This window comes from Micromys minutus (assembly GCF_963924665.1).
Source record: "Micromys minutus genome assembly, chromosome: 27".
NCBI lineage: Eukaryota > Metazoa > Chordata > Mammalia > Rodentia > Muridae > Micromys > Micromys minutus.
Window position 1 is genome coordinate 34,036,986 of NC_137962.1, and position 144,179 is coordinate 34,181,164.

Consider the following 144,179-nt stretch of genomic DNA (forward strand, 5'->3'; position numbering starts at 1 on the left):
TCTCTAGACTGCATGTCATTTCTTACCTGCTCCCCAGTTAGGTTTTGAGGTAATGAGCTAAGTAAGAGCTCTCCCACGGTGATGGTTTGAATGAGAATGTCTCCCATAGGCTCAGATGCTTGAACACTTTGTCCCCAGTTGGTGGTGCCATTTGGGTAGGTTTTGGAGGTGTGGCCTTGCTGGAAGAAGTATGTCATGGGGGGGGGGGGGACGGGGGGTGGTGGAATTTGAAGTTTCAAAAGCTATACACTGTTTAAATTTTGTTGGGTTTGCTTCCTGCTTATGATTCAAGATGTGAGCCCTCACATCCTGTTAAAGCCTGTTGCTTTCTGTCATAATGCGCTTTCACCCCTCTGGAACCATAAGCCCAAATAAACCGTCCCTTCTGTAAGTTGCCTTGGTAATGGTGTTTTATCACAGCAACAGAAAAGTGACTAAGATGGCCGCTGAGCTTCACTCCAGCCTCTCAGTTGCTACAGCCAGGCCCATAGTATGAGCTCTGTGATGGTTTGAATAGGTATGACCTCCATAGACTTGTGTGTGAATGTTTGGCCCACAGGCAGTGGCATTATCAGGAAGTGTGTCACTTTGGAGACAAGCTTTTTTCATATATGTTCAAGTAACGCCCAGTGTGGGACACAGTCCCCTTCTGCTGCCTTCAGATCAAGGCGAAGAACTCCCAGGACCTCCAGCACCGTGTCTGCATGCACGCCGCCATGCTTCCTGCCATCACGATAATGGACTGAACCTCTGAAACTGTAAGCCAGCCCCGATTAAAGGTTTCCTTTATAAGAATTGCCTTGGTCATAGTGTCTGTTCACAGCAATATAACCCTAACTAAGATGAGCTCTCTATGGGCACATGTTAGATAAATGAAAAACAGCCCTTCCAGAATGTGAGCTCTCTGGGGCAGCAGCCCTATCCAGCAAGTTTGAGTCTACAGAGAAGAGCTGCACAGCATTAGTATATGACTTACAGCCAAGCTCAGGTTGAACATGATTCAAGCTGAGTGCTGCCAATCTCTACCTGTGGCCTTTTCCAACCTAGGAAGCGGTTGTCACATTCACTGACACTGTTGATGCGTTTCTCTACCGAGAGAAACCAAAGACCTAGGCACAATCCAAATTTAGATTAAATGAACTTATTCATACTGCTAGTTGGATGGCAGCCTTAGAAACTATGCAGCCAGCCTGCAGTGCAGAAGTGGGGTTCAGGTAGGGTTTTAAGGGAGCCATCAGAAAGGTATCTATGGAATCCACCAACAGCCGGGCAGGCAAACGGTCTTTCTTCCCTGGGTTGTCTCCCTTCCCATTATGGAGTCATAAAGCGACCATTTCATCCCATATCGATAAGCAGGCTCTCCAGAAGCACAGGCAGCTGTTAACGCTCACAGCCCATTATCCTAGTCTCATCTCACCTGCAGGCCACTATGATCTCACAGGCATTCCAGAGCAAAAAGTCAACGGCCCTTACCGGATGCCTGGCTCCACATAGCTAAGTCTCTCTGCTCATCACAGAGGACCTCTGTAAATGATCACTCAGGGCTGAGCACTCTACTGGGACAGGGCAGTTCATATTCTGGACAGGCAAAATGCACAGTGTCATCAGGTCAGAGCTGGCTGTCGTGTCCCCACAACACCAGGGTTGGCTGAACATGTTCTCTGATAACCTCAAGCATCTGTCTCTCAGGTGCCACATCACGATTTATCTTGCCTGGTTGTCCCTCATGTCCGGGTCCCCCACTCCACTCCCTCCTCCACAACACACAACAGAGCATTATCCATTATCAACTAACAGGGTCCAGACAACTAGACCACAGTGAGCCTGGCCTTGTCTACCCCCCCCAACCCCCCACCCTTCCAAATTGCGTGTCTGATTGTGCATGTTTGCACATGCACTTAGAGGCTGGAGGCCTTCCTCGATAGCTCTCCACCTTGTGTTTTAATTAATTAATTAATTAATTAATTAATGCAGAGTTTCACTGTGTAGTCCTGGCTGGCCTGGAGCTTGCTCTGTAGAACAGGCTGGCTTTGAACTCACAGAGCTCTGTCTGCCTCATCAGTGCTGGGATTAAAACCATGTACCACCACAGTGGGTTCTACCTTTTTTTTTTTTTTTTTTTTTTTTTTTTTTGAGACAGGGTCTCTCACTGGCCTGGAGCTTGTCTAGAAGGATAGGCTGGCTGGCCAGCTGAGCCCAGGGAACCTCCTGTCTACATTTCCCCAGTACTGGGTTTACAGGTATACGGGGCCATTTTTATGTGGGTCTGGGACTGAACTCAACTTAGGTTTTCATGTTTATGCAAGCACGTTACTGAGCCATCTTATGTCAGATTTTCAGAAATATTCAATGTTTCAAGAGCGTGGTGGGGTGTGTGTGTGTGTGTGGGTGGGTGTGTGTATTGGTGTGTGTTTGTAGTATGTGTGTTGTGTGATATATGTGAATAGTGGTCTGTTTGTGTGTAATGTGTGTGTGGTGTGGTATGTGTGTGATTTGAGTATGTAGTATGTGTGTAGTGTGATATGTGCATAGTGTGGTGTGTTTGTAGTGGTGTATATGTAGTATGGTGTGTATGTGTAATGTGATGTGTGTGTGTGCAGTGTGGTGTGTATATGTGAGGTGTGTATGTGTGGTGTATTTGTAGTGTGTGTATATGTATGTGGTGTGTGTGTGTGTGTGTGTGTGTGTGTGTGTGTATAGGTCAGAAGACAACATCTGAGAGTTGGTTCTCATCTCCTCTGTGAGTTCCAGGGACCACACTTGGGTTTTAGGTGTGAACAGAGGCACTTTAACCCCCTGCACCAGCCCCTCAGCTCTTCTGACAGTTTTTGTTGAGCACCTCTCTACAGGGACTCTGCTGATGCTTACTTGTGGGCCTTCTATTCTGTGGAGGTGGCTTTGAATCAGAATTGGATTCAACACCTGACTTCACAGTCACCTGCCCAGAGGACTTGGGAAGGCTAGCTCAACTTTCTAAGGCTCCGATCTTCCTCCGGGATGATGAATGTGTGATAGAGGGCGGTGAACGTTTTAATAAGGTGATAGTACTGGACCATCACGTGCCAGGCTCCATACCTGCAAGCCCACTGCTCCTTCCCCATGGGATTAGACTCTGACCCACACAACCCTCCCCTGGAGAGGATGAGTCTTGAGATGGGGCCTATGGACTGCCGGTCTAAATAAATGACTCTGGCTACTAAGACTTGCTGGTCGTGAACTTGAGTTGAGAATGAATGCTGGACCAATTAGTGGACCACTGTGGACCTTGTACCAGAGAAGCAGGCCAAGGACACTGAGTGTTCTTAAATAGGAGATTTAGTGGTGACTGCCTGGCTTCTCTTCTTGTTCCCAGCAGATCCAGATGCTGTGAATCCTGCCCTCAGTTCTGCCTGGACATCTTGTCAACAAAGCTACACTGTGGACCTAAGTCCTAGATGGGAACCTCTGGGGTGACTAGTCTGGTGTGGAGGAGATGACCCTGGCATTTTTTTTTCCTTTAATAATCTCTGGAGTGTTCTGATCCCCAAATTGTGCTGAGAAGAGTTGGGGTTTCTGTGACACCATTGAAAAAGGGGGGTTTGGGGCATTTTCTAGAATGACTGTCCCATTTCAGGGCCATGCTAAGATGCTGACCTCCTTCATGTTAAGTTTCAAACCCAGAACAAACAGCTAAGGTGCCTATTTAACATATCAAATCAGATCTGGCCTCCAGGTTCTCCCAGTGTCCCTCAGTCCCGGTCTGTTACAGACTATAGCTGGTCTAACCTGTCCTCTACCCTGAATGCTCCAGCCCAGGGTCTGGGCTGCCCTTCCCCCAGAGGCTCTTCCCTATATAATCCAGACATTTTGATTACCTGCCCTCTTTGTACCTCCAGGCTGCTGTATCTAGTTCCCCTTTCTACCCTCCCCCCCTTCTTCATGTGGCTCAAGGTCATAACCACTCTAGATTCTCGAAGACATGTCTGCCTCTGACTATGCTTTCCCTTTTTACCTACAATAAACTTTCTCCTCCACCATACCTAGAAACTGTCATGTCCTTTCCTTTCCTTTTTTCTCCTTCACCTCATTCATAGAAGAAAGCAAAGATGGCAACTCTACAGACATGCACTTGGGAAGACTGACCTTGCTGGCTCTGGCAGAGGTCATGGGCTCCATGGCAGGCAGCATGTTCCTGAAGGTAAAGATTAGGGAAGAGCCCCGGACATCTGGGGTGTGGGGAGCAATCAGAGATGAAGCCCCACTCTGTAAATGAGTGCTCCACTCAGCTCCCTGCCTGGCTCCCGTCTCTTACAACCTTTTAACATCGTCTCCAACAGTCCCTAGCCCCTCCCCATGGTCTGCCTGGAGCCAGGTTTATGACTGATGCTCATAGACGTCTCTATTGTCTCGTCACAGTGGCTTCTGCTCAAGTTGTCAAAATGACCTTCCCTCTCAGTCTCCCTTATCTGCAGAGAGACTCCCGGAGCTTGTGGAAACAAGATGGCCAGGAATGAGTGGAGTTTTGAGAGACAAGCCAGGATCGCCACCTGCTGGTGGATGGGGCAATGGCCGACAGCAACAGAGTTCACTGCACACAGATGGAAGGGTTTGTTAGGGGTCCTCCTGGTAGCGGTGGAGGCAGGAGGGGGGTAAATTTTTCTTTATCTGTACATTTTCTCCACTCCTAGCAAGTAGCCTCGTGTTTCTCTGCAGGCGTCCCTCTGCCTCCCCGAGGGAAAGAATCGTTTTGCTGGTTCTGGGAACTTTGAACATGTAGAATCTTGCGTTGCAGGTCTGTCATATCCAGCATGGTGCTTCTGCTCTTGGTTTCTGTCTCTACCTTTTGGTGGAGTTTATCAACACCTTTCTTGTGGTATTAGGAATACAACACAGATGCACACTTGGTTACCTCTTGGTAGACACTGGCCAATTGAATGTGGGGATTTAACAAAGAGAGACATAGTGGCCATTTCTCTGTCATTTTTTAAATTTATTTACTTTACATCTCAACATCAGCCTCTCTCTCCTCCCACCATCCCTCATGGGGATCCTCTCCCACTGCTCTCTCCCCTTTCCTTTGAGAAGGGGGATCCCCCCATGTATCACCTCCTTACTACCCTCCTGTAACAGTCACTTTCTTCATAGACATACATTTTCATTTCTTTTTCTGGCCCCCAAGGTAAGCACAGAGGCTTCTGCCCTTGGCATCTTTCCAAGGTCATGCATGCTGTGTGTTCTGTTGGCATCTCATTTCTTTCTAGGGCTGAATGATCACCATATAGAGACATCACACTTGTTGATCCATTGGAAGGATAGACATGTAGTGTTTCTGTGGACATTCAAGTTCTCTGGAGTACTACTGAGGGGTAAGATTGCTGGGGCATGTGGTGCCTCTGCCCCAGCCACTTTCTAAGTTCAGGGAAGCCAGTGTCTTCTACCTAGGGCTCCACCCACAGGCAGTGTGCAGCCTCTCCTGCTACCAGGGTGAGTGCCTGCAGGGAAGGATCCCAGGACTTTAGGCAGCTCACCTTGCTTCTCTCACAGGGGTTGTAGCTGTTGCCACGTTGGAAATAGTTTAAATTATCTGGTTATTTTCTGTTGCTTATAGAAAACAACGTAGTCTAGTATAGTCACCCATTGAAGCTAGGAGCCTAAGAAACTTGCGCTTTCAAAACCGTGGTATCTGAAAACTACATCACCTAAAGTTCCTGGAGCAGGTGCAGATGGTCACTTCCACTAGCAGTTACCCACAGGGGCCAGGTTTCTTGTGTGTAATGCCCTCACATGAGCCTTCTTTGGGGGTTAATGTGGAGAATTTAACATTAGGAATACTGTGGGTACAGAGCAGTGCCTGCCTTATTCCAGGGCTAATTTCTCTTACTGTCTAATTGTTGCTGCCAGTTTTTTTCCAGTCAGTCCCTCACCCTGGCAAAACCAACTTGACACTATTGAATTAGGTTTTCTGCTGGGGATTTCTCTTCTATGAATAAATTGGTGTTCTGGGACCACAGAGAAGTGTGCTTGTGGGGCATGAATTCTCAAGGACCACAAGGCAGTGCAGAGACACATGGGAAACTACAGGGGTGTGAGAAGGGAACAAAGTCCCTCATCCAGGACCTAGTTTCCTGCTGAGTGTAAACACAACTGAGAATATTGCATACAGAGACATTGTTCTTTTCCAAGAGATGTCTATCTCCAGCAGGATGCAAAAAAGCAGTAGTAGGTTGGGCTTGCTCAGAGCCAGAATGTTTAAGATCTTTGAATTGGGTCCCTTCAAACCTCCTCTCTCTTGCTTATACCCCAACAATGTACCCCACAAAGCCTCCTTACAATTTTATTTGCAGAAGGAACCTAAGAAAAATAAGTAAGTGGGTTCATATGCTTTTTCACTTTGAACCCAGTTATTACATCCTTTCAACTTTAAAGGCCACAAAATCTCATGTGCAGCTATTATTCCTCCCCCCAAAACAATATTTGGGAATTTCATACAATGTACCCTGATTATACTGGCTTCCCATTCATCCCATATCCACCTGCCTACCCTTGTGTCCCCCTCAAATAAACGAGAAATAGAAAAATAAGAAAGAATATAATTATAAACAAACACCCCCCCAAGCCAAATTTATGTTTTCCATATACTCTTCAGGGCCTGGTCAACCTCCCAGGGGCCAGCTCCTGAAAGAAAACTGAATACACCCTCTCCTCCCCTCCCCCCTCCCCCACTATAATCTTATCAATTGCCAAGATCTACATTTCAGCATCTTTATCACAATTTTTAAGGACTCTTTAGCTTCACGGCTGGAGAGTTTTATTGGGGTAGGAGGTGGTGCCCAGAAGCCTTCAATGTCTCTCAGAGTCTGCAGCCATCAACACCACTGCAAAAGATGCCTCCCTGACCACAGCAGCCAGCGGCAGCACAGATCACAAACAGCAACATGGTTTCTAGTGGCAGCTCCCATCACAGACATCAACCTGGTTTTGGGCAGCAGTACATCACAGACATCAACATGGCCCTTGGCATGTATAGCTAGCTGTTAGTAAGACAGCTATACATGTGGGTGAGTCTCGAGGTTTGAGTCTCTGTATAGCTTGACTATGTAGTGCCCTATTCCTTAATTCTCTCTCAATGTCTGGGCATTCTCTCAACCTCACAATAGCTCATTAATGTTCCTTTGATTCACTCTAACTCACACTACAGTCCTTTTCAGTAATGAATTCAAGGACCCTGCTTGACCTGAGTGGAGGCCTTTAAGGTGGAGAGCTCCTAAGATTACTGGAAACAAGGTTGGGTTGCCAAGGATACCTTTGCTATCCTCATCACCCTCTCCTTACTACCTCAGAATCATAGAGAAGACTCATGGGTTTCTGGCAGTCTTCTTATATATGGGTGTCACACATGTTACAATTAATGGCCCTACTAATGTCATTGTAGCCAGGGCTATTAGTGACCTTAGATGTCATTTTGGAAAGTTAGATAGCCTTTGGGCTTGAAGAAATGCCTAACACAGGCTCCATGTTAGAGCATCATACAGACTGATCATGGCCCTCGGATCTTTTGTCTCTTTGCCTCTTCCTCTCTTCCCCACTGCAACCTCACAACCACTTATATCTTTCCACGTTCATGGGGCCTCACTGGAGGCCACACAACATGGAGCCTTTTGTATTTGGCTTCTTTCCCTTAGTGATGTGCATGGGTTTTCCTCGGGTCCTTACTCTTAAGTGCTGGGGAGTCATCACTGCTTGGTGTCTGTGGTTTCCCATCTGTTTACACTGAACTAGTCACTTTCAGGTTCTGGCATCATCAACGAAAGTACCGCAGGCTTTTCCCGAGCAGGCTTCTGAGAGCTCGTGGGTCACTCACATGAGTTAAGATGACTTCCGGGTACTGTTACTTTACCTTTCTGAGCTCCTATTTTTTCTTAAGGTTTATTTATGTATTATATATGAGTACACTGGAGCTGTCCTCAAGCACACCAGAAGAGGGCATCAGATCCCATTACAGACGGCTGTGAGTCACCATGTGGTTTCTGGGACCTGAACCCAGGACCTCTGAAAGAGCAGTTAGCACTCCCAACCTCTGAGCCATCTCTCCAGCCCTCTGAGCTCCTATTTTAAAGGGGTGTTTTGTTTTTTGAGAGAGGGTCTCACTGTGTGGTGTTGGGATCAATGGGTACATGCCATCACATAGAATTTAGATCTGCCTTTTCCTGGCAGCATAAAGCACATTTGAAACGTCTGCATTTCAAGAAGTAGATGAAGCAAAGAAAGCAAAACATTAACTGTAGATGTAGGCTTTGGGTGTGTGCATACTGTACATTTTTAAAAGCTTTTCTGTGTTTGAAGCTTTTCATAATAGAATATTAATGATAAAATTAAAAAACAAACGCTAAAAGGCTACTTGGAAATATAGTAGAGGGCTCCTACTCTGGGCCCTGGGTCTAGTTTCCAGCTGTGGGAAATCACTTAGTGCAAAATGCTGCTGGACTAAAGTAGTATCCCAAGCCCTGAGGTTAGCAAACTCCCCTTCTTTTCCTGCCCTGGACCACAGGAACTGTGCTGGTGGCCACCAGCAGAGGGTTCCTGTAATGGTACTAAAGGGGGATTTCAAACGAGGCTCACCTTTTGGGGGCATACAGACATAATTAGTTACGTAACGGCGATCTATGGGAAATCGGTAGCAAACGACATCTCTGCACCCTGAGTCCTTGCGTGCAGACATTAGGACTGCTGATGACTGCAGTCTTCTGTGCTCACGAGTGACTCGACCTTGCACTCCTCTGCAGGAATGAACATCTACTCTCAAATCTTCCACTGGGTCATAGGGCATTTCCTTCTTAGGGATTGTCATGAGATCTTAGACTTGAAGAGGCCTTGGTGCTTATGGAATAAAGAGACATAGCCTCCCCCCAACCCCAGTTCTCACTGTAACCCCCCCTCCCAATCTTAGTTACATCGTCTCTTGCTGTGAAGAGACACCAGTGACTTTGGCAACTCTTATAAAGAAAAATTTTTAGTTGGGGCTGGCTTACAGGTTCGGAGGTTTAGTCCATTATCATAGTGGGACGCATATAAGCGTACAGACAGACATGATGCTGGAGAAGAAGCCAAGAGGTCTGTATCTGGATTAACAGGCAACAGGAAGAGAGTAAGTCACTAGGCCCGGCTTGACCTTCTGAAAAGTCAAGCCCAACCCCCAGTGACACACTTCTTCCAACAAGTACACACCTACTCCATCCAACAAGGCCACACCTATGGGCCTGTGGGTCCAATCTCATTCAAACCACCATACCCTCAAAACTGGGAGGACCCACCACCTCAGTTGGCTGCCTATTGTCTGTCAACAGAATGCTGTCCCAGGCAGACTTCTTTAGCCTGCGCACCAACATTTCCCAATGAATCACTGACAGACCCATGTGCCCCTGAGGCATTTTATTCTGTGACGTGATGTATTTGTTTTTCTACCTTCCAAAAGCTCAGACTGTAACTTTACTTGGTGTGGTGGTTAGAATGTTTGACCCTCATAGAGTCCCATGTTTGAATGCTTAGCATTATTAGAAGGTGTGGCCTTATTTGGAGCAGGTGTGGCCTTGTTGGAGGGAGTGTGTCACTGTGTGTGTGTGGGGGGGTAGGTTCTGAAGTCTTATAAGCTCAAGCTCTGCCCAGTGTGATCCAGACCCTCCTTCTAGCTGCCTGTGAAAGACCAGTCTCTCCTGACTGCCTTTGGATTAAGATGTAGAACTCATGGGTCTTGCAGTATTGTCTGCCTGGACACTGTCATGCTTCCCACCATGATGATATTGGACTTCTGAAACTTTAAGCTGGCCCTAACTAAATGTTTTTTTTTTATAAGTGTTGCCTTAGTCATGGTGTCTCTTCACAACAATAAAAACCCTTACAAAGATACTTGGAAATAGGATTAATTGTAAATGAATTGTTAACATGAAGTCATTACATCATATTGAAACATCACTGGTGTCCTTATCTTCCTGGCACCTCCATCACAAACTTCTAACCCTCGAACTGTAAGGAACTAGAGAGGTCTACTCTTTGGTCTGCTGGATCGCTTTCAAGGCTCCCTCTCCAAAACACCCACACCCACTCGTTCTTCCTGGCCTTTTTTTTTTTTTTTTTTTTTTTTTTTAAAGATTTATTTATTCATTATATGTTAAGTACACCATAGCTGTCTTCAGGCACACCAGCAGAGAATATCAGACCTCCTAACAGATGGTTGTGAGCCACCATGTGGTTGCTGGACTTTGAACTCAGGACTTCTAGAGAGTAGTCAGAGCTCTTAGCCACTGAGCCATCTCTCCAGCTCCTGGCCTATATTCTTGTCTTACAATGCACTCTTAGGATCAGAAGCTCTTGCTCTAGAAATGATGGGTAGATCCTAGAGGTGGGTACCCTGGGTTTAGCAGTGGGGCCACCCAAGTATATAGACGGTACTGTGTAGCCCACATGTTCCTCTGAAGGGTTTGGGCCCTGGTCTCTTCTCAGACAGAGTCTTTGGTTTCCATGGGTGTCTGACAACATTTTAGTCAGTATCACAGGATTGCACATTGCTCTAAAGAAGAGCAGTTTAGTTTCCTTGTGGCTGGAGCCATTCACAGGATATAGGGGTGGTCCCTGAGGAAAACACAAGGCTGTGTGGAACAACCCAAAGTGAAACCTGTAGAAAAGTGTGGGTGGGTCCTGCAGTTGACCAAACACTGTGAGCCACTTTGTCACTACCACTGAACTTGTTGGTTCGGGTGGGAGTTTTTAAAGGACAGGCCTTCTAGGAAACCTGTTCATAACTGTGGGCAAAGTAGCCTTGAGTGTGCATTGCTCTACTGCTCTGGTGACCTCAGTTCAAGCAGTTTAACCTTTCTAAAAGCCCAGCAGTGGTGGGAGTGTCAGTGGGAGCCTATTTCCCAGAGAATGCCTCTGTGATGAGCAAACGTGTAGGTCTCCTTGGTTTGAATGTCCCAGTCTGGGGATATCTGGACCAAGAAGAAGCACTCTTGCTGGTGGGAGTTCCAGACAGTGGAGATGTGAGCAGAGGCGAAATGAGCACCTCTGGACTGCATCCCTGAAGGGAGGTAATGCTTTCTGCCCAGGATCTGGTGACAGGATGTGGTTCAAGGCTGCAAGCTGGAGCAGAGGCCTAGACCCTAGGATGGGAGCTGCGTAGTGGCACCAGAGGCAGAATAAGTAGTAGAGGGCACTGGGTCCTCCCCCAACCAGCAGAAATAAAAACGGATGCTTTATAGAAGACACTGTTGCCTGGGGCCTTTGTTACAGGGGCAGGGAGATGAAAAGGCTAACAGCCAGACTTGGTGGATTCAATCCTGAGTGCTGACATATTCTGGGTGGAGTGGGGGGGGGGAGAACCACCATAAGCCAGATGTGTTCCTTTCAATCGGATTCTCCCACCAGACAAGGAGAGTGGTTAGGGGATTGGTTCCTGTTGTGAGAATCCAAGGAAGGAGTGCTTCATGGAGCATAGGGAACAACGCCTATGATGTTCAGAGTTAGGGAATGAGAGCAGCACACAGGCCCTCAGTGTAGCCTCTGTAGAAGGGTTCACATGCCCTATGTCCTCAGCACCCAAAGCTGCTAGAGACTTTCACAGAGCAGAGCCTGGCCTAGTGTACACAGGCCCATGAGGGGATGTTCAGACCAAGGAGCAGATTCACTTTGAAATGAGTGTGACTTCCAGGGACCACACTACTATAAACAAGGAAAGAGGAGCCTTTTCCATTAGCGGCTTCTTGTATTAAACTGTGAGAAATAGTCTTCTGTGGGCTGACTTGAGGAGGCGGCATCCATTATTTTTTTCCTAGTGACAAAAGAAAAAAAGATGAGCACGCATGTAGGGTAAAGCTCATGAACATTTTATCCAAATGCTACAGAAGCTGTTCCAACACTAACGACAAGCTCAAAACAAAAGCTTCCTGGGCCTAGAGAGAGAGAGAGCTCAGTGGCTAAGAGCACCTGTGCTTGCAGAGAACTCAGGTTCAGTTCCCAGCACTCACATGGTGTGTGTGTGTGTGTGTGTGTGTGTAACTCATGGTATCAGTGACATCCCACATGAATATGACTGTTTCTTGTCAGGTCACGTCTGAGTGCTCCTTTTAAGCCCCAGTATAAGCCATGACAACTGTCAGACCCAGTGGTAACGGAGTTCCAACTGGAGCAGCCCCGTGGGTCCCCTTCAGGACTCAAGAATAGAACAGCTGAGTGGCGAATGCCTATGTGGTGCTCACTTGCTACTTCATCTGGCATGGACCCGCCCCAGAGAATCCTCTTGGGATTCTGTCTGTATCTAGTTGACTGACATGATGTGAAATAGCCCGGGAATCCTCTTTCTCTCTGCCTGGAGATGCCAAACAATGACTTACTAATGAACCCCAAGGCTCATCCTTGAAGCCTCCTTCAGGAAGCCTTCCTGATTTCCCATGACATGTGACATAAGGTGCACCTACTCTCCACTTGGGGTCCCTGGCACTCACTGTAAATGCTGCTCCCTTGCGAGGCTGAGGTTGCTGCAGTCCAGGGCCCTGCGCTGTTCCCGCAACAAGCGCTGCTGCTGCCGCTCATGCAGCAGGCTGGCATGAGCCTTCTGGATCCTGCGCAGGTCCCAGTCCATGGTGTGCTGGCGCTCTTCCTCCTGAAGCCTCTGAGGGCAGGAAGAGGGGTTGACTACATTCTCTTCAGCCCAGGAGCCTTGGAGGTTCATCTGGGAAGCCTGGCATCTTTTTATGGATGGGGACACTGAAGCTTGGAGAAGGGGAAAGGAGGTGACCACCCTGCCTTTGTCCTATGTGGTCTGGCTGCTTTCTGCCCTCTAATGGCATTGGTACCCTCTTATTCCTAAAGGAGCAGTGGGACCTGCCTTCCATAGTGTTCCCAGCCAGGCTGATTCCTGGCAGGTTCTAAGGAGGGTTCCCAGCTGGCTTTGCAAAACCAGATACTGTCCCAGCAAGCTGTCCAACATGGGGATCGCTTGTAGAATCCCTGAACACACATACACAAGCTTCACTCAGGGCCAAAAGTGTCACCGTGGGGGGTGTCAGGGATAGCCTAGTTCTAAATAACCTGTCTTTCAGCCCTGGACATGCACTCAGAATCCTTCTTTGCCAAGCATGGAGCCCTCCAGAGGACAGTAAGGAGAAGTGGCTCCCAAGAGGGCTCAGCTAGCAAACTTCCTACAATAATCTAGAAGAAGCAGCAGGGTGGGTCAGGCTGAAGGAAAGATGTGCATCCACACCAGAGGGGCAGGGGTATCCAGCATGGCTTCCTGTCAGGACCCAAAGTCAGCCTACACCGGTTTAGCTACCTGCCACCTGAGAGGCGTGGCCTTACTTTTGGGAATCCAGGATTGCTGCCTTGCTGCTCTTTGTAACAACTCCCACATTAAGGCTTTAGCCTAGACCTTGTTCTGAGACCCGATCACACACCTGCTCCCTCTCAGCTCCCCTCCCTCCCCCTGCCCCCTACCCTTTACCTGGAAATTGTAGACAGAAAATGATACCAAGCCCTCAGTAGCCATTATTCCCTCGTCCTTGACAGAAAAGGGCTAGTGACACATTTCCCATTGTCCTTTATAATCAGATTAACTTTCTAAATGTTATCCAATAAAACATGACTAGAAATATCTTGTGAAATTCCTTTAAATTGTCATCCTCCCTTCTCTACAGTTTGCTCATGGATGCGATGTCTGGCATTTAAACAGCTATTATACACGAGGACAGGACCAGAAAATCAAAGATGACAGAACACAGTGGCCACAGAGTTATTCAAGCCTGAGACACAGACAGATTCTACCTTGCTTAAAATGTTAAGAGTTGGTACTTTTTTGGGTTTCTTTGGCCACATCAGGCAAACCTAACCCCACAGATGCCTAATGAACATTATGCAGTTAACATATCCAAAGCTGTACTTGTAGGCTCCCTGATCCTCCCAGCCTGCCCCTTGTCCCAGCTTCCTGTCTCTGTAGATCGTTCCATCCTCCAAAAAGCCTGCAGTCACCCTCCACTCCTCTCTCACATTTGCTAGACACTCCATATGTAGCCAGATTTTCTGGCTGTTCTCCCTCACCACAGTGAAGACTGCAGCAGAGGCATCTCTCAGAGGGAGTACTGACACAGGAGCTGGATGTGTGGGCAGCTCGGGGGCGCAGAGGTGGCTCTGTGGCCCGGGAGAGACTCACCAGTTTCTCCTGGATTTGCTGCTTCTGTGTGAACCAGATCTCCTCCAGCTGCTCCCGGTTCATGCCCTTCCAGCGGTCAGGGACCACACGGTGAGGCCCAAAGGAGCTGGCCGCCTGCTGAGGGTTCTCAGAGAGCAGGTCCCCATGCAGCAGGTTGGTGATCTCAGTCATGTTGTCCTCTTGTTCTTGTTGCTTCTCTTGCCTCTTTCTTTCTGCCAACTCCACAACCTGTGCAGAGAAGGTCCTCAGAATATGCTAGAGTGACTGCAAGGTCAAGAGCTCCCATCTGGGCCCTGGTTGCAGGCTGGGGACCCTAGTTATCAGAGCACTGTTGGGCAGTGGCTGGGCTTTGGGTCATTCCCCCACAGCAGTGTGTACAACTGTGGATTTCTATCCCAACTTGTTAAAGCAGGGCACTGCCTCACTGGCTTATCTCTAAGCAGTGCATCTCATGGTCCCTAAAACCTTTAGACACCTGTACACAACAAGCCAACACAGTGTGGCTTCTAAGGGTGGAAGCACACTGCTGCCCCAGCAGTCCTGACAGTTTCAGCATGGTCCCCATTTCAAATGGAGTTCCTGTCCATTCAAAGCCTGGAGGTGAGGGTCTGTGTGATTTGTAAAGTAAGTCAACAACAACAACAACAAAACAAGAGTAAATGTGAAGTAAAGTCAGCTGGGTCTAGAGACAGGGTAAATCACCAGGAATGGTACCACATGTGCAAACAAACAAACCACAGAGAAGGAAGCCGTTTCCAAAGGAATAAGAAGCTTGGAGCCACTTCAGGAGGGGCTGGAGGACAGGAAGTGTGTGGAGAAGCTGATGGTTGGGAAGAGGAGGTTTTAGGGACCATGAGATGCACTGCTTAGGACAAGGACACTGACTGCCTGACTACTGAGCACATGACCCTGTAAGGCTGAGACAAGACCAGACCGAGGGGTTCATCTGGGCAGATGGTCTCATCCTCATTCAGAAGATTTTAATAAGTGACCCCTCCCCAGGCCCTACAGCTTCATGCATGGAGAACTTCATAGGTTTCGCTCTTAGTTGAGAGACAGACCAAATCAGATTTCATCAACCTATCACGGGGTGAGTCCTGACACAGCTAGTGTGTGAGCGGTCTGGTTTTGGAACCCCTCAAAATTCCAGAGCCCCCCAGGAAGCTGCTGTGTGCATGTCCTTCCCTTCAGACTGAGTTCAGGGTGTGCATACCTGGTTCTTGTTGAACGCTTTCACGGCTGCACAGACTTCCTTCCTGGTGGAGACTTCTAGCTTCTGCAAGTTTCTGGCTGCTTCATTGAACTTTAGTCTCGTTTGAGTGTGGAGGTGTTCTGCCAAGAGACAAGACACCATCAGCCCGAGCATGCCGACTAGAAGCACCCCCAATGGTGTGGTGATTCACACTGATTCCTTACCATGGGAGATAATGGGGACTGAGTGGAGGGACAGACTCTATGCCTCACAGGTTCTAGGAGATTTTAGGGTAGCTCCTACACCTTTGTGAACAGGGGTACTAGCAATCCCCATGGATTGATGATATTTGGTGTGAACTGGTGATGTCTGCAGCAGTCCTGAGGTAGATTAGTTAGGCCTTGTTAATTCTGGTCTATCAGGAGATAGTTGTAGCCTGACAAAGGCAAGAAGTGGTAAGAACCCAGAAAAAAGGCTGCAGAAACCAATCAAGACCCAGAGCAGAGTGCCAGTTCACAGATACTTGTGGAGTAGCAGCAGAACTTTGCTAGGCCAGTGAAGGGGTCAAGGAAGGATGAAGATCAAGGGAGTGATGTATAAAGGCCTGTGGCCAGAACAGGCTTCCATACATGGCCCAGCACTGTTAGAAGCAGCTGTCGCTTAACCTCTGTGCCCCGCCCTCACCTGTGAGGCACAGTGCTCATGTGCAATGGACGGATGAAAGTCACTGGCCAGCAGCCTCTGCTTTCTGTGCTTGTGCTTTGAGGGGCTCCCCCATAACTCCAAAATGGAAGAACATGGACTCTTCATTGTGCTGGGGGTGCAGGCCCTCACACATGCTAGGCTAGTTGCTCCAACACAGTCCTACATACACCCCAGTCCCAAAGGACCAGTCAATCTTTTTAGCCTTGACTTTCCGGCCTCTGCATAACTACATCCTCAGCTCATTCTTCATTTGTTAATCTGGCATGTACCAGAGGGTGATGAAGATCCCAGATTGGGTCCCATATTGCTCAGGACGCACACATGGAACGTGAAAGTATACAACCCTCCCCCAAACAGATACACAGAGGGTGATAGTCTATAGAGGGAAGGGAGTGGGGAGAGAAAGATATAGGCAATGCCTGGCTTGGGAGGTTGGACCAAGAACCAGCTTCTCTAGGATAATTTGTTTATTTAGATCTGAAGGTTTAAATGGTCAGGGCAGGTGCAATGGTCCTGAGGTGGGAGAGACACAATAGAATCTAAAAGTAAAAGAGCCAAAACATTTGAAATGCCATGAATAAGCTGATGTTGTCCAGGTGGGCCAAAGCCCAGCACGGAGAGCCTGTGCGATGATTTTAATCTTATCTACATCCTGTGAAGACATTAGATAGATTGGGCTGGGAGGAGAGCATGGGCATGGTGAGGCTCGACTTGACAATACACGAGAAGCCTCATTCTGCCTGTATGGTTAAGAGTGAACTAGAAAGGAGAGTAAACAGTTACAAAGCCGTTAGCAGAGGCATGTCCAGGTGAGACAATGCCATGGCTTGTCTCACGGTAGCAGCAGATGGATGGCAGGTAACGGGTAGCAGTTCAAAGTGTATGCAGGAGGTAGAAGGGGCACAGTTGAGGATGGCTGAAGGTGAGGTCAGGATTGCCTCCCAGGTTTCTGGTTTGGCAGGCAAGGAGGGAGCTGAAGGAGGAGCAGGTCTAAATGAGCAGCCCAGGGAGGGAACTGGCCTGGGAGCCAAATAAATGTGTGTATCAAAGAGGCTGAGAACAGACTTCAGATAGGAGAGCGTGACAGCCCTGGGCCAGGCTGGCCACAGCAACTCTAGGACATGTGGACAGAGGAGTCTGGGAGGGAGGGAAGACCACCAGGGAGAAAGGAGGCTTGGAGGAGCCCGAGCTGAGCAAAGGAACTGAATTATTACAGAGACTGGAGCAGCTGAGAAGGGGAAGTCAGTGGCTCCCACTTAGTTCAGATTTGCTCTTCCCTATTCAGTCACTAGAAATGTACCCAGAGGACCAGATACTGCTGTGACTGCCTGCCTAGGAGGGGCTGAGCACCCCCATGGAGGCAGAATGTGCTGCTTTTATTTTTTTTTCATTTCTCCTGGAGAGGCTCTTTCATGTCTGAATCCAGAGGTTCTGTGGGTCCAGAGAGTTGTGGTGGACCTGCTAGCATGGGGCCTACGACTTGGCTCCCAAAGTACTCAATGGAGCCTCCATTTCCACACCTAGAAGACTTACAAGATTCTCTACACTTTTATCCATCTTCCAAGCAGGCCGTGCCTCAGTGCCTGCCCTACTTAGTTCTGTCCTGGTTTCCCTCAGTGATGGAGTGTGTCCTGTGTAAGTTGGTTGGACTGTATTTTATCACAGCAATAAAAAGCAAATGAGGATAACGAGCAAGCTCAGAACACGTCCCCTGTACCGTGGAGGCACACTTGGGGATGCTGACGCCTAGGGCTGAGGTTTTGACCTTTATAATGTTAGTAGGGCTTTGAAAAGTGTTCACTGAAACTGAGCTAGAGGGTGACTTGCTGGAAAGACTATCACGCTTCCCGCACTTTCATTACCTGCCAGTTTGTGGTCCGCCTGGGCTTTCTCCCATTCCTCATGCTGCTGCAGAGACCATTCTCTGTTCTGTTCCATCTGGAACCTCTTCCTCTCTTGGAAGTTCAAATCCTCTCCCATGAACTTCTGCATTCCTGATATGGTGTTCCGAATGTCGTTGTCTGAAACCCGGGCTGGAAGCTCTTTCTTAAGGGCCAGGGGGTCAGAGAGATCAAATTCACGGCGAGTTTCTGGCTTCTGAAAGCTCTGCTGGAAGTCATTGATAGCTCTACACAGCTGCTTCCTGTGCCTCTGTTCCCGGTCATGCATTATGCACATGGCTTTGTCATTGTGCCTCATTTCAGCAGCTAGGAAAGACACAGCATTCAGAAATGCCACAATGGGTAAAAATGAATCTACTTTAGAATAATTTTCATGCCTTAAAGACAAGGTTCCAAAACTGTAACCGTTAAAGGAGCAGTATTCATATATAAAAACTGATTGTAAATACACAGGAAAACCAACTGAAAAATGAGCATAGGCCGGGACAGGCACATCACTGTGAAGAAACCCAAGTGGGAAACACACTTAGAAAGTAATATTAGCCTTTCAAGGGATACATTTAATGAACTTCAGGAAAAAAGTTTAAAAGGTTGCCAATGGCTGCATTAATAATGATGTGAGGGGTGAGGCTGAGATTTGAAGCATAATGTTATACACTGCTAATAAAGCATCTGACCCAGATCCCAGTGTCTCTCATGTGTGCACAAAGGACATAACACGTGGACGCTGCAGCAGTATTTGCCAAAAAAAAAAAAAAAAAAAAAACAACAACAAAAAAAAAAACCTTTAAAAATCTGGGTGTGGTAGTGTACACCTTCAGTCCTAGAATGTGGAAGACAGGGGCCAGCCTGGTCTACCTGGCTTCTGTGCGACCTGCATACACAATGTGCATACCACACACACACACAAAACATATAGACACAAAGACACACAAAAGCAAGTTCCTATCATTGTGGTTATATAGACAGGACAAGCATAAACACATTGGAAATCACATTGGAAATGCACACTTCTGTAGAAGGAAAAAGGGGGAAACTGTAATGGGGGGGCACTTGTGCTATACACAACACAGTTCTCAGGACCTTAAAGGAAAATACCAGAGGCCAACATGGCAAAATATTGACCTTGGACCTGGTGGCGGCTGCATGTCTCTGTTACATTGGTGTTCTAAGTTTGAGTTCCTTTATAAATAAAAATAAACAGGACTGAAAAGGTTGGAAAATGTAAAATGATATAAAAAAGGCAATTTCCCTCATAATCCAACTACTTCAACATTATTCACCAACAACAGATTTTGCCTTTTTCTGATCATGTTTAAAGACTTAAGCTGGTAGCCCATTTATCTCTAAAATGTCCTATGTCTAGCTTTTTGGACTTCTAAAAAGCACACATTCAACAGTTGGTGAAATTGCTAGCCAAGAAAGGAAGACTGGATTCTGTTTGAAATTTTGATCTAGGACCTAGAACATGACGAAAGCCATGTAAATCACCCAGATGATTCAGAACTTAAAACCCACAACTGCCTTTTCTTGACAGGAAGAACAGGCTCATTTAGTTAACTGAGCAGGAGAAAGTGTGGCATTTTAAAATGATAACCGCATGTGTGTGTGCATGTGTGTGTGTGTGCACTAATTCATGCTTCAGCATACACGTGTCACTTGATATCAACAACTGTCCTCTGTAGGTCAGCATTGACTTTTGAAGCAGAGAATGTATACATATGTATTTAAAGCTTTTCCTTTTTAGAGAAAAAAAATTTAAAGAAAACACAAAACGGTGCTAATTTTATTTAAAATGTATCTCCTAAGATGTACATTAAGATTCAATGACTTCTTTTTCTTGAGAGGAAGAATATGCTGATTAAGTTAACTGAGCACAAGAAATTGCAAAATTTTAAAAGGAGAAAGACCATAAAAATGATAACTCTGTGTATGTGCTCACATCTATGTGTGTGTGTGTGTGTGTGTGTGTGTGTGTGTGCACGCGCGCGAACACTCACTCATAAACATGCAGGGCACTGAGTCCAGGGCCCTGGAGACACAAAGCAAATGTTCTGGTTTCCTCAGTTGTGCAAAAAGGAAGACACAAGGCCCCAAGAGATAGATGGACGTTTTAGAAAAATGCTCACCAAAGGTTTCATGCCTAACTTTTTCAGTTGCTTCTTTAATCATCTGGTCACGAACTTGAACATCCCAGGCTTGTGTGTCTCCCTAGGAATGGACAAGAGAAGAGAGGTTAGAGCCAGTTATCAGTATTTAAGTAGGCCACTAACCCCCCTCATCTGGCCACAACATCAACAGGTTACACTCTCTCTCCCTCCTTCCTTCCCTTCCTCCCTCCTTCCCTGCCCCCTCCAACATTATTTAAGTATCACTCCTCTGTGAAGCCCTCTCTGATTTCCCCTCCAGGCTGGTGTGGATCCCACTGCATTTTCTGTGTTTTCCAGTCTGCCTCATTCACTACTGCAAGGTCTCTCACCTCCTGGACCCTATTCAGGCTAGCCAGGGCATTTGTCACCCGGAAGAGAGCAAATGTCTCTCTTCCCGAACTGGATCCTGCTGGGACACTCCTGGACAGGTAAGGATTTCCAAGTCCACCCAGCCAAACTTGATGCTTCCATATAAAGGCTCCACGAGAGCCTTGGCTCCTCTCTGTCCGGTCCCCAGCGCCTCACCCCAATGATCCTGTTCCTGGCATCGAAGATCCTTCCCTGCCTGCACAGGTCCGCGTACCACCTCTTGGCTAGGCTGGCCTCCTGTTGTAGGTCTTTAGGCATCGCTACCTCCATGGTGCTGGGATTCCGCGGGGCTTCAGGGGCTTCCCGAACAAACACGGTAAGAAAAGCTCACAGAAACAAGCAAGCTACAGCGCCGAGAAGCAGCGCCCACAAAAGTTTGAGATTAAGTCTGTCCCTGCGGCCAAAACGCCAAAACGCAGCCCGCTTTCCGAGCTATGGCACAGGGGTTGGATTCTCCGAGGAAACGCCAACCTCCGTTGCTAAGCAACGGCGCCTCGCTCCTCGCTCAGGTCAGTCTCGCGAGACTTCCGGGGGGAAAATTCTTCCCGCGCTTTTCTCACGGGCGCACGAGGAAGCGGCTGAGGCGCGGAGCGCAGCCATGGGGCGCCTTGAGCTGCTGCTCGTGGAGAATTTCAAGTCGTGGCGAGGCCGCCAGGTCATCGGCCCTTTCAAGAGGTTCACCTGTATCATCGGCCCCAACGGCTCCGGTAACCAGCGCCCCAGAAATCCATGGCCTCGGGAGATCCACGGGCCACGGTTGCCCGCTGTAGACCTGAAGGGACCCCGGGACCTACTCTCGCCTGTTGTTGGCCTGAGGGTCCGAGCCGCCCCTAGTGCCCGTTGTCACCTCCTGTGGGTCTGACGGGACCGGGACCACATACCCCAATTCCGTTGTTACTGTTGGAGTCCCGAGGGTCCCAGGGCCCTCTGTAGGCCTTAGGAGACCCAGGGTCCCATGTTAGACCGAGGGAGCTCACTGACGGCCTAAGGAAACCCAGGGGCCTGCCCTCGCCCATTGCTGGCCTGAGGGGCACCCCCAGCATCCCGGCTGTTGCCTGCCCTTCCTTCCCCGACTCCACTGTTGACTGTTGTAAGCCCAAGGGAACCCAAGAACCGGCTGTCGGCTTGAGTTCCCCCATCCGAGTTGGCCTGAGGGGACGGAGCTACTACCCCAGTCTCTGCTGTTGACTTCTGTAGGCCTAAGGAAACCAAGCCCCTTCCCCAGGCCAGTCAGTTCCTCTGTAACCCTCCCCCACCTCTCCACACTCCCCATCTATCTGAGGGGATCCAGAGTGTTAAGAAAAAGATGAAGAGAGTGGTGGTGGAGGGTATGCTCCACAGAGGTGCGCAGGAGTGGGAGTGGGGAGGCAGGGGAGACGTCTCTGGGGATCCATGTTGGGAATTCCTTCCCCCTGAGGAACCAGCCACATGATGGTATAGTACAGAATACAGTTTATTCAGGGCATGGTGAGGGGAGTTAAGAGGGTAGTAGGGGCAGAGATGGGGGGAGAGAAGGAGTAGTAGAGAAATAGAGGCTGACCATGAGTACGTGGGGGTGGGGGGAATGAGGAGAGGAGGAACAAGGGGGGAAGAGTAAGGGAACAAGAGAACAAGAATGAGAGAGAGGAGAGGGCAAGCAGCCCCTTTTATAGTGTCAGGTAACTGGGGTGGGAACATACCTGGCTATTGCCAGGTAATTGTGGGGTGGGGTTTACAGACTCCCAACACAGGGGCCTCTGTAACCCTGTTGGCCTGAGGGGATTGAGCATCCCTCCCCACCACCAAACCCACCCACCCCCTCTCCTTTACCCACTGTTCACCTGAATGGGACCCAGGGTTCTGGGGGTCCAACTGGCCTGAGGATTCAGTGTTTCCTACTGGACTAGGCCCAAGAGCCCAGAATCCTGGGCCACCAACCCTTGCTGGCTGTCCTTATTCCTGCCCAGCCCTCCTTCCCTGTAGTCCCATGTTTCATACCTCCACCCCACCCCACCCCCACCCCATCTCAGCCCAACAGCAGCAAGTACTAAAAATGAAATGGCCTTGGCCTTTGTTGGGAAAACAAAACAAAACACTTGTAACCCAAACATAGTTAATACAAAGAAAGGAAATTTTAGAGTCTAAATGATAATTTCTAGAATAGTTTGTGTTGTATTTAAACCATTCACTGCAGATGTCTCTAGTCAGAGCACTTAAAGTTTTATAGTTTTGATAGAACAGACTCATCTTTAATATTCCTTATATAGCAAATCTACCATTGGGTGAAGATCTCCATGAATAAATACCCTGTGGTTTAATGATTTGCTAGATCCTTCAGTGTTTGACTTACTGTTTACGCAGGGTTAATATGCATTACAGTTGAGAGGTATACAGCAAACTCAGCAGTGGAAAAATATAAACTTCTTCAGCAGTAAGTTCTAATGTTGAAATGTCACCTGAAATGTCATTGACTCAGTGCACAGGGAGATGGCTATGCCCTTTACCTAGCACATAACCAAAATTCCAGACTCCTAGAAAGAAGCACACATTTAACCCTAGTCATACCTCACCAAGTTTGGGCACCATGAGCCATTATTACCAAGAAATTGTAGAAACCCTGCTCAGATCCAAGTGTAAAAATCATGAAGATTCTAGCAGTCTTATTCTATACCTTTAGATGATCGTAAATTCAGTTAGCATTTACCAGTTTTCAATTGTTTAAGTATAGAGGTGATCATTTCTCTATAAAATGGGAGTTATGAAAGTGATTTGCTCTAATGTGATATCCAGTAATGGGAGAATGCTGAGAACCATGTTTTGTTTAATTTTATTTAGTTAATTCATTTTTGATGTATGTATTTTTATCCTTACATCCACACTTTCTGCCACAGCTACATGAAATAAAGAGTCCACCTACCTGGAGTTTTTTAGTCACATGGATTTTGAACATTGACTAGACAAGACTTACATATTGGTTATATTTCAGTTCTATTGGTAGTTTGATTTTTTTGGCTCTGAGAAGGTTTTCAGCCTTTAAGAATGAATCTTTAACTCTTTTCTTCTCCAGGAAAATCTAATGTAATGGATGCACTTAGTTTTGTAATGGGAGAAAAAACAACTAATTTAAGAGTAAAAAACATTCAAGAACTTATTCATGGAGCACATATTGGAAAACCTGTTTCTTCTTCTGCAAGTGTGACAATTATATACATAGAGGACAGTGGAGAAGAGAAAACATTCACAAGGATTATCCGAGGTAGAGAGGGGGGGGGAGGAGGGAGGGAGGGAATTTTAGTTCAGGGTCTGATTGCCTGGTCTGTCTTTGAAGTCTGGGACTTACTAATCACTGGTAGAGTGAGTATAAAATTTCTTTTTCTTAAAAGCATATAACAGAACCTGTTTTATTTCCTATTAAGACTCTTGCTTAAGCTGACTCACTTGTTCTATACTCTTACTGTCAAGTAGCATTTTTATACTTGGATATTTGCTTAAGATGAAGGAGGGAGCCTACCTCTAACATGGAAGCATCATACAACTTCTTCCTCAGCTTCTCTTTGCTTGTTTTCTTAGTAAATTATCACATGTATATTTTTGGCTTATATACACCTAAAAGCAACTTGAACAAAATGTTTTAATTATTCATGAATTCCCTGAATTACTCTAACAAACTATTATATCTCATCTGTAATAAATATATCATGCTTGAACTGTATAAAGTTATAAAAAGTAGGTATATATTTTATTGTTTTTTCTTGTTGCTGTTTCTATTTCACTGAAATACATATTACTACCTTCCTTTCCTCCCTCATTCCCTTTCTTGACAGGGCCTTGTAATCCAGGCAGACCTTTAGCTTACAGTCCTACTCAGGCTCTAACGTACAGTCATTGCGTACATGCAATATCTTGTCTGGCTTTACTACATTTCTAAAAATGAAAACTATTACTAACTTAAATTATATACATAAACATAATTTAAGTGTTTTGCATTTTTATTATTTGTATTAGTCACTGGACAGTTTTCTCACTTCCTTTGGGCATTAGTTGCGATGGGCTCTCTGTGTTTTAACACAAGTTCAAATGATCCTCCTAATGGAGCTAGAACTGTAGGCCATGTCACTATATGTAGCCTTTGACTTTTTAAGTGAGAATTCTTCATTTTAACAAAAATTCTTTTGTTCACTATATAAAAAGTGTAATACCAGCTGGGCATGGTGATATATCACTCAGGAGGCAGTGGCAAGCAGATTTCTGATTTCAAGGCCAGCTTGAGCTACAAATCAAGTTCCAGGAGAGCCAGAGCTGCTATACAGAGAAACCCTGTCTTGAACAACCAAGAAAAAAAAAGCAATACCTTTCCCCACACACAGAAACATCCCAACCATCTTTCTTTTCCATCTTCACTCCTTTCTGATACCACTTTCTCACATGCTATTTTATTTGAATATTTTGTTTATATCTTTGGCTAAGATATAAACTCTTTAAAGATCAAACACTCTTATGTTACTACTGTGAAATATTAAGTATATAGTATTTGTTGAGTAATTAAATGAGCTTATTTATAGATATATTAGTTATATTAATGTAAAACCAGTCATTTCAATAAGAAAAATATTTTGTAACAGCTTACTTTCTTTACTTCAGGGGGTTGCTCAGAATTTCATTTTGGAGATAAACCTGTGAGTCGTTCTGTGTATGTAGCCCAGTTGGAAAACATAGGCATAATAGTCAAAGCACAGAACTGTCTAGTTTTTCAGGTAAGTAGTTGTACTCATTTTATTTGATTCATTTTAAAACATGTTACCATATTTTACATGCTGTTGTGCTTTACGTTACTAATAGGGAACTGTAGAGTCTATATCCATGAAAAAACCCAAAGAGAGAACCCAATTTTTTGAAGAAATCAGTACTTCAGGAGAATTTATAGGAGAATATGAGGCAAAGAAAAAGAAGTTACAAAAAGCTGAAGAAGACGCACAATTTCATTTTAACAGGAAAAAAAATGTAGCTGCAGAACGGAAGCATGCAAAAATAGAGAAAGAAGAGGTAAGGTGTCTGAAGATGTTACCAGTTAGTAAATACATATTAATAGAAAAAATGTTAAAATTTTGTTATTATCCAGACGTGGTGGTGCACACCTTTAATTCTAGCACTCAAAAAACAGAAGCAGGAAGACCTCATAGTTTGAGGCTTGTCTGGTCTACAAAGTTAGTTCCAAGACAGCCAGGACTATACATAGAAAGTCTGTCTCAAAAAAATTAAACAAAAAGCCCACTTTATTAGCTGTGGGCTACTAAAAGATTCCATCAATAATATGAAACAAAGTCTGGATGGAATTCAGTAGAAAAAATTTTTAAAGTTAAATAGTTTTAAACCTTTAGTGAGTGTTCAGGTTCATGTGTGGTAGCTAAAGGATACCTTGCAGGATTCAGGTATCATTTCATCTCATGATTCCTGGAGACTGAATGTCTGGCTTGGCATCAAACACACATCTGCCTATAAGAGTACAGCAAAGGTACTCAACACTTTTGGGTCTTTAACTCTTGTACACTTGTAAAAGCAATTGCAGATCACTGAGAGTTTTTCATAACAAATTGCATTACCAATATTTATTATATTTTATTTATGTTTGTCAAGGACCAGCCTGAGCTACATCTAAGTTCTTGAGAGAGGGCTGTTTGAGAGCAGTGAAAAGAAACAACCATGGGTCCAAACTGGTGGCCTAGGTTCTGAGATAGCTTTCCAAATTGTTTGCTCTCTGTGATGTGCTCTGTTCTAGACAGCTTTTTCTTGCTATTCTAAAAACTCTCTGGTTGAGACATCTCCTTCTGCTAGTGAAAATTGTAAAAGCTATCTGGATAAGCTCATAGGTTTTCTGTCCAGAATCCAAAAGCCAGAAAAAAATTTAAAAGAGCTGTGTTCACTCTTGAGACAGCCTTATCTGGATAGCTGTTAGAAAACATTCTAAAAGAGCTGTGTCAGCTCTCTAAGTAATTCTTGTTAGAATTCCTAGAAAAAAAATTCTTTAAAGGCTATGAAAAACTCTTAAGAGAACTATGGTTTCTCTCCATAGGTTTTCAGACTAAAATCAGAAATCCTGTTAGAAAAAAATTCTTGAAGAACTGTTTTTGATCTCCAGAGATCTCCAAATAGCTCAGCTCTCTCTAGAAAATATTCTAAAAAAGAACTGCTATGCCTTTCTGTTAGCTCATCTCATGCAGACCAAAATTCCAGTTTTTTATTGACATATCAATTCAGCTATTTATTTCAGGTTCTCTTTTGAGTATCTTATGACTCAGCATCCCTAGCCCCTTAGTTCTTAGAAGACAGCAAGCACACATTTTCTTTTAACATTGTAAAATAATTCAGAAATCTGCCTGCCTCTGTTAAGCATAGAGGATAAACTAGCTGGGTGGGACCCCTTTCTGAAATTACCATTTTGACCACGCTTGGGCCTGGACTCGATGCGTCCCAAGCTGACCTTGAACTCAGGAATCTGCCTGGATTTGTATCTTTCTGACAAGCTGGCTCGGTGTGGCTGCCTCTATTCCTTTAGATCTGTGAAGCTCCTTACACAATTCATACTGCATTCTTATATTTTTGCATAGTTGCAATAAGATATTTATTTTATGTTTATGAAGACACTGTAGCTGTTTTCAGACACACCAGAGGGCAATTACAGATGGTTGTGAACCACGATGTGGTTGCTGGGAATTGAACTCAGTACCTCTGGAAGAGCAATCAGTGCTCTGATTAACTGAGCCATCTCTCCAGCCCTGAAATGATATATTTTCAAACTCATGTTTTTAGAGTTATTTTCTATAGTCTTAAGTGCTGTCCTTAAGATTCTACTGTTTACCATTTTGCTGAGACATTAGCCATACTTCCTGGGCTCATGCTATCTCAGGTTATCATGGAGTCACTGATGTTAACAGAAAGGGCATTCCTCGAAGGAATGTGAAAATATGTATATTATTATACAAACAAGTCTTATGCCCATGGCAGCCATTGAGGCCCATGTCCACTGACTGGCCCTGTCCCAGGGGCAGAAACCATGTCACTTTGTCCCCACAAAGGCTATGCTAGACCCAGCAATGTTTTAATTTTACTACTTTTTACGTGCATTGGTGTTTTGTATAAATGTGTGTATATATGCCATGTGCATGTAGGAGCCAGAAGAGGGCAAATGGATCCTCTGTAACTTGAATTGCAAACTGTTGTTAGCCATCATGTGGGAGCTGGGAATTGAACCCCAGTCCACTGCAAGAGCAGCCAATGTTCTTAACTGCTGAGATACCACTTCAGGCCTGTTTTTGTAAAACTAAAATTCATACATTTTAATTGGTTAAGCTTATTTCATGTTTATATAGCTAATATTTTAATACATTTAACAAATTGATTATATTATTTATCATATAATTATATTAATCAGTATTCTCTCACTAAATGTACTTAATGAAAAATAACTACATTTTTCCAAAAAAATTAAAAGGACAACACTGTATGTTTTGATTATCTTTAATGTCCAGCTTAATAGAAAATAGTTGGATTCTCACAAAGATTTCTTAGGTTTTTTTACATGGGTGATACATTGCAACTCAAGCTTTCCCCAAACTATTTCCTAAGTACTTGTTTTCAGAGCACCATTTAAATTAGTATCTTTTTAAAATAATTACTAACTTTATTTTGTAACATACACTTCTGTATAAAACTTCCTTGTTTATTTTTGTTTGCTTTTTTGGTAGTCTCTGCCCTCTATTAGAAAAACTAGAACATAAGCTTTATAAGAATAGGGATGGTTTATCTCATTTTATTCTCTATCATATTCCAAACACACAGAGCAGAATCTGACATGTAGTACTCAGTAAATCTTTGAGAAAATAAATGAAAGGTGGATGTATTCTTCTTTAGTAATATTGTTCAGTTTCTTTATATTATGAATGTATTATATATGTTTTATATCTGTAGAAGGTGAGCAGTAAGACAGAACATAGCATTCACAGCATACTGAAATAGCTTATAGAACAGCAGAACTTAAAACGTTTTTATAAAGACAATTAGAGTAATCCAGCTTCCTGATTTTTTTTACAACATTCTTAATGGTCTGACTTCTGTTTATAAGTTACTTATGAAACTTTGTTGACTAGGACCTCACATTATGAGGTGGTGACTTACTCCCCCCCTTTTTTTATTGATAGCACAAATGTTAAGAAAATTCTCTCTTTTTGTGTGTAATTTAAAATTCTAATAGCCCTATTAGTTTTATCTGTGTAAAAATTATTTTTAGAGAACAAATTCTACTTGGAATAATTTGCTATAAAGTGTCTATGGACTTACTTATTTAACCTCTTTCAGTTATGGTAAAGAAGCAGATTCCAGCAATGTTAAGGAACTTGTCAGACTTTCTGAGGACCCATGCTGGCAGGTGCCACTTCACTGTCACAGCCTGGTCTCTAAATGCATGAATGCAAACTTATCTTTTTGGTTGCTGTTCTGTTTTGGAAATATAACCAGAAACCTCCAAATAGTTTTACTTTTGTTCAGGAATACTGTCTTTTGGCTGGATGTGGTGGTACATACCTATAATTCTAGCACTTGGTAGATAGACAGGAAAACCAGGAATTCAAGGTCATTTTTAGTCTGAGACTAGCTGTGCCACATGAGACCATGTTCCTTTCTCAAATAATGAGAATGAGAAAGCAGGGATGAGATTATCTTTCTATGACATTTAATTAGAGATAGTGTACTAATGCAGTAGTTGCATTCATGAACAGAAGCTTAAACGGGTGCTCTTTGCCTTCCCTGTCCATGTATAGGCAGAACGTTACCAAGGTCTCCTTGAAGAATTGAAAATAAGCAAGATACAACTGATGCTTTTCCAACTATATTACAATGAGGAAAAAATCAAAGTTTTAAACACTGAATTAGAGCATATGGACAGGAATTTAAGTGTTGTAAAAGACACTCTTTCTCACCATGAAAACATAATTAAAGCTAAGAAAAAGGATTATGGAATGTTAACTAGACAACTACAGCAAACAACAAAGGAATTGAAGTAAGTTTTAAAAATATATGTTAGCAGTTAAAGTTGTTTATGGTATTTATTTAATCTGTGTGTGCGTGTTCATGTGTGGTGTGTGTATACTTATACACCAGCTCATGCTTTCTGAACCATGCATGTGGAGGCCAGAGGATAACCTGCAAAAGTCACTATGTATGTTCTAGGAATTGAAATCAGGTCAATTTTTGTCAGCATATCTTTACCCAACTGAGCCATTTCTCTGGTCTAACAGTTGTGTTTCATGTAAATGGGAAAAATATAATTGACATTTAGAAATTGATATGTTTGAGGAGACAGTACTGGGGATTGAACTTAGAACTTCACATTTGGTAGGCAAGTGCTTTACCACTGAGTACATTCTCAGCTTAGAAATCAGATTTTTAAAAATTTCTATTTATTTTGTTCTGTTTGTTGTAGACATAGTCTCACTGTGTATCCCTGGCTGCCCTCAAACTCACAGGGATCTGCCAACCTCTAACTCCTGAGTACTGGGATTAAAAATGTGCACCACCATCTCTGGTGGAAATCAACTTTATTAAGTGAACATTTTAGTTGGGAATGCTTCTAGATACACAGAAAAGTTATAAATATCATGCCTTTCTCTTGTGTTCCATGCTATTTCTTATGCTATTGACATATTAATAAGTCTATAGTTGCAAGAAAAAGTGAGAGTTGAATAGCAGAAACAGAGGGTTCTTTTTTTAAGTGGTTAAACTATGAATTTGTCAAAATTAAGAAAAAAAACTATAGCACCAAGAGTGAACCTTAAGCTAAACAAAAGTTTAAAAACTGATGTAAGAGAGTTAGAGATACCAAATGGTTTGCAAAATGGGACAAAACACTAACTATATTACAAATGTATTGAAAGATCCCTGAATTGGGGAAGTCCCTCACTCAAGTATCGGGAGAACACGAACCCAGGAACTTATGAAGAGCCTATCTTGCTGCAGTCAGGCAAGAGGTTTATTTAGGAGATCAGAGAGCTCTGAGGACAATACATATCTCATGCCGGAGATAGAGGAGTCGACCCCGAACTCAAATGGGGAGAAGTATTTATAGGGAAAATTACATAAGCAGTTAGCAACAGGTGCGTAGCAATTTTATTGGTTTATTTAAATTGGCACAGTCTGCCTATTTTGGACATGATTTAACTTTAGGCCACTCTATTTTAGGGCACGCTGACCTTCATACTTTTTTTTTTTTTTTTTTTAGGATTGCAGAGCCAGACCTTATTGAGTCTAGATGGTCTGGGGTTGGGCCATTTTTTTGAACATGTTATTTTGTTTTTAGCCTCAAGGCAGGGTCAATGGAGCCAACTTAAAACTTTAACCTTTTTAGTATCTAACAACTTTTTTAGTGGAGTGGGAAGAGAAAGTGGTGGCTTAGGTAATTTTTAGATTTTAAATTATGTTTGTATCTGTATATATGTATATATATACTAAGTGCAAGTGCCTCTGGAAGTGTAAGATCTCCTAGAGATGGAATTACAGATAGTTATGAGCCACCCAACATAGGTGGAGGAATTTAATTCTGATCCTCTCTGAGAGCAGTACTGTCTATGCCTAAGCCACTTTTCTAGATCCCTAGCCTGAGTAATTTTAAAATCCATAGATTTTAAAAGAATATACATTATACAGAAGCACTGTATTATAAGTGTAAAATTGTTTCTCAAGGGGAAATGTGCTGTTTTTTTTTAAACAGGGTTTCTCTGTGTAGCTCTGGTTGTCCTAGATCTTGCTCTGTAATACAGGCTTGCCAGAGATCTACCTGCGTTTGCCTCCCAAGTGCTGTGATGAAAGGTGTGTGCTACTATCACCAGCAAAAAACAAATCAAAACAGAATCTCAATAATACTGTTTTTTCTGGCAACTACATATATGCATAACAATCTTTGTAAGCCAATTTTTAAAATTTAATTTTGAGTATTATTTGACCAAAGTTACCTTTTGGCCAGGGTTGGTGATTTATAGTCATGCCTTTAGTCCAGTACATGGGAGGCAGAGACAAGAAGATCACTGCATTCAAATCCAGCTTTGTATTCATAGCTAGTTCCTGTTTAACCAGGGCTCTACATAGTGAGACCCTGACTCCAAAAAATAAAAATATAAATAAAATAATAAATTAATACTTGATTATATGCTAAAATAAAAAATATTTTTCCTTTTTAGATCTGTCGAAGCAATTTTAAATCAGAAGAGGCCTCAGTACATTAAAGCTAAAGAAAACACTTCTTACCATCTAAAAAAATTGGATTTGTCTAAGAAATTGATAACAGACAATGAAAAGCAATGTTCTAAGCAGGAAGATGGCATACAAGCCTTAGTGGCAGAGCTGGTTGATTTAGATAGAGCATGGAAAAGTTTTGAAAAGCAAATGGAAGAGAAAATCATACACAGAGGGCAAGACATTGAATTGGAGAATAGTCAGGTGAAAAAAATGAAAATACTGGAATCATTTTTGTTTTAGTTTCTATTTTTAATTAGAAAAAAATTAAGAGATAACTCCCATAATAACTTATTAAGATGATCCCTAGAATGTAAAGTGAAGGAATTAGTTTTTAATCTGTTCACAGAATCTAAATTTAATCTTGATACTAAGGTATTTTTCCATCATATAGTTAGTGTCATAACATTTATAAATTAAAGCCTGGTCCACCTGAAATTATATAGTAATAAAAGTTAGGTGATTATTACTATTTGAGAGATAATTCTCTCTTAAATATTATATAAATGTAAAGATCAGATATATGTGGCTTTGAAGAGACTTAATTGACAAGGGAAACTAAGATGATTTTAACTGTTCAGTGATATGTTAATAGTCAGTATAATACAGTATACAAGATTAAAATTATTAATCAGTAAAATATAGAGCTAACCAAGAACATGTAAGTCAGTTTTTAAATATTCTTTCAATTAAAGTATCTTTATTCATTTCTTTCATTGAGTTATGCTAATCTTGTATCACAATATACATACACCAAAATAATTATGACTAGAAATGTAAAGTACCATTTTCTCCAGATTGTTTTTTCCATAGATTTTTCTATTAAAGGCATTATAGCATCTGTCTTGATTACTTTGTTATACAGAATAAAGAGTTTTTGATGAGGAAATTTTTATATTAAGTTCACATATTTTACCTGGAGACGATGACTAATTATGATCTAATTTGTATAAAGATTTTGATAGAATAGAATGTAATCTAATTTCATTAAGGTGAGTAATATGTCGGTGCTGTTTACATAGCTGGATTGTTACAAAGAGCTTAAGGAGCAAGTCAGACGGAAGGTGGGTATGATGACACAACAACTGGAAAAACTACAGTGGGAGCAGAAGGCAGAAAAAGAAAGACTGACATTTGAAAAGAGGAGGCATGGAGACACTCAGGTACCATGGTTCTGTAGTCATAGCTTTGAATTAATTTCAGTGAGATGTTCTCCTTTATATTACCTTTTCAATAAATAAGTAGATTTGTTTCAAACACAAGAAGTTTTAATTCTGTGGGGCTAGGGGCATATAGCTTACTGGTAGAAACACTGATGTACTGGGTTTGATTTCCAAAGCACAGCAAAATAATTTTGGTTTCTCTGTTGTTCTTAGTATTTTTATTTATGTGTACTTTTATAGTTAGAGTAGGCTGTGCCTTCATATATGTGTTCAGGAAATGTTTTCTGTCATCTATGATGAACATGATCTGAGCATGCACTTTAGCTCAGTAGTGTGAAGAGGAGAGTGGGGACATTACATTTAGCTCTCTGTTTCTGTTGCTCTTGAAGCTGTGGATTCAACTGAGCATCAACAGTACTTAGGGTAAAAATGTTTACTGAACATTGTTTTAGTACTTTGTGTCACTTCCTAAGCAATAAATATAATATCTGTATAGCATTTACACTTTACTAGGTATTATAAGTCTTCCAGAGAGGATTTAAAGTATATAGGAAAATATGTGTCAATTGTATGTGAATGCTCTGTCATTTTATATAAGGATTTGAGTATACATAAATTAGGTGAACAATCATGGGTTCTGAAATCATTCCTCAAATATGTTGCCCAAGAGGAGATAGTCTACCTTGGGAACAAGTGTTAATATAGCATTGTATTCTTCCTCAGAGTAAGACTTGGCTTCCAGCCTATCTTGCTCTTTACTTACTATGTATAGTTTCAGCAAACAATTTAGTAGATTGGGATGGGGAGCTTTACATTTTTCATTTGTATGTACAGTCAGGAAAAGTATAGATAGAAGTATGAATAGAGGGGAGAGAGAAAGATCCCTGAATCTAATGTCTTTCCCACTGTCAACAGTTTCTCCCAACCATTCATCCCCTAGTTCCTCACAGTCTGCTTAAACAGTTCCTTCTCCCAGTTTTCCCAGTACTATCAGCTCCAAACTATAACAGTTGTTCTGGCCTATCTTCTTAGATCAACTTCTCCTAACTCAACTGTCTCTGAACAATACCTTCTCCACAAACTGCCTTCTCTTCTCATTCTGCTAGTCCAACACACATTCAACACTCAGCCTCAGCTGGGTTTTTTATATCCCATCCTGTTCCCAGAATCCAAGAAGCAACCAACACTAAAGGTCATAGCATCAAGCAGTTCTAACAGTTAAAAATTCTTAAAGGACCAGTTGACTAGCAACTAGGAATCCTTTAAAGAGCCAGGTGCACAAGATAAATCACTACAAAGTCAAGCTCACTGTGAAGGACAAACTTAATAATAACTCCCTCTTAATGTTTTATGACTTCTTTTCTAAAGACTAAGGATTGGGTATAAGATTACTTTATTGCACACTAACAATAATAATTAATCATACATTATGAAGTTTCTTTGAGCTACCCTGATATTTATGTAAATGACATGCTAAGTGCTGCTGTAAGTCCAATTTGTGATTGTTGTTTCTAAGCTTTGGGTTTTCTCTTACTTGTATTTACTGACTTGGTAATCTATAGTCACACATATTTAAACTGCTCTAAAAATGTGTACATCTAGCTCTCAGACCTTCGGAACTTTCATGTGTTTTTCCAGCTTGCTACTTCAGGTTCTTCAGGTTAGATGCTGAGCAAACATCTCAATCAATCTTGGACCCCAAAGTAAACTTCCAATCATCTCACCAAAATGTTTTCCAGTCTTTCACATCTCCTATTATGACTTTTTCTTTCTGTTTTTTTTTTTTTTTTTTTTTTTTTTTTTGCTTTTATCTGTTGTATTGGCCTCCTGAAACATTACAAACATGTTTCTCCATGAGTTTTCATCTGCAGAGGCAGTACGTTCTTGTAATCACTGAGCGATTTCTCTAGCCTCTGAATGAATATTTTTTCCTTTGTGAGACAAAGTCTCACTGAATCCCCAACTGGCCTGGAACTTATCATGCAGACCAAGCTGGCTTTGAACTCACAGAGGTCTGCCTTTCCTAGCCACCTGAGTAGTGGGAATAAATGGGTGTACTGCCATGCCCAGCTATAAATGGACTCAAGTGAGATAGTACAATTATAATGTTGGGCTTTTATTTGAAAAGAGGCTGTCTTGCCTTATTGTGGAGAGAGACATATGTACGTATATGCATGTGTGTGTCTATGTATATGTGTCTGCATGTGTGTGTATATACCTCTGTGTGTGTGTGTGTGTGTGCGTGTGCGTGCGCGCATGCACTCGTGTGTGTGCAGGTGAGTTCATGTGTCTGTTTGTATTGGTGCAGAGCTCAAAGGAACATAGCAAGTATCTTGCTCTGGGCTGGGGAGATGGCCCAGAGGTTAAGAGCATTGACTGCTTTTCCAGAGGTCCTGAGTTCAAATCCTAGCAACCACATGGTGGCACAGAACCATCTGTAATGAGATCTGATGTCCTCTTCTGATGCGTCTGAAGACAGCTACAGTGTACTTATGTATAATAAATAAATAAATCTTAAAAAAAAAAAAAAAGGAGGCCCATTGTTTGGGCCTTCCTTTAAAAAAAAGTATCTTGCTCTCCTAACATTCTTGAGACACAGTTTTTTTTGTTTTGTTTTGTTTTTACTGAACCTGGAGCGAGGGTAGCAGCCTATAAGCTCTAGCAATTGTTTTTAGTCTCCACAGCACTGGGGTTACAGGTGTGCACAGCCTCTCCTGACTGGGATTTGAACTAAGGCTATCATACATGTGTAATCATCTGAGTCATCTCCTCAGCTCATCTTGGTCATTTTTTAACTCTGGCAACCTAGCACAATAGTTGTTTGCTTCATATATTATTGTTGATTAGATGGGAGAAAGGTTAAAGGTTAAAAATCTGAAGCTAGTTGGAGACTATTCTCCCCATCTATTCAGTTTTTCTCCCTGGGAAGTTAAAACTCCCTTTTCAGTTTTATCCCTAGCTAACTAAATGGGAAATTTAAAGATAAACAATTCATAAATGACTTACGGTGTTGTACTGTTCTGTTTATTATTAGTTATTTTAAGTGTGATTGGTGTACTTGCATGGAAGAAAACATGGTATGTCTAGGATTCAGTGCTATGTTTTTAGGCATCTTAAAACCTGTCTTTCTCAGGTAACAGTTTCTGCTACTTTGCAGTATTTGGATTTAATGGTAAAGGACAAATAGAGCAAGACTTAACTGAAGTCCTCTCTTTGTGCCTGTTAGTTCTTGCATCATGGTGATACGTAACTACTCTATTATAATCACTTATTTTCTTGAGGACAGAAACTATCCTGCTCATTATTATACCTCTAATTTCTACCACATGGAAGCCAATGAATGGATATTTATTGAGTGAATTAGTTTGAAAGATAAATATGAATTGTGTAGGTACTTGAAAATCTTTTTGAACTGGAGAAAGAGCACTTGTCCATTTTTCAGGATTTAGTTCCCAGCACATACATGATGGCTCACAATAACTCATAACTCCTTTGCCAGAGGATCTGATACCCCCTTTTGTGGGCACCAGACAGGAATGTAGTGTACATGTATACATGCAGAAAAAACATTCATAAACATAAAATAAATAAACCAAGAGATATTTAAAAACATACCTGAAGTTTGAATTTACCAGTAAAATCACTGGATACCAAATATTCCAGCAAAATACTGTCAGATTTGATACCCAATCTTTAGCTATAAAAACTTTATATCAGCTGACCTTTTCAATGTTAATTTTTTCTTTCATAATTTCTCTTAATTTTAAATTACACTTATTTATAAATTGGTGTGTGTGCTCATGTATGCCCAAGCACACTGTGATGTATTTGTAGAAGTCAAAAAACAACTTGAGAGCATTTTCTCTTTCCTTCTCTTAGGTTCAGTAAAAAGAGTTCATCAGGCTTGACAGCAAACATCTTCTAAGCCAAACACCTTCTAAGCACCCACATCAAAGCACAAACACTAAATATTTTCATATAATCATTTTTGATGCATTTCAAACTTTTAACAACTTATAGTATAATAAATTCTAGATGTGTCATCTTACTAGTTTAGAATATTATAATTAATTTTAGGCTTATTTCCCACTGTAGGGAAATCTAAACCAAATAAAAGAGCAAATAGAAGAGCATAAAAAACGAATAGAGAAATTGGAGGAATATACAAAGACATGCATGTAAGTAGAAAACAATCTTTAAGCTTTTTCATATCTAAATGATCCAGTGTATTCTCTAAGTAGAGAACAAATGTTACTAATGTGTGATATTCTCATTCCTTCGTCGTTATAGATCATTAGAAATTATTCTTATACAGACATAATATGCAGTCACTGATAGTGGGATGCTAACCCCAGAGGCTCGCACTGCCCCAGAAATTACTCATAGACTGTGTGAAGTTCAAGAAAAAAAAGAAAACAAAACAAAGCAACAACAAAAAAAAGTTTTGCTCAATCCTTATCCACCAAGAACACATTGACAAATTACGGGTTACACCCTGTATTACATGTACTGTTTGCTCATTGTAAAAAAAAAAAATCTTTACACACCAAGAAAACTTTGACTATTTCCAGGTTACATCTCGTTTTACATGTACTTTATTCTCATTGTAACTAGTGAGATCTTAATCACACTATCAAACCTTAAAAAAAAAAAACCAAGTACTGACAAAAATGTATTGTATACTTTTATGCAAAAAAATGCTTAAAATTCTGTACATTTATCTTTGTTTTTTCAAATAAAGTTGTAAAAAAAGAAATTATTCTTATAAATATATGTAAAATTTGAAAACAAAAGTAAATGTTTAAAATTTGAAAATATAAATATGTAGCAGTGATAAAACTTAAATCTTCTGACATTGACATTTTATAAATACATAATGAATTGTGGGGGCTGGGGAGGTGGCTTAGTAGTTAAGAACACTGGCTGCTCTTGCAGAGGACTGGGCTTGATTCAAAGCACCCACATGGTGGTTGAACTCACAACTGTCAGTAGTTCCAGGTCCAGGGGATCCGATGCCCTCTTCTAGCTTCCATAGGCACTAACTATATAACTGTTCACAGATATACATACAGGCTAACACTCATACACATAAAATAAAAATAAACCTAAAACTTTTTATAATAGTAATGAATTGTCTTGAAAGCTAATTCATGATATTTAGTCTACCACTGAGGAATTTTAGTTGAGTTTGCATTGATATTAAGCATGTGATGATTGCTCTGGTTTATATTAATCTATCCTTATCTCATAGTAACTAGAAATATGTATTTTCAAGTGAACAGGAATGACCAAAAAGCTCTTTTGCCTGTTTAGTGTTGGGTATTTTTTTTTTAATTTCTTTTTTAATTTCTAGAGCACTACTCCATTTTTATATAGTGCTAGACAAGACTGTTTTATGTTTTAATAAACTGTTTTTGTTATTATTCTTGTTGTTACTGTTGTAGGGATTGCTTGGAAGATAAAAAACAGCAAGAAGAAGCCCTGATAAAAGAAATTGACAATACAAAATCAAGAATGTCTGAAGTTAATGAAGAATTGAGTCTTATTAGAAATGAATTGCAGAATGCTGGAATTGATAACCATGAGGGCAAACGTCAGCAGAAAAGAGCTGAAGTTCTGGAACACCTTAAAAGACTTTACCCAGACTCTGTGGTAATTGGAATGAATTTTAAAGGCTATCCTCTCTCGTTCCTAAAATTAGTGTTCTTATTTGAGATTAGAGATATAACTGTTGTAAGGAAGCAGAATTTATTTTAGAAATGTTGTGTTTTGTATTTGACAATTTATATTTAAAATACAATAGTAAATAGAGAAAGATGTAAATGATTTTAAATTGCATTTGTAAGTAAGTGTTGAAAAGAAATGCTTATATAAACACAGTATACATTATGGCTGAACTCCCCAGAGGAAACATGGTATGAAGTAGTCTTGGTCCTCTCAACAACAAAACCTCTATGCTCAAGTTCTTCATAATTTTTAATAGGCGTCACTGCTGTATTTTCATTTCCTCTCTGTACCTTGTAGTCTTTCATACTAAGGACTTTGGCTAAAATGCAATGCTATCTTGTTACATGGGGTATTAGCCTTACAGCATCATTTTCTATTATATCAGGGTCCTCACCTCTGCCTCAGTTTGCCCTGTAATTTCCTTATGGCCTATTTTTACTATTTGACACTTCACCGTTGCTCAGTTCCCAAACATTTGCCATTGATCTTTATGGTATTACATTCTCATAGCCACTTACTTTATTTCCTTTACACTGTCTTACTAGAACATCTTTTTCTTTTTTTTTTTCTTTTTTTTTTTTTTTACTTCAAGAAACTGTGTGTGGGGAGGTAGGGGGGACTGAAACTAGAGCCTCATGTATGTGAGGTAAACATTCTACCAACTGAGTTATATATTCCCAAGTCTTTGATGTTCTTCTTTAATCTTTACTTTGAATCATGGATAATAACAGAGGAATAGGGCTACATTGTTCAATTTTGCTTCCTCAATTCATAACAAATGACACAACCCAATTTAAAAAAAAAAAACAGTAGTTTAGCATTCATATCTAGTGGCAGGAAATGGCTATTCTGCAGATTTCTTTTTAAACAGAGAAGAAGCTGGAGAGATAGCTCAACAATTTAAGTATAGTTTTGGTTGTTCTAAACTCTGTAGAAGCCAAGCTGGTTAATTGGCCAAGTTCTGAAAATTCTTACCCAGTATTCCTAATTTGGCAAGAAGCATCACTTAATACTTGTTTCCTTTCTAAAGTGTAGGAAATTGATTTTAAAAACTAGAAAATCGGGAGTAGGGACCTCTAATGCTCTCTCAATGTAGAGAAAGAAGACTTAATTCCTCATTGAGAGAGAGGACATTTTGAATCCCTCCCATCAAATAAGGTGTGTTTTTCTACACAGGACAGAATCACATTGAAACGGGATGTTAGTTCAAAACTCCACAGAGGGAGAGAATGAGATGTTCAAACAGTGTATTTTTACAAAGCGTCAGCTGAGACTTTATTTCCTGCCCTCCAGGGAGAGTGAGTAGAGCAGGAATATGGATCCAGTCACCTATTGTTCAAAGAAGGCACACGATTCACTCTATGGGAAAGCAGTCAAGAAGTTGTCCATTATCAAAAGTGAAAGGTCCACGTTAAATATAAGAATTCAGATGAATTTGAATGTGACTGTTAAATTGGACATATAAATTGTATGCTGTTATCTGTCATGCTTTGTTACATTAGAAAACAATGAATTATATACTTCTCATTAATGTGTTTTTTTTTTTTTCTTTTTCTGTTCTGAAACCTACTAAGTTTGGAAGACTGCTTGATCTGTGTCATCCTATTCATAAGAAATACCAGCTGGCTGTGACTAAGCTTTTTGGTCGGTACATGGTTGCCATTGTTGTAGCCTCAGAAAAGGTAGCAAAAGATTGTATTCGATTTCTGAAGGAGGAAAGAGCTGAACCTGAGACATTCCTTGCTTTAGATTACCTTGATGTAAGAATTTTAATATTTGGTATTTATTAATTACCAAATTTAATGTCTTTATTGCTTCAAACTGGCAGCTATGGGATGTGGGTAGGGTGGGTGAAGTGTAATTTGGATGCCAGTTAGCCAGTCATTCAAGTGGCTGGTGTTTCTGAACTTCAGGTGAATAATATCAAGCAACTGCTATCTTTTGTGATTCATGTTGTTTCTTCCTAATCTAGTATTGCTACAATTCTTAATGTCTTCAGTTTCAAGCCTGGAGAAGAAATCATTATGTAGACCAGTCTGGCCTCAAACTCTTAAAAGAGATTTGCCTGCCTCTGCCTCCTGGGTGCTGGGATTAAAGGCATGTACACTATGCCTGATAAAGATCATTTTTATTTGTTACTCATTTGAATTTTTTAAGGCAGACTCATATTTTACAAAAATATAATAAGAGTCTGAAGTGATGGCTTAGTAGTTAAGAATGCTGGCTGCTCTTACCAAGGTTAGATTCCCAGTGCACCTCCACAGGAGCTAACAGTCATCTGTAACTCCAGTCCTAGGGTATCTTATGATCTCTGTGGGCACTTCATGGATGTGATACACAGACATACATGCAGTTTTTTTATTAATTAAAATCTTACACAGAAAAAAATAATAAAAATTTTATATACAGGGTCATCAAATAACTCAGTAGATAATGGTACTTGTTACCAAGCATGACAACTTGAGTTTAAGACTTAGTCCCTCTACTCACATGGTAGAAGGAGAGGAACCAATTCGCACAGGTTGTCCTCTGTACTTCCAGAGACATGCTAGAGGATACCTAGACATACACACACATACTCTCCTTTTAAATAAATAAATGCAAAAAATAGCCTTATATAGAAGTATATTCTAAAAGGAATATTTCCTTTTTAGTACACAGTTCTTAAATACTACTTTAGAAGTTTTCTATACTCTCAGGCCATATAGACATATGTGTATGTATTTGTGTGTGTGTATCTGCTGTTCCCATGTGCATCTATATATACCTACATATTTCTATACATATGATTTTTGTTTAACAGAAATGAGATTATATTTGCTAGTTTTCAGTAATACATGGTATGTTTATTATTTGTAGACCAAAATCTGAAAGTACATCTATAATCTGAAGGCTGTCCTAATCATTTCAGACTAGAGGGTTTTTGTTTCATTTCATCTTTAGATCTGTACTACTGTGCTGCTTTTGGGTACATAACTAAGTGGCTACTGCATTCCACTGTGTTTTATGATGTAAAGAACACTAAGCACTTCTTGTTTATTGTTTTTTTAGAGGCAGTTGAATCTAGAAGTTCTTTCTTGTGGATTTTGATGAAGTTTCCCTAATTTTGAAAAATATTACATGACATAATGTGGGATACAGTTTCTCATGTTTTTACTGAAAGTGCATTGCTTGGAAGAGCATTTTGTCAAACCTTGGATAATTCTGTGGAAAGAATATAATAGCATTTGATCTTTATTTTAGTGTAGTTAATATATCAGTTTTCCTTTTAACCCTTCAGATCAAGCCAATCAATGAACGACTAAGGGAAATTAAGGGCTGTAAGATGATGATCGATGTTATAAAGACCCAGTTTCCTCAGCTGAAGAAAGTGATTCAGTTTGTTTGTGGAAATGGCCTTGTCTGTGAGACTGTGGAAGAAGCAAGACATATTGCATTCGGTGGACCTGAAAGACGGAAGGTGAGACTTGATCACTCTTCCAACTAAGTTGAAGTGTGTTCATTGATTCATTTGGTCAGTCTCTACCTCCCCCTTCCTTTTACTTTTATGTTCTTTTTAATAAGGAAAACCAATATAGGAAAGCCTAAGATGCTTTCATTTGATGATTTTCATTTTGAGACAGGATCTCATGTAGCTCAGACTGGCCTTGAGCTTGTTATATAGCTGAGGATAACTGATAACTATTATCTTCCTGCCTCTGTCTCCCAAGTGCAGAGATCAGAAACATGCCCATTTGTGTATGTACTAAAGATTGAACTCAGGGATTGTAAATTTAGGCAAGCACTCTACCAACTAAGCATCATCCTTAGCTCTTGAGTTTTATAAAATTAATTTCTGTAACATTCTTTATATCACAAATTGTATTTTAGAAATTTGACTTATTTCAGTATGCTAAGGCATTTGAGTTTTTCCCTTTGTGTGGAATAATATCCTTGTTGATCCCTGTATTTTCCCTGCATTGTTTTAAATAGCAGGAAGGATATTTTTTGTTTCTTACTTTACATTTTTTGTTCTTAGATAACTTAATGGGAATACTTTGTACATTGAAGCGTAACACAGTTGTATTTAAAATAGCCCAGTTGAAGTGTTACTGAGTACTAATCTTTCAAGTGCTAATATTTCTTTTAAAAATAAATATTTTAGGGGCAGAGGAGATGACTTGATGACTAAGAATGCTTCCTCTGCAAGCATGCAGACTTGATTGCAAATCCATAGCACCCACATAAGCTAAGCATGACTCAACATACCTATAACTCTAGCATTAGAGGATAGAGACAATTGGATCCCAAGATCTAGCTGGTTAATAGTTTAGTGAGAAGGTGTGTCAAAATAGTAAGACAGAGCAATAGACATAGAGACCACATATCCTATGCATGTACACACACAAGTATATTTTTTTCTTACATGGCCAATTTATATTTAGTTGAACAAGGCTAAATTATTGCCCAAGTAGTTATGTATTTTTATTTTATTTTATAAAGTATACCAATGCTTAAGTGCTTAAATGCTTTAAGTCATAAAATAAGACTGGTGATGCTATATAGTAATTATGTGACTTAGGTAAGTTCCTAAACTCTTAATTTTTCTTATGTAAAACTGAGGAGATAATACTAACTTCATAATAAAATTGTGAAGCTTACATTAAGTGACATCAAGCATAATGCTGCCATAATGCCTAGGAAATAACCCTCAGCAAGTGGTAGCCACTTCATGAACAATTTACAGTTATCTAGTATCAAAAATCAATACAAGATAAGCTTTTCTTCTAAGAATTTCCATTCTTAAATTTAGTATTTTTCTAAAATGATTAATGCTGTATATTTATAAAATAGGTTTTTATTTTATGTATAAAATAAAATAAATAAGCCAGAAAAGGTTATCAGCTTTCTTGGAACTGGAATTATATTGTAAGCTTCCATATGGATCCTGGGAATCTAACCTAGGTCTTCTGGAAGCAGCCAATGGTCTTAACTACCAGGTCATCTCTCTACCTTCTTAAAGTACATTTTTAAAGATTGTATATGCTGTTTTTAAAATCCATTTGAAGATAAGGTGATTTGTCCCTTAATTTAATTCATATTTAAAATTTATTTTTTGTTCACACAACATGCTTTATCTTATTATATTGTAACATGTTCTTAATATTTTAATATTTTAATCTGATTTATTTGCATATCAACAGTATTTTAGAAATATAAAAAAAAACCTTCTGTATTTTAGGTTTAGTAAAATGATTTGGATAGATACCACATTTTTATAGAAATTTATCTTTAGTTTGTACTTTTGATTTTCTATAGACTTCTGTATTTTAAAATTTTATATTTCAAGTGACATTACAAAATAGTCTGGTTTATTTAAATATATAGAACATATAAATTACATACAATACCTACAAGCAATATAATGTAAAATTAGAAATTCTGCCAGGCATGGTGACACATACCTATAAGCTTAGGACTTGGGAGGTAGAGGTAGGAGGGTCAAGAATTTAAGGTCATCTTTGGCTACCCAGTGTGTTTCAGGCCAGTTTGAACTACATAAGATTCTGTCTCAAAAACAAAACAAAAAACATAGCTTCTCACAGGGCTGGAGAGATGACTTGGCAATTTAGAGCACTTGTTGCCTTCCAGAAGCCCTGGGTTCAATTCTCAGCGAAAACATAGTCACTCACAACCATCTACAACTCCTATATTTATAATTATAGAGGATATGATGCCATCTTTTAGCCTCCACAGGCACCAGTAATGTACATGGCATACATACAATCAAAACATTGATACACAAATGTTTAAATCTTTAAAATCTAAGGAAAAAAGGATATCAGCAAAAGAATACTATATAAGGCTGAGAGGGTAGAGTGCTTGTCTAGTATGCTTGACTGAGGCTTTAAGATTTTTTTCTTACACCCACCCTGACAAATGTACACCGATATGTGGTATGATGCCTGAAGGCATTTGTACATACAAATATTTCTCAGGAAATAATCTAAGAATTTATACATAAGTTTTTATTATCTCTTAGGAAAGTAGCTGGGAGGCTAGAGCCAGGAACATATGTTAGACTCTTCAAAACAAAGGATTATATAATGCAAATGATTTAACATTAAGTATGGTTTTTTGCTTCTCAGTATTTTGTGTATTTGGAGCTAATATACAGCTTATTTTAAACCTCTATTGTGGCTTTAATTTGTTGCCTAGATATTTGTGTTTTGTATTCCTTTAGAAATCAGTATTTTATTAGTAAAGTTCAGGAAGTGTTTTTCACATCTACAAAATCTTAGCTGGAAAAAGTATCTTAAAATACATTTCTCTAAGGTAAATTTCTTTTATGATGCAGGCAGTAGCACTTGATGGAACATTGTTTTTGAAATCTGGAGTGATCTCTGGAGGGTCAAGTGATTTAAAGCACAAAGCTCTGTGCTGGGATGAGAAAGAGTTACACAGTCTAAGAGACAAAAGAAACCAACTAGTCCAAGAGCTAAAGGTAAAGCCTCATCATAAAAATTATAAATTAGGGCTGGAGAGATGGCACCATGGTTAAAAGCACGGACTGCTCTTCCAGAGGTCCAGAGTTCAAATCCCAACAACCACATGGTGGTTCATAACCATCTGTAATGGGATATGATACCCTCTTCTGGTGTGTCTGAAAACAGCTACAGTGTACTCATAGAAATAAAATAAATAAATCTTTTTAAAAAATTATAAAATATCATGAAAAATAATTGTGCAAAAATTAGTTAGTTTTTCTTATTAAAATAAGGTTTGTGACTTGTTTATTTTCTGTACCTTTTTATTTTTGTTTCTTGGTTTATCAAAACAAATGCTGATTCTGGCTATCCTGGAACTCACTGTGTAGACAAATATGGCCTCACCTGCCTCTGCCTTCCAAGTGCTGGGTTTACAAGCATGTATCACCATGTCCAGCTTCCTATACACATGTTTGTATTAGGTATTGTTACCTATTTTAATTTATTTGTATAATAACTAAATTAGTACTTTTATATAATACAGAATTTCTTCACATTTTAAAAAATTTGATTTTAGCCAGGTGTGGTGGCACACACCTTTAATCTCAGCATTCCACAGGCAAAAACAGATAGAGCTGGTAGATTTCTGTGAGTTCTAGGACAGTCAGAGCTACATATTGAGACTCTGTCTCAAAAAAAAGATTTAATTAAAAGATTGAATTTATTATTTGTTCATGTACATGCATGCGGGTGTGTGTGTGTGTACTTGTACATATAAGGGATATTCAAAGAGGTTAGAAAAGGACATTGGATTATCTTTTAGGAGCTGAATTTACAGAAGGGTGTTGTAAGCCACCATGTGGGTGCTGGCAATGAAACCTAGGCCCTCTGCAATGGTGGTTTCTCCAGGTCCAAGGATATAATTTCTAAATAAAATATCAATATAGAATGTTCATCAATATAATAAGAGAATATGCATGACTATATAAAATTTGTTCTAAAAACATGTTTTTTTTAATATTACACTTTGATAATTGGTTTTATATCAAACTGACACAAGCCAGAGTTGTTTTGGAAGAGGAAAACTCAACTGAGAAAATGTTCTTACCATATTGGTGTGTGGTGTATTTTTCTTAATTGGTGATTGATTTGAGAAATCCCAGTTCACTATGAGCAGTACCACCTCTGAGCTGAGGTTACTGGGTACTAAACACAAGCCAGCTCAGCAACCCATGAGGAGAAAGCCAGTAAATAACACTCTCCCGTGGCTTCTGCATCAGTTTTCCGCCTCCAGATACCTGCCCTTCTTGAGTTCCTGCTCTGACCCCTCAATGATGAATTATTAACTACAAGCATGAAATGAAATAAACCATTCATTCCTCAAGTTGCTTTTGGTCATGGTGAGGGTTTTGTTGTTTGCTCTGTTTTGTTTGAGACTCTCTCTGTGTAGGCCCAGCTGTCCTGGAATACAGTGATCCACCTGTCTCTGCCTCCTGAGTGCTGGTATTAAATAAAAACATACACTACCACCACCACATGATTGTCATGGTATTTTATCACAGCAGTAGAAACCCTAATTAATTAGGACACACTTGATAATGTAGCCCAAGATGTAATTGGAAAAGTTTTACGTTTCTGTATAGAAAAGACATTTTATGAAATTTATAGCTAGGTCTAAATGAAATACCAAGTAAAAGAGTAATTGGTTTAGGGCTGATGAGGTGTATGATGGCTTTTTTTTTTTTTTTTTTTTTTTTTTTTTTGGCTATCAACTTGATTACATATGGAATTAATTAAAACCCAAAACAGAGGGCACACTGGCAGGGAGTTTTGTTTAATTTGAAGTGGGAACATCTACTCCTAACCCAGACGTTTGATATGGAAAAACCCTCTTCTAAGCTGAACCACATCTTCTGCTGGAACCCTATACAAGGGCATGGAAGAAGGAAGCTCCAATCTTTTCCAGTCTTTTCTAGATTGCTCTCACCTTGCTAGCAAGTCTATTCTTTCACTGGCATTGAGCCTACTTCTTCAGAATTCTGTATACTGAAGACCAGCTGAGACATCCAGCCTCATGGACTGTAAAACTACTAGATTCTTGGACCTTCCATTCATAAGCAGTCATTGTTGGATTAGTTAGTTAGACCAGAGCCTGTAAATCATTCTAATAAATCTCATAGATAGATAGACAGACAGACAGACAGACAGACAGACAGATAGATAGATAGGCAGTCGTTCTATAGATGATATATAGATGTCAGTCTTCTTAAGAAGAAGCCCTTGGTCCTGTGAAGGCTCAATACCCCAGTGTAGGGGCATGCCAGGGCAGGGAAATGGGAGGGAGTAGGTAGGTGGGGGAACACTCTAATAGAGGCAGGGGGAGGGAGGATGGGATAGGGGGATTCCAGAGGGGAAACTTGGAAAGGTGATAACATTTGAAATGTAAGTAAAGAAAATACCCAATAATGTATGTGTGTGTGAGCACATTTCCTGTGATTTCAACTTTCCAAAACAAATTCTCAGAAACGAGTAGGTACAGGGACATACATAGTTTTATATATTTTAAGGACTTACAATAAAAATACAGAGTGCTTCATTTTCTTGTGGTTGAGTACAAGGTAAGTGAAGGCAAAAGGGAATAAAGAAGGCAAGCTCAAAGAACATGCTCTACAAACATGTCAAATGACCCTAAAGAGACTAATGATGTACACTGAGTGGGATAGCCCTCATTTTTCACTTTTTGCACCTCTATTTTCTGTTGGAAAGTTTGTTAGTTTTTTGAGGGAGTTGTGTGTGGTCTTACTCCAGATGACAAATGTACTTTACACACCCAATGTTTTTAAGATTTAAAATTTTATTTTTATGATATATATGTATATGTATATGAAATACTCATGATATATGTATACATTTTGACAATATTTAGAAGCTGTACTATGTATACATATATATCATGAGTATGTATACATTTGAGTATGTATACATAACTTTATGATGTATACATATCATATGAGTGTTTTTGCCTGCATATATTCACCACAGAAATACTGTTTTCATGGCGGCCAGAAGAGGGCATCAGACTCTTTGGGAATGAAGTCACAGTTATATGCCACCCTCTAGAAATTGAGCACCAGGGTCCTCTGTAAGAGCATCCAGTGCTGTTAGCTACCAAGTGTTCTCTTCATCACCCCTATTTCTTTTTATGTGTATGTGTGTTTTGCCTGCACATATGTCTGTGTACCACCTGCAGAGTGTACCACCACAGCATCTGCCTGCAGAGGCCAGAAGGGGGCATTGGATTCCTTGGAACTGGAGTTATAGATGATTGTGAGCTACCATGTGGGTGCTGGGAATTGAACTCACGTTATCTATAAAAGCACTCAATGCTCTTATTCAATGAGACATCTCTACATTCCCCATACCCTGTCTTTTATTGGAAGATGTTGAATGATTGTATGTAAAATCAGTAAGTATTATAGAAGCACTGAAGAGTATAAGAACTCTTCCACTGTAAAATATTCTTATATTTCTCTCTTTAGGAGTTAATGAAGACACTCCGCAAGGAAACAGATCTAAAACAAATACAGACTTTAGTACAAGGAACCAATACACGACTCAAATATTCACAAAATGAACTAGAGATGATTAAAAAGAAGTACCTTGCTACGTTTTACCGGGTAATGTAAACTTGTCAAAAGTTAGATGGAAATTTATGTTAGAACATAGAATTTTAAGAATGATATTTACATAAAATTATATAATTATAGATACTTTATCCTATGTTTATGGCTATATTATAGTATTTTATAATTTTTATAATTTTTAATCATGTTATTTAGTTATGCCAGAGTCCATTGTACTAGACATTCCTTATTTATTGAAAAAGACATCTATCATGCTTTTAGCCTTACCATATAAGAAACAAAATAGTTGTGTTATTAAGCAGAATTTTTTTCTTATTAGGAACAATCTCAGCTACAAAGTGAATTACTAAATATTGATTCTCGGTGTACTATGTTGAGTGAAGGGATCAACAAACAGCAACAAAAAATTGAGGAATTTCAAGATAAGATAGATAAGGTAATAAATACTGCACTTGTTATTAAATAGCATATAGAACACAGTTCTATACTAGAGTTACTGCTTTTGTATGTGTACATATGACTATGTAGTTAAGACTAGATTAGGAAATCATCCTTTGGATACTGCTACTTGCTCATACCCAGAACAGAGCATAATATAAAGTATGATCTGACCAGGACTGAGGATCATAGAGCCTACATATGTAGTTTCCCATGACTTTGATTATTCAGTGGGATTAATGGTATTTTACTGCTGTATCAGTCATATTACATTCATGTTTAACTAAAATCCGCAAGTTTTTTAAAAATTTTTATTTATATGAGTACACTATAGCTGTCTTCAGACACACCAGAAGAGGGCATCAGATCTCATTACAGATGGTTGTGAGCTGCCATGTGGTTGCTGGGAATTGAACTCGGGACCTCTGGAAGAGCAGTCAGTGCTCTTAACCTCTGAGCCATCTCTCCAGCCCCACAAGTTTTTAACATGATTTATTATTAAAATACTATTGTATTTAAGGCTAGATATTTTGTTGGATTGAGATTATGCCCGTTTTTTAGAACTCATTACTGATACTGTACTCTAGCCTCAAGTTGTTTTTCACTGTCCAAGATGTTTACTTTACTCATATAACAAATATGTTTTTAAAAATACAGAATATTATATTTTGGCATAGCTAAAGTAAGTAGAATAACTATCTCTTTATGTTAGATAAAGAATAATAAAATCTAATAAAGCCAATTCATGAGCTTTTCTAAGTAGTTTTCTGAATAATAAGTTTGAAAACAGATGAACATAGTTTATGCAGATAAAGAAAGAGAAAGCACTGGGCTGAATGCACTGATTGCCTTTTAGCCTAATTCATGAAAATCTAAAAGCAAAAAGTTATATTTGAGCACTGCTTGTTTATTTTTTAAATGTGATTATTAAGTCATTTTTAAAATAATTTAATAGGTAGAAGATGACATATTCCAAGACTTCTGTGAAGAAATTGGTGTGGAAAATATCCGTGAATTTGAGAACAAACATGTTAAACAGCAGCAAGAAAATGATCAAAAAAGGTATTTTTGTTTTAAAAAATTAGTAAGCAGTATTGGTATACACGTAAAGAAAAATATACCCTCATTTAAAGGAATCATGCTTGAGGTAAGCTTTATTTCAGCTTAACAAGAAATAGTAATGATGGCCTTATATCACAGTAGTTGATCACACTTGTCTTGCATACATAGGTCCTGCCTTAGTTTGACATTTACTACTACAGAGAGTGAAGAAGCTAATAAAACTCGATTTCTTACAAAGGAATTAAACAGAAACTAGAAATAAAAGGAAAACCATACTAGTTCTCTTTATAAAGAAGTTGATTCCTCCCAAATAAATAATCACTTGGGGCTAGAGAAATCACTCAAAGTTTAAAGGCACTGTACTAGTTACTTTGATGAGGGCCAGGGCTTAGTTTCCAGCACTGGTGTTGGGAGGTCTTACAACTTTTATGTCTTTAATGTCAGCTCCAGGGCATTCAGCACTCGTTTTTGGCCCCTGTGAATATCCACATGTATGCAGCATACACATACAGACAAGAATACATAAACAAAAATTAAAAAGTAATCCAGACAGTGGTAGTGCATGCTTTTAGTTCCAGGGAGCAGAGGCAGGTGGATCTCTGATTTTGAGGTCAGCCTAGTCTGCAGAGTGAGTTCAGCCAGGACTACACAGAGAAACTTTGTCTCAAAACAAACAAATACCACAAACAAATAAATAAAATACAAATGTAAAGAAAAACTTAAATTATATGTCAAAAAGCATGAAGAAAATCAGGAGACAAATGGAGAAAATGTACATACATGTGTTTAGAAATAGTCAGGGCTGCCTCTGGGAAGGCAGAGATGGAAAAGAAACATTTTTCTTATTATTAATCTAACATCTTTTGAATATTGTACCACATGCCTCTATCATCTATTTAAATATGTTGAAATATTGAAAAAGTAATACATGCCTTTAAGACAAAATGTTGCTAGGCACAATGAATCATGTCTTTAATACCAGCACTTAGGAGTCAGAGGCAGGTAGATCTCTATGAGTTCCAGGCCAGCCTGGTCTATGTAGCAAGCTCCTTGGCAACCAGGACTACATAAGAAAGACCTTAACTCCCCTTATACTCCCCACAAAATAGAAAACGTTTTTCTCTGAAATCAAAATTATCAACAGCAATCTTTCTATTAATCTCTATAATTTTTCCATATTCTGTTCATTCATTCATTTAACTTGTATTTACTGTGTGCTTTTCATGTGCTAGGCACCCTTTCTAAAGACTGAAAGTACAGTGGAGAGGGGTCATGGTCCTACTTCTTGTTCTAGGTCCTTTACATTTTACCATAAATTTGGGGATCTGTTTTCAGTTGTTATTCTTAAAAAGAATTTGTGAGATTTCTACTTAGTGAATTTAGAGATTAACTTGGAAAGAATTAACAACACTACATCTACAAACATGTTGTATGGTCATTTTTAGTTTCACTTATTAATGGTCTTTAGTTTTCAATGTTAAATTTAGTCTTGTGCCTATTTCATGATGTATTCCTAAGCATTTCATATCTTGTGTTCCTTAGAAAATTGAATTATTTTTAAATTTCAATTTAAAATTGTATGTTGGTAGTATATTGAAATTAAAGTAATACCAGCAAGGTGATTCTGTGGTAAAGTACTTGCTATGTAGCTTTGTGCTCTGAGTTCAATCTCCAGACCCCAGATAAAGATTCAAGGAAAGAATAGTTTTCACAACGTTGTCCTTTGACCACACTTGCAAAATGGTATGTGTGCCCCCACACATATTATACACACACACCATGCACTTGCTGGTTTTGTGTCAACTTGACACAAGCTAAAGTTAATCACAGAGAAAGGAGCCTCAGTTGAGGAAATGCCTCCATGAGATCCAGCTGTAAGGCATTTTCTCAACTAGTGATCAAGAGGGAAGGGCCCAGCCCATTGTGGGTGGAGCCATTCCTGGCCCAGCCCATTGTGGGTGGGGCCATCCCTGGGCTGGTAGACCTGGGTTCTATAAGAAAGCAGGCTGAGCAAGCCAGGGGAAGCAAGCCAGTAAGTGACAACCCTCCATGGCCTCTGCATCAGCTCCTGCTTCTTGACCTGCTTGAGTTCCAGTCCTGACTTCCTCTGGTGATGAACAGTGATGTGGAAGTGTAAGCTGAATAAACCCTTTCCTCCCCAACTTGCTTCTTGGTCATGATGTTTGTGCAGGAATAGAAACCCTAACTAAGACACACCACATTACAGATTATAAAAATTTTTAATGAATTAAAATTAATTTTCCTTAAACGTATTTTTTATTTTGGAACTTGGCTAAATTCATTAGTTCTTTTTAGCTCTTTGACAGATTCCTTAGGGTTTCTACATAGATAATCATATTCTCAATAAATAAAAATGTTTTATTTCTTCTTGACTAGTTGGTATTTTTTTCTTATTTCTTGCCTGTTGCACTAACTTCATAATATGGAATGAAAGTGGAAAAAAAAAGACATTAAGTCTTAACGGCAAAACATTCAAACTCTAAAGTAAAATATATAAGCTTTAAAATACTTTTGTCAACTTGAGGAATTCTTCAGGGAAATTTTTACTATATTAAGTTTTTAAAATATTTCCTCTGGTAACTATTTAGATCCTTATAAAACTAGAGTTTTTAAAGATATGATATGCTGAGAAGTTTTGGTAATTATATTGATTTTCAAATGTCCAACAACCTTGCATACCTAAAATAAGCTCAGTTTAGTCATCATGTACTAACTATCCTTTCCAAATAGTTTTAGATTTACTAAAATATTGAAAATATTGTTTGGAATTCTTGTGTCTTTTTTAAGTATAATGACATGTAGTTGTTTTATTTAATATCGTTGTAGTGTTTAGTATCAGGGTAATGTTAAACTGTATGTATTAGATTGGTAGTTTCTTTCCACTTGGCTACCCACCATTTTAAGGAAATGATTTTACTGCCAATGTCTTTAATATATACAAGGTTATTCATCATTTTGTCTAGAGTACATGTATCTTTCGGGTGAGCTTTGGAAGTTTTACTTTCATTAACCCTGTGTTTTTTGTGAGTTGTCAAACCTATTGTCAAAGTTATTTAAAGTATACTTTTTGAAGTCTATAGCATCTTTACTGATGTACTTTTATTCATTATATTGGTGATTTGTCATTTCTCTTTTTTCTTGTTACAATGCTAAAGGTATCTTAGTGTTACAGATCCTTTCTAAGACATGAATTTTTTTCTGTAACTTGTTTTTTCCATATTATTAATTTCTATTATTCTTCTACTTATTTGTTTTACCTTTCTCTTGTAGCTTTTAAAGATTGAAGCTTATAGTATGTAATTTATTTATATATCAAATATTGGACTACTCAATATGTAATTCAAGCTGGCCTCAAATATATGGTTCTCCTGCCTCCACCTCCAAAGTGTTGATATTATAGACATGCACCAACATACCCAACTGCCATCCAATTGACAGTTTATGGAGCTGTCAAAATAAGAAAGTGTCAGAAATTTCTTAATTTCTCAATTTTGAAGTTTGTGAATAAATAAATATTCACCGTAGCTATTTAACAAAGTCTAACTAAATAAGAACACACATATCAATTTTAACTTAAAGATAAAAGTGAGTAGATATTTTATACATTATAAAAGATTTAAGAAACTTTCAACTGCTAGGTGGTGGTGGTACACACCTTTAATCCCAGCCCTTGGGAGGCAGAGACAGGTGGATCTCTGAGTTAGAAGCCAGCCTGGTCTATAAAGCTAGTTCTAAGACAGCTAGTACTATTACACAGAGAAACCCTATCACACACACACAAACACACACACACAAAGATAAGTGGATCTCTGTGGGTTCTAGACCTGCCTGGTATACTGAACTAACTCCAAGACAGCTAGGCCTACACTGAGAACCCCTGTCTCAAAACAAAAAGGAAAAGAAGGAAGGAATAAAGGAAGGAGAAAATTTGCAAATGGCCAGGTTTTTAATAAAGTATTAAACATTTTGGCAATGACAGTGATTATATAAGGATATTTTTATATTTTTAGGATATAGTACTTTATTAGTATAAATTAACATCCACTTTCACAAAACATTACTGATGAAATTACCTAGTATCTGATATTTGCTTCAGATAATCCAGAAGGTGTGAATGATATTATAGGTCAACAAGAGTCAACATGAATTGATAATTATTAAATTGGGTAAGCTGCATAGGATTCATTATAGCTTCATTATACTTATATGTTTGAAATTTTCTACAAAAAAATTAAAAGGGGCTGGAGAGATGACTCACTGGTAAGAACACTTACTGCTCTTAGAGAGGATCCAGATGTGATTCCCAGCACTTATATAGGACAGCTCACAAGCATTTGTAATTCCAGTTTTAAGGGATCTGATGCCTTCTAGCCTCAGTAGACAACCTTCACAAATGTGGTGCACATAAATCCACAAATATACATACATTTTTTTAATTTGGAAAAAATTAAAAGAACCAATGCACTCTTCTTACCATTTATAATGCTTGACTCTTTTTATACTAGATTAGAGTTTGAAAAACAAAAAACTCGGCTTACTATTCAGCTTGAATATAGTCAAAATCAGCTTAAGAAAAAACTGAACAAGATCGACACATTAAAAACAACAATCCAGAAGGACAGAGAAGACATTGATAACCTAAAGAAGGTAATTTATTATGAGTGGCTCAGTGCCAGTTTATTGAAGTTTTGACTTTTTTCATTAAGTAGCAATTTTTTAGCACTTAATGGTACCTGATTAGGATCAGGGCTACATATTTCAGAAATATTAAAGTAAAACTAACAAAACTAATGAGTTGTTGGATGCTAAGTGGAGAAAGAGAGACAGAGACAGACAGACATACACACAGACGGGTTGCGGGGGTATGCACACCAGAGAAAGTAAGATGACTCAAGCATGTAAATGATGGGAGAATTTTGGACTGGAACCACAAACTCCAGAATTACTGGTTGAGTTCTGGTTTGCTCTGTTTTCAGAGGCATTTTTCACTATGTAGCCAGGCTGGTCTCAACCTCAAAAGGTCCCAGCCTTCTGAGAGCTAGATTATATGTATGGCAGGAGTTCTGGTTTGTAGGGTAATTTTAAACCATATGACAGGAGCTGAAACTATGGTGTAGTGAAGAACCAGTTGGCATTTCTAGAAAGTTCAGAAATTTTAAAAGGAAAGCCAGAAGAGGAGGCATGATAGAAGCCCAGCACCAAGGGAAGGAGGAAGTGATGAAGACTGTTAAGACAAGCTAACATTTTATAGTCTTATGAGCACTTCCACTGGGCAAATGGGATACACAAGTCATATAGCAGCAGGTTGTAGAGTAGATTCAAAATGAATGACAATGGCAAGGAGTGATTACCAGCTTCCAAAATCTATAGAATGAAAGAAAATCACAACCTAACAGAGTTTAGTAGTAAATGAGATAAGGGGGTTTCACTTAGGATGAGCAGATGTTCTTACAGATAATGGTAAAAACTTGTTTTATTAACATAAAATGTTATATATACATTATATATGTACACATACATAAATAATATACATGTACATATACACATTGTATATAATATATAATTATGTGTGTTATATATAAACACAAAAATTCTCTCTGTTCAGACTGAAGAAGAATGTCTTAAAATTGTTGATGAACTCATGGTGAAGCAAGAGCAAGTTAAGGAAGTGCTTGCCACACAGAGTTCCAACATTGAGAAAATTCATATTCAAATTGAAGAGGAACGCAAGAAGTTTTTGGCTGTTGATAGGTAATTAATAATTCAGTTTGAAAGATCTGGCTAATAATGTGTACTTTCAATTTGATATTATCTAAACTTCAGATGTTTATACTTTGTTGCTCTTGGTCTTCCAAATGTTTTAATAAGGGAAAAATCAGGAGAGGTGAGTCATTTAATTATACTGAAGTTCTTTTTGGTGGATGAAACATTAACTCACATGTAGTTCTTTACTCTAAATCTTTTGATCCTGGTATTTTCCTATCCAGTGATTCCTTCTTGTCTGTGTTAGCAGTTAAAGCATTATCTTGTACATGACAAGTTTATATGCCATCATGATGTCAACAATGCCTTGAATCAGCTAATTTGTGTCAAAATGATGTCTGCTTTCCTGGGATTAACAGGACCATGAACACTTTTTGGTTGAACCTTGCATATCACTATCTAGAGACCTCTAGTGCTTTGAGATTCAGTCTCTTGTATTTAAACAGAATCATTTCTGCTTTTCTTTACATTCCTAAAAACCATCCATATCCTTCCACTTCCTTTATTTTTCTTTTTCTCTTTTTGTCCTCTTTCTGGTCTTGTTTAAAGGTCTTTTTTGACTTAGTGTTAACCTTTATACTCCACTTTCAGATAAGGCATTCCATGCTTAATGAAAACCAGGTTGTCAGAGATGCAGTAGTTGACCTGCCATTGGTCTGCTAAGAGATAATTCTCCTAGGTTAAACTCCTAAGATATACAGCCTATCTAAAGAGGAAATACTTGCTAAGAAAATGCTGATTTAAAAATAAAGTATTTGGAGCTGGATATGGTGATATACCTGTAATCCCAACAATTAAAAGGTGGAAGGAGGAGAATCCAAAGTTTGAAGTTAAGCAGGACTGCATAGCAAAATCTTGTCTCAAAAACATTAAAAAATAATTGAAGGAAAGCTGTAATTTTGCTAACTCTGATTAAAGAAATGTTTATGAAAAATGTTCACTTGGATCAAATGTATACATACATTGGTGGTCTTTCTCAGGAATAATAATGTATAAATCAGGGACTGGCACATGGAGTTCTCATAGGAAAGTAACTTTTTCAGGCAAGTTTATAATGAAACATGTTCTTTTTTGGTATGATTAAGTAATGAGTAAAGTCACTTTTTATATCTGTATTTACAGGGAAGTTGGAAAATTACAGAAAGAAGTTGTAATCGTTCAGGGTTCTTTGGAACAGAAACTGCTAGAGAAGCATAACTTGCTGTTGGATTGCAAAGTTCAAGACATTGACATAAGTCTTTTGCTGGGGTCATTGGAGGACATCATTGAAGTGGAGGTATCTAGCCAATAGCATAATTATGTACAGTTATGAATACTTAGCTGATGTCTTCAACTGATTGTGCTATAAGTTCTCTAGCTCCTTCTAGGAAAGGAAAAAGGGAAAATGTTTGTGGATAGTTATTTCAAGACAGATATTAAAATGTTAAGCTCAGTTAATACTGAATCATTACCTAAAAAGTAAAGTAGGGTTTCTAAATTGGTCTCAATGATGTTAGGTTATAAAGACCTAGCACTTGAAGGATTAGAAGGCTGAGAAGAGGGTCAAGAGTTCAAGACCATCTGGGCTCTATAGTGGGACCATATCTCAAGAATACAAATACATGAAAACTCTAGGGAAAGCCAATCTCAGAATCTTGAACATTTTATATTATAACCTTCTGAAGTGACATCAAGCTCTCACTTAACAGAGTCTGCTGTCCACTGAAGAAATTACTTTACCAGAATCTCATCTTCTGAGGTTAACAGTACTTAACTGCTGTTACCAGACCTCCATTCAGGAATCTCCCACCATCCTGTCCCACCTAAAGGAGAAAAAAATACTGAAAAGATTGTGAAATTCATAGTCCAGGGACAAAAGTTTGCTAAATATTGGCACCTAGTGCTTCTTTCTTCCTATACCCTACCACAGTGCTGCGAGACATTTACAGTAGCCCCTTTTGTTCAGTATATGTCTATCAGGAAAAGTATCAGAACCAGCATCAGACTGAAACTAAGAAATGGGTGGGGTTGTTGACATAATCAGAATAGATATTTAAGACAAATTTGATTATTAATAAGCTTAAAACTCTACTGGATAGTCAGTGTGTAGAGCAGGATAATTGAAACAGAAATGGAAATTTTAAGCAGAACCAAAAAGAAACACTAAAAGAAATGAAGACTTTAGATGAGCTTACTAACAGATTGAACAAAGCTAAAGATCTCTAGGCTTAAAGATAGCTTTATAGAAATCCCAAAAGTAAAAGACAATGAGAAAAAAGGCAGAAAGAGATTTTCCAGGCACTCTGTAAAAATTACAAAAGGTATAAAATATATGTACTAAGAATAAAGAAACAGATAACAGAATAGATTATTACCAAGAAAAATACTGGAAGACCATCAGATGGAAAATGTGGGAAAAAAAAAACCCAGAAGAGTACCAGAGTAAAAAAGAGCAAATACCATTGCAAATGTATCTTTTATTAACTAGATGTAATTGTCATCTTGGAGGCTTACTGCTTGAATACCCTCACCCTTTCTAGATCTTGATGAACTCTAGCTGGCTGGTTCAACCCAGCTGTTCTGGCTCAAACGTCTTTCCAAGCTGACTGATTCAAACTGTCTTCTCTTGGCTTCTGAATAAATTACTCTGGTTGTCTTAAAACTGACTCTGGAAATATGTTGTAATATTTTGGTTTCTCATTCTCTGGCTTGTTCTGTCTTCACCTGTAACCTGCCTATAACCTGTCTCTGTAAAATTGTCCCAGTAAAACTGCTTCCTCATCCTCCTACCCCTGCAGTGTTCTCAAGCAGCCTCTCTTTCTGTGCTGCTCTCATGAGAGTTGGACATATCCTATCTCTTGACTCATTCTGTCAAATCTTTTTGATTTGTCACTTTGCCTTTCAATTAGATGTCACTTTCAAACATGGCTGCCTCCTTCTACAAACTAACCTTACCTACATTGTTTGGTATTAAAAGTGTATACTAAGGGTGTGTCTGTATTTCAACCAGATCATACTATAATCCAGGGAATGTCTACATTTCAACCAGATCATATCTTTGGATGTGATCCCTTGCCAGATCAGTCAAATTGCTGGATTAAATTTCCTCTACACACCATACAGTTCCAGCCATGACTCCTTGATGGAGAATGGGGGAAAGAATCAGCTCTCATGAAAAGAAACTGGTGATCTTGCCCTAAGTCCACAGATCTCAAAAGTTTAGAGAGGATCCAATTGGGGATTGTGGAAATACATTGACTCCTCTAGCATGGTGGGTTAACAAAAGAAAGTCTGTTTTGTCACTTCCCATGTCTCAAAGAATTTGTCTCAGTGCCATCTTGAGAAGGAATCTGTTATTTAAGACTAAACTACTTTGGGATCCTACAATAAGAACAGTCACAAGTAAAGGAATCTGCAGTCAACCTCCCACAGGCTCCACAGTGGCAAACAGCCAAGGAAGCATTGTGGAATGGAGGAGTAGATGCTAACACACCAGAAAGTTCAGGTGGTAGGAGACTTAGCTCAGGCAATTTAAAGTATAGTGGTGAGGCTGGAGAGAAGGCTTAGCAGTAAAGAGTACTTGCTGCTCTTGCAGAGAACCCAAGTTCAGTGCATAGCATTCACCTCAGGTAGTTCATGACCTTTGATCTGTAACTCCAGTTCCAGGGGATTCATCACCTTCTAAATCTACTTCTAGCATCCATGTGCATACCAAGCATGTACATGGTATACATACATACATACATACATACATACATACATACATACATACATACATATATAATACAGTCAAAACATTGACATGTAGAATAAAATTAATGAATCTGTTTAGTGTTCTATTGCTGTAAAGAGACACCATGACCATGGGAACTCTTATTAAAGAAGACATTTAATTGAAGCTTGCTTATAGTTTCTGAGGTTTAGTCCATTTTTGTGATGGTGGAAAACATGACATCATTCAAGAGGACACGGTGCTGGAGAAGTAGTTGAGATTTCTACATCTGGATCTATGGACAGCAGGAAGAGAGAGACTCTAGATTTAGTACTGGCTTTTTGAAACTTCAGAACCTACCCCCAATGACACACTTCCTTCCATCCTTCAATAAAGCCACACTTACCCCAGCAAGGCCATACCTAATCCTTTCAAATTGTACCACTGATTGGTGACCCAATATTCAACTATGAACCTATGGGAGCCATTCTCATTCAAACAGTCACAAAACAGTAAATTTTAAAAGAACACAAGTACAACGGTTAACAGACCTGCTTTTGTTTGGCAAGAAGCTGAGCCCACCATGTGAGGGTAACTGGAGTCTGAGAACTATAAGCCTGAGGTTAGTTGTTACCTCAGCCCTCAGAGCTGCCTATCTTACAGGAGGCTTAATAGGACTGAGAATTCTAAAATTCCAGTGCAGTATCTCCTGTGTACAGCCTTACTCTCAAAAAAACAAACACTTAGCAGGTTTTGAAAAGATGGTGATTCAAAGTCAGGAAAAAAAGCCACTTTTTCTTTTTTATATGTAGATCATTCCTCGCCTGTGTTGTATATATATGTACATATGTACACATATGTATCTAGTGTATTACTACATAAGAACATTATGGCAGGCTACTAACAAACAACATACACAAACCAATGGGACAGAATAAAGGATCCAGAAGGAAATATATACATTAGTTTTCATGTACTTTAACATATATTACATACACACACATACAGTCAAAATATTTACATGTAGAATAAAATGAATAAATCTATTTTCTGTGTTCTATTGCTGTAAAGAGAGACCATGAATTTTAGTAAAAAGGCAGCCTGATTTTTAGTAAAATGGCTAAAGTCAGATATTGGAGAAAAGACATCCTTACTAAAGGGTACTGGAAAAATTCTGTTAAATATAGAAGAATGAAACTCCTTCTCTATTGCTATATGAAAATAAATTCAAAATAGATCGAAGACTTTAATGTGAGACTTGAAACTACCAGGGGAAACAGAATCCTTGAAAATATATGTAGAGGTGAGTGTCGCGCGCCCCACGTCCCGCCGGCAGAAACAGGCATGCAACAACAAGATTCTTCTGCGGACAACCTTTATTGTACAGCACTCTGAGCAGGGGACTTCCTGAGCAGGGAACTTCTTTCTGAGCCGGGGACTCCCTACCGGGGTCTACTGTATAGGCGATCTCTCACGTGCGATCTTCCATGTGCGATCTCCTTTCACCGGGTCTTCTCTCTCTGCGATCTCCCTACCGGGTCTTCCTCATGCGATCTCTCTTACTGGGTCTCTCTCCTCTCACATGCGATCTCCCACGTGGGAGAGAAATGCACTGCTTATATATGCCTAAGAGACTTGTGTTGCTACCTGATTGGTGCATCCTCCAGTAGCTCATTCACGTGCCCCGAGATTGGGCTATGACTTATGTGGTTGCCAAGCAACACGAGGGGAAAGGTTTTTGTAGGCTGAATAATGGGCAGGAAGCTGGCGCCATCTATTGGCGCCAACGGCTTCCTACAGGTGAGAACTTAAGGAAAAGGAGTCTAACAACTCAAGAACTAACAACAAAAACTGACACTTAGATTATAATGGCTACCATCAAAAAAATGGCAGGGGGGAGCAAGATGGCGGCAGACACAGGGAGTTGCTGTGTGTATGCAGTGCTGCAATTTTTTATTCACACTTCTTTCCTGGACTAATTATATGTGGAGTTTCGTGTGTATATTTGGTCATTGGCCTTTTGGATTATACAGGCGGTGGAAGAGAGTTCTTGGTGTGCTTTGAGAGCCCTGCAGAAAAAGTAGGTATCCTGATGCAGTTTATGTTATGTATAATGGTGACATTAATGTCAGTGGTCAACACATACTAGAAGGTGATTTCAGAAGATTTAACATCAAATTGATTCACCTAGTGCAGTTTGTTTTCTTAAGGAAATGCTACCTTGTGGAAGATTCTTGATATTCTCACTTCACATTGCTAGGGCAAAGTCTCGGATTCATTCTTCTTGGCTGGGAAGCTCTGATGCAGCATGCTCCTGATGTTTAACATTGATTCAATGGGATATGCCTTCACACTCCCCCCTGTTTAAATATGTGAGGGGTTGCCAAGTTGGAAGCTATGTTTACTATCCCACAATCAGCACTGACATGCTGTCTGTAGTGAAGAATCAAACTCCTGGATTTAATAATGCAGCCTCCATCAGCAGAAATGTTCTTCTCAGCAGGACAAAGCCATCTATTACTATCTATTTGTTTTAATTTTTGGCCTTGTTGGATCTTGCAGTGACACAGTCATGGTTAATTCTTCTTGGACACTAAACCATATTCTCGTGCTGTGGAAAGTTAGGCATTGCACTAACATTACTTATGCACCTTGTGATGTACAGACATTTCTGGACATCCCTTTACAGGAGAAAAAGGTGACCCCGGGGCATTTACTGATTTCCATTGGCCAATTCAGACCTGAAAAGAATCATGCTTTGTAGATCTTTACTAAATTGCTAAATGAGAAGGCAGCTGAGTCACGCCATTCTCTTAAACTTGTCCTTATTGGAGGATGTCACAACAAAGATGATGAATTTAGAGTAAACCAACTGAGAAGACTATCAGAGAATTTGGGAGTCCTAAGTTCCATCTCCAGCACCAAAAGTAAAAGTAAACACCTTCATATGTAAATATTTTCTAATGTTATTCTTTATTGTAATAAAAACAACCTGAGCAATTAAAAAAAATGGCAACAGGTGCTGGCGAGGATGTCGGAAAAGGAATCACTTTATACAGTGCTAGTAGAAATGCAAACTAGCATACCCAACTGTGGAAATCTAATCTATGTTCTTGTTTCTCAAAAAATAAGTAAGCTAACAGTAACAAAAACCTACCATATGATTCAGATATATTACTATTCTGTTATGTGTTCTGAAGAATTAGCATACTACAGGTACACCTGCATATCTGTGTATATTAAAGTACTGTTCCACAATAGCCAGCACTGAAACATCTTGGGCCAGGTCTGCACAGTTCAAATCATCCTCCGCACCAATGTTTTCCATACTACTAGGATGGTACATTAAGCCACACTTAAAGCATTCCACAGCTTTCCAAATCAAAAGTCCCAAAATCCATTTTCTTCCAGACAAAAACATGGTCAAGGTTATCATAGCAATATGCTACTCCTGGTACCAACTTCTGCCTTGAGGTTTGCATTGCTATGAAGAGACACCATGACCAACACAATTCTTATATGGGCAGCACTTAATTGGAACTGGCTTTAGATTCAGAAATTTTATTCATTATCACCAAGGCAGGAGCATGGCAGCATTCAGGCAGTCATGGTGTAAGAGGAGCTGAGAGTTCTATTCTACATCTTCATCTGAAGGCTGCTAGGAGAAGACTGGCTTCCAGGAAACTAGGTTAAGGGTCTTAAAGCCCACACCCACAGTGACACACTTCCTCTAACAAGGTCACACCTAATAGTGCCACTGGCTGGGCCAAGCATATTCAAACCACCACACTGAGTGTTGACGGTGAGTCTTAGAAATGTAGATAAAATGGTATAGCTTGAGAGAAGACAGCTAGTAAGCAGCTGAGATGAGAATTGAGCAGACACGAAGAGTGGGCTGCACTGATACAGAGAAGTATGTCCATCCTGAGAGTCCTGCCTGCTCTGTCAATAAGGTGTGTTTGCAATAAAGTGAGCATAGGACACTGCTGCTTGATTATGTCAAGAATGGCTGAAGTCAGGCCTTTTCGGCTGTGTGACTGCATAAGAGTGATAGCTTGATCTGAATGACTCAGTAAGTAACTGGAGTAGAGGTTATCATTCAGGCAAGAGTGTCTGTTTTTCAGCTAACTGAAACAGAAAGTACCCAGGCAACAGCTGATATTTATGAAAAAGAAGCATCCATCAAAATAGACTACAGCCCTCTAAGGGAGGATTTGAAGGTAATGTAAAATTTTCTGTTTGTGATTAATGGTAATATTGGCTATTAAAATATTATAAAATTTTATATAGCTAGGTTTAAGATATGTGGGGTGGGTTAGATGGTGGGGTTTTTTGTTTTTATTTTGTGGGAGAAAGAGACATCAAAGGGAAAAAATAAAGCTGGGATGATGATTGCAAATGCCTGCAATCTCAGCATCACTTGGGTTATAAAGACAGGAGGATCAAAATTTGACTATTAGCTTGTGTCTCATAAAACTCAGTCTTCAAAAATCAAAATAGAAGCTACAGAAGTGATCTAGCCAGTAAAGTGCTTGCCAAGTAAACATGACCTGAATGTGGTTCCCCAGTATCCAAAAAAAAAAAAAAAAGCCAGGTGCAGCAGTTTTATGTTTATAATCCTAGACCTGGGGAAGCAGAAATAGGTTGGTCCCTAAAGTTCACTGTCCAGCTACTCTAGCCAATCAGTAAGCTCTAGGTCCAGTGACAGATCCTGCCTCAAAAGATAAGATAGAGTTGGAGAGATGGTTCAATGGTTAAGAGCACTGGCTGCTCTTCAGAGGACCTGGGTTTTGTTCCCTTCACCCACACAGCCACAAGTTATCTGTAACTCCAGTTCCAAAGGATCCAATGCTCTCTTCTGTCCTCCTTGGGCACTGCATGCAGATGGTACACAGATGCACATGCAAGCAAAAACACTTGTAAAATAGAAGTAAATTTTTTAATTAAATAAAGAGGTAGAGAGAAACTGAAGTAGACAGCTAACCAGCTTCTATGACCTCCACAAACACATATGCACACACACAAATATGTGTGTGTACCACCAAACATCTGTATTAACAGTGCTTTCAACACCAGAGAACTAGCAGTTGTTTAGTTCTCTGAACACCAGCTAAGTTCCAGTCTGGTACTGTCTGTGGTGGCATCAGCTTCCACAAGTTCAGGGCACAGACTGTCTGAACTTTGGATGCCAGTTACCCAGGAGTGCCTTAACCCATAAATGTGGTAATTTGCTAGAATTTCACACAGAATTCAAAGTAATAATTTATTCTACATTTAGCAAATTGTTATTGAATGACAGAGATGGAAAGGACATGACTGCTCCTAGGCATAGTGAAAGAGGTTTATTGTAGTTATATGAGAGAATATACAGAGGCAAGGATATGTGGGAGAGTCAAAAGTGGACATGACCAGACTGAGCTGTTCCATGTGAGGAGAAGGGAGGGAATGTAAGGAGAGTGGAGGGAGGAGCCAGGTACAAAAGCAAGGAAGCCCAAAGGTACAAAGAGAGCAGGTAACCAAAATGGTTAAATTATATATGGAAGAAGAGCTCAGCCCCCTGGGCTGGAGTTAAAGGTAGGGGGCTAGGTATGCCAGCCAGGAGGGTACCCTGTGCCAGGCAAGTAAGGACTGAGGTTTGCAGGGAGATCTTTCAGGATCCACTTTAATGTGTTAAATAGGCACCTCAGCCATTCGTTTCAGATTTGAATCTTAACAGTTATAAAAGATAACATGGGAAGAGCCAAGTGAAAGAGATGTACAGGACAGGGGTGGAAGAGGTACGGAACTTCCACGCATTTTGCCTCCTTCAGGTGTGCTGCCCTGCCAGCCTGTCCATGTGTCCACCATCCTGGATGTCCCTCTCTCAGCTGGTGACTTTGGTGATGAAACTGCATCCCTAGCTTCTCTTTATTCCTAGTGAAGATGTACTAAAAGTTACAAGCTTCTAATCCCATTTGGTACACCTAGAAATCAGTTTTCATCCTACAAATTTTAGTGTATTAGCATTAATTCAAGTTGCAGTGAAAGGGGGCAGATTGTGAATAATAATAGCAGCTTTTGTCTTTATCTCAAGAAATGCCAAAGGTGTTAGTTATGAGCCTGGAGCCAGGATGAATGCCAAAATCTATTATAAAATAACAGAAAATAGGTGATTTTCTTAATGAGACAATCATGCTGTAGGCCAGCTGGCTTTGAACTCCTGTGGACACTTACTGCTATCACTGTGAATGCTACCTACCCACATTGCCAGCATCTGGAAAGATGAACTTTCCTTTGGGGGTAATACTGTTCTAAAACTGAAGTTGTTCTTAGAAAGCCTAAGCCATTGTCTTCTGGTTACAGTGTGATCTAAACAAGGTCCCATGTTCATTCCTGAGCTAGTAGCTCAGGTAAACTTAGCCTTTCTCTGAGTCATTACTCTTCCGAGTCTCTCAGCACTTCCACACAGGTAAGAGCGGCTTATCTTCTCTAGCATAGGCTAGGTTGAAAATCAAGAATGATGTTGAGTAGCAAGGCCCACATCTTTAAACATCACATCAATATACTTAGGAGATTTACTGGATTTTTTTATATCTGAGTCAGTTTTTGTCTTTGCTACAGTTTTTTTATTTACTGCTTTCTTATTTTGCCTTAGTTTAGAAAAATCTTCCTATGTCATTACCCAGTAAATTATTTTGTGTTGGTGGAGTATTTGGTTTTATTTTGTTGTTTTTTGAGACAGGGTCTTGTGTAGCCCAGGCTGGCCTCAAACTCACTATGTAGTTGAAAATGACCTTAATATTTTTGTTTCCACTTCCCAAGTATTGAGTTTAGAGGCATGTTCCACTATACCTAGTGTATGAAGTGCTAGGGATGGAACCAAGGCCTTTGTCAACACTGGGCAATCACTCTCTACTACCTGAGTCACTGCCCCAGCATATGTCTTTTTTAGTTTTCATTTGCCTGCTTGGTCAGATTATGTAAAGAAAGCTGTATAGAGACAGAAGTCAGAAAGAGTTTTCCTATGACCTTAGGTGGGACCATGCTTATTCATGGTGAGGGGGCACTTTTGTCATCTTTTGTGTGTAGATGGCCAAAATGCCTATAGAAGATCAGATGCTGCCCCTTATAGGGGTAGAAATGACTTCTGTAGCCCCTAAGGGAAGCTGGAAAGTATAGTCTTTCAGAAAGAAACTACTGTTTCCAACTTCTAGAGGATATTTTAAAATGCAGAATGTTATAACTGCTTTCTGCTAAGCAGAGTCTTTGTCAGAGAGGGAAAGTACTGATACAATTCAAGAAGGGGTCCTCTGGTCATGAAGCAAGGGAGAGTCAATTGGCTATTCTGGATTAGGCAATCACCATCCTGTATTCCTGAAGAGACTCAGAAAAATAGAGGGCTGTAAGCAGATGATTTTGCTACAGACTAGAATTGAAAGATTTCCCTGTTAGGTTGAAGGAACAGAGGCAGGGAAAAATGGAATGGAACAATGAGAGAAAGTGTTGATTCAGGGTGACAGTGACTGGTCCCATTGCCAGGACTGTTATACCAAAACAAGTTAGCATAAGTTACAGAGCATCAAAGAAAGGGAACAAAATAAAATAGAGGACTAATGTAAAGAATAATATATAGCCTGGGGTGAAAGTGATAAAGGTTCCTTTTAGCCAGAGTTTCTCTACAGCATCCAAAAGGTCTTGTGCAGATGCATCAGAAACAAAGGGAGTTGTTTTAGAGTGAGAGGTATCAGGAAAGCATATGTAAAATATTTTGTTTGGGTATAATGAGACATTCATTAGGTAAAACATTTCAAAGACAGGGTAAAACATAGGTATGAGAATAGTAAGGAGGAAAAGATGGTCAAGGAGAGGAACCAGTGAGGGAAAGAACTAGAAATAATTTTTGTTTGGTGTCTTTAGGTTGTCTTTAGGCCCTATTTCAAATCTTTGAGGATTTGATAGCATAGAAGCAGCATTGTTTAAGGAGGACATAAACCTCATCCCTAGCAGTAGTCCTTTTTAATTTTGGCATACTGCAGCAGTCAAGGAGTCAAGCTGGGCTTGAAAGGGAAGATGTTAAGCTGTTTTGGATGATAAGACAGAGGTTAATGGATGCAAAGAAGGCTTTGGTACAGCTGTTTTAGTTGAATCCCCAAAACTGTGTCCAGAGTGGCAAGAAGAGGGATGAGTTGGATAGCCCATGTTCCATCAATATTCTTTTAAAGATCACCTGGACTGCTTTTTGGGAGTTTGGGCATGTGGATCTCTTAGTAACTCCTTCAAAGCTGACAGAAAAGTGATGAGGTGAGTAAAAGCCAACCAAAGGGCCTTCGTAAAACTTAACTGTTGGCACAAATCCAGAACATAAGTCAGGAGATAATAACTACCACTTTGTGGAGAACATTAATAGACAAAGTTAATGAGGAAATTTTGCATCAATATTAACATGAGTCAATATAAAATAAAGTTAAATGCAATTGTACAACTGGTTGGACCACTTCCAGAGTTCTGTAGAAGGATAGATAACTGTAATTAGCTGTTTGTTTACATCATATTTCTGCATAAGGAACCAACCAGATAGAAGCTTTGTAAAAGAAGCCAATTAAAGTCAGCAATCCAAGGAATATTTGTTTTAAATATTAATGTTACCAGCTATTATTTAATGAACAAAAACCAGTATCTCAAGTTAAATAAAATTTCTGGTTAGAAACAAATTGATAAAGTAAAATTGGGACTATTACCTTAAATGCTCATGTCTAGTATTAAAAACATGACAATATATATTTTTGTAAACATCAAATTGTTACACCTATATTCCAGGATTCTTTAGTAAATGTATTTTATATTGTCAGGCTATATAAAAAGACATTTTAATTCTAAATTGCATTCTACCAAAAGAAATGTTTCTTAATTTTAATATGTATATTCCCAGAGACAGTGACTTGCTTTGTCAAGAATAAATGATTCATTTTAAAGTTTTCTAAAATTAACCCTATATCAGAACATTGTAAAAATTTTATAACATTTTTATTCTGCACAGTTAACCAACAAATGGAAAAATATGAAAGCAGTCATGTCAAATCTGTAATAAATAATTTACATGTAACATGGACTGAACTAACAAAGAAGGCCAATTCTTTACTCATTTTGCTGATGGACAGTATGTAGGTCACCACATACTGACAGCAGTAAGCATAGTTCTTAACATCATTCTATTTAAAAATAGATTGTTTGGGGATGGAAAGATGGCTCAGTGGTTAAGAGCACTGGCAACTCTTCCAGAGGTCCTGAGTTCAATTCCCAGCAACCACATGGTGTCTCATCTGTAATGGGATCTGATGCCCTCTTCTGGTGTATCTGAAGATAACTACAGTGAACTTATATACATAAAATAAATATATCTTTAAAGAAAAGATTGTTTTGAGGCATAATTTACAAAGCAAAATAACCAAATTAAATGATATTTTGAAATTTCTAAGGATATCCACAAGCATCACTGCTAAAGCCTATATACTCTTTGTAGAGTTTCAAGCTAAGAGTGCAGGCACTGACCCTGAAGCTCCCTCCATCTGGGTAAAGACTGGATTATGGTTTGAAAGTACCACAGGTTAATCTAAGTTGGTGAGAATCTTCTTCATCTAAGTCATCTTCTGCAGATGACTCTGAGGACTTATGGGTTAATGGCTATTAATTAATAGATTCACTTATTGACTCTACAGATACAAAAACCAACTGCCAAAGATACAGGTTAGCTATTCTGAATACCTTTTCAAAGCTGTGAGTTGGAGGACAGAATATCTGGCAGCCTCCTTTAATCAGGGCACATGGGTAGTTAGGGTGTAGACCCTAAAATTAGCTTTTGATATAAGAAAGAATCGAATGACAAGGTAAAAGGTGTGCCTAAGTGAACTAACATGCAGGCACTGCACCAGTCAGGTGTTAGGCTTGGGTACAAAATTTCCCTGTTTACAGCATCCTCAAATTCGAGTTTGAAAGACATTGAGAATAGAGTAATTGTTATTTGCCTAACTCCAGTTTGAGACATTTAGGATGTGGGTGCAGACTAAGATCCTGTACTGGGCAAGAAAATCCATCTCCCTGTCATGTGAGACAAGAGGAACAATTCATCTTTAGATAAGGAGGTGTGGTGTTGTTTGTTTGTTTTGGGTTAGGTGTACATGAACAGAGTTAGTCAGGCCTATACAGGCAGAGGCAGAAGCAGCAGACTTCTAGCAGGTTTTAATTCCCATGCATCATTGTCCTGTAAGGAGGTTAACAAGCATTTTACTCTGGTGGGATGGTGCTCCATCGAAGGGAACTTATGTTTCATATAAAGGAACGACTTGAGCCTGGGGACTTTCTGCCATGGGAGTATATTGTAAATTTAACCCAGTTAAACATGCAAACATTCATGGCCAATTTTTATATACCTGATTTTGAATGTTATCTTACATTAAGCAAATTTTAAGCTTACTTTAAACCTGTTTTGCTTTGCTTCCTTTATGCAAGGGAAGCTAGAAAGTGTAGTCTCTTGGCAGGAAACTGTCATACTTGTTTACTTAAAATCTACTTTATAGTTATTTTTTAAAAGTCACCCAAATATGACCTTACTCAGTTTTCAAATAGTGTTTTTCCCAGTGAGTTAAATATTACCTTTATTATGTACTAATTAACCCCCTTTAGGAGTCAATAAAGTTTTCCTGGAAGGGTGTGGCTACACCTTCACTTTCCCCCTCCCCCCATTCACTGACTTTGGAGTTATGCATTATACCTCCAGGTCATTCGAATTCCTTCTCTGTGCCTCATAGCACCTATGCTCATCCTGTGAGGAAGCTTTCTCATCCCAGTGTGTCAGCTTGTATTTCTGATTTCTCTGTGAGTGCTTTTATTATTATTATTTTTAATGTGTATGGATGTTTTGCCTACATGTATACTTGTGTATTGCATGAATGCTTGATGCCCTCAGAAACCAGAAGTAGACATTGGTTCCTCTGGAACCAGAGTTATAGATGGTTGTGAGCCTCCATGTGGATTCTAGAAATCAAACTCAGGTTTTCTGAAGAGCAGCCACTGAACTATCCCTCCAGCCAGCCCCTCTGAGTTCTTTTAAGGCAAATACTAATTTTCTTGATTGAAGGTTTAATGTCTAACCAGTTCATCATAGTTGACTAATGTCTTTAAGGAACAAAGAAACAGCTAATAAATAAATCTTCACATTTGGGGCATGATCATAATCTGAAGAAGTAAAGAAAGTTCCAGAGCAGCATGATACAGTATTAGAGACATGTAAGACAGAGCTGGGTAGGGAAATTACAGACATTGCCTGTTTGAATACAGAACCAAACACAATGATTTCAGGGTCACAAGAAGATGGGGGGGTGTGTGGTGGTACAAACATGTAATCTCAGCATTTGGGAGTTTGAAGCAGGAGAATCGTTACAAATGTGATGCCTATCTAGGATACATAGTGAAAACCAGGCCAACCAAGGCTAAAATGCAAGATCCGATCTCAAGAAACCAAAAAAAAAACCAACACACTCCCTCCCTGCCCCAGAATAGATAATAGTCTTAGGCCAACAAGGTGGCTTACCAAATAAAGCCACTTGCCACCAACCTGAATTCAATTCCTGGGTTATATATGTAATCGAAAAAGAGCATCAGTCCCCAAAGTTGTCCTCTTACCTCCACACACGTGCTGTGGGAGATATGCCCCCACACACAAGAATGGCAAGTCATATACTTAGGTCTTATCTTTGAATTTTAAAGGAGTAACAATCAGTGTTGTTCTTTGCTAATGATAGGCTCTACAATCAGATAAGGAAGTGGAGGCCCACCTTACACTCCTTCTACAGCAAGTAGCATCCCAAGAAAATACTCTACTGAAGACTGCAGCTCCAAACCTGCGAGCACAGGAAAACTTAAAGGCTGTCAGAGACAAGTTTCAAGAATCTGCAGATGGTAAAATTGAGTTTATAATTGTTAGCAAGATGGTATTCATCTGTGTTTTTATTTCTGTATGTGCCAACAACCTCCTTGTATTGTACCTTTCTTTTATTAACATGCATTTTCCCCTCTTTTGCTATATGGTAATGTATGCTTTTTAATACTGAAGTACAAATGCCTTCATGAAGAATGTTCTACTTTACTTAAAAATATTGGGGGTTGAGAATGTAGCTCTGTTGGACAAATACTTACCTAATATATATGAAGCAATGGATTCCATTTCCAAATCCTGTAGACTGGGTTTTTGTACCTATATAATACCAGAACTCTAGAGGTAGAGAGGCTGGAACATCAGAAAGTGAGTTTAAGGCCAGCCTGGCCTCATCAGACTTTGTCTCAACAGCAACAAAAAAAGTATTTTAAAAAATATCAAACATTTTCATACCTGACAAATAAGTTTATTAAATACATTGTCAGGATTAGCTAACATTATTTAGATATTAGCTCTATCAGGAAAGACTCATCAAGCTTAAAAGGTGTATTCTCATAATTTAATAATAAAGTATTTTGAATGCAGGACAACAAAACTCAAAAATAAAGCTCATTAATTTTTTTCTTAGCTTTTGAGGCCAGCAGAAAATTAGCCAGAATATGCAGGCAAGAATTTGAACAGGTGAAAAGACGGAGATACGATGCTTTCAGTCAATGTTTTGAACACATCTCAGTCTCAATTGATCAAATCTACAAGAAGCTCTGCAGGAACAACAGTGCCCAGGTGTGTTTCTCAACTTCCGACACTAGAGGGAGCTTTAGTGTCAATGATGGTGTTTGTTCTCTGGTGAGAAATAAATGACCACTGCATAGTCTTTAATGGCAGAGGTGCAAAGCCAGTGCAGGAAGACTGAACATCTCAAGACAAGTGTTCTGGAGTCCACTCAACTATGCTGGTGGCAGACAAGTCAGAGCTACTCTGGGCCTATTCTTCCACTTGAAACATGAGTAGGATTAGATCATTTGATGTCTAAATTTTTTTGTCTATTGTCTAGTACTAAATTCACTTAATGAAACTACTGTCTGTATGGTGAAGAAATAGTTGTGGTATTGATCAACATATCAAAGGAGAGTGGAAGAAAAAAAGCGGGATCAAATCCCTATAATATCCATTTGAATGAATCTCTGGGCCCATTTTATTATCCACCCCTGTTGTATTAGTAATAGCCATAGCAAATAATTGTAGAATTAAATGTGAAAAAAGAGATATAGGTCAAGACTTGTGTACCAGCTCTGCTTGGACTCACGTTATGACTGAAATGATCCTGAATCTGAATTTTAGAATTTTAGCAAAACAACTTTTAAGTAAAATAAGCATATTAACTCATTGGAAACAGGATTCTTACATACACCTACAGTATGTGACTCATAGTAAGTATTCAGTAAATGTCGGAGACATGGACCAACAAGTAAGTTGATGGAGGCTGTTAATAAGTCTGGTGTTGGCTGCTGAGGCTCAACTAGAATTATTGTGGAAAGAGATTGGCCGTGGGTATGTTGAACATTCTCTTTTCCCCTCACCCAGATAGCCTTGATATCTGTGGATAATGCACAATTAAATGTATTTACAGGTGTTAGTATTTTTCCCATCAAAACTTGGGAGAACCTAACCAAGAGAAATAATTTTTTTCACTTACCTATTTTTACCTAACTTAAAATGTATTTGTTACACTTCTGATATGGCTAAATAAATGTGTTTCAGGCATTTCTTAGCCCAGAGAACCCTGAAGAACCTTACTTAGATGGAATTAGCTATAATTGTGTGGCTCCAGGCAAACGGTTCATGCCTATGGACAATTTGTCAGGGGGAGAAAAGTGTGTGGCTGCTTTGGCTCTTCTATTTGCTGTACACAGGTAAGACCACAGCAAGTTACTAAGTTTGTCTTTCTACAGAAAGCTTATAATTTTAAATAATATTTAGCAAAGCTATCTTTCCAGTCATAAAATTGAGTTTTGTTTTAAGCCTATTATATCAAGTTAGGAAATCTGCAAGTACAGTCTTTGATAAAAATTGGCAATAGATAGTAGTTTTCTCTCTTTATAAAAAGATGATATTTGGATAATTGACATAGGACATCAAGATTTCAAAAAAAAAAAAAAAAAAAAAAAAAAAAAACCCAAAAAATAACAATAAAAAAAAAAAACCCAAAAAACAAAAGCAATGACCTAGCTTACATATTATTTTCCTAAGCCATACTCAGAGCTCTGGTGTATAATAATTTCTTTCTTTGAAAAAAGGAAGTGGGGGCTTAAAATCCTCATTTTCACTGATGATGGCTGTACTGTTTCCCTTGAAATATAAATCAAGAAACAAAAGTTGAATAAAATTAAGACAAACAACAGATTTCAGCAATTATGGCAAGCAATAGCACTGTGGGTGCTGTTGTCTTTCAGTCCCAGGAACAGAACATAGGAATATGACTTGTGGTCTTAAGAAAGATATGGGACAGACCCCCCGACTGGAGAATTACAGAGAAAAACCATGATGGCATAGACATAGAATCACAGCAGAATGAGATTATTACTAGGTAACAACCCATCCCTTCACGCTATTAAATAATCAAACTTTCAGGTACTATTGCAGGCTCTAGAGATTCTGTGAACCAAAGTGTCTTCCTCAAAAATACTTAATTTTGCCAGTGGTGGGGGCATGCCCTTGAATCCAGCACTTTGGAGGCAGAGGCAGGTAGATCTCTGAGTTTGAGGCCAGCTTAGTCTACAAAGTGAGTTCCAGGATAGCCAGGGCTGTTACAGAGAAATCCTGTCTCAAAAAATGTCATTTTTGCTGGGGGCTATAGTTTAGCATTATAGTTCCCATGTGTGAGACATTTAAGACACCATTATGGGGAGATTTATTTTCATTGGAGGAGATAATGAAGTACGATTGTAAACTGTATATGTCTGTAAATGACAAATTCCATAACGGGGAAAAAAAAAAGGAGATATGCATGGCCCTGAGGTACTTCACAACAATAAAGGTTAGATTAGTTAAGGTTTATGGGAACAAGTTATATAGCTAAACAAGAATGTTCTAGATTTAACAAAGAGTAGCAAGTGTAAAAGACCCTAAAGCCAAAGTGTGCTTAGCATTTGTGGAGTGTACTTTGTGTGGCAGTGATGGCAACAAGGTTAGGATGCTGTTTCTAACAAGCAAAGTGTTGGCTTGGGACAATGTGAGAGCTAGAAGTTACTGACAAAATAGAATATGAAGGAGTCAGTCATGGCTCCATGAGTTTGGTCTAAAGAACCTTAATAATAATTGCTGCCACTAGCTGCCCATAGGACAGAACTGTGGGGGTGGGGGGTGTTGCTAGGGAAATTTTGGCTGAATGTTCATGTGGAATCCAGTATGCAGGCATGTGAAAAGAGAGCTCAGAGCTGTCACTCAAGTGTGCTTGAGCTGGGCATGGTGGCACAAGATGTTCTAAAATGTCTTGACTACTCTAAATATTGTAACTCTTTGCCTCTAAGTCTTTAATATCATAAAAACAATAGGAAGTTGTTACTCATGTGCATGTTATTCTTTTCTAGTTTTCGACCTGCTCCATTCTTTGTATTAGATGAAGTAGATGCAGCCCTGGACAATACTAACATTGGCAAAGTAAGTTTCTTTGTAATTTCAACCCCCCCCCCCACACACACACACACATACACACACTCCTATTGGTTTTTCAGGGCAGTGTTTTTCTGCATAGCCATGGCTGCCCTGGAACTTGCTCTGTAGACCAGGCTGCCTCAAACTGCTTGCCTCTTCCTCCCAAGTGCTCAGATTAAAGGTGTGTGCCACCACTAACCAGCTTCTGCTTTCGTTTTCTAAGAGAATGTTTATGTTCCGGTTTTATTGCTACAACAAAACCATGGCCAAAACAATTCAGGGAGAAAAGGCTTATTAGAATTATACTTTTGTCGTAATCCATCATTGAGGAAAGTCAGGACAAACAATCAGAAGCCTGAAGAAGAAACCATGGAGGCAAAGAGCAATAATACTTAGGGTAATCGAGACATTTTAGAATATTTGAGAGATATCTTATTCCACCATGCCCACGTTAGGCACAAGTGAGTGACAGCTCTGAGCTCTCTTCATGCATCCATTTTATGGCTTGCTTGTCAGACAAAACAAAATGACAAACCACTCAAAATGTGGGTACAAGAGAACCAAGACTCAGACTTTTGTCTAGTAAGATTGTATTTACCAAGTCCCTAAGATTGGTCTGGGTCAGAATATACTGAAACTAACTGCTGTGTATTCAAGATACTATGTTTCTGGAATGCCACATACAGTGAGTGAATGAGACAGGTTGAAAAGCCACATTCTCAGAAGGGAATCTGATGTTAGAGACCATGGTAGTATCCATGATGCAGAAACGGAAGTCTTGGAATAGTGATAGTAGGAACAGGAGATAAGAGGATCCAGTGGTCTGGATATAAAATGTCCCCACATAAAGGCTGGAAAAGGATTTTCTTCAATTGAACTTCCTAAAAGAAACTTTGAGAGGGTGATTCTAGGCATTGCCTCGAGGATACTGGACCTTTAGTTTAAACCCTTTGCTTCTCTAGAATTACAGAATTATACCACCACACCCTAATCATTTTATTTCCTTGGAATTGAGCTTCTTGAAGGAGCTAGAATTCAGCTTTATCCAAGGCTTGATTATAAAATCGCATACAGTTGCCACGTTTTCCCAATTTTTAAGCCTTGAGTTATCAACTCAAATGTGATTTTTAAAAGTAAAAAGAAAAAAAGAGAACCATTGTTCCAAGAGCCCAAAGGAGATGTTGCCATGCTGGTGAAAGGTGTGCTTTTTATTTCCTCCCAGGTCTCAGGTTACATCAGAGAGCAGAGTCAGGAACAGTTTCAGATGATAATCATTTCCCTGAAAGAGGAGTTCTACTCCAGAGCTGATGCATTGATAGGCGTCTATCCAGAGGTAAGGAGCTGGGGGGAAGGACAGGCCCCATAAACTCCTCTGACACTGCCAGCGCCTTGGGATTTCCTAACACAATCCAGGAGTTTGCAGGCATTCTTGTGGTTTCTACAGCAGGTAAATATAAACCAAATGATTTTTAAATGAGTAAAATTTATGAGTAATTACTCAGATACTCTCCTTGACAAAAAGAAATTTAAGACATTCTTAAGTGAAAGAAGGAAATTAAAACTGAAGGTCATGGCCCAGCAGATGGCTCAGCAGGTTGGGGCACTTTCTACCAAACCTATTGACCTGAGTTTGATAATCCAGACCCACAAGATAGAGGGAGAAAACCAACTCATCCCTTCTCCCCACACAAGAGTAAATATGTGTAGTAAAAATATATATATATCTAAAACTATAAGGTAGTGTGGCACTTGTGTTTTGCAAAATAGTAGTACATAGTAACAGAAAAGTTAATACTGTGCTTCATGTTTCTGACTTGTGAATATTTTGCACAAAAATTAATCACTATTATCAAAAAACAGATTCACTAGCAGCTCCAAGAAGTACAGAAATTTCAAATCATCCATCATAGGTCAAAAACTGAGCTACGGCCATTAAGATGGCTCAGCTGGTGTCTTCACCAAGCCTGACAACATAAGTTCCATCCCCGAGACCTATGTAGTGAAAGGAGAGAACTGACCTCTGAAAGCTGTCCCTTAACCTCCACACCCGTACCCTGCAGGCCCATACCCACATACACAAAACAATTTGTTAATTAAAAACCTAAGCCAAGAGAATAGAGCAGCAATTCAATTTCCCGTTCTTTAGGCTGTTTCCCTTTAAACTAAGATAAAAATTAATTTACTGGGCCAGGTGTGGTGCAGCACCCAGGAGCCTGAGGTAGGCAGATTTTTCTACATTTCAGGACAACCTGATCCACATTGTGATTTCCAGGACAGCCAGTGCTACATAGAAAAACCCTGTCACAAAATACACAGGATAATGAATCCCTTTTAAACACATTGTTAGATTAACTAATGAGCTCACTTTAATAAATACTATTCCTCTGATCAGGAGAACTGACTGAAACTGCCCTACCTCCATTTCAGCATGACGAGTGCATGTTCAGCCATGTATTGACTCTGGACCTTTCCAAGTATCCAGACACTGAAGACCAAGAAGGCAGCAGGAGCCTCCGGAAGCCCAGAGCACGAGTATCACAGTCCCCACAGTCTCCCCAGTCTCGCTAGAAATGAGCATACCCTTTAACAGCCATCAGCTATAGAAGCTTTCTTTACCCTGACTCTGTGGAAGTCAGGTCAGTCTCTGTTTAGACCCATATATCATAGAAGAAAATTTTCTTGCCGTTTTAGTAGAACAAGCTATAAGCCCACTCCAGCTAAGGTGTGCTCAGACCCATTCCAAGAGGTTTCCTATGGCAGAAATGAATGAGGTATATGGTTTTCTTTTGCTTTTAAGGACTTCTGTTTTGAAATAAATTGGTTATAAAATTTTGAATTCTGCAACATCTTTACTCTGGTCTTGCCTCTTTAAGGGAGACAGCTGGTCTGGGGGTTGGGGGGTTGCAGTGATGGAAGAGCCCAGAAAGAATGTATAAGTGTTATACCACTGAGTACCTCCCAGCCTTGATAGTTCTAAGAATGTCATAGTACAGTTAATAAATTGGTAAACATGGCTTACATGGGAGGTTATTTCAGAAAGGAGTATGTATCAGTACTGAAACCATAGACAAAAGTAATCTCACAAGTTTTAAAAGCAGAAAAGTTGTGAGGGAGAAACTGAGTCGTGTGCTTCAGTACAACTCTAATGTTTCTAAGTCTAGTTTCTCCTAAGGGTACACTGCATTATAAGCCTTTGCCAGGTAATAGGGATTTCATGTAAATGTCACTGTGGAAGCTGGAATGTGGCAGCTCTTAGCAGTGCTTTTTCCCATTTCAATGTGGAACAGAAGGATTCCGCAGGACTCCATAGAAGTCAGATCTGGTACAAGTGCTGACCCAGGAACTGTCTCCCGAAACCTTGGCTCACTTCTGAACAGCACTTGTTTCCTGTACACAGAACATGCTCTATGCCTGCTTGGTAGACTGAGTCACAAGATTTAGTTTTATCCCACATATGCACACAGACACATACACACAAATAAAATGTAGTACAATACAGTTGTAGAATGATATACCCACCAAAAAAGCAAAGATAGCTTTTATATACATTAAGTGGTTAAAAAATACACAAACGATATCAATAGTCTATTTACCCTAAACAGACCCTGATGTTTAAAAAAATAGGTATGAAGATGGTCATATGAAACTCATGGTGCACATGGGAACTAGAGAACCTCTGAGCCTTAGGGAGCTGCAGAGTAGATTTTAGGAAATTCTCTCAGCTCCCAGGAATTGTGCGCAAACCATAGCATTCACTTAGAACAAGGCTCAGCAGACTTCTTGATGATCCACAGTTAATATTTCTAGCTTTGGTGAGGCTGTAAGGAGGTTCTCAGAAGTTCTTAAACAACTACTTAAAATGTACCAACTCTGGCTCTGACCAGTAACCAAGAGAGGACCAGAGTTTGTCAGCTAACTTCATGCTTCTCACTGATAAAATGAGAAGCAAATACCCTTTGCTGAGACTGTTTCCTAATACATGAATCACTGGAATAAAATGACATTCAAAACACACCATTACAAAAAGGTTGAATATAGATATAATTTATTATAGCAAAAAAATTCAGATCCTTCACTGTTGTCACTAGAGCCTTTCATAGACTGATTTGTTTTCAGTTTATATACTGCTTTTATAGCCAGCAGAATGTAATCTTGCTAAACAATGTATTAGATCAACTTTAATATTTACTTATCTGCCCTTGATAGCACTTGGTAAATGTGTTTTAAAAAGGAAAAAATGAAGGTTCACTTCTCAGTCTGTAATCACAACACTTAAAGGGCTGAAAAGGAGCATTGCTGTGAGTGGGAAGCCTACAAGGTAAGGCCCTATCTCAATAATAATAATAATAATAATAATAATAATTAATAAATCTATTTTTGTTTAGGAGGGGTCTATGCAGAAGTGATTACAGGTGGCCACAGAAGAGGGCATTATATTCCCTGAGTGGTTGTAAGCTACCTGATGCGGGTGGGGAACGTAGGTCTTCTACAAAAGTAGTATGTGCTTTTAACTGCTAAGCCATCTCTCCAGCCCTCAAAAAACTATTTTTAAAGGTTCAATTTTTAAAAATTAAATACATTCAAAGGATTAAACTCGGTTTCACAGTTCAGTGGCAACTCAAGCTAAACATTCTCATATATACACCACATCTTGTCATAATTAAAGAAAAACTGAGCACAAAGGGTTGACTTTAAAATTTTATTCATAACCAGTGACATAAAAGATTTATTTTCCACTTAGAAAGCATGGGGGTGGGGAGGTGTCTTTAGCCCATCTCTGGTTTCTCCCTCATTCCCTGTAGCAACCTATGCTTCCTGTTCTTAATTGTCAGTGTCTCTTGGGAGCTACAGTGCCATCCATGCAATGTCACAGGCAGAGCTTGGTATATCAAAGATGGATAGCCTCAAATTAACCATGAAAGACCTGTTTCTAAGAATTCTTCCTTTCAGGACCACTCTGTACAAATGCAAGCCTTTGCCACAGTCACTATCAGAGGAGCTGTGGGCATATGCAGTACTCTGAGCATGGATGTTTCCCCAGAAGTTAGCCTTGAATGTAGTTAAAATCTGACAAGCCCTTTCAAAGTATTGCCAACCCATTCCATGTGAATCTTACTATGAACCATGGGAAAGAGATGAGAACAGAAAGGATGGGCTTTATTCTAGAGAAATAAAACTTGGAAAGCTTAGAACTTCAAAAAGTTTACAGCTTGGTCTTGTGCTTCACTTTCCCTTTCCAACTTGGAAGTCACACAGTGGATCGAAGACAGCACTAAAGACTTTGGGAAAGGTCTTCAGCCTCTCTGGACTTAACACTCACTAACAGACAGTCTACCATTTCTTTGGAACAGAAATTACTGAAATACCACAATTCCAAAGAAACCAAATTGATCTAGTCATCCCTTTAAAAACAATTTTTGCTAGTGGGTTCAGCCCCTCTACTATCCACTTGTTCTTTACTATTTAACACTGTAACCAACACATATTTTAAAAACTTTCTATAGTGAAAGATGTTTCCACATATTTCCATATAAAGATGTAAAATATATATGTTTATGTCTTATTTTCTCTTTGGCAACTATTGTTGCTTGAATAGTCCTCATTCTCCTCCATTTATTAGGAAAAATAACATCCTGACATAAGAAAACATGTCAAATGAGAAAAGGGAACAGTGTCAAGTACATCCCACCTCCCACCCCTTGATTTGGTCCCTGAGGTAGCTGTCCATTAGTCCTTATGAGTATACCTGAAGTGTGTCCATGTCACCTCCTGAGCAGCTAAACACATAGTAGAGTTCTGTCATTCAACCACAAAGACCACACACCCACATGGCTCTTTTGGGGGTATGTGGCAGTTCACTATTGAGAGATCCATATGGAGTCCTCTGTACATTCCTCATCGCTTGGGCATGGCACTGTGGTTACAGAAGGCTGGTTTTCAAATTTCAAGTTTTTAAAACTTCAAGACCCTCCAGCATCATCTGTTTAGGCAAAAGAAATACAAAAGTTCAGCTAAAAAAATTATATCAGAATTCTGTTTCAGCAACTACCTCAGACATATGAAAAATTTGAAAAACCCTCCACAGTGGCAACAGTAGCCACTGTCCAGAAACAGCTTTGCAGAACTATAAATACTACCAAAGACCAGGTAAGGTTTAGGTTATAAAGACTTAGGGGTTTTTTCTAAACCAATTGCAACATACAAAAAGCAAAAGCATGTTTTAAGTATAGATAAGAAATGAAGGCTCAGAATACACAATACAATTTGACTGCCACACATGTAGAAACACCATTTTTCTGGGGATTTCATGGCTCCAAGTGTGGACAACAGGACTAAATAAGATGGATCTTGGCCCCTTTCATCCACATGCAAGACAGATCAAGGCTTTCTGCACATCAGAGACCAGAAAACTACTCAAGCATACATGACTGCTTAGGGAGAGGCAAGGTAGGTTGAGTTGCTAATGCTCAGAGGATCCCTGGCCTACTGCTCAATGGCACTGTCTACCCGGCAGTAGCTCTGCCACCTCAACAAGCAGCATTCAGAGAAATCATGAACATGGAAAGCCCAGTATACAGGTGATAGCAGGAAAAGAAAAAGAAAAGAAAGAGAAGAAACCCACAGTAGTCTACTGAAAACGGTCACTTTACACATCAGCAAACAGTGCAGGAAGCTTAGATGTGAGGAAAGCCAGAAACATGGAGCCTAACAGGAAAAAAAGCACCTGCCCAGAGGTAGCAATTTGAGGACTATCTGTTCTATTTTACAGAAGTCCTTGCCAACTAAAACTACAATCCAAGTAAAAGATAACAAAAAATTTTGTCTATACATATCTAAAGTTAAATTTTCCCTATCTAGGAAGAACCATGCCATCTGCAGCAGCTGTTCCCAGCCATTGTCCCAGAATGACCTCAAATCACTCCCTTAATACACCTCTGAACTAAGTTAGCCTCTATAGCCTATCTCTTGCCACCCATCCCAACAGAATAATTCACACTGAACATTTAAAAATCACCCTATTTGTTTCATTTGTGTTCATTTTGACTCTTTATCAATGACAGATGACTTCAGTAACTTACACTCTCAGAACATATAGTACATATATCTTTTATTCATAATATATTAGTAACCCTTATCGAATCTATGCAATGCTTCAGAAATTAAGTGATAACAGATAATAAGACTCCAAAGATTTAAAAAGACTTGGCACTATACAATAGATGGTAATAGCAAGCATAAATAAGAGAACTCTTGGAAACTTAAGGTCACACTATTAAAGTAAGAATTTTTAGCTGGGCATGGTGGCACACACCTTTAGTCCTGGTACTCAGAGGCTAAGGCAGGCAGATCTCTTGAGTTTGAGGTCAGTCTGGTCTATACATGTTGAGTTCCAGGCCAGTCAGGGACCCCATCTTAAAAAAAAACAAAATTTAGATGCTGAAAATGTAGCTCATTGTACTTAACATGTACAAGCCCCTGGTTTATATCCCCAGCTCCAGGCACTCAAAAATAATAAAATTTTAACCTCAGGAATAAAATCTAATTTTGAGAATCTCTCAGTGTGTTTTAATGAAGACTAAAAATTGAAAAGTAAGAAGCACTAAAGGAGCCAGGCCAGTGATAGCACATTTATTTGATCCTAGTACTTGAGATACAGAAGCAGGTGGAGCTCTGTGAGTTCAGGACCATCCTGGTCTATATAGCTAGTTCTAAGACAGCCAGGAATACACAAAGAAACTGTCTTAAAAACAAAAACAAAGAAGCACTAAAGCAAACAAAAGATAGTGGAACTAATCTAAGAGAATCCAACTAGCATGGCTAGACAGAGACACAGGGAAAAAAAATGACTATATTGCCAATGAGATAATCAGAACCGTAAGAATGGAGTGTTTGTTAAACAAACATTTAACTGATATTGAGCACACATCTCACAACTACGGAGTCCCAGCCTTGGCCCACTAACACTGTATACAAGCTGAAAGGAAAGAATACAGATGCCTTTAATAAAGTAAATGCTTTTATTTTCTTCCTTCTAGAATCCACACAGAGTAGAGGCCTTGCTTTCTTTTTATTCTCTATCTAGGTGCTTGACATTGGGAGTGTTACAAGCTGGAGCTGGGGGAATGAAACGGAGAAGGGATAAGAAGGGAAAAGCCCTTCAGAGCCCAATCAACAGATTTAAATTCTACTTGCCAGTACTAAGTAACTAGAAATCCATTCTAACACATGGGGGGAAGGAGTGGGGAGAAGAGGGATACAAGTAGTCATCCAGATCACCTTTCCTAGTTTCAATGGGAAGAGTCTACTGAAATGAGCAGTTGAAAGTTTACAAGTATACATATATATCCCAGTAGAAGGAGAACAAAAAGCAACAATCTCAAGTGGTTTCTTTAGAGATTAATGTGGACACACTGATTAGTTGGGAGGATACTCCCGAAATGTTGTGTTTGCCAACTTGGTCTGACCAAATGGGTGTCTTCCTCATGAAAACACACTGAATTAATACATCACTTACTTGCTTTCTTTTGATTACATTTTAAGAGAAAATTTGGGGAAAATAATAGTAACTCTGATTAGCAGTGTGAAAGGTCAGGTTCCATTCAAAAGGTTTGTGTGATTCCGACATGATGTATGTACTGATCCTTCCCACAGACCAGGGTGTTAAAGCAAAGCACTAAGTACAGACACCTACAGACCCAAGGAAAAAAACTCTACCTACCAGTATCTGACTGTCTGACTTTTTTTGTAACTTCAATTCCATTCTCTTCCAACTTCCTCTTTGCACAGTCCTGGCATGCGTTACCTTAAAGAAAAAAAAAAAATTAAAAATTTAAGAAATTTGTAAAAATAAATTTTAGAAACTTTACATTAAAATAGCCCCGGAGGGGGGAAAAAAGTATCATGAGGAGAACAGATGGGATATTGGATATTCTGAGAATTCATTTACTCTCCCTGTGTATCCTTCAAATGTTCATAATAAGTGAAGATACAGTTTGCCTACTTTGTATGGTATTGAGCACACAGTATCCCTCAAAACCTTGAGTTAAAGGCTTGGCCTTTAATACAGAACTCAAAGCTAGGAGTAGTGATTAGATCTTGAGGGCTCTCAATCTAATCAACTTTATTGCTGGAAGATGAAGCCTGGTTTGAAGGAGTCAGTCACTGGGGACACTCAATGCCCTTGGGTAGACCTCCCTCTTGCACCCATCCTCCTCCTCTCACTCTCTTGCTCCGCAAATGTGAGCAGCACATCTCTGTCTTGTCAGGTCCAGAAACAATGAAGCCATGGACTCAAGCCTCAGAGTCAAGTATCTATTTTAAATTACTTTCTCTCCAGTAATTTGTCACCAAAAGGCCAGTAGAGAACTTGTGCCAACAAAGGACTCTGTGAGTATGTGCTCCAAAAGCCTTTGGACTAGTGTGCAGGAGTGATTTACAACAGTTTAGAGAAACGTGTTAGAACAAGCTTAGAAAAATGCTGAGCGATCAGAAGCCAAGGATGCTGATGGAAGGGCAAAGACTATAATTGCTCACACAATCGGGTGAAAGTGAAGGCTCTAGGGGTCAGACTAGAGGCCATTCATTTTGCATTCTAGAATAATTAATTAAAAGCCTATATTTTGTCTTTGTCCTGAGACATTTTTTTTAATGTGCATTGGTATTTTGCCCACATATATGTCTGGGTAAGGGTGTCAGATCTTGGAGTCACAGTGTGAGCTGCCATGTGGGTGCTGAGAATTGAACCTGGGTCCTCTGGAAGAATATTCAGTGCTCTTAACCACTGATCTATCTCTCTAGAGCCACCCTGAGACTTGTAGGAGGCTAAATTTTAAAATGATAGACTAATTTGGTGATGAAAACTGCAAGGCTAGTAATCAGGCTGAAGCATGGGTATTATACTAGCTGCTTTTAGCCAGCTTTGTAGTAAGAGTTAAAGCAAAAAGAAGAAAAAGAATTGGAAAACTTTGCAGTTTGGCCAGAAAAGAAGGACACTTGAGGTTAGGATTAAGGAAGGTGAGGCTGCCAATAAGGATTAGCACCATGAAAAGCAAGCCCCATACTTTTTAGTACTATGACAACAGGAAAGAAGCCTTGAAGATCTCAGAAATTAGCTAGGGCTTACAGCCACAGGATCAAGGAGGTAAAGTTAAAACTTGAGCTTTGTTCCATGAGCTCTAGGGCTATTTGCTCAGGGATGGCCAGGTAAGGTTCATCCACCCACATAGGCACATAGTAGCCACAGCAGCCACGGCCAGCTGGACCCAGTCACTGCTCCTGCTCTCAACAGTTTTTCCTGTCTGGTTTTGCAAATGCATGAGTCGTGGAGTCCTGGAGGCTTCCACCCAAATCTCATAAGGAATCCAGAGGGGCCAATCAATATGAAAGGGTCAGGGTCTCTCAGCACTGACAGGGCAGAAGCATGAAGCTGAACAAAGGCAGAGCTGTGATGCAAGCCCCAGTTGGCAGGAATATGGAATATCTAGGAAGGCTGCCAGCAATGAGCAGAGCCTGCCCAGGAAAGGCCATATGAACTGTAACTGACAAGGCCATGGGATAGATCTACCTAAACCATTTGGGTCAGCTAATTGTATCTTGTATCAAGAAATGTAACACACTTCTTCTAGCAAGGCCACACTTCCTAAGCCTCCCAAAACACCACCACTAACTAGAGACTCAATGTTCGAATGCCCAGGGTTTAGGGGAGATCTTCAAACTACCACAGTCTCACTATACAGCACACCTGTAACTCACTTACACTGAGTCTGTACTGAACGGACTGTAAGGGGCATTTGGCTGAAGAATACAGGCTACTGGGAGCATATATTTGAAAGGCATGTCTTGTCCATGGCCCCTTCTCTGTACTCTGCTCTGTCTTAGCATGCATAGGAAAAGAGTCATGTGACCACCTGCTGAAACTAAGTGGCACAGTTCTGTTTTCTCAAGTATTTTGTCACTGTGATGGAAAGCCTCCTCAGGCTGACCCACTATCATAGAATCTACTTCTAGGAGCCAGCTTCTGAACTTGACTTTATTGGGGCACTGGCCAAGGTTTTCCTGCAGAGTACTACATGTCTTATCAACTGAGTTACTGCTGCTTTCAAAGGAAATTGTTCTGGGACTCATACCTAAGGGGGAAAAAACTACAGCAAAAATATCCTTTTATGCAGACAGAGCAGAGTACAGCTCTTCCCACTCCTGGACCGAGTCAATCCCACCACTGACTTGGACTGGCACTAGCTGTCCTGTCTGGACATACTGGCCCAACAGGCAGCAATGGCAGGAATAAACAGGTTCCTGCTCACTGGCTAGAACCTCTTTTAGCCTGACTCAGGCAGTAGAAGAGGCACCCTGATTAATTTGACCTCTGGTAGATGCTGGTTAGCTGTTGAGACATCAATTTATGAACTCATCAAGAGCATTCACACTTCAAAGAAGTATTAAAAGAAAAAAATTATATAAAAGCTCACACACCACTAAGGGACAGGTTACCCTAGATCACCGGATCCTTCACTGATGGCATAATACAAATAGAACTTTTCTCTTATTTCCTGTAACTCTTGGTTCTAGGGCAGAATTTATTCTCTGCTGTCAGAAGACAGTCCATGAGTAGGCCGTGCTTCCCAGTGGAGGGGACAGACTTTTGTGCCTTTACCATGGTGGGGACCACCTGAAGGTAGAGGTATCTGTCCTTTCTATCATATTTAATAAGGCAAATTATTGAATGTAAAGTGCATTTTCATGGTGATAAAATACAACATGCAAGCAAAAATCAAGTGAAAAAAATCAAGCTCTGCTTTACCCAGTAAGGTGGTGCTGTCCACTCGCTCAGCATCTAGAAAAAGAGGAAACAGTCAGTGGGGCCACAACGTGGAGTATTCCTCCTTCCCAGGCCTGGAATGAAGACAAAGACCACCCAGAGGCCATCCACTGACTGGGGCAGGCTTCTGTGCCATTTGCATAGCATGCTAGCCATGGATCCCTGCCTGTCTCTCCCTTGTTCACCAGGAAGGTTGGATGCCAGAGCTCACTGCATGACCCATGGGAAGCTGCTGGGGCTACAGGCACACAGTGAGGCACACATCACAACGATAAAGTCACTTTCAGTCAGTAGGTGTCCTCGCCCATCTAGAGTGAAAACAACCTCAGATGTCCTTCAGACAGGCACAGATGAAAGCCTCAGTGACCTTTTTTTTATTCCTCTGGCTGCTGACAGTCCATTCAGCTGCCAGGTCCTGGAAAAGGAGCATCAGAGGGGATGGGAGGTGGTTCAGCTGCTTACTCTAGGTAGCCATGCTCAATGGCTGAGTGCTGGTCTTCCAGGGAGTCATGATTGTGGACAAGAGAGATCTGGGTAGGATGAGGGAGGTCTCAGAAGATCCATGCCCACAACTGGTGCCAAGACATCTTTGTACATGTTAGTCCAAGATCAAATCCTAGCTTCAAATCCTGGCACACACTAGGCAAACATTTCCCCCTCCCCCAGCCAGCTGATATCTCTAAAATCATCTAAGTAACAACAAGCACCAAATTAAAAACTAAGGGCAGTGGGGCCTGGTATGCAGGCCTCTAATCTCAGCATATGGGAGGCAGAGGCAAGCAGGTCTCTATGAGTTCCAGGCCAGCATGATCTACATAGTGAGTTCTAGGACAGCCAGAGATCCATAGTGAGACCCCTTCTCAAAGAAACAAGAGGAGGAGGAGGAGGAGGATGATGATGACGACGACGACGACGACGACAGTGAAAATATAAAATCTGTTGTTCATGGCATGGCTCTATGACATGAATCCTCTGTTTCCACTCTCAGTAAGAAACTGACTACTATCCTATTATACAGCAACTCATAATTTAAATCAGCCAACTCCACTAATGATTAGCAGCTACAGTATTAGAAACTCGTGGTTGCTATACTGTGTCTGTCGGTCTCTGCTAACCTCATTCCGCTCTGGTGAGCCTCTAGGTTTCCCATTACCATGAAAGGCCAGTCAATACAGAACTTTCCACGCTTGCTATCATCTATGTTTTATGACACTGAATTCAAAGCCATTAATTCCCACATGTAAAAGTGACTCGTCAGCATTTCTCACTATTGTGGTCTTTCCTGGCAGAGCTGTGACCCCCCAGAAAGGACAAAGTACAGAAATAGGATACTTCACACTTCAGAGAGATGTGCAGTGAGGAGGAAAATGTAAGCCTCATAAACACTGCAAACACACTATCACAGCCAATAACGCTGCTCTGACTTGGCTACAGTAACCTGTAAAGCGGATCAGTGTGTCCCACATTTGGAGAAGTCTCAAGTTCTACTTACAGACTGTTATGTATACTAACCACCCCATTTTCTACTTTTAAACTCAGAGGCATTAAAAAATAACTAGATTGGTAAGTAAGCCTTATAGAATAGGAGGAGGAACAGCTGGAGGAAGAACCCATAATTCTGCTTGGAAAGTAAAGACAGAGTTCCACACCTGGACTTCGCTGTTTGCAGATCTGAGTGGCAAGGTCTTGCACATATCCTGGGAAAAGGTCAAAACAGTCCCCATAGGACACTACTTTAATTCCATGCAAAAGCATATCTGCCTGATGCTTAAAGAAATGGTCTTCATTTTCCTTGAGCACTACCATGTAGTGCTCTAAGTCCACCTTATTTGGCACAGAGTACAAGAAGAGTGCTTGGAATATCTGGTCACGCAGTGTCTCTCCACAGCCCACGAACAGGAATGACTTGGTGCGGTAGAGATTTTGCAGGACTTCCTGGGAAAAGCCAATAAACAGAGGATACCTCAGTGAGCTCACAGTTAACATAAAGGCCCCTTGTTCATTTACATCCTATCTTGTACCCATCAGGCTTCCTGAGGAGCACTAGGAAGACTAGGAGCTCTTGACATACACAGGTCAACCCAATGAAGTGATCTGTGTGCAACTCATGGTGAAGCAAGGCAGAGATCCACCTCTCAAGGAGAACCAGCAGAGCAGGGTACTGGTCAACCTGGCAGCATGTATGCACCTCACGGTGAAGTCAGCTTATGGAAGACCTATGGCTCACCAAGTCAACTCATACAAGTCAACTTCTTGATGTATAAAAGAGCATTAAAATGTTCTCAGTTCTGCTGGGCATGGTGGCACATACCTTTGATCCTGACACTAAGGGGGGGGGGGGTAAAGGTAAGTGGATCTCTGGGTAAGTTCCAGAACAGCCTGATCTACATAGCAAGTGCCAGGCCAGCTGGGACTACATAGTGGGACCTTGTCTCAAAAAACTTTTTCTTGGTTCAAAACTGTATACAAACATCACCCTGAAACTAATGAGTGGACAGATGAGCCATATCCCACAAGAAGATGGGGTAGATAGATCCTGGGGAGTTAAGGCAAGAGAGCTTCGAAGAGGAGAGAGACAGTAACCCCAGAGCAGCCTATGAGGGTCACTCAGAGGAGCAGCAATCAGTGAGTCAGACATGGAGGCCTTATGCCAGCAGCACTGTCTCAAAGAGAAGGATCTCAGCAGTGTCAACCCCTAACTGCCCAGCACTCATCTGCTAATGCTATCCTGGGTGACAGAGGCCAGAGAAGAGCTCCAGGGAACATGCACCTGATATGAGAGGATTACAGCAGCACACACAGACTCAAGTCAGAGTTCTGGATAGCCTGACATGGTGGCGCAGGCCTGTAACCCCAACACTTGGGAGGTAGAGTTCAAAGATACTTAGCAAGTCTGAAGGCAAACAGGCTTCATGAGACGCCGTCTCAGAAATGGGGGAAGAAATATGCTGGGACAGAAGAGTCAGCAACACACTGCACAGGGCTTCTCCACACATTTCATATAGACATCTGCTGAGGCCATCAACAAAGGCTTGGCAGGGCTAGGGAGATGCTCGGTGGTTAAGAAAGAGCAAGTGAGGCTCTTCCAAAGGATCTGTTTGATTCTAGCACTCATGGTAGGGTAGCTCAATCACCTGTGACTCCAGCTCCAAGGGATCCAATGCCTCTGGTCTCTATAGGAACTGAGTGTGGACTCTCACCCTCACAAATCTTTCTTCCTTCCTTCCTTCTTTTCTTTTCTTTCTTTCTTTTTGGTTTAAGACAGGGTTTCTCTGTGTAGCCCTGGCTGTCCTGGACCTCCTCTATAAGCCAGGCTGGCTTTGAACTCAAACATGTGACACAAGTGCCCAGCCACAAATTTCTCATTAAAAAATGAAGGCCTGGTGTGGTGGCAAATACCTTTAATCTCAGCACTCAGGAGGCAGAGGCAGGCTGATCTCTATAAGTTCAAGGCCAGCATGGCCTACATAGCAAGTCCCAGGAAAGGCAGGGCTCTGTAGAGGCCCTATCTCAAAAAAGCAAAACAAACAAACAAACAAAAAAAAAAAAACTAAAGAATGAAGAAAGGCTTTCATAAAATGAGGTGCTAACTGCTCTCATCTGCTGTGCTAAGGACATGAGCATGCTTGGCAAGAGCCCGGCCAGAGCACCATTCTTAGCCCTAGTTTTAAAATTAGGTTTGGAAAGCTGAAGAGACGGCTATATAAGGAAGGTGAGAACTTCAGACAGAAGACCCCTGAGTAAGCCTGACCAACGGGACAGGAGCAGACTGCAGACTACGGACCGCAGACTACCAGCATCAGGCAAGTCTCTCCTGCCAAGTCCCTGGTCAGGAAACCACAGTGTGCTAGTGCTGGCACCAGGAGAAAGGTTTGTACTTTCTAAGGAAGCACACATGTCCTCCTCCAGCAGGTGTGCCCTGAGTATCTATTCAAAAGGCAGCACCATACCAGGGCCTAGAGACTTGGCTACGAACAGGAAAATCTCACCCTGTCCCCAATAGCCAAATGAAACGGGGGTCAACCAGAGAACCAGAATGCCTGGGAAACACAGCCAGATGGCTGGCTGCCACCATCAATTCCCCAGAAGAAGCACCCAAAACCTAGTGAGAACAGGCTTACCATTACTTCTGGATCTTGAGTGACATCTTTATAGCCCGAGGGATCCAGCACCATCCCACAGGGGTCTGTGTACAAGCCGTGAATATGAAGGACTCCATACTTGATATGGCCTCTTGCCCACTGAAGAACCTATCAAAAACCAAACCAAGACAAATAAATAGCCTGCTGTTATTTTATACAAAATACAAGAACAAAATTATCCAAAATAGTAAATGTTTCCACTCATAATTATTCCTTTAAACAGAAACTAGTTATCCTGCCCAGAATCTTGCAAGGTCTTTACTAAAGACAGAGTGGACATAACTCTGCTGTTCCAGCAGCTGCTCGTGACTGCATAGGGAGGGGGCGCATGGCTCGCCAGCAGCTCCTGGGCTACCTGAGGGAATGGCTATGTGACATCAAGGAGTAATCCAAAGCAACCTGCCCACAGCAGTGACCTCTGGGAGCCTCCTGCCCACTTGGCCCGCACCTTCGTCTTGTCCTTCAAGTCCAGGGACTCCATGGGTTTGCTCTGCTGCTGCCCAAAGATCTCCAGCAGGTTGTCATAGTTGGTGGTCAGCACCATGGTGCCTCTGTCCATCAGGCTGAGGATGGACTGCAGCACCACAGGGTTCTGGATGTGCTGCTCCAAGCTGTCAAAAACCTCCATCAGGCAGTCCTGAAAGAAGTTGGGCTTGGTGTCGCCTGTGCGCTGTGGAGAGGTAGATCAAAGAGTTAGGAAGACATACTGGCCATCATGGTGTAGGGAACAAAGGCAGAAGCAGACGCAGGTGATCTCTGTGAGGTCTAGGCCAGCTTGGTCTACCTTGTGAACGACAGACCAGCCAGGTTTCTGTAGAGAAGCCCTGTCTCAAATGACAACAATGAAGAGAGGTTGGGACCAAGCAGAGGGCACATAAGTAAGGCACATTCTTACCGGAAGGAAGAATGAGGGCAGCCTTGGGGGAGGACAGGCCAAGTATAAGGAGGTAGCACTGCAGAATAAACAGCTGGGGACAAGCAGGGCAGGAGTTGGCGGAGGCGGGCAGGAAAGGCCTATGGAGGTGTCTGAGACCTGCAGGAGTCGGGAGCCCTCAAGACTGCTGTAAAAAGGGGCAAGTACAAAGGCACTGCAGTGTTTGTGGAAATGGGTCTTACGTGTGGCTAAGGAGAGGAGTGAGGAAGATTAGCAAGGTCAGAGGTGCTATGGAAAGTCCCTACCTTCCCCAAGTGGGACAGGAAAGGTGGGAAGCTAAGGGCGGGGAGAAATAACAGTGAATAGCTTTGCTGAAGGGAACCAAGATGGGGTTGAGCTGGACATGATAGGGGTCAAGAGGTCACATGTTCCCCAAGAGGAGCCCTAATCTACAGCAGCACTGAGTCTCACAGTCAGTACCACCTCAAGGACCTATAGTTCAAGATAGAGCCACCAAGCAAGCTACCCATAGGCCCCTCCTTTTCCTAGGAGGCCATGGGGATGCCATCTGAGCCTACTCTCCTGGTGAGTGCAGGTCCTCATTTTATCCATGGGACCATAACCTCCTAATAAAACCAACTTGGTGTCCTCTAGGAAGGCTCCTAAACATGCCAACATGGCAGGGAGAGGCCACTGACCCCTCACCTGATTCTCCTTGGGAGGCTTGGAAGAGAGCATACGGATAAGAAGCATCAGTTGGAGCTTCAGACACATCTGACTAACAGTGATCGTCAACATGATGGCCTCTCCCTGAGTGAGCCACATACCCTTGGTGCTATGCAGCTATTCCACAGGTTTCCCTGTTCCAAGGGTAAGCCCTCATCTTCCTGTACCAGAGATCAGCACCCTTTGTCTGAAGTGCCGAGAGTAAATGTTAGGCCTGTGGCCACATTTCTACTGCAACTACTCAAGGTGGCTTCTGGGCATGAAAGCAGCCACAGACAATGTGCTAGCAAGAGGGTATGGCCACATGCCAACATGACTTTATAAAAATGGCTAGCAGGTCAGGTTTGGCCTAAGCCCCTGCCTATGATGTCAGTTGTCTCTGATTGACAGAACACCCACATTTGGCACAGGTACCTAACTGAAAACACCCCCAGCCTAGAAAGGGGAAGTGCAGCACCAGGTGGAACCAGTGATCTAGAAACTCCATGCAAAGCCACAGAGGGGAGGGGTTGGCAGCCTCATCTCTGTGCGTGTGTGTGTGTGTGTGTGTGTGTGTGTGTGTGTGTATGTGTGTGTGCACATCATGCTACAGATACCACTGAACTCCTATATGCTCCTGGGCTGTTTCCCCAGGTTTCAATACAGGAATTAGAATTACTATCCCAATAAAACCACAGCCTTTGGGGTCTTTGGTGTTTTGGAGACCCCCACACCAGTCCTGCCCTTTCTGATGACCATTTTATGGTCTGGTCTTATTAGGCTCCCATCTAAGTCTCTCCTTCTGCCTCCTCTATATGCCAACTGCACATCTCCAAGAGCACAGAGCAGTGAGAAACAGCCTACTTCAGCTTCTCCCATGCTGCTGCTCAGCCTGCACCGGGCAACACAGCCACCCATCGTCTGGCTGTGGCCTCTCAGTAACTGTCCCCTGAATCCAACTCTGCTACCTTCTACTACCTCACTTCTACTGACAGACACTCCCACCTTAAATGTCTTCTGAGGACCACCTTAAATGTTCTCTGCAGAGATAGGAGTAGCCTACTCAACCAGAACATATTCATAGTGTCTCACAAACCTCACACTAAAAATGGCAGCATAACATGGGAGTTAGTCTATGGGAGCCATTACTACAGGCTAATCCAGCACCTGCAGGCAGCCCAATTTTGAGGTTTAAAAGGGTAGGATCCTACTGGGCACAGTGGCAAACACCTTTAATTCCAGCGTTCAGGAAGCAGAAGCAGGTGGATTTCTTGAGTTTGAGAACTACCTGGTCTACAGAGTGAGTTCTAGGACAACCAAGACTACACAAGGAAACCCATTTTGAATATCAAAACAAAACACCCTAAGGATGGTGCCCTGATAGGCTGAACACTAACACACAGTACCTCTGCTCCCTGGAGGCCAAGTGTTCAATTTGCACACTCCCTCAACCTGGTCTAGAACCTAAAGCTAGTGCTGTGAAACCTGATGTGTGAGACTCACAGGTGACATCTTCCGGATCAGATCATGGGCCACAACCAGCAGGTCCCGGTCCTTCATCACCTTTCTCCGGAACTCAGCAACGTCCCCAGGGTGCAGAACCTCCAGCTGTTCCGCAGCCTCGATGACAGCCTCGATGCAGCTCCTCCAAGAGCAGAGGGCTCGGATACCCGGAGCCACAGCTGCGCTCACCCCGGTCCCAATGACCAGGAGCAGGTCCTGGGGTTGCTTCCTAATGAGGCTCTTTAAGAACTTTCTATTTAAGAACAAAGGAGAAAGAAGCCAACAGTAAGTCTGGAAGTACTGCATGCTTCCAGTGTGGAAATATCTAGAACGTTCAGGTCACAAATTTGCCTTCTGTTTACTACCAGAAAACGAAGTCCCTGGTGCCTACTGTGATAAATAATTCACAGATAACTATGAACAAGAAGTTCAGCCCCTCTCCTCCTCTAAAGCTGCAAAGAGCTGGTAAATCAGCACTGTAAGGGACAAGAGTAATCTTGCTGTGGTCACAGGCAAGAGAATGTCTGACTCAGAGCAGGTTTTCTGCCTCCTAAAACACACTGTGTTCTCCAGGGCCAGCAGTTCCGTGTGCGTCACTTTCCAGTAAGTGGGACCTGCTGGCCATGCACAGTCCAGTGGTCCTCCCACCCACCACTTCCACGTTGCTGAGATTGGAGATGGGACTCTGGTAGCTTCTTTGAGCAGAACACCTCTTTCTGAAAAACTTCTTGTGTTGGAGTAAACCATGGTGAGCAGCCGTGGGTTCCCTCCCAGGGGCAGTGCTACATGTCCCCGATGCAATGCGAAGTCAGGAACCCCCTATGAGTAACTGGCTACTTACCTGCATTTCTGTTCACTTCTGTTCGTTGTCTTTTCCACTGACTCCATCTGTGAATCCTAAAGAAAAGAAAGTCGTTTAAAGAGTGTAGAGGATGAGGCTGAGTCAAAGGTCCTGACTCCCCTCTAATTAGAATACCCAGAAAGTGCCATCTAGGAAAAGACCCACACAAGCGGTTCCTCTGGTTCCTCCCCAGCTGCTCACCTTGCCAGGCTTCCAGGGTCAGGCCCTTGGGTGTCTTGTGAAGACAGAAAGGAAAACACGTGGCAGCCAGACAGAGCAGCTCTGGTGACCTGGCTCCAGGTTCTATGTTTTACCCTGGAAATGTGTCTCTAAGACAAGAGCATCTACAAGTCTCCCTGGTTCCTAGTATTTACTATAAACAAGGAAACAGGCAGAGACCCTGGTGTAAAGGCCTATATCTACTATCACTGAGAACCGTAGCACCATTTCCCCCTTTGCCACCAAGCTTTTTAATGATATTTTTCATGTCATTTGAGTACATGTCCTAATTTTAGTTCCCGTGTTGTTAGAAACTACTCAAAATTAAAAGTCAGCCTTACACATGGGACTAGAACCTACAAACTGACTGCTACCTCCCCCAACAGACCTTCATGAGTGCAAGATTCCAGGATGGTGAGCAGCTTATGTGCACTTTCTACGGAGGACAGCACTCAGCAGCAGAACTGATGGGCTAGAGTAGCAGAGCACACCTATGATCCCACCGGTTAGAAGGGCAGACACCAGGTTAAAGGCCAGCCAGGGCTTCACAGAGCAACTTCACCTCAAAACAAAAAGAGGAGTCCTGAGCCTCCCCTCTTCATACGGAGCAGCGGCACTGGGGGAGTGGTGTCAACATCGATGGGAATGCCCTGAACACCAGCCCTCCTACATCCTCACACAGGACTGAAAGCCTGTGTCTGCACTCGAATCTTTATTTCTCCTGAATTAGAATTAGGTCACCAAAAATAACTCTAGGGGAGACCACACAGTTCAATGGGTCTCTAAGTCACCCCTTCAGACTTGAGAAAATGGTATCCTGCAGTCACCTGTGAAAACATTAGTAAGCATCCACCCTCCCACCTTGAAGGGTACACTCACAACTTCCACCAAAATCCTCGAGAGTCCATGACCTTTCCTCAGTGCTAAGAAAACAGTTCCCTGGCCAAAACCTGAAGCTGGCAGAGGATGTCACCTGCCCAAGGGACAAAGGGCTGGGGAGAGTGGCTTCCTACCTCACTGCAGTCACCATGTAAGGCCAAGTCTATTTCAGTTTTGTAACCTATTTGAAATTCCCTAAGGCAAGTTCTGACTATATACTTCATATACCCCTCCACTGCAAACAGAAGCCCCATGGATCCCACCAAGTGTCCAATGAGCCCACATCTCCATCAACTCTGTTACCAACCATAAAGCATGGGTACCTGCTAACTGGCCAAACTTCCAAGCTCAGTCCTCTTTGGAGGGAAAGTGCTCTGCAAACCAAACTGCTGGGCCAGGCAGCTGGGCTGTGTCCTACAGCTGAAACCAAGGATCGGGGACCTGCAAGACAGAATTGAAGTTAACTTGAACACACTCTGCATCTTCAGAGTGCTTGTGCCTTCCTGCCTGGGGAAAGCCCTTCATCTTGGCCTGCCCTAGCCAGCACTCTATAGCTGACTTCAGGCACCGGCAGCCCGTGTGCCTTAGAAACAACACAGCCTCAACCTTTACCACATACAGAATTTTAAATTTTCTAATTCCTTCCTCCTGTTCAACTGCTTTCTGCTCCCCACACATCTGTAGGTATCACAGTTAAAATCCAAACTATGTACTTCAACCTCTGCATAGTAACACAAAAACAATCGATTTCAGTTCCCCAAAAAAACAAGAAACACTCACAGAACAGGAGGGAGCTCTGGCCTGCACAGGCACACTACAGCTGGTTCCTGCTCCGCTCTGACTCAGCTTGAGCTAGGGGATCTGGAGAGTTTCTGCAGCCAGCACCAATATTACAAGGGTTCCCACCTCAACAGGGAGAGGGGGCGGGCCTTCGTCTTGGGCTTTTAGGCTGAAGACCTCAAGAAATCAAAGCAGCCAGCAGGGGACGCACAAGACTCTTCCTCTCAGGACCCCTGTGGTGATGAACTGAATAGCTGCCCATATTTAGCCATTTACAGTTCTTTATAAACACTACAAGCTTAAAGACATTACCTCATTTCCTGTTTTCCAACAGCCAAAAGATCAGAGCCAAACCTCATAATTATCCAGAGATTGCCCAAAATCTCCCCTTTGTTTAATAGACCAAGGCCCAAGTGGGAGATTTGCCCAGCCTGACCTTTGCTGACAAGTTTCTGGAGGCCAGTAGATCTCCGATGTACAGTCCCTTCTCACCAGCCACTCTTAAGCCAATCAGATTCCAGACAACAGCAACAAACCCTTCAGAGGCCTCTCAGATGCTGCAGCTTTCTGTTTCCTAGGTGACCATGTCGTCACCAGTTTGCACTCAAAACCAAGTCATCATAGCAACACATTTTTTCATAAAAACCTACCGGTATTTTCTAAATGTAAATTCAGGCTGAAAGCAGATCTCAAAGCAGTTACTGTCCTTTTATCTAAAACCTTCAACAGAGTCTTAGCAGAGTGTTCTGTGCCTAGAATAAGAAATCATAACTACATGAATGAGCTCTGCAGTAACTAAGTGCATATTCATCAGGAGGGCTGGAGAGATGGCTCAGTGGCTAAGAGCACTGAATGCTCTTCCAGGAGTCCTTACTTTTGAATCCGGCTGGCTCACAACCACCTCCAGCTCCAGAGGCTCATGCCTCTGGCCTCCAAGGGCACCTGCACTCACATGCATACACTCCCACAATGACATACTTTAAAATGTACAAATTCTAAAAGCATTTCATCTTCACCAGAGTCCAAAAGATGAAAGAGTAGAGAAGAGGAACTGGTCATCTTCATAACGCTGTGAAGCAGAACCCCCACTCAAGCCAACACAGTAGGTCACTGAAAATGTCCTCAAACCTCCAGACACCCACACCCTGCACACTGCCTCTAGCCTGAGTCCTCTGACTTCTTTGGCCACTGGCACATCAACATATGGAATACAAGTCAAAGTTTGACAAACACTAGACAGCACAGCCGATCCTCTGCAACTCAGCCTTGTAAAGCAGGCTCAGCCTCCTGGGAAAAATGTAACCTACCTGAGGAACAAGGTTGCTTGAGCCACTTAGATCCAAGAACACTGTATGTGCGACCCAGTGTGGCTGGAACAGCTTTGCTGAGCCAAGCCCGGCCCATGCTACGCAAACAGCCCTTGTCTGAAAGACTGGGTACCACCAAGGTTCTACTGACACAAAGATCAGAGGAGAAAGAACAAGTCAGAGGCATGAAAGTGGCCATAAAGCTGGGAGGATGGGGCTGGTTATTAAAAGTGAGCAAGCAAAGTGAATCAGGATCCAATTCTGTGGGAGACTCAGAAATTATGCTTTGAAAACACTAGATTTCTCCAGGCATGGGAGCACACACCTTAATCCCAACACTTGAGAGACAGATGAAAATGGATCTCTGGGAGTTCAAGGACAGCTAGTACTACACCAAAATATAGCCTTGAATACAAAGATTCTGGAGAGAAAAGGTTACAGCGCAAGGCTCCCCCAGAAGACTCAAAGCCCTTGCTCCCAGCAGCTCACACACAAAAATCCTGCAAGAAGATGCACAGCTCAATCATACTGAAGGAAAAGTAAAGATACTCAAAACCTGCTCCCTCCTCCCAGCAGGAGAGGCTGGCGTCACGCTTACACAGTAAGTGGGCGTCAGACCTTCAGATGGCAAGAGATGTAGCTCAGTAGTAGTTTGCCTAGCATACACATTGCCTGTGTTCGGTCCCTACCACAATGACCAAATGCAGACCTTTAACTCACCTGCAGTCAGTCAAAACGTGACAGGAGGAAAGAACCCCTTGCAATCAGACAGGGTCAGTGTAGCCTGCAGTGAGCTGTCTTCTGAAGGCCCCGAGAACAGAGACCACAACAGATAATGACACAATGACCACAGGTAGCAACTATGGCCAGTTATAAATGGTGCTACACTTGTTCTTGTGTGTAACTACGCTGCTGGGGAAACAGGACTGCAAATACTGACTGAATATAATCCATGCACTTGAAATGGACCCTGTCTTAGTCAGTGTTCTTTTGCTGTGAAGATACCATGACCAAGGTGACTGTTATAAAAGAAAACGTATGTTGGGAGCTTATGCTCAATCTCAGAGATGTAGTCTATTGTCATCATAGCAGGAAACATGGCCGCACCATGGCTCTGGAGCAGAGTTACATCTTCATCCATAAGCAAAGAGAGACAGACAGAGACAGAGACAGAGAAACCTCAAAAGCCCATGAGAAGTGACACATGTCCTCCAGGAAGACCACACCCCCCCCCCCTTTTTTTTTTTTCAAACACTGGCACTCCCTGGCGTCAAACATTTCAAGTATATGAGCCCATAGGGGCCATTCTTATTCAAACTACCACAGACCCAAAGGCCTGGAGGTCCTCAAAGGAGGCAAACATGGAGCACAGTGGCCATTCCTTTCATCCCAGCTCTGGGAAGGCAGATGCAGGAGGATCACTTCTACTTCAGCTAGCCCAATCTAGTGAGTTCCTGGGCAACCTGGGCAAAAGACAGCAAGACCTTAACGCAAAAAAAAAAAAAAAAAAAAAGCAATGTCACACTCCCACTACACCAAGACATGAGCATCTCCACCACAGGTACCTGCCGCCATCTGCCGCTGATGCGACAGTGACCCTCAGGCACGGTCTTCTCCCTCACAGCCACGTGGTTCCAATGTTGGCCTTAGCAGATGAAGAGCAACACAGGGCTGTGACAGAAATCACTGGCAATAATAATGTGTCCTGTATACACAGAAGCACAAATGAACCAGCTGGGGGCTGGGTGACAGATCTATCTCAGGTGACATGGATCAGCAGGACTCTATCTACTTAACCTCAGGACAGAGCAGGAAGGAACTTCCCACAACTGTCACAACAGAACCACTGCTGCTGTAATCAGGGAACTCGAGGATGAAGTGTGTTTTCTAACTCAGAGAACAATGCTAGGCATGGTGACTCACACTGTAACCACAGCATGCAGGAGACTGAGACAGGTTGGTCACTATGAGTTAAAGGCCACCCTGGGCATACAGCATGAGACCTGCTTCAACACTCCTCCACCCTCCAGTCCCCTCCACTCACACAGAGACACTCCCCCAACACGGTCAGCCAAGCACAGTTGTTCATGCCTATAATTACAGCAATCAGGGGGCTTAAGCAAAAGAAAGATACCAAAAGTTTAAGCCCACCTGGGTCTATATAGTGAATGCCAGGCCAGCCTGGGCTACAAAGTGAGACCCTATCTCAAAAGAGTAACACTGGGGATGGGGGGGGTGAGGACTGGCTCAGTGGGTAAATAAAAATCAGTTGCAGCACAAGAACTAAAACCAAAGTTTGAATCCCCAAAATGCACTTAAAAATTGTGTGTGGCTATGTGGGCTCCTACACCTTTGTAGGGGACAGAGACTGGGAGATCCCTAGGACTTGATGGTCAGTAAGAGCCCCTGTCTAATAGGAAGAAGGCAAAGAGCAGTAAGAGGAAGACACCCGGCATCCTCTCCTGGCCTCTCTGCAACAATGCAAGCACACACTTCACAATGTACAAAAGACAAACCCCTGACCTTAGCACGTGCTTCTTGAACAACACTAAAGTAGGAAACCTATTTGTAATGCTCAAAATGTGCTAACTGAGCTGGGCCTGGTTAAACAGTCTTTAATCCCAACATTTAGGGTGCAGAGGCAGGTGAATTCTATGTGAGTTCAAGGCCAACCTATATAGTGAGTTCCAAAATAGCCACAGCTACATAGAAAGACCATGGGGGGTGGGGGGAATCGGGTGGTAGAGGGGGTGAGGGGTGAGTACTAGATAACTGGTGTCTTGAAAGCAGTGCTCCCAAGCCCACAATAAAGCTACACAATAAACTGTCTTAATCCCCCCAGAAAGGCAAATGAGACAAATGAGTGAACAAAGTTGTCCACTGACCTCTGCACAGACTATATGCTCTGGGCATTCACACACATCATACACATGATAATAATAACACATTCTAAAATAGAAAAAGCAAACCACAAGCCCCAGAAGATGCAGAAGAGATATTCTATAGAGCAACTTAAAACTTTAGAGCTGGAGAGATCCAGGTTTCCTATAAGGACAAATGCCTCATCCTTCTGAGGCAAAAGCTGAGACTTCAGTAATTTGGTCAGCATCTCCTCAAGCATCAGGACAGCTGTAACTCACTTCTGCTTTGCATCCCTGATTCCTTTCACTCACCTCAGGCACTACCTATGGCCTGCAGCCCCAAGTCTCCCGGTCATGCTCATGTTCATCCCGGCCCCTGCTGGCCCTCTGCCATTCTCCAGAAACACAACACCAGGAAGCCCAGAACATGGACTGACAGACAGATGGACACGGACAGACACACAGGCAACACCAACGGCTCTGTCGCACAGCTGCCTGCATAACACAGTAACTTTAGCAGAATCGATAAGGAGAGCCAAAGAAGAGGTGTGGCCATGTCTCCAGCAGAAGGTTCCAGGCTGTAGGCTGTAGAGGAAAAGAAAGGTACACAACCCAGAAGGGCCCAGCCAACCACAGGTTGCTGTGCTGCTTACAGCCTGCGTGGCTTACCCTGAGTCTGTTCCCTGACACCGGAAAAAGAAAGAGTGTGCGCCTCCCAGGTAGCCAGAGGCATTCCACGAGATAACATTAGAGCAACCTACATGTTTCCCATGACCCCTACATTTAACCCATTAAACCCCAGCCCTGTCACTGTAAGTATATTCTAAGTGCCTGTCAGTCACGTGTGGCTGTGGTGGCCATAGAAAATCCTCCTGCACTAGGCTATCTTCAGTTCCCTCTCCCAAATCCAATTCTTCATAATCCCTAATCCACTGTCTATGGTACACGTCACACCTTAAAGTGCTCACCTGTCTGGACACTGACAGCTCCTGCTTGCAGCTTCAACCCCTCCAGTCACACAGTGCTAACACACCGGAATGCATCTCCTTCAGTCCCTTTCCATTTCCTTCAGACTCCCCAGCTGACTTCAGTCCCTCTTCCCCCTACCCGAAGCACTGTCTTATACTTGGATAGTAGACACCCTGGTGAGGTGCTAAGATAAGCACCACCTATGAGCAAACAGATAAAAACCTCACCTAAAAAAGTTCCCATGTCAGTGCCCCAGGCTCAGAGCTTAGTCAAGCCCTAGAGGGCTACTGAACCACGTGGCCTGGGTCCGAATCACTCCTATCTTTTGTGGTCTTGCCACCTACAGACAAATTTCTCCACCACAGCTTAAGTGACTACTGGAAAAATATGTTAAGCCAAGACTGGGGACATGGCTCAGTCACCAGTCACCTGACCTATAAACATAAGGCCTGGGTTTGATCCTCAGAACTAAGGTAAAACAAGACATAAGTCACAAGTGTTGGTGTACACTGCTGGAGTGGTAAAGACAGGCAGGTCCTTGAAGCTCCCTCCTTGGCCAGCCAGCCTAACCTAACTGAGAAGTTCTAGGCTAGTGAGAGGCCAAGCCTCAAAACAACCTGGGTGGTGCCTCCACATGCACACAGATACATATCCTATCCCCTACCCCAACCCTGGGGTATATGTACAAACACACTCACATACACACACACAAAACCAACAAAAATACAAGCTACTTTACTCTTCTATAAACCCTTCAATGGTCTCCTGTTCCCCTAAATCGCTCAGCAAAGGAAGCTCAACGCCAGGTTCTGCCTCAGGCCTTCCTGCTATCTCTCATCATGATCTCAACTGGGAACACTTACCTCACAGCCCTTCATCCTACCTTCCTTCCGTGGCCAGATCCCTGTCTGTCTACATAATGGCAGAAGCAGTCACTGAAGAAGGCCGGAGAGAATGAGGGCAGTGGCATCTTCCTTTATCATCTTTATCATTAGTACAAGGATAACCGCTGCCCCAGGACAAAGCTCTGCCACCCACGTGGCAGAGCCTCTAAGATCTGGTGTGCTAGGCATGCCCCCCTGACTTTTCATTCCTTGACCCTCAACAGCTTTTCAACCCTTAAGAGTCTGTTTCCCTGTTACCTCCTGCATCTCCTCCCCTTACCCCAGCTACTCTCTAACCCTTTTCTCTATAACCCCCAGCTGCCTTTAAGGCCACTGCACTCTAAGTACCACCAACTTGGCTAATCATCCGCACCTTCCAAACCTTACCAGCAGAAGCTGTACTATCTGCCTCCAGCACCAAGCACTGGACCGCAGAGGGCATCCCCTCCCTCTTTAAAAATGTCTGGCCCTTGTCTTTCACAATCATCGGGCCAAGTATGTTCTTTCTTGGGGCAGTGCCTCAAGGTACCTGTGAAATAAGCCAGGGACTGTTTATCAATGACAATAGCCTAAAGAAATAATAATCCTTAAAGATTTCCAGAACTGAAAAGGTTAAGATGTGTATCATTTGGCCCCAAACCTCCACCTCGGGGAAGACAGCCACCCTTAAATCAGAATCCCAGAAAGATGGACCTTTAGGTTGTCATCTTCCCATCAATTAGACCACTGTAATCGAGCCTTGCTCTCCTGGGCTGGATGTGGTGGGCTGTGTGACAGCAGAAACGACCACACACACTAAGGGCACGACCACCAGCTTCCACCAGTCCAACTCCCTTATACCCAGCGATGTCACTACCATGAGTCGGTCCCACACAGGCCTCCATGAAAACAAACACACAAGCAAAACCCCACATCCCATCTCTTCTTTGGTTATGCGTGGTCCTCTGCTGACCTGTTAGAAGGTTCTACTTTTATTCTGATTAACAATTCACAAACCTCAAGAACACTCTAGTAGAAGCTAGAGAGATCAGGAGGCAGGAGATCCTAGGAAGGAAAAATTCTAGGGGGAGGTAGGTCTGAAAGTCTCCACCCAAGAAAAGATGGGAGTCCAAGGGCCTGGAGACCCGAGGAGGCTTTGGAGTGGGACCAGAGGGGATCTGTTGGGCTTCAGGATGAGAAGATGTAACGGTCTCAGGCCTTGAAGCCACCGAGGTTCCGTGTGCTGAGTCTGAGAGAAATCTGGAGGATTTGGGGTTTCCTGGGTTGTGGAAGGTGATCAAGTCCACAGGTGGCCGCGGACCCAGGCAGTCCCAGGGGATGTCGGAGACAGGAGTCCCCAGCGCATCAGAGGGCACGAGGGTCCGGGGCACCCAGGGCAAGTCCTGAGGACTGGGGAGACGCGGGGCGCTGGCATCCAGCCCAGACCCGCCTCCTCACCTGCCGCGCCACCGAGACTCCAGTGTCGCTCGCGCTCTCGCCGCCTCCCACCCGGGCCGCGCCCCTCGGGCTGGGTGGAGCCGCCGGGCGGTGCGCCGGATGGCGCTGCGCGCGCACCACGCGGAGCCTGCGGAGCCGAATCCGCAGCGCTCCCTCAATGCCTTCCCCCGCGCGCGCACACTCCCCGCGCGAACGTTCCGCCCCGAAATCAACGGCCCCGAGGCAACGGGAAGCCCCGCCTGAGGGGGCGGGGCCATCGTGCGGTCCGCCCCCAGAGAAGGCAGGACCTTGTGCTTCTGTGCACACGTGGAGCCTAATCTTGGAGACTGACCGGCTCGTGGCCAGGCTTCCCAGCGCTGCTTTATGTTCTCAGTTTCCCCATCTGCATGCCCGGACAGCCCTTTAAAAATGCAGAGGGCGTCGAGCTCGGTCAGAACCACCCTTTCAGCCCGACAATCAGGCTCACTCCATCTACCTTGAGTCACCACAGCCTGTGCCCCCAGGTCCCCTATCCGGCCTAGCTTGCTTGATGCTCCCCGCAGTGACCGTCTGTCTCCCTCACCTCGTGTCAGAGCAGGCGTCTGGCCCTCCTGATGTGCCTCGAGGTCCCTCTTGGATACGTCGAGCTTGGGTTTCGATCTACGGACTTGTGAGCACCTCTGCCCAAGTTCAGCACCAGTCAACCAGGGTGAACTCAGTGCCCACCCAGAACGGTGGGGAGCACACGTGGGTGGGCTCTGCGCTGGAACACTCAGCTCAAAGAACTTTAAAGATTCAGTGACACCTCTCCTTTGACTAAATAAGGCTGGAATAAATGAAAACCTATTTCCTCCTCGTCGTCTTCCCCAATCTGCCTGCCCGGGCAAGTTATTAGGACTTCCTCTCCCTCTGGCTCCTTTTTTCTACCTGGGTTTGCTGTAAGCATCCCTTCAGCCCATAAGGAAGTTGCATTATGTGACAAACGCTGTTTTTGTTTTATTTTTTTTTTTGTTTTGTTTTGTTTTGTTTTTCTTTTCGAGACGGGTTTTTGTTGTGTAGCTTTGGCTGTCTTGTAACTAGTGCTCTAGCTCAGGCTGGCCTTGAATTCACAGAGTTCCACTTACCTCTGTGGGTGCTATGATTAAAGGCGTATGCCACCACTACCGTCCAGACACTGATCTTAACAGCTTTCAGCTTGAGTTCTGTAGAGCCAGAACCCAGAACAGTTGTTCCACACTTACCTAAGTCTAGGCATCTACCTGAATCTGGGCACCACATACCTGAGCCTTTGAGAAAATGTTTTTTTAGTCCTCAGAACAACTCCAGTGAGGATGACGCCACATTTACTGCAATTAACAGCAGGAGAGGAGGAAGCCCACGTTCTGTTGGCAATACCAGCTATGCATTGCTTCAAGGGTCTGGGCTTCCCACTCCTAGACTGTACAATTTAAGTGTGATACAATTTAGTGCACAAGCTCCTGCTCCTAGAGAGGGTCCCAAGACTTGAACCTGTGACATTGGAGAAGTTTCTAGGGCCCAGGGAGAAAGCTGTTCAAGGAGACTGTGGGCTAGAACCTGAGGAGTTTGGACCCACAGTACAAACTACACACACACACACACACACACACTGAATGTCCTCCAAGGTCCAGTGTGGTAGAGCCCCAGTAATCTCAACTCTCCATCTAAGGTCAACACAGACACTGGAAGTCTTAGCCCATTCAGCTAAGCAGCTTTACAGGGACAAAACCCACAGAGGGGGCAAAGGGGACAAGAGAGACAGATGAGCACCTACTACCCATCACCCTGACTTACAGAGGAAATCCCAGAAAACTGCTTTAACGCCTGGCCACTGTGTTCATTCTGAGTAGATAATGTGGCTCTCGCCAGGGGCCAATGCGTTGCTGCTGTGCATCTTTCAGATAGGATGAACAGATTCACAAATACCTGTGTGCACACAATGAGTCTCATGCCATGAGTTCAACAGGCCAGACCCCTTCCTTTGTTATACCAAAGGTGGCCTTTGAAGGTTTGCAGCAGTGACTACCCCAGGAGATGTCCCAGTGCCTGTGGAAGCCTGTGAGAGTACAGTAATGATTACTAAGCACATACTATGTGCTAAATTCCCCTATGACACCTCTTTCTTCTCTCTCACAGCAGCCCTTTGCAGTAAGGATTGTGACTTTTTTTTTCACATATTCAGAAAACAGAGACAGAGTCAGGACTGGGGAGATGGCTCCATGTGGGTGAAACATTTGCCATACAGTCACCAAGACCTGAGTTCAAATCCTGAGAACCCACCTAAACGTCAGGCATGGTTGTCCACCCACAGTGAAACGAGAGGCACAGACATGAGCCCATGAAGCTGTGAACAACGTAAAAAGGACTCTGTCCCAAACAAAATGGAAGGCCAGATCTCACACAGAAGTTTGTCCTCTGATCTCCAAAGCATTGCCATGACCTACATATACATGTGATCATATACACACACATACATGCGCGCACACACATGATTTAAAGTAACTAGTCAAACTGCTTGAGTTTTGCTTTTGTCTGGTTTGTTACAGAAAGAGCTTTGCACAACCAGAAAGAAAAAGAAGTGACAGATTCAGTGAGACATGCCAGGGTGGACAGAAAGGACAGGAGGTATCATGTGACAATGTGTTGTCACTCCCTCCCACCCACACACTCCCACTAGAGATGAAACTGTTGCTTTGTTATAGCATTGGAAGGCCTCTGCCAAACAGGCCCTGTAGCAGTGTACAGCCTTGGGCAGACGCAGATCTTGGGTACTAATAGACCACAGCCTATAGAAGTACCAAACACTATAGCTGCTTGCAGGTATGTGCCATTGTGCATGGAAGCTGTAAACACTAAAGAGAAGGGAACCGACCAAGTGCTTTGAGCCCTCTCCTCTATCTCACATACACCCAAGTCAGCTTCCTACCGAGGTCATCCAGGTTGCCCTGACTCTGGGCAGAAAGCACTGTGTAGACAATGCGAGATGGCTTTGCAAGGTAGCACAGCCTAGAGAGAAGAGAACCTCTCTGATCCACTTGAACCTGATTGAATGTGCCTGCCTCACCCCCACAGTTCACTTTTACTCCTTGTAGGCCCCCTTACTGCTGACCTGAAAGTTTGCAACAGGCTGCTCTGAGACCCTCCCCTCCCGGGTCTCCTGCACTGCCAATGGCCTTGAAATAATTGGGAACAGCTAGGCACTGAATATATTCACACAACCACTGTGCTAGGAGCTCAGGACACAACAGGAAAAGCATTCTTGCCCTTTGTGGATCTGACTGTTTAGCCAAGGAAAATGACTGTCATCGGGAGTGGTGGGGCCAATAAGACCAAGGAGAGAGAAAAAAATAAGACTAAACTATAAGAAACTTGGAAAATGCATGTCTGACTAAGGACCTGATCTAAAATATATAAAGAACTCTCACAGTTCAATACTAAGGAGGTAAAGGGTCCAATTCTTTTTAAAAACCTGCAGACTATATTTATAAAAGCAAACTGAAACCAAACAAGAAGGCTGCAGCTCACTTTGCATATGCAAAGCCCCGTGAACAACCGGCAGCAATGGAAGGTTTAAGAAATGTAACTGAGTAAATATTTGAACACATGCCTCTTTGAAGACTTGGAGACGGCATGTGGGCACCTGGAAGAATACTGTGTTATTATCCGTGAGGGAAATGCAAATCAAAACCACTCAGAGGTACAGCTACACACTAGAATGTTCAGACTTAAAAGCCAGATGGAGGCCGTGCTGGCAGATGTGGAAGAACTGGAATTCAACCCCATTTTTGGAAGGAATGGGCAGAGCTTCAGCCATTGCACACCCAACACAAGGCTAAAATGCAAAATAGCAACCACATCAAGTGCTAGTGAAGATGTGGAGAAACAGCATGACCCAGTACATTAGCTCACTTTGCTTCTCATCAACATAAGGAGTCCCAGAGCTGGGTCTCCTGTGAAGAGACAGTGTTTGGCTGGGCAAGGATGGTGCACACACTTTTCAACACTCACATTCAGGAGGCTGAGGCAGGTAGATCTCTCTGCAAGTCAACAAAATGAACGCCAGGCCAAGCAAGGCAACACAGTGGGACCAATGACTCTCTTCTCCGAGCACACATGTGGTACAGACATGCATGCTGTCACTTCCTAGAATCCCTGCATGCCTGAGGACAGGTGGCTAACCCATGAGACACCTGCTGCAAAGCAAGCATGCTGGGTGGAACACAGCTCCGCAGCCTGAGATCTCATCCGAATCTGCCGCATGAGAGGCTATCAGTACAGCTTCCAGGGTGATAGGGTGGCAAGGGTTTTGAAGCAGTGGGTCCCAAAACTCTAGTGGCCCCACTCTCAGAACAGCAGCAGCAGCAGCAGCAGTAGGGCTCCGCCAAGAGCGGACATTGGGGAATACCAGTTCACAGGGCTTGGGTGACAGATCTCCAGAAGAGAGCGCTCTGGAGCGCCATAAAACACAAACGCTTACTTGGTGTTGAGGACAGAGTCTGATGGAAGCGGAGTGGTGGTGGAGAGGTATGCGTGGGGCTCTGCAGCAGCTGACTTTCCCAGCGTAGAGGACAAGGACGGGAAAGCAGCAGTAGGAAGGCTCTTAGGTCCACTCAGAAGGAGCCCCCAGCGCACCACCGGCCAGCTGATGGCTGCCACCATACGGCTGGCACTTCATATCTGGACTCCATATCAATGGATCAACCAAACGTGGAACAAGATTCAGAGGAAGCTGGAGAGATGATTTGATGGATAAAGTGCTTCTGGTGCAAGCATAAAGACCTGAGTTCAAATCCTCGACTCACTCACCAAAGCTAGCTGCGGCTGTACACATCTATAACTCCAGACTGGGTGGGTGTCTGTGAGTTTGAAGTCAGCCTGGTCTATAGACTGAGTTTCAGACCAGCCAGAGCTACACAATGAGACCCTGTCTCAAAAGAGTAAAAAGGGGAGAAAAAAAAAAAAAGACATGTGTGGTGGTACACACCTTTAATCTCATCACTCAGGAGGCAGAAGCAGGCAAATCTCTGTGGTTGAGGCCAGCCTGGCCTACAGAGCAATTTTTAGGACATCCGGGGTGTCTTGGTTAGAGTTTTATTGCTGTGAACAAACACCATGATCATGGCAAGTCTTATAAAGGATAACATTTAATTGGGGCTGACTCATGGGTTCAGTCCATTATCATCAAGGTGGGAGCATGGCAGCATCCGGGCATGTATGGTGCGGGCAGAGCTGAGAGTTCTACATTTTCATCTGAAGGCTACTAGTGGAAGACTGACTTCCAGGCATCTAGGGTGAGGGTCTTAAGCCCACACCCATAGTCTTAAACCCACAAACCTACTCCAACAAGGTCACACCTCTTAATTGCCACTCCCTAGGCCAAGCACATACAAACCATTACATTCCACTCCCTGTTCCCCATAGGCTTGTTCAAGCACATTAGTCTATGGGGACCATATCTGTTCATAGCATAATAAAAAAGTACATTTAGTTCAATTACCAAGTTCCCCATAGTCTACAGCAGTCTCAACAATATTAAAAGTTCAAAGTTCAAAGATTCTTCTGAGAGCCATCCAATCACTTAACTGTAATCCTCAAATCAAGACAGGAAACCAGCTGGGCAAACTCCAAACTGCATCTTCAGTCCTGATGTCAAAGCAGTTTTCAGATCTCTAACTCCTTTTTCATCTTTGTTGACTGCAACAAACTTCTTTTCCTGGGCTGGTTCCACTCACTGATAGCAGCTTTCCTCAGCAGATAGCCTATGGCTCTGGCATCTCAAAAATCTTAGGGTCTCCAAGACAACTTCAATGTTACAGCTTCTTGTTTCAGTGTCTGGGAGCCACACATAATCTTCTTGGCTCCTCCGAAAGGCTGGTGTCACTTCTCCAGCTCCCCCCTCTGTAACAGTCTAAGCTCAGGTTGATCCACTCCACTGCTGCTGCTGTTCTTGATGATAATCCCATGGTACTGGCATCTCCAATAAATACACTGGGGTCTTCACTGCAACTAGGCTTCATCAATAGCCTCTCATAGGTTCTTTTCATGTGCTAAGCCTCAATTCTTTTGCATGACCCCTTCAGTCCTGGGTCATCAAGCTAAGACTGCACCTCCACCAAAAAATGGCCTTTCGTGGCCTTTTACAGCGCCAAACCTCAGCTGCTCTTCATGACCCCTTCATGCCTTCAAAACCAGTATCACCTAAGTGACTCTTACACATTACCAAGTACAGCTGCAGCACGGGGTACAACCTTGGCTATCTCTGAACACAGCTCCTTTGTGCTCTCAGAAAACACTTCCCAGGAGATTTCACCTCACTGATGCTCTTCTTGATCACCGCTAATTTCTTAGCTCCAGGTAACCAGCATCAACTGTCCCAGTAGTCCCTCCTATTTTTTACTCTAAATCCAGAGATATGTGGCCATAGGTGCTGAGTTCTGCTGTTTGCAGGAGCTGGAATAATGGCCCCCTTGTTCTATTACATTATCACTAGCTTCCTCATTTCCAACTCCTTCACTGCCTAAGCTTGGCTGTCCTGGATCTTGCTCTGTAGATTGACTGAAAACTCAGAGATTTGCACAGTTCAATTCATCCTCAGCAACAAAGTCTTCCATATTCCTACTAGAATAGCTCATTAGGCCCCAATTAAAGCATTCCAGGGCTCTCCAAATCCAAAGTCCCCAAATCCACATTCTTCCAAACAAAAGCATGGTCAGGTCTATCACAGCAATATCCCAGTCACTGGTACCAACTTAGGGTTTTATTGCTGTGAACAGACAGCACGACTAAGGCAAGTCTTATAAAGGACAACGTTTAATCAGGGATGACTTACAGGTTCAGAGGTTCAGTCCATTATCATCCAAGTAGGAGCATGGCAGCGTGCAGTCAGGCATGGTTCAAACAGAGCTGAGAGTTCTAAGTCTTCCTCTGAAAGCTGCTACTGGAAGACTGACTTCCAGGCATCTAGGGTGAGGGTCTTAAGCCCACACCCACAGTGACACACCTACTCCAACAAGGTCACACCTACTCCAACAAGGTCACACCTGCTCCAACAGGGCCACACCCTAGTGCCACTCCCTGGGCCAAGGATATTTAGACCGTCACCTTGTTTCAAAATAACAAATAGAAAACAAAAAAAGAAAGAAAACTCCTCCAACAATAGTAACAGGAAGGTGAAGAGGATAGCAAGATGAGTCACTGGGTATGCTAGCTGCATCTGACAGCCTCAGGTCATCCCTGAAGCCCACCTGATAGAAGAGAATCAACTCCTGACAGTAGTTGCTCTGACCTCTTCCAAAGGTCCTGAGTTCAGTTCCCAGCAACCACATGGTGGCTCACAACCATCTGTAATTGAATCTGATGCTCTCTTCTGGTGTGTCTGAAGACAGCAACAGTGTACTGTTATTAAAAAAAAAAAAAAAGAGTATGCTTCAAATTTTATTTTTATTTTGCATGCATTGGTGTTTGGTCTGCATACATACCTGTATGAGGGTGTAGGCTCCCCTAGAACTGGAATTACAGGCAGCTGTGATCAGCCATGTGGATGTGGGAATTGCTCACTCACTGGAAGAACAGCCAGTGCTTTTTAACCATGGAGCCATCTCCCCGGCCCCAACATTTTTTTAATATGAGGTGCAGAGTGATAAAGACATTTGACATTTGGCCTCCATTTGTGTGTAGGCAGGCCACCTGCTCGTACATGCATACACTATAAGGAGCCTTTGCCCCCTTTACTATTTGATTAACACAGCTCTTAAGAAGCCTCTGCACACAACAGGAGCAGGTCATGGTGCTTCCCACCTGTTGCTCCAGCTTCTCTGGAGGCTGAGATCAAAGGATCCTTTGAGCCCAGGAGTTTGGTCCCAGCCTGGGAGACACAATGGGACCCTAGCTGAAGGCAAATAACATAGCCTTGCAGTAAGTAAACTGCCTGCAGTGTACAGAAGACACTTGGGGTGTGGCTCAGAGTGCTTGTCCTGCGTGTGCAAAATCCTAGGTTCCTTCACAGCACTGTCAGAAGATTTAATAAAACAGATTATGGGAGGGTAGCAGAGGTTATGTGTACAGATGTTTAGCTGTGTACACAGGGATTTAACCGCTGCATGTTGGTATCAGTAGGCATGCCAGAACTAGTCCCCGAGGGCATTGAAACATAACTTAAATCCTGCCACCTCAAGGGTTGAAGAATATCTGGGAGCCATGATCCTAGCTCACTCAGATAATGTCAATATGACTACCTGTAACCCCTTCCTACCCTGAGTGACAGACTTTCACACCCATTGCTCCTGGTGGGCTCTTAGATACAGCCTAAGCAGTCTAAGTGGACCGTCTCCAGTTTCTCCAACCCAAGTTGAGATGACATTATCATATCCCCAGTGGCCCTGGCCTGAGCCCATGAGTCCCGCCCCCTTTTCTGCCATCCCATGGCCACTCCATCACCATGTTCTTTAACCCCCATAGAATTCTACTCCCACCTGGTTCCCATCTGCTTCGTTCCATGGACTGTTTGTACCTCCTGCCTGACTTACTGCAGAGCCTACACTTGCCTCGGGAGTCTCCCCGACCCAAAACTTCTACGGTTCACATCTAGAAATGTCTCCCAAAGGCTTATTGTCAACTCTTGAGCCCCAAATAGAGGCAGCACTTGGTTCAAGATTGGTTCCTGAGACCTTATGAATGAAATGGTCCATGAATGTGTCCATAATCTTTGAGGTGTGTTCTTTAGAACTACATCTTATCCCTGCTCTCTCTCCCCCTTTCCTCCCCCTTTCTCCTCTCTCTCTCTCTCTCTCTCTCTCTCTCTCTCTCTCTCTCTCTCTCTCTCTCTCTACATCACCACGAGATAGCATCCTCACTTCACCATCCCCTACTATGACACTCTGCCTCATCATAGGTCCCAAGACATTGAAGCCAAGTAACTGTGGGCTGAGACTTCTGACAGCCAAACTAAAAACTTGTCCTCTTTTCAGTTGGTTTCCTTGGGCATTTTGCCATTGCGACAGAGAGCTCAGTGGTACGCCATCCTCTACAGGGTAACCAAGTGGGCTTTGTCAAGTGTGTTTTCCGTTGGAAACTGTTCCATGGTCTGATATCACACTCAGTAAAAGCTACCGCCCCACAGTGGAAGACCTCAAGGCCTCTGGAGCACTGACCTCATTTATCTAAACTCTCTCACCCACTGAGACACACCCTCCTGCTGACCTTGTAGGCACCAAATACTGGCAGTGTTGTGTCTGCCTCACCCCTGCACATAGTATGTATCCAGTGAATAGTGAACTGGGGGTGCTGTTGCTAGATTCCTTCCTCTCTGTATTAGTCAAGGTTCTCTAGAGTCACAGAACTTATGGGTAGTCTCTATAGAATAAGGGAATTTGTTATGATGATTTACAATCTGTAGTCCAGTTCCCCAACAATGGTCAGAGGTGAATGGGAAGTCCAAGGATCTAGTAGTTAGTTGCTCGTTCCCACAAGGCGAGTAGATTCCAACAGACGTGCAGGCAAGTAAATGTGAGCCAGAGAAAAGCCAATCTTCCTTCTTCCAATGTCCTTCTGTAGGCTCCAGCAGAAGGTGTGGCCCAGATTAAAGGTGTGTACCACCCCCCCCCCTGAATCTGGGACTTGTTTTGTCCCAGATTGACCTTGAATTCAGAGATCTCCTGACCTTAATCTCCTGGGACTGATTCATAGCCACTATGCCTCAAGATCTACATGCAAAGATCCAGATCAGAAACTTGTATCTCTCAGCTTCAAGATCTGGATCACAGGTGAGCCTTCCAGTTCTGGATTGTAGTTCATTCCAGATATAAACAAGTCGACAACCAGGAATAGCCATTACACTCCCCTTGCACTGTGCTGGGAGTGGGAGGCACAGAAATGAATCAGATGCCTTCCTGCCCTCCAGGGGCTTGTCCTTGGCTCACACCCATTAGTGGACCATCACAAGTCTGTGCAAGACTACATTAATAAACGGCCACACACAGGGCGGCTGGTGAGTGATGGAAGACTACTTCATACATATGGTTTGGGAAGAGAAACCAGGGTGCCTGCGTGGCCTGGTTGCTGTGAGCCTCAGTTCTAAGCTCTTTTTATGGCCTATGTTAATTTGAATATGCTTGGTCCAGAGAGTGACAATGTTAGGAGGTATGGCCTTTGGAGGAAGTGTGTCACTGTGGGCGTGGGCCTTACCCTAGATGCCTGGATGTCAGTCTTCCACTAGCAGCCTTCAGATGAAGATGTAGAACTCTCAGCTCTGCCTGCACCATGCCTGCCTGGATGCTGCCATGCTCCTGCCTTGATGATAATGGACTGAGCCTCTGAACCTGTAAGCCAGCCCCAATTAAATGTTGTCTTTATAAGAGTTGCCCTGGTCATGGTGTCTGTTCACAGCAGTAAAACCCTAACTAAGGCAACACTACCAAAGGAAACCCTAGGGTGAGTGAAAGAAAGCTGTTAAAAAGCAACTGCTAGTCATCCAGAGGTCATGGGCTAGATTCCAGTAGGCACAGAACAGAGCCATGAAGATGTTCTCTGGGAAAGTGGCTTAGAAAGCTAGGTCAGGCTAGCCTTGTTACAGCTCAGATCCAGCAGCACATTTAACAGATGGGGAGACAAAGGCTTGGGGTTCAGGGCTGAACAGCACATATGTCCTCAGGCAGCTCTCACCAACATGGTTTTGAAAGCAGTGTCCCCTACCTCCAAGAGACCCAGGATCCAACCCCTTGATGTGACATTACCCACACACCCAGCCCCTGCTTCTCCTTTCACATTAACACTTCAAGATTTTATTTAGCATTTTCATGAAGTTGGACCAAGATGTCTCGTTTTACACCTGGTCCAGTCAGAACATAAACATCATCGCTGACAACCACAGGACCAGGCTTGAGGCCAGGGATTGACTTGTTTCAGTCTTGGAGTTTGCTGGAGAACACCTCAGCTCTGTCTAGGGGTAGGCCCCGGTTCACAGATGAATAGGAAGGCTCAGAGGCCCCCAGGGTCTTGGGGACAGATTCCTGGGTGATCTGTGAGTCGTGTGTTGTTTCCCCATCAGAACTGCCCATGTCCCTGATACACAGAGAAAACCAGGATTAGGGGGGCAGGCAGACCTGGACTCCTCCAGTTGCTCAGGCCCCCAATTTAGGCATTGCATTGCCTTCCAAGACATAATGTCAACAAACTGGTATTTTTTTTTTTTTTTTTTTTTTTTTTTTTTTTTTTTTTTTTGGAGCTTTGGTTGTATGCTAGGCCTCGGGAATAAGGGAAGGGTCAACCTTCTTGAACTTATACAGATAGTGTCACATCTTTGAGCTAGAGAACTGGAGGCTATTTTTCCAAGTCCTCAAAGTGCCCTGATCATCAGGGGAGACAGGTCAATGTCAAGAGTGATCACACAGAGAAGACAAGTCCAGGTGGAAGGCTTCCTGGAGGAGGAAGAGGAAGATAGGCTGGTCCTAAAAGAGTATCCTCAGCAGAGAGAGGCTCATGGGATTGAAACAGGAAGACTCTGCCCTGAATATTACTATGACCTCCATTTTCAACTTGGGGAAACTGCAAACCTGGATACCTTGCTAAGGTCACACAGCCTCATCACAGCGAAAGTATGTCTCCTTTGTAGGGTTTGGGATTGGATCCAGAGCCCACTATGTACTAGGCAAGTGCCAGACCACTGAGCTTCACTCCCAGCCTGAGAACTGAGGTCTGAGTGGGCCCCCTACCCACAAACTGGGATGCGTTTGAGTCCTTCCCTTGCCAGCTGAGTGAAAGGACCCTGAGACACCAAGGTTCTGCTTGCTCTCACCAGCACGATGGCCGGCCGGCAGCCCTTTGCTTTCACTCCCTGTCCTGTTTTAGAGGACCCAGCTGTCAGAACTCACACAAAGCTGAGGATGATGGCTCCAGCGAAACCCACGAGCAGGAAGAAGGGCAGTGAGCCCAGAATGGATGTGATGACAATCATGCCTCCACTTCGCCGGCCAGGCCACGTGTCGATGGCCAAGTAGGGCATGGCTGCAAAGGACCACAGCCCACTTAATCCCCAGAAAATGTCCCATCCTGCAGCTTCTCCTAGGGACAGGCAAGGCAACTTCCCGGCTTGGCTGCCTGGAATCCAGGGTGAGCTAGGAGCCCAGGGCAGTAATTGCTTTATCCAGGCTTTGGCCCGGTGGCCCCCTCTGCTTCTCAAGCCTGCCTACAGTCTGAGTGTTTCTGGTGTTTTCCCCTTTTTTTGCAAAAGGTTCGTTACAAGTCACTTCTGGTGATATCAATGGCACACATAGTCTAAACAACGACTCAGAGGGGATGTGGCTCTCCACCTTTCTGGTTATTGTCGCCCTTTGAAACATAGATGGGTCCTACAGTGGGCAAGTGATATGTGACACTGTCTATACTGAGTTCAGCTCCACTCTGGTGCCCCAGGTCTAAGCAGTCCCATATGCACACTGTCCCCAGAGGCCAACCTTTTGGACAGAGTCCAGGAGTGCTAGGCTTGCTGCTGCCATCAGGGTTCCTAGAGGAATCCCACTGGGCTAGAGCCAGGCATGGAGGTGGAGGTATCCACTATGTGAGGGACAGAGGCCAGGCTTAGAGCCAGGACTCAGCTCCAAGAATCTCAATGCTGTTTCAGCGATACCACAATACATGGGAAAGTCACCGGAAGCGTGGCAAGGAGGGAACGTGGGTGGGGTCACCCAGCTACACACACATGCTACACATACAACATACAGCAAATACACTCATACACATCACACTCGTCTCATACCCCACTACTACACACAAACCACAGACACACTCACGAATAATCCAGTCACACCCACAGCCACATACTTTTACACACTCATCCACCCACCAAGGTACCTCACATCCCTCCATGTCCCTCCTTAGTGTGTGAGCTCAGGCAACTTTCTGGGGCCCCTGCCTGGACCATGCGGCCCAGGTAGCCCTGCTGGGGATGAAGTGGGAGCCAGAAAGTGTCTATGCCAGGATCCCACAGAGTCATGATCACCTGGCGAATCTTTACAAGGCACAGATGTCCCATGGATTTAAGTCTGTGTGACCCACCTCCTCGCTCCCTACTGAAAACCCTGGTGGGACCAGACAGGGTACAAGCAGGACCTCAGTTGCTGGGCAACCTCCTACCCCATCACCTGCCTCAAAGGTACATGGTTCCCCCATCCCCCGTCCCTCCCCTCCCCCAGTTCCTCCACTTAATCCCCCATCTTTGGATGCCCCCTGTGCTGCTATGAATGCTTGCTATTGTAAAGATCTACAGGGCTACCTGACTTTGAATCCAGACAGGGGACCTTGACTTCAGTACACCCACCCTGGCTCCATCTCTGGTATGGATGAGAGAAGAGATGGTTCAGATTAGACTATCTCAAGGAGCGCTGTAAGATACAGCACAGTGGCCAGCTGCTTGGGGAACTTTCCCCGGAGACAGTCAACTTCTCTCTTGATCAATCCCTGACCCTGCATTAGTGAAGTTCCTTAAGGACTTTACCTCACCCCCTAGCACACACTTACGCTGCTTGGTCCGGATGGGATCCGACCATAGTGTCTGGTCCTGCACCAAGCCTGTGGACATGTTGACCAGGACATATTTGAATCTAGAAGAAGAGGGAGTAGGGGTGACTTTCATCTAACCTGTGCACCCAAGCCACAGGAAACAGGAGGCAGGAGGACCATGGGCAGCACACAGGAAGCCTTCCAGGAGATGGCCACTGTGTGAGGTCAGGAAACAGAAGGATGCCGGATTTCACACATATCCCTTGGATCCTCCTCCTGCTTGGTAGCATCTGCTCTAGGAAGCCCTTCATAGTTGGAATTGTTGCTCTGCCTTCCTCTGGGAGCACCCCCTTTTTATTTATGCACCTGCAGCACCCCTGCTGGATGTTAATCCGTATATCCTCCTGGCAGCTCTGGTCCTTGAGGGTCACAAAGAGAATTAGAAAACCAGTCTGATAGCATCTGGTACCAGCAGCAGTTCCCTTGGATGACGGATGCTTTCCCCAAACAAGAGTTGCTATTCAGAAGAGAAGACCCAGAGAGACAATAAGCTCTATAAGCCACCAAAGTCCCAGTTTAGACAGTGGACTGGATAGGCTGAGGACCAATTCATCCACAGCCTGTAGTTCAGTGACCCTTAAAATTACAGCCACTTTAGGGAGCTGTGACTGTAGCTCAGTGGAAGGGCACATGTTCAGCATGTGGGAAGCCACAGCAGCACATGAGGCCTTAATTCAGGCAGCACAGGGGGTCAAGCCTATCCTGGGTTGAAAACCTGTGTCAAAGAAAGAGAGGGGTGGGGAGGAGAAAAGCAGGGAAGGAGGGAGGAAGGAAAGGAAAGGGAAGACAGGATGCATTCAAAAACGTTTGCAGAGCAAGGTGCCAAGCAGGGCCCTGTTGAGTCTCTGAGTACCTGCTGCAAACCAGGAAGCCCACCTGTGACACCTGATCCCTGAGCAAAAGCTCTGAGAAGTGTGGCTTCCTCCATTTTGTCTCCCTCTTGGGTCTTTCTTCCCCCCACTTACACCCACCTGTACTCTGTGGCTGCTGTCAGGGGTGGGTTGCAGAGGCCCTGGAAGTTGGGGTCCCAAAAACAGGTCCCGTTGTTGCCCACCCTGATTAGGTATGCATTCAGGATCTCTGAGGCCTGGGTCACCTCTCCAACAGCATCCAGGCTGGGCAAGTCACCACAGGGGGTCAGGCCAAAGACTGCAGCTTTATAGGGGCCGGACCTTCCACCCTGGGTTTGCCGGAAGGTGGTGCTCAGTGGAGTACCAGCGCTGTCCTGCACAGACACATTCCTGGAGATGGCTGTGGAGACGACACAGAAAGTTAAGACCCTGGCCATTCTAACTCAGCAGGAAGCACTCAGTCACCCATCAAACACCCCTGAGTCCAAATCTGTCCAAGGTGGTGCTGGGCATTGGGAAGATTGGCACATGCCCAGCAGTAACAGTGCAGCTGGCCTGGGAGCGCCTCACTGTGAGGTACTGGATCCATCTCTCACTCAGTCTGTCTTGTCCCTCCAGCCCAACAAACCTCTGCCATCTATAGCTGGCAGCCCCTGGCCCCTGGACTTCCAGGTGGTAGAAAATACCCCAGGCTATCCACAGATGTAGGCAGTAATAGAGGCATGCTGACAGGCTGAAGTGCTGGAAACATTAAGAGGCTGTAACTGGGTAGCTGGTCCCCAAACCCAGGAGCTTGCATCAAAGGGGGTTGTGGTTTGGGTCTGGGGGGGGGCAATCCTGAGACAAACGACCTAGGTTCAAAGGCCAGCGAGATCAGAATGTAGCTGTCAGAGCCCCAGAGAAAGACTCCACCCCGTCTTCATCCCCAACTCTACCATAATACCCTGCATGCTACTTGCAGACAGTGACTCTAAAGTGAGCGATGCGGCTGGTATTAGGTGGGTACTCGGAAACTGGTGTGGCCCCCCCACACCCCACCAACCGGGCAAGAGCAGCTCTGAGGCCACAGCCACAGTGGTGTTAGTGTGTATGTGAGCAGTGATGAGCAGGACATCCCGGGCCTTCATGGGCATGCAATATCCCACCCCCACCTCCTTCCTTCTCCCTATAGACTGCCAAGGGCCCTTTTGGAGGGAAGCCAGTTCCTTACCTGAGTCCACCATGGCATAGAGGTAAATCTCATAAGAGCCGCTGAGAGGCTCCGAGCTATCAAACATACACAGAGGCTTCTCCAAGGCCACGGTGGTGAGGGTAGGGTTGTTGGTGGCAAAGGTCACACTGGCCAATTGGGGCTGGAGGTTCACGGCTGGGAAAGACAATGAGGGTAGGTGCTGACCTCTGGGTACGGGAGTCATTGAGCACTTGATGCAGGTCCAACACTGGGTTTGGTCCTCCCAATGGGCCATCTCATGAACTTCTCTCAAAGATAATCAGTGCCCCTCTGCCCACTTTGCTGGTCATCCTGGGCAGACACATCCCTACCCCACCCCAGTCAGACAGCTGCTGCCCTCTAGACGTCTCTATGAGGTGTCTCTGCCCACCTCGGGCCCTTCCCCCTCCACCTCCAAGCTCTTCTCTTGAACGGTCTACCCTAATAAGCAAACCTCATCTGTTTTCCTTTCTCGCGGACCCTTTGCTACTCCCCATTGGCTTCCCATCTAGTCTAGTCTCTCGGGAAAGACAGTGAGGTCCCCAAGTCCAGGGCTTTTCCTTGTCAGCTGTCAGCTTCAACCCTTGCAGGCATCCCTCACTACCTGCCTCAGCCACAAGGATCAACAAGCCAATCCCAGGATAGGCCATCCCTCCCACTCCAGGAACTTGCTGCACTACCCACCCCACCCTACTCCCAGTCCGGGGTCACCACAGGACTGGGTGGCTTTGCTCTCTGCAGCTCCTGTGTGGTGTTCTTCGGCAACATCCATCCCAAGGTCGAAGCCAGCCCAAGAGTGGGCACTGGGATTCCGATCGGTTTCTATTACTATAGCTGCTAACATCTGTGTCCCTAGTGCAGGCGCCTATTACTGGACCCCCTTAATGAGATTCCCACTCCCCTCAGGCCCTCCTGGACACGCCCCGGTGTTCTGGTCCCCGTCTTACTCCAGCCACACCGCAGGCATCCGACGGCCAGCAAGGCCCAGAGCAGGAGCATCGCCCCAGATAAGCCTCTGCAAAGCACTCAGCAAGCGAGTGCGCACCTGGCCTCCGCAGCACCGCTCACCTGCACCAGCAAGGGCGTGCCACGCCCCTCTCGAGCGGACCAATCCGAAGCCTCTCCTTGAGATATTTGCATACAGTCCCGTTCTGGGCTCCTCCCACCAGTGCTGTGCTAAGGACCAGCAACTAAAGCTCCTTCTCTGGATTTTCTGCAAAGCTCCTACGGTGTGCTGAAACTGAGCTGACGCTTCCACCGTGTTGTCTGAGCCAACCCAATCTTTGAAACCTCAGTTTCTATACTGTAAAGTAGAGATGCTAATTCCCACAAGCATCTTTGGGACTTCATTTTTTGTATTGTAATGGATTCTAATTCTCTCAAGCCTGAGCCCATACTATGTGTCAGATAGTGACAAGATTGGCAATCATGGAAAAATGAAGTTCTGGATGCTGGCTCTTTCTGTTCACCGGCCGTGAAAGACGGAGGCCCAAGAAGGCAGGGAAGGAGCAGGAACCTCTTCCTGAGAGTCAGTGGACAGTAGTGATGTTGGGCTGGAGGGCAGCTCGGTGGTAGATACTTTTCTAGGTCTCCTCAGCAAAACTGAAGGGGAGGGGTGGACATTCCGTGCTGTACCTCTTCAGCTCACGGATCCTTCAAGATGAAGCTCAACGTCTGCCCAGCCATAGCTGTCAGAACTCTTTGAAGAAGATCATGAACGCAAACTTCACTGGTCTGTGAGAAACACACGACCCTAGAAATAGAGCCAATGCCCTGGGTATTCTCTGAGTGAAAAGTGGGTGGGTTGTGGGCTCCCAGTCAGTGGCGGGAGCAATAAGCAGGGTTTTCCCATGAGCAAGGTGTCCTGATTCACAGGAGAACACCAGGTAAGGGGCATGCCTGTTCTGAGCAGTGTGAATGGGGGAGGGGAATTGTAAGTGTGTTCACAGATACTTTGTGGAAAGATGTCAATCTGAATATTCTCAACTTGATTATTGTTTGTGTGTGTGTGTGTGTGAGAGAGAGAGAGAGAGGTGCTATTTTTAGACTGACAGATACTACACTGCTTCTGCTGCTGGGGACCAAAGGAGCTAGCAAAAATGTGCCAACTTTTGATCTCTCTGAAGAAGATGATGCCTGCTAACATGTTGTCAGGAAGCCCTTAAATGCACCCAAGGCTCTGTGTCTTGTCACTCCAGGTGTCCTGCAACACAAACGCCAACATACTGAGCTGAAGAAACGACACGCTAAAGAAAACAACGGGGAGGCTGCAGAATGTGCCAAGAGAATGAAGGAAGCCAAAGGAAAAGAAGGCCAGGAACAGCTCGCCAAAAGCTGCGGGCCGCCCTCGCTGAGAGCGTCTGCTTCCAAGTCTCAGTCTAGTCAGACGTCTTTACGGGTAACAGATAAATGATCAGAGCTTGAAAAAAAATGGAAAGGGAAATGATTAGGGTCCTCAGGTAAATGAATGAGTTCCTCCCAGTGTCAGGAACCTGTGTGTGTCTCCAAATGCATCTGACATCCATTTTATGAGTAAGACACAGGAATGAACAAGCAGGGGCAGGGGACCAGTAAATCAACAAAGTGGGGAATGGATACAATCGATAGTCATCTGTGTGAAAACTGGATCTGGGTGGATTTGCAATCAGCTGTCTCAGACCCTTCTTAGAGAAGACCCTAAGAACACAAGTCCTGAGATGGATCCCAGGGTTTTCCGGGTAAGTTGTTGGTAGTGGGGGCAGGAGGGCAATCCTGTGGTATCTGAACACTGAAGATGCATGTGCTCACTAGCGAATGAGGAAGATCTGGAGTGCAGAAAGAACTCTATGGAGCAGGATAGGACAAGGAAGATGATCCAGCTGGTAAACTGCTCGCCTTGTAAGCACGGGACCTGAGTTCAAATCCCCAGTACCCACGTAAAACGTCAGGCACAATGGCACACCTAGAATCCCAGGGCTGGGGAGGTGGAGACAGAAGGATCCCTAGGACTTCCTGACTCTGTCTCACAAAATATGGTATAAAGAGGAAGACACCTGTTGTTGACTTCCTGCCTGCAAATGCAAACACACATTAGCTTATAACACACAAATGACCAGAATGGTGAGGTTTTTCATTTTGTTTTGTTTTTGTTTTTTGTTTTTTGTTTTTTTTTTTTTACTTTTTCTGATCACTTAAAGAGCCTTGGATTACCACCCTTGCCCTTCAACATTCACCCCTGCAGAGAACAAAATTCAAATGCTTTCATTCTGAAACCCACTTCCAGGCAAAGATTCCCCTGGCCTCTCAGAGAGGGGTTGACTCCGGCCTGGGAAGGGCAAGGCAGGAGGAGCTAGGCTTTTCCAATCAATTAAAGAATGCTGAACATAGGTCAAAGTAGCTAGTCTAGACCGGCTGGAAGAGGTGCCCATCACCGGATCTGCAGAACTTTGAGCACAAAATAAACAAAGGCAGTAATATTTTACATTTAGCCTGTTTGGTTAAATACAAGTCTGTGAGTCAATATTGATACTGTATAGAGATGTGGAGATATTAGCTTAATGCAGTGACCTAGCTGGGTGTCACCAGACAGACAGACTGCGTGTGCTTCTTGGACTCACAGCAGCAAGGACTCAAAGGCACCTACACAGTGTCCTGCCCACAGCATTTTAACCTGGGTCTACTTGGCAAGAAGCAAAGAGGCAGATCCAAACCGGGGGCCTGTTTGCCAAACAGCAGGCCACCCTGCTTCGAAAATATCTGGGTCCCCAAAGACAAAGGACAAAGCAAGATAGAGCTGAGAACCAAGGCTGACTGAGGAAGACTGAGGGTGTGTAGCCCAACACACACAATAAACTTCTGGTTTACTCATCTAAAAACAAGCAACCGGGCCAGGCACAGGGGCGCATACCTGTAGTTCCTGCACTTGGAAGGAGAAATCAGGAATAGCTCAAGCTTAAGGTCAGCCCGAGCTGCCTGAGTCTCCAAATCCAAAGCTGGGACTCTAGCTCAGCGGTGGAGCACTTGTGCAGCACGCACAAGGTCCTGTTTCTGCCTCTGGTACCACACGGATGCCCACGCAGATGCATACACAGATGCACACACACAGCAATGCAGTCTACACTATTACAATCACTGTAACAAGAAAAATTATCAGCGCGCGATGCATAGCAGAGAGCAATAGTGCACAGAACTTAAATTTCTAGGCCAGCAAGATGGCTCCAGCAGTGGGGGAAGGGGGCTTTGCTTCTAAACCTGATAACCCAGAGTCTGATTCCTGGGATCCACACGATGGTAAAATGGATCAATACAGATATTCTTTTTTTGTTGTTGTCATTGTGTTTTGTTTGGTTTTATTATTTTCCCAGGCAGGGTTTCTCTGTGTAGCCCTGGCTGTCCTAGGACTTGCTCTGTAGACCAGGCTGGCCTTGAACTCAAAACCCTTTATTTCCTCCCAAGTGCTGGAAATAAAGGTATGTGTTCTCACTGCTTGGCCAGATGCAAATATTCTAAAAAGGCTTCACTTTGACTGTAGGACTATTGGGACAATGGACCCCGAGAAACTGGGATCTGCCTCCCCCCCCCCCCAAGAATCTCCTGCTGGAAGAAGAGAAAGCCTACATCCTGCACTGACCAGAGGCCACACTTCTCTCTGGGACAGAAGCTTCTAACTTGCCAGCCTACCTTATAGAAGTGACAGCAATAGATCAATGGTGTGTGGGTCCTTGACCCAGACTACTTATATCTGCGTAGTGTTGGCCTTTACTTAAGCTCTAACCTTACTTTAAGACCCTTAAGAAGAACCTGGGGCCACTGTATCTCTTTGTCCCTCTACCCACTGCAGTCATGTTAGAAAAAAAAACCTTTTTTCCTCTTTTGGGGAAAAACTGGGCAGCTTTAAATTTAAATGTCTTATGAATGACGAGCGCTTGAATCTGACTCGTTGGGGGGCACAGTCTGTGTCCCCAAGACTGGTAATGGTAAAAGGGGGGAGAGCTGCCTCCCACAACACTGTGGCTACTATATATCTCTTATTCCAAATAATAAATGTGAGGTCTCACTTCCCTAGAACCAGGCTGGCCTTGAACTCAGAGGGATCCACCCGCTTCTGCCTCCTGAGTGCTGGGATGAGAGGTGAAACTGGCTAAAGGTGTGTACCACCACACCTGTTATGGAAAAAGAAAAAGGTCTTTTCTTTATCCTTTGAAAGATGTTCAATTTTTATAGTTCTGGTGTGATTATGAAAAAGTCCACACATGCTTGGGGACAAGGGTGAAGTGTCCTGAGTCAGACCCGACAGGAGAGAGGATAAAAGGAAGTGCAAACTTGTGTCAACAGTTGTAAACGAAAAAGACTTTGCACACTGCTGTTCTATCGGCATTCCTAAAGGCTTGACATTTTCAATGTCAAAACGTGGTAGGGGAAGGGCTGGGTGTAGCTCAGTGGCAGAGTTCTTGTCTAGCATGCATGAGCGTGCATGACTCTGGGTTCACTCCCAGCAATTTAAAAAAGGGGCCTGGGGGGATGTTCTGTGCTCTCCCTTCTCTGGGGCTCAGTTCCTGTCTTAGTCAGGGTTTCTATTCCTGCACAAACATCATGACCAAGAAGCAAGTTGGGGGGGAAGAGGTTTATTCAGCTTATACTTCCATATTACTGTTCATCACCAGAGGAAGTCAGGACTGGAACTCAAGTAGGTCAGGAAGCAGAAGCTGATGCAGAGGCCATGGAGGAATGTCACTTACTGACTTGCTTCCCATGGCTTGCTCAGCTTTCTTTCTTATAGAACCCAGGTCTACCAGCCCAGGGATGGCACCACCCACAATGGGCTGGGCCCTCCTCCCCTGATCACTAGTTGAGAAAATGCCTTACAGCTGGATCTCATGGAGGCATTTCCTCAACTGAGGCTCCTTTCTCTGTGATAACTCCAACTTGTATCAAGCTGACACAAAACCAGCCAGTACAGTTAGTTCCCTTCTGTGAATGGGGGAGGAGGGTTGGACAGTCCTGGGCTCTGACCTACGGGGTAGATAGTTTACTCTGGACACCTAGAAAGTACCCAGCAACGGTTACTCCAGGGCAGGAGTGAGGTTTTCTACAGGAGTTTTTAGGGGCTGACATTTCTGGCTTTGTGGTTGTTTGTGCACCTGGACTCTTAAGGGGGTCCTTGGGGTTGATCTCACTGGTGAGAGAGAACAAACTTGCAACCCCCTGAATTCTCTAGGCCCCGCTGTTTCCTGTGAGAAAAACAAACAGAACATCTTCTCAGCAGCCCCTTCACCCAAATAAGGAGCAAACTTTGTGGGGAAAGGTTTAAATAATAATCCACAAAGGCCCAAGCATGCTCAGCAAAACAAAGCAAACACTCCTCGGTCTGGAATCAGATCTCCTCTTCAAAGCCTCCGGCTTTGGCACTTGGCTGGGAGATTGGTGGGGGGGGGGATTGTTGTCAGCAAGTTCACTTGGGGGTCACCAGTGCTGGTCTCAGCAGAGAGACTGATGAAGAGAGGATCCCTAGTCTAGTGCAACTCAATGCCAGAGTGCCACAAAAAAGAGAAAGAAACATCCTTGATAACACCCTCAAGCCCTGCCGTAACCACACCCCCACACAAACAGCTCTGTCTTAGCCACGCCCCCACGTAAACAGTTCAGCATCTTAGGTTTTTGGTTTTTGGGGGCGGGGCGTTGTTTGGTTTTTGTTTGTTTGTTTGTTGCTGTTTTGTTCCTAATTTGAGACTGTTTTGTTCTTAATTTATACAACCCTGGCTATCCTGGAACTTACTACTTAGGTTATGCTGGCTTTGAACTCACTTTGATCTGCCTCTGCCCTCGCCTCTTTTGAGTCCTTGCATCCTATATCCTGGGGGGCAGTGTGCCACCAAGCCCTGGCTTTTCCAGCTCGATGTGAATCTGACGGTGTGGGGGGGTGGGGGGGAGGTGGGGAATCACAAGTTCAGCCCGGTTTCCCTTTCTAACCAGAGACTCCAAGTTGCTGAACTTCATTCCTCTCAACCTGAATTCCATACCAGGAAGCAGATGACAGACTCCCTGAACCCTGGCCTCCCGAACCAGTATGAGGGGAGCAGGAAGTTCAGTGATGGGAAAGGTTTTAAGCCCAGCCCAACCCTGTGCAGCCTCATTTGAGTTCATCATGGTTACTTTGAGGCATGGACATTTTTGCCCCTGGACTGATTCTCCAATAGACATAAAGACTCTTGAGTTTGACAAGCTAGGGTGGCTGCTGGTGTTGTTGAGCAATGCTGGCTTTCAGGGTTGGTCTCTGACCCTGGGGACATGGAGGCTGTGGGATTCTGCCACTCTAAGACAACAAGAACACACTGTGGGAAACAGGGATCCTCGCTTCACACTGAGTGTACTGGAGACTCTGAGTAGGGAAATCAGAAAGGCAGAAACAGCTGGTATTTATATTCCTAATACATTTCCCTTTCCCCATGAATTCCTCACTGGCTGAGTTCTTCTGGGAGGTACACTCTTTCCAGTGTCTCGAATTACTCTCTTCCTAGAGGCCCCCCATCCTATCAGTTCTGACACAAAGCCTAACCTAATGCATATCCTGGGGCTCAAAATTCCCCTTCTCTTATCTTGAGCTCAGTTACAGAGACCACTGTCTTTGGCTTTGAACCCTAAGATAAACAGAGCATTTACATGAGGAGCCAACTATGGAAGACATGGGCCTAACGCCTCCCACATGTCCTGATTCTCTGCTGAGCTCTAGCTGTACTCCGTATGAAGAATAGACCATAATGGTTTGTTTCTTACAACCCAAGGGAAGAAACTCCAAGTCCCAGGCTTTAGATGGTCACAAGTCTTGCTCTGAGCAACTCAAGTGGTTCTAAACAATCTTATTTCTCTCTTGAGGCCCAGTCTTCAAAATACACCCACAAACTCTCTGACAGCACAGTGCTTAACAAAAGACATGTATGATTTGGGCTGGAGAGATGGCTCAGCAGTTAAGAGCACTGGCTTCTCTTCCAGAGGACCCGGGTTCAACTCCCAGCACCCACATGGCAGCTCATAACTCTATAACTTCAGTTCCAAGGAATCTGACTCCCTCACACAGACCACATACAAACAAACCACCAATGCACACAAAATAAAAGCAAATTAAAAGACAAAAGACGGAAAACATGTACAGCTCCTGCAGAGGACTCAAGTTCACTTGTCAGCCATGAGACGGTCGGTATCTAGAGGAGGCACCACTGTTCCAAGAAGCTCCTGTAGGGAGAACTATCTTGCCAGCAACAGGCCTTTTACATCCAAGGGACAGGGGCTTGTGAAAATGACCCCTTGTCCCATGAGCTATGTAAACTTATTAGTACCAGATGAGTGAACACATAGGCTTTTAAGTCAGTACAGAAAGAATAGAAAGAAACTTTTTGCTGTTGGTGATATCATACACCTTTAATCCTAGCACCCGGGAAGCAGAAACAGGCAGATCTCTGAGTTCAAGGCTAACCCGGTCTATACAGAGTGAGTTTCAGGACAACCAGGGCTAGGGTGAGAAACTCTGTCTGGAAAAACAACAACATAACAATAAATAAACAAAAAAGGAGGAGCTGTATTTAGCATCAAGTTCATCCCTAGTCACAGCAGACATGGGTGCAGGCTGGCTCTGGAGCAGAAGGGAGGAGCACTTGTAAGTGTGTTTTGAGGCCTCTGCCAACAGGTCACCATTGATGGGTTAGATGTGGGGTTCAAATAAGAGGATATCAGAGTCCAGATCTGGCTGGAGGACTCAGAGGGTAGCATTGGAACCTGCCAACTGACATAGGACTGGGGTGAACACAGACTGGAGGTGAGAATCGAACACGTACAGTCCCCCTTGGTACAGTAGAGAACCTGGATTCCAGAGTTGGGAGGGGCAGACGTCAGGAGTCTTCTGCGCATGCCCATGTCCATCTTGGGGTCAGGAGCTGATTCTCAAATCAGAGGCAGTGCCTGGAGGCAGCTTCTCCTGAGCAGTGGCCACAGGCAGATGCGTCGAATGACAACCTGACTTTAAGTATCATGTATACATCAGTTGTGCCTGCTGCGCCATCCCAAGCTGGACATGGAGAACCGAGGGGTGTCAGGTTCACCAGAAGAAACCTACCTGACAAACCAGAAGGGTGTGTGGGCAGATCAGCAGGCTTGACCAGTGCACGGTCAGAAGGTCAGCTTTTCTGGGTTAGCAGGGCAAAACTGGTTTATCATTGATGGGAATGAAGCCTGCATCAGACACAGGACTCCGTAGTTACCTGAGAGGTCTGGAAGCCTGAGGGTCTGAAGCCCTTTCCCGACCTTCTCTTCTCCCCTATCCGCCATTAATCTCATCACTTTGGGCCGCAGAGCCAAAAGAATGAATGAACTGATTCTCAGAGAGCATGAACTCAGAGAGACGGTGGCAGCATCATCTTCCAGGCCTGCACAGGTTCAAGGCAGATGTAGTCCCAGCAAGCACTGGGGTGGGAAATAGACCCAGGGTCTTACTGCTAACCAAGAAGCTGTGTGTAAATGATAACACCTGGCCCCCCCCCAAAAAATATTAGTTTTCCTCAGTGGGTATCACAAGGTCACCAGGTCTATTAACCACACTTCAGGGTAGACCTCACACCCAGGCGTAGGTGGCCAACATAAAGTGAACTCAGAGGTTATTTTTGTAAATGTTTTGTGTCATCTTTTTTTGTTTGGGCATTTTCTTTTTGTCTTATTGGTCTTTTGCTTGTATATTTCAGTTTTTTTTATCTTTGTGGTTTTGTGGGGTGTTTCGTGTGTTTCTTGTTTGAGTTCTCTCTTTCGTTCTTTGGTTGTTTGGTTTTGTTGGTGTTTTTTTTTTTTTGTTTTTGTTTTGTTTTTTTTGTTTTTTTTTCCAGACAGGGTTTCTCTGTGTATTTTTGGCTCTCAGGAGACAGAAGCAGGCAGATCTGAGTTTGAGGCCTGGTCTACAGAGAAAGTTCTAGGACAGTCAGGCTACACAGAGAAACGGTCTCAAAAAGCAAAATAAACAAACCCCGAGGATCACACACAAAAAACCTTGAGAATTAGAGGGAGGTTTGAGTGGGGGGGGAGGTGTTACAGGGACTGAAAGGAAATAAACTGGTGAAATGGAGTGACTACAGTCAGAATATATTTTACACGTGCCAAACAATACAATTATTTAAGTCTTTTAGAAACTTGATTTGTTTAGACCAGACATGGTGGTCAACACCTTTGATCTGAGCACTGGGGCAGGAGGGTCTCTGGGAGTTCGAGGCCAGCCTGGTCTACACAGTGAGTTCTAGGACAGCCAGGACCACATAAGGAGATCCCTGTCACAAAGTTTGTTTTATATATATGGGTGCTTTGCAGGTGGGTGCATGTATGTACGCAGGCCACGTATGTGTCTTGTGCCCATGGAAGGAAAAAAAAAAGGCATCAGATGCCTTGGGACTGGAGTTGTGAATGGCTATAAGTCACTTTGTGAGTGTGGGGGATTGAATTCAGGTTCTCAGCAAGAACAGAAGATTCTCTTGACTTCTGAGCCATCTCTCCAGCAGCTCAAAGAGTAATTTTAGGAAACAAAGCAAAAAGGTCTGTGAGCTAGTGTGCAGCAAGTGTGCATTCCATGTTATCCTGGGAATAGTGTTGTTACTCACACAGTCCTGGAAGAGAACCAGCCCTCAGCACACCGTTATGTCCTGTATCCCGGAATTACGCTAATGTGTGCAAGACCATGACGGGAGGAATAGGTCCTCGGGATATCATCTGGGCTTATTGCCTTCGGTGACGTGGCAGGTCCCCCAGGGTGGAGCGCCTAGCCTGCACAGACAGCACAATGACCCCTGCTTCGGCTCTAGATTGTTTTCAGTTTTGGGTCTTCTTCCGGAGCGTGTTCTATCAGCGCCAAAGCATCTGGTGTCCAGTCACCCAGGGGAGAGACTAACCATTTACAATGTTGTCCATGAGCTGCTGTGTCTGGAGCCACTTCAGGCCTCATGACCAGGCACCAGACTGCTTGGAGCAACCACAAAAAGTCAGTATTGGTAACATGACATTCCTCCTGCTTGGGGGGGGAAGGGAGGGGAGAGCTCTAGTAGATGGAAGGTCCGGGATGGAAGGCAAAAGGAGAGAGATAGCCCAGAACTCTATTTTTCAATGTTTAAATTACTTATTGTGTGCATATATTTGGATGCACACACAGCCCAGCTCAAGCATATTGGCCAGAAGACAACCTCAGAGAGTCAATTCTCACCCTCCACCTGAGGGTCCCAGGAGTTGAACTCCGATCATCAGGCTTGGCAGCAGTCACCTTTACCCACTGAGCCATCTCATTCACCCCAGACCAGAAACTCTTCAGAGAACCTTCAAAAAACATGACTGTAAAAGGACATGGGAAAGAAGAGAAGCAGGGAAGCTGGGGGCTGCAGTGGGGCTTGGGGGGCTCTCATGGGAGACTGACGACAGAGGCCGAGTCAGGGATGTTGAGTGGTAGGGGAAGGGTTGGACTGGTGGAGGGTGAAGGTCTTGCTATGGAAATCCCCAAAAAGAGAGAATGATGCTTAGCTCACAAGTACACAGGCCTGGGGTTCAACCTCAGCTGAAGGAGACTCTACTGGAGGCACAGAACTGAAAAAGCAAACCACAAACTAAACAAGATTGTGGGGGAAATTGGAGGCTACAACCTGAGAAGAGAAAATTTCTGGTCAGGCCGTGATAACACACAACATTAATCCCAGCATTTGGGAGGCAGAGGCAAAAATCTCTGAGTTCAAGGTCAGCCTGTCTACAGAGTGAGTTTCAAAACAGTCAGGTCTAGGGAGAGCAATCCTATCTTGGAGAAGAAGGAAGGAAGGAAGGAAGGAAGGAAGGAAGGAAGGAAGGAAGGATGGAAGGAAGGAAAAAGAAAGAAAGGAAGGAAGGAAGGATAGAAGGAAAAAAGAAAGAAAGGAAAGAAGGAAGGAAGGAAGGAAGGAAGGAAAGAAAAGAGGAGACAAAGAAGGAAATTAAGATTGATTCCAAAAGGCTGAATGAAAGCCCCCAGCCCTTAGATCCTCATGCCCCACCCCAGAACCTGGGGTGCACAAAAAGGGCTTGGCAGGTGGGAAGGGGTTCAGCTCTCTAGAGATGGGCATGCTCCAGACACAGATCTTCCCCAGAAACTCCCCAAGGGATCAGTTCTGTAAGACCCAACTTCCATCTACTCAGCAGATCTGCAGAGGGGAGAAGATCAAATTGTGTTATTTTAAGCCAGGAACAGTGTAATGTTTGTTACAGTATCAGGAAACTGAAACAGAAATCAAACACCTGCCATGGTCAGGTGGCCAGGCTTTGAGAGCTCTTTGCTTTTCTTTCTTTTTTCTTAATTTCTACACTTTCTAATTTTTCTATTAAAAACACTGTACTGCATTTAGCATTTCTTTTTCTTTTCTTTTCTTTTCTTTTCTTTCTTTCTTTCTTTCTTTCTTTTTTTTTTTTTGAGACAGGGTCTCAATGTGTAGTCTTAACCTAGAACTTAATATATAGACCAGGCTGGACTCCCTTCAGAGCTTGCCTCCCTTTGCCTCCTGGGTGCTGAAATTAAAGGCATATTTCACCACACCTGGTCCTACTTTCTTTGTTTTTGAGATAAGGTGTGGATAGTTCCATAGCCCAGATTGGCCTAGAATTCACTAAGTAGCCCAGGGTAGATTCAAACTCCAGACCATCATGCTGGTGGGGTGGTGATCCAAGGCTACACTTACTAGGCAAGGAGTCTACCACCCAGCTTCATCCCTAGCCCTCTTCCTACTTTTCTTTTCTTTTCTTTCCAGATGGGATTTCTCGGCAAAGCCCTGGCTGACCTGGAACTCACTCTGTAGACCAGGCTGGCCTCAAACTCACAGAGATCCTCCTGCCTCTGTTTCCGGAGTGCTGGGATTAAAGGTGCGCCCCACCACTGCCTGCCTTCTCTTCTTACTTTTTATTTTAAGACAGGGTCTCACTAAGTTGCCCAGGCTACCCCTAAACTCAGCCTATAGCCCAGGCAGGCCCTGAAACATCTGCTCTGCCTCTTCAGCTCCCCAAGCAGCTGGGATTATAAGTGCACAATACACATCCTCTTGTCCTGTCCACATACGGTAAATGGTTTACTTGGGACAGAAGGGGACACTCAAAACTGAAGGTTCCTAGTCACCTGTGCCATACAAGGGCACTGGTCTCAACACTCTACCCTCATGACCTCCTCTAACCTTAATGATTTTCCCAGGAGTCCCATCCCCAGTAACAACAGTCACACTGCTGCTAGGGCTTCAACTCATGAATTAGGGGTCACTTGCATTGTCAAAATTTGAGGGTGGAAAGATGACTCAGGTTAGGATAGCATATGGCTCTTACAGAGGATCCAAGTTTAGTTCACGATCTCTTAGTCTGGTGGTTCACAGTTGCCAGCAACTCCAGCTGCAAGGGAATCTGATGCCTCCATGGGAGACTGCATTCGGTGCATATACCCACTCGTGTGTGTGTGTGTGTGTGTGTGTGTGTATCTCTGTGTGTATCTGTATGTGTATATATGTCTCTGTGTGTATACATTTGTGTGTGTCTCTCTTTGTGTCTTTGTGTGTGTGTATGTCTGTTTGTGTGTATTTGTATATGCGTGTCTTTGTGTCTCTGTGTGTGTTTGTGTGTGTTTGTCTGTCTGTCCCTCTCTGTGGTGTGTGTGTGTGTGTGTGTGTGTGTGTGTGTGTGCCTTTCAGAATTTGGGCAGGAAAGGGAGCAGTCAGAGAACCTGCCATGACAAACCAGCCAAGACTACAGGAAATTAAGCCCGAGCCCCAGGTATCATGCCTATTACTTAGTAGTCATTTGGATCTCCTACATCCTCATGAAAGGAACTGAACTCTGACCCCTGGGCAGAGTCCTCCCTAGAGAACAAACCCTCCTCCCACCCCACGTGCTGTGAGTCTTAGGAAAAGGCAAGGACAGCCTAGGACATTCCTTAACAGAGTCCACGGACATCCCAGGTCCAAGCCAGCTTCATCCTTTCTCTCCCACTGGACATCTGGTGGGGGCTTTATAGCCCAAGATCAAAGCTAATCATTTAACCTTTACCTGGGAATCCTGGGGGTAACCATGGCCCAGGTAGGTTTTTCCCATTTCCTTACGACATACAGCTAAAAAGAGAAGCTGGGACTTGAATCCAGACAGTCTCCCTCCCTCCCGTCCCAGGCTCATGTGAGCCAGGGGCCAGCACAGACCCAGGGCTGAGTGTTCTAGCACATTCAGACCCAACCACGAGAGACAAATTGCTTCAGGGATGACAGGGTACCTTCCAGCACATGTGTCACAGGTGTCCATCTGCTTCCAAATGCAGGACTTGTTCCTCAAAGGAACCCTCTGTGCCAGCAGGCAGAGCCTCAGTAGGAGCAAGGGACCATCTGGAAATAGTCTAAGCAAGGGCAAGGTGGACACCAAGATCATTTTCAGAGCAAGCCTTTGGAAGCCTCTTTTCCCAGGCTCTGCAGGACTAGTCAGCCCTGAGGGAGCATGATTAAGAAAGAGTTGTCAGGCTCGGTTCCTCCACGGAGGTATCAGACGGTTGCAAAAGGCTCCAGTCCTCAGAGGAATCCCCTGAGGATCAGGCATGGATGATGAGTGTTGCAGCCTTATTTGCAGCCTGTGAATCACGATCCACTGTCCCTGAGAAGATAGCAAGGAGTGACCTTGCAGCCAAGGCTGATAAAACAAGCTTCACCTTAGGCCAGGAAGACCCCCTGGAGGCGGAATTCCTCAAAGAAAGTCATTGTTCCTGATTTGGGAATTTACAAGGGAATTACTTGTGTTAAGGCGGGGCGAGAAGCACAGGGAGGAGGCTTGCTAGGAAGAGCATTCCAAGCCCAACATGTTTCTCCCTGCGTCCCGCACCGGACGCTGGTGTCAAGCGCCCCCTGGCGACACTTTATGGGCGCTGCAGTCAAGGAGTGGGAGTCTGTGCAACAGGGTGGTCGAGCCAAATTGGTTTTGGTTTTGATTTAGGCTTCTTTTTCTTTCGTTCTTTCTTTCTTCCTTTCTTTTTAAAGAAAGAACTTTGCGATATAAAGAAGCAGTTTATCATTGTCTTAAGTTTCTTTTTTGCTGTGTTAAAATGCCCTGACATAAGCAACCGAAGGAAGGAAAGAAGGGGGGGCAGGAGGGAGTAGGGTTTAATTTGGGCTCACAGATGGGAGATCAAGGCGGCAGCAGCTTGAAGCAGCTGGTTTCCACAGTCAGAAAAAAAAAGCAATAAAAACATGCACGCTGGCCCTCAGCTCTCCGGCTCCATTTAATATAGCTCAGAATCCCCTATCCTGAAAACTCTGCAACAAAACGACACCCACATGCTGGCCCAGCTGCTCATTCCACTAGCGGTTCTAGAATCTGTCAGGTTGACCATTTATACTCACAAACATGTCGTTTGTTTTCTAGTTTTTGTTTTGTGTTGCTTTGGGGACAGGTCTCTATTATGTAGCCCGGACTATCTTTGAACTAGGTCTGTAGAACAGGCTGGCCTCAAACTCAGAGATCCTCCTGCCTCTGCCTACCGAGAGCTGGGATTATATAAGTGTATACCACCAAGCCGAGGTGTGTGTGTGTGTGTGTGTGTGTGTGTGTGTGTGTGTGTGTGTACATTTATTTACACATCACAGTGGTACATATGTGGAGGTCAGAGGACAACTTTGTGGGGTCTCTTCTCTCCTTCCACCTTCATGTGAGTTCTAGGGTTGAACTCAGGTCACTGGGTTGCTTGGCATTATCAGGTAAGCCACTTCCCAAACCCCTTAACATATAATTTTGATATGTGGTCCTTATATTAACTCAACATTAATGTAATTTTAATTTGGGGCTGAGGAAATGACTCATGGGTAAAGTGCTGCCTGGGCAGCAAGCCGGAGAACTCAAGAACTCAGAGTTAGAATCCTCAGCGTGCACACACACACACACACCAACAGACACAGGCATACAACACACACACTCACCATCACACACACACCAACACACACACACCAACACACACAGAGTAACACACACACACCAAAACACACACCAACACACACCAACACACACACACACAACACACACACACACACACACACACACACACACACACACACCTGACCGATGATATCACATCCACTTGTTCTACAACTGGACCACCATCAGTAACCCTGATCCACTGGCCTCTATACTGCTGCAAGCAGCCTTTCTGCCTCAGGCAAAATCAAAGGTATAATTTCAAGACAAACTATAGTCCGGGAGATAGGGGGATGGCACAGAGGTTAAAACCATGCACAGCTCTTGTGGGAAGCCTCAGTTTGGTTCCTAGCACCTATGCCAGGAGGCTCACTCCCATCTCCAGTGCCAAGGGGATCTAACACCTCTGGTTTCCTTGGCACATACACTCACATGCACCTACACCCAAACACACACAACACACATGATTTTTAATTATGCAAATAAATCTATTTAAAAAGTGAAGTCCCAGAGACAGCTCAGTGGGTAGAAACACTTTCTTTGAAGCATGACATTTTGAGTTCAAATCCCTGGGACCCACTTAGAAAACCCAGGCATGATCACCATTCAAACATGTAATCCCAGGGCTGGAGAGACAAAAGGATTGCTGAGTTTTACTGGCTACCAGCCTGGCTCCAGGTTCAGAGAAAGACCCTGTCTCACGGGAATAAGTTGGGAAATAATACAGCAGGACACCTGCCGCCCGCTTTTGGTCTCCATCCATATGCACACAGACACGCAAATACACCCTTTGACATGTGTGCAGATCTAAGGACAATGTCTTCTTAAGGACAAGGAGTTGGTCCTGTCCTTTTAACATGGGGGTTCCTAGGGTTAAACTAGGGTCATTGGGCTTCGTAGCAAGCACCTTAATCTACTGAGCTACCTTGCCAGTCCCTAAAATTGTAATTATTGAACTGGAGAGATGGCTCAGTGGTTAAGAGCACTGAATACTCTTCCAGAGGTTCTGAGTTCAATTCCCAGCAACCACATGGTGGCTCACAACCATCTGTAATGAGATCTGATGCCCTCTTCTGGTGTGTCTGAACACAGCTACTGTGTACTTATATACATAAAATAAATCTAAAAAAAAAACTTAATTATTTATAATCCACTTCATCCACAGTGTTTTGTTATAGCTGCCAGAATGGAAGGAGAAAGGCTCAAGGCTGGCAACTAATCTACATTTTCACATTATACACATTCTTAGGTATAATTGACATAAAATAAGCTATACAATTTTTGAGTTTTATTTTACATTTTTTTCCCTTGGGACAGAGTTTCTCTGCGTAGCTCTGGCTTTCCTGGAGCTTGCTTTGTAAACCAGGCTGGTCTTGAACTCAGAGATCTGCCTGACTCTACCTCCGGAATACTGGGATTAAAGGTGTGCACTTGGTGTATAATTTGCTGAGTTTTAATAAGAACATATACATATAATATATATATTATATATCCTATGAACCCATAACATATATATCTCCCATGAACCCATATATACATACACATATATATGTTTATATGCCATGAACCCATTATATATATTCCATGATTTTATATATTTTATATAATCCCATATTATATATTCATACATACATATATATGTGTGTATATATATCCCATGAACACACCAGCAAAGTAAAGTTAATTACTCCAAAAGCTTTCTCCTGCCCCTTCATAATCTAGTTCCATCTTTGTCTGTGTTTCTCTATGTGTGTGTATGTGTGTGTGTGTGTGTGTGTGTATGTGTGTTTGAGTTTACTGTGTAGCTCAGGCTGTTCCCAAGCTCATGGCAATCCTCCTGCCTTAGACTCTGAGTTCTGAGTTTATAAGCATAAGCCACAATACTGGACTTCTGTCCCTCTTCATCTCCCCCTCCATTGTTCCACCTCATCCCTACCCTTCCAACCTCAGATCTGCTTCGGTTCCTAGAGGTTAGGATGCACCTCCCATAATTACATATAAATAGAACCCTACAGCAGGCTCTCATTTGGCTGGGGTCTGGCTTCTGTCACCCAGTGCAATGGTTTGGAGATTCATCCTTTCCATTACGTGACATCAATAGTTACACAACATTAACAGTTTGTTCCTTCTTATGGCTGAGTCGGGTTACACTGTAAGGTGACACAGTTGCAGTCGGTTGGTCCATTTGCCTGTCAAGAGAGGGACACTTTCTCCTTCAGCAGTTACAAGAGACACTGCTGAGCACATCTCAATTCCCTTGCTGAACCTTCGAGAAAAATAGCTGGGTCACAGGGCAGACATGTGTTTAGCTTCTAAAAAAACTGAATTGTAAGCCAGATTAGTAGTGTACAACTTTAATCATAGACAGCACTAGGGAGGCGGAGGGAGGCTCCCTGTGAGTTTGAGGCCAGGTTGTTCTACATAGAGACTTCCAAGACAGCCAGGTCTACACAGAGAGACCCTGTCTCAAAAACATAAAACAGTAACAAAACCAAAGAAACCCCAAGTTGTTTTCCAAGTGCCTGGGCGACAACCCCAGTTTGGCCTGGTGCGTTCCCACTGTGGCTGGGACCTGTGTTTTGAAGGCTTGGCTCCCAGTGCACCAGTGTCCACAGATGATCTTTGGGGAGATGGTTGGATGATCAGAAGGGTTCTGGTTTCTCCCATAGGGGGATCCATTGATGGTCCACATTTGAGGGGCTGCTGTGAGATAACGCAACCTTAGGAGGTAGGTGATGTATAGGAGATAGTTGAGGGGTACAGGTCCTTGTGGGTGTTCCCTCAAGAACATGTTGTCTCCTGTCCCGTCTATTTGCTTTGAGTCCTGGTTTGCAATGAGGTTTGCAATGAGCTGCCTCCGCCACACCCACTCACCACCTGACTGACATTCTTTCTGCCTTAGATTAAGAGCAGGGAGTGATGGGCGTGACCTCGGGGACCACGTGACCTCTGGAACCTCGAGCCAAAACAGACCTTTCCTCCTTTAAAGCTGTGTTCACAGGTGGGTTGTCACAGCCCCGGGAATCTCACGACACACCCACCCACACTTGCCGTGCTCAGTCTGACTTCTGAACACTGTGAAGTGGGCGGATCGATGTGTCATGGACACATCTCACTCCCTACAAAAGGATGCTGGGTTTCTTCTCGTATGCTTATAATTTCTTCATCTTCTTGGGGACCAGATTATTCGAATCTACATTAGAAGACTTTTTTTTTTCTTTCTTGGCGCTGAGGGTGGAACAGATTCTCACATGGCATGAACCTCAGTTCAGTGATAGTTTGTCTTGCTGTTTTCTGCCTGAAAGGATTCTTTCTATAGTCTAGCTCCTTCATTTTCTGTTTATTTACGGTACCTGTATGTGTGTGCATGTCTCTCTCACTCCCCCACCCCCCGTGCATGTGTATGTGTGCTTGCATGATGGCCAGAAGAAAGTGTTTGATGTCCCTCACATATAACATATACACTTCTGCCTAGTCCTTTGAGGCAGCTTGACATGTGGTTGCTGGGATCCAGCTCTGGTCTCCATGATCCCAGAGCAAGAAGCCTTAACAACTCAGCCATCTCCCCGGCTGGCTTCCACCTGCTGGATGCTGGGATGACTGGTATGCACTGTCATGCCTGGCTTATGAGGTGCTGGGGATTGAACCCAGGGCTTTGCACATGCTAGGTAAGACTACCACTGAACTGCATCTCAGTCCTGGACATCCGTTCTTTCTCATGCGGACAGTCACTCCAAGCTGTTCAGTGATGTGCTGTACTTTCCCAAGTGTAGAGCTTGGACACACACTCATACACACACACACACACACACACACACACACACACACACTCCCCCTCTCTCTCCCTCTCTCCCTTTCTTTCTCTCTCTCTCTCTCCATGCTAGTCTGAACCCAGCTCTTGGGAGGTAGAGGCAGGAAGACCAGAGAGGCTCTTAATCATCCTCTGCCAATGAATTCAGTGGTGAGTTGGAGGCCAGCCCTGGCTACAGGAGACCTTGTCTCAGAAACAGAAGTGCCAGAGCCAAAGAACAGAAAACAAATTGACCGTGGGCAGTCCTCTATGATGTGCCAACAGCAGCCTCGCTCTTAGAGATGTTTACCTTAAAGCCAGGCGCTCAGGAGGCAGAGACAGGTGGATCTCTGAGTTCAAAACCAGCCTGGTCTATACAGTGAGTCCCAAGACAGCCAGGGCTACACAGACAAACCCTGTCTCAAAACAAGCAAAAGACACTTACTTGAGTTCCTGGGGGGCAATTATTCATTTATGTTCACTCATGTTCACCCCAGCACGCTCAATGGCTAACGACACCTCTCTCACATGTCTCTGTGGCTGCGTGACCCACAACTGTCTTGTGTGAACTAAAAAAATCTGAAGAATCCGGTGGATGAGTTGTGTGGTACAGGCCTACTTTGTCTCCTCACCAGCTGCTGGGTGGGTGTGCCTGCTTAGCTTAGGTACCAGTTCTGTCCTACCCAGAGGCTGCCGCCCCTCCTTTGGGAGGAAGACCAGTGCCTAGAGGGTGCTGGTTGATTGGGTCTGAGAGTCCCCAGTGATATGTGATAGGCTCTTAGCACACAGGAGAGGTCTCAAGGTCTTCCACTGTGGTGGATCAAACATGGTTTCTTTTTTTTTTTTGTTTGTTTGTTTTTTGTTTTTTGTTTTTTTTTAACTGTGGCCAAAGCTGCTGCTGCAGGTGGACAGAAGGGGGCAGTGTGGAGGCAGGGCTGGAGGAAGAAGCTTGGTAGGCACATGGCTCTGGATGGTGACTCCCTTGACTGGGACCCTGTCAGTCATCAAAGCAATCCTGCTACTAACCCCCCCCCCACACACACACACAGAGGAAGATGCAACCAACATCTGCCCCTTCTCCTAAGGTCCCAATGATACCACCAAAGTTCACTCTGGGGCACCTATGAGTTTATTGGGCTTACTCACAAAGCATAGGCAGGGGGTTGTTGGCAGGACTGTGGGCGCTTCCTAGCAAAAGGCCTGCACACAACAGGATGATGACCTTCCCACGGTTAAATAAGTGCCCCTCCCCCAGCTCCCTCAATACCCCCCAAAGCCCTATGCAATTAAAAATTGGGGAATAGAGATAGTTGTGAGGGAGGGCTGGACACTCGGCTGAGCGGCATCCCATGACCCTCCCTATTCTCTCTGTCTGTGAGAAAATGTTATTAATCTACAAGCCCAGCTGTGACAACTTTTTGTGACCAGGCAGAGCAGAACTCCCGAAGGTGGCAGCAGGTGTGGAAGACAGGTCCTGCACAAGTTCTTGGTTTTGATGGTGAAGTTGAGAAGGGAGGTTCACAGTGGTTAACCTCCTTTTGAAATCTCAGTCCCCCCATCCCCCACCCTCTGTTCCATGTTTCCCTCACGCCCAACTCCAACCCCCCATCCTCATCTCAGGTTCCCTCCAAGACCCCTGACACCACCACCTTCCCATCCCCCTACCTTCCCATCCCCACAACCCCTTTCCCCTTTTGCCTTCCCCCCTTCCCCCTTGCAAGGTTACTAGCCTCTAGCCTTCCTCTGTTCTCCACAGGTTTATGGGTTTATGCATTTATGGGGAAGAGAAAGCAGGGGTGGGGGAAGAGGGCTAGGTTCAAAGGCTGAGTTTAATTAGCCTCTGGTTCCTCCTCAAAACAGTGAGTCACTGACACCAGGCAGAATCCGACTTGTGAAATCAGGTCCCATCTCTGCTGTCCAAACTTGGCAGAAGGATCCAGTCTGGTCAGGCCTTGGAAAAGTCTAGTACTGGCCAAAGAGTAATCTTCGGCTGTTCTTCAGGAACGCTGAGGCCACCAGTACAACTGGAAGTTGTAAATGGAGGGCCGCCTCCTCCAGAAAGTCTTCCTTCCCCAACTCTAGCAACACAGAGCTCTGCTCACATTCTGCCTCTGCATTGGGGTCGGTGGCTTCTCCTTATGCACTAGTTCGGTTTCTTAGGAAAAGCATAAATTCTGGTCTGCTGTTGCAGGGGTTCAGGAGGGCTCCCCTCAGTGTCACCAGCACTCAGCCCTCCAGAACATGCCGGGAGGAGGCGGGCAGCATGAAAGAAGAACACAATTAAGCAATGATTTCTCTAAGTTCTGGGTCGTGCAGAGAATACAGAGGCACAGAGTCTAGGCGTGCAGGATGCAGACATCCTCCCATGGAGCCCGCGCACAGCCCTGCAAGCTGCTATTTCCATCCCATTTTGCAAAGGAGGGAGCTGAGGCTGAGCTGCCCTCCCAGCTGGGGAGTCAGCAGAACTAGGGGTGACAGACACTTTCCTCTTCCTCCTAGCTGTCAGTATGCAGGAAGTACACAGTAACGCATTCTGTGTACTTCCTCCTGGACTCATGGGGAAACTGAGGTCTATGGCAGGGAAGGGGCTGTCAGTCACTACGCTCGACAGGCTGAGTCAAGACTTGAACCTAAGACCTTGGTTTTTCTGGTTCTCCTTTTACAGTCACTTCCTTTTCTGCCCCTGACCATGGCCCCAGACCCTGGTCCCAGCCCCTCTAGCTGTGACCTGGTGGTTCCTAAGGGGACTTTGAGGAGGCTAAGGGCTGGTTTAGCTAAAGCCTGCTTTAGCTTTTAAAGGTGAACATGCCTTTTCAGATTCTTCCAGATACAGCCTTGGCGAACAGCAGCCAGGGAGCTAGGTGTCCTCGAAAGGGACCCTAAACTATGGTCTTGGGGGATCCCCGTGACTGTGCCTCTCATACTTGCTAGGACAGCATATCACTGCTGGCCTGTCTGTCTGGTGACTATCCCTACTGTCATGAACATCCAGCTGGGGTTTCCATGATCCTGTGACAGTGGCTCTAGCTTCATCCAGTGGGGGGTGGGGGTGGCCAGCAGAGTAGTGGTTTAATTGAGTCAAGAAGGAAATCCAGTCCAGTGTGATGTAGATAGCTGGTACTGGTTCACACTTTGCCAGTCTGACCCCAAGCTTTCTATTGTGAGCACATTTAAGAACAGTACGATTTGGGTGGGGGGCTTCTTCTAACAACGATCTCAGTAAAGTGTAAGGGTATAAGGTGGAACCACATCAAACATTTTGCAAAGTACATGTGACCTCTTCCTTAAGAATGTGGGTTCTACAAAATACTCACAGGTGAAACTACAGGGACAAATAGAGGAGCAGGGGCTTTAGAAAAGATCATCCAGAGACTGCCTCACCTGGGGATCCATCCCATATGCAGCCACCAAACCCAGTCACTATTGCTGATGCCAAGAAGTGTTTACTGGCAGGAGCCTGATATGGATGCTTCCTCAGAGGCTCTGCCAGAGCCATACTGATACAGAGGAGGATGCTTACAGTTAACCATCAAGCTGAGCACAGGGACTCTAATGGAGGAGCTAGAGAAAGGACTGAAGGGACTGAAAGGATTTGCAACTTCATAGGAAGAACAACATTATCAACCAACCCCTGCTCCCCCCTCCCCAGTGTAGGGAAATGCCAAGGTGCTGAGGTGGGAGAGGGTGGTTGGGAGAGAGAGCACCTTTATGGAAGCAAGGGGAAGAAGGGATGTGAGTAGGGGGAAAGGGAATAACATTTGAGAAGTAAATACAGAGAATATCCAATAAAGATCATATAAAAAGGAATGTGGGTTCTATAGCTTTAGGGTCTAGAGGAGGATCTGGTATGGCCTAAGTCATCATAGAGGTCACCAAGCTACAAAGTACATGTGACATCTCCTCGGGAGATGGTTTCTATTGACTGCAGAACAACACTCAGGATAAAGGTCTAGGAGGAAGAGTCTGGGATAAACGTAAGTCTGACTGGATTTATATGTGTCCTGGCTCTACAGATACAGATCACCAGGCTGTCCACAACATCCAACCCAGCCTTTTGGGTGGAAAACAGGTTCACAACCCTTCCATTGAAGAGACAAATTTTCATGTTTAACATTCCGGGATTCCCTAGAGCTTAGCTGTGAGCACAAGGACCTTGTGCCCCTACAACCCTGCCTAGGTTCTCTTACTGTTCACTGATTCTACACATTAATGGAGGCCCACCATGTGTTGGCTCCTCAGGGGGTTGGCAGTAACACCCAAGAACTATTTTCCCTGTCCCCCCACCTTCTCCCACTGGTTCACCTTTCACCCCAAATAGTGGTGTGATGGGTT

The 144,179-nt window shown here is 43.3% G+C and overlaps 4 protein-coding genes and 1 pseudogene across 8 annotated transcripts; 2 read left to right on the plus strand and 3 right to left on the minus strand.

The window, feature by feature from the left end:
- Nucleotides 1-11,721: 11,721 nt before the first annotated feature.
- On the minus strand, nucleotides 11,722-20,760 carry RIBC2 (RIB43A domain with coiled-coils 2; the record flags this gene model as incomplete). The annotated part of the gene is made up of 7 exons (XM_080938859.1): nucleotides 11,722-11,800; nucleotides 12,474-12,640; nucleotides 14,174-14,401; nucleotides 15,387-15,505; nucleotides 17,933-18,277; nucleotides 20,101-20,182; nucleotides 20,647-20,760. The coding sequence occupies 7 exons, from the start codon at nucleotides 20,758-20,760 to the stop codon at nucleotides 11,722-11,724; spliced, it is 1,134 nt and encodes a 377-aa protein (XP_080794985.1).
- Nucleotides 20,761-21,088: 328 nt separating this feature from the next.
- SMC1B (structural maintenance of chromosomes 1B) lies at nucleotides 21,089-77,858 on the plus strand (the record flags this gene model as incomplete). The annotated part of the gene is made up of 25 exons (XM_080938979.1): nucleotides 21,089-21,197; nucleotides 23,537-23,725; nucleotides 25,111-25,223; nucleotides 25,309-25,512; nucleotides 29,283-29,521; nucleotides 31,695-31,953; nucleotides 32,772-32,912; nucleotides 37,008-37,090; nucleotides 38,357-38,564; nucleotides 40,214-40,399; nucleotides 41,920-42,099; nucleotides 44,977-45,123; nucleotides 48,646-48,783; nucleotides 49,070-49,186; nucleotides 50,144-50,250; nucleotides 54,777-54,918; nucleotides 55,877-56,022; nucleotides 57,157-57,310; nucleotides 63,850-63,945; nucleotides 71,503-71,659; nucleotides 72,265-72,419; nucleotides 73,398-73,549; nucleotides 75,227-75,296; nucleotides 76,513-76,623; nucleotides 77,718-77,858. The coding sequence occupies 25 exons, from the start codon at nucleotides 21,089-21,091 to the stop codon at nucleotides 77,856-77,858; spliced, it is 3,744 nt and encodes a 1,247-aa protein (XP_080795105.1).
- On the plus strand, nucleotides 61,630-62,678 carry LOC308438100 (GDP-Man:Man(3)GlcNAc(2)-PP-Dol alpha-1,2-mannosyltransferase-like; annotated as a pseudogene). The gene is made up of 2 exons: nucleotides 61,630-61,805; nucleotides 61,936-62,678. The product of its transcript is annotated as a GDP-Man:Man(3)GlcNAc(2)-PP-Dol alpha-1,2-mannosyltransferase-like (transcript).
- Nucleotides 77,859-80,019: 2,161 nt separating the features above from the next.
- Nucleotides 80,020-104,551, minus strand: FAM118A (family with sequence similarity 118 member A). 3 transcript variants are annotated; one of them, XR_013975576.1, is made up of 11 exons: nucleotides 104,510-104,551; nucleotides 96,595-96,712; nucleotides 95,174-95,229; nucleotides 94,393-94,585; nucleotides 91,699-91,920; nucleotides 91,230-91,358; nucleotides 88,758-89,043; nucleotides 87,091-87,123; nucleotides 84,010-84,093; nucleotides 82,603-82,702; nucleotides 80,020-81,270 (listed from the first exon to the last, which is right to left on the minus strand). XR_013975576.1 is itself a non-coding variant. In XM_080939262.1 (10 exons), exons 3-10 carry the CDS (start codon nucleotides 95,218-95,220, stop codon nucleotides 81,251-81,253), a joined length of 1,074 nt encoding a protein of 357 aa, XP_080795388.1. In that variant the 5' UTR covers nucleotides 95,221-95,229; nucleotides 96,595-96,712; nucleotides 104,510-104,551; the 3' UTR covers nucleotides 80,020-81,250. The 3 variants fall into 3 exon arrangements, 1 of the variants encoding a protein (XP_080795388.1); XR_013975577.1 differs by having other exon boundaries at nucleotides 94,333-94,585; XM_080939262.1 differs by lacking the exon at nucleotides 82,603-82,702 and having other exon boundaries at nucleotides 94,333-94,585.
- Nucleotides 104,552-115,404: 10,853 nt separating this feature from the next.
- UPK3A (uroplakin 3A) lies at nucleotides 115,405-121,120 on the minus strand (the record flags this gene model as incomplete). Of its 2 annotated transcripts, XM_080938919.1 has the most annotated exons (6): nucleotides 115,405-115,564; nucleotides 116,374-116,506; nucleotides 118,019-118,101; nucleotides 119,032-119,311; nucleotides 120,122-120,277; nucleotides 121,069-121,120. In XM_080938919.1, 6 exons carry the CDS (start codon nucleotides 121,118-121,120, stop codon nucleotides 115,405-115,407), a joined length of 864 nt encoding a protein of 287 aa, XP_080795045.1. The 2 variants fall into 2 exon arrangements, with proteins under 2 accessions (XP_080795045.1, XP_080795046.1); XM_080938920.1 differs by lacking the exons at nucleotides 118,019-118,101; nucleotides 119,032-119,311.
- Nucleotides 121,121-144,179: the final 23,059 nt, after the last annotated feature.

What these genes read in the sequence shown, in the direction of transcription:
- FAM118A (XM_080939262.1), bottom strand. Translation starts at nt 95,220, where the DNA reads ATGGAGTCAGTGGAAAAGACAACGAACAGAAGTGAACAGAAATGCAG. An exon ending in TGATCCGGAAGATGTCACCT is followed by an intron (nt 91,921 to 94,332) that starts GTGAGTCTCACA and finishes ACCTCTCCACAG; the next exon opens with CGCACAGGCGACACCAAGCC. An exon ending in ACTTGAAGGACAAGACGAAG is followed by an intron (nt 91,359 to 91,698) that starts GTGCGGGCCAAG and finishes GGTTTTTGATAG; the next exon opens with GTTCTTCAGTGGGCAAGAGG.